The 140,538-nt window shown below is 37.4% G+C and overlaps 13 protein-coding genes across 25 annotated transcripts; 7 read left to right on the top strand and 6 right to left on the bottom strand.

The window, feature by feature from the left end:
- Positions 1-108: 108 nt before the first annotated feature.
- On the top strand, positions 109-4,641 carry LOC133864538 (serine/arginine-rich splicing factor RS41-like). Of its 3 annotated transcripts, XM_062300909.1 has the most exons (7): positions 125-264; positions 1,084-1,182; positions 1,272-1,411; positions 3,042-3,154; positions 3,625-3,857; positions 4,038-4,301; positions 4,422-4,641. In XM_062300909.1, exons 3-7 carry the CDS (start codon positions 1,306-1,308, stop codon positions 4,459-4,461), a joined length of 756 nt encoding a protein of 251 aa, XP_062156893.1. In that variant the 5' UTR covers positions 125-264; positions 1,084-1,182; positions 1,272-1,305; the 3' UTR covers positions 4,462-4,641. The 3 variants fall into 3 exon arrangements, with proteins under 3 accessions (XP_062156892.1, XP_062156893.1, XP_062156894.1); XM_062300908.1 differs by lacking the exon at positions 1,084-1,182 and having other exon boundaries at positions 109-264; XM_062300910.1 differs by lacking the exons at positions 125-264; positions 1,084-1,182 and adding an exon at positions 2,627-2,867.
- Positions 4,642-8,492: 3,851 nt separating this feature from the next.
- On the top strand, positions 8,493-12,186 carry LOC133863721 (vacuolar protein 8). Of its 3 annotated transcripts, XM_062299783.1 has the most exons (4): positions 8,503-8,651; positions 8,931-9,107; positions 9,280-9,397; positions 10,243-12,186. In XM_062299783.1, exon 4 carries the CDS (start codon positions 10,296-10,298, stop codon positions 11,976-11,978), a length of 1,683 nt encoding a protein of 560 aa, XP_062155767.1. In that variant the 5' UTR covers positions 8,503-8,651; positions 8,931-9,107; positions 9,280-9,397; positions 10,243-10,295; the 3' UTR covers positions 11,979-12,186. The 3 variants fall into 3 exon arrangements, with proteins under 3 accessions (XP_062155766.1, XP_062155767.1, XP_062155765.1); XM_062299782.1 differs by having other exon boundaries at positions 8,493-9,107; XM_062299781.1 differs by lacking the exons at positions 8,503-8,651; positions 8,931-9,107; positions 9,280-9,397 and adding an exon at positions 9,510-9,988.
- Positions 12,187-16,729: 4,543 nt separating this feature from the next.
- On the top strand, positions 16,730-20,334 carry LOC133862683 (peroxisomal membrane protein 11C). 3 transcript variants are annotated; one of them, XM_062298530.1, is made up of 9 exons: positions 16,730-16,803; positions 16,931-17,092; positions 18,005-18,217; positions 18,924-18,998; positions 19,074-19,148; positions 19,249-19,329; positions 19,438-19,512; positions 19,633-19,806; positions 20,140-20,334. In XM_062298530.1, the coding sequence occupies exons 3-9, from the start codon at positions 18,026-18,028 to the stop codon at positions 20,173-20,175; spliced, it is 708 nt and encodes a 235-aa protein (XP_062154514.1). In that variant the 5' UTR covers positions 16,730-16,803; positions 16,931-17,092; positions 18,005-18,025; the 3' UTR covers positions 20,176-20,334. The 3 variants fall into 3 exon arrangements, with proteins under 3 accessions (XP_062154514.1, XP_062154513.1, XP_062154516.1); XM_062298529.1 differs by lacking the exon at positions 16,730-16,803 and having other exon boundaries at positions 16,931-17,177; XM_062298532.1 differs by lacking the exon at positions 16,730-16,803 and having other exon boundaries at positions 16,931-17,185.
- Positions 20,335-21,713: 1,379 nt separating this feature from the next.
- On the bottom strand, positions 21,714-27,003 carry LOC133862682 (F-box protein At4g00755-like). Of its 2 annotated transcripts, none has more exons than XM_062298527.1 (6): positions 26,847-27,003; positions 26,407-26,591; positions 25,255-25,656; positions 25,002-25,171; positions 23,605-23,723; positions 21,714-22,164 (listed from the first exon to the last, which is right to left on the bottom strand). In XM_062298527.1, the coding sequence occupies exons 2-6, from the start codon at positions 26,531-26,533 to the stop codon at positions 21,930-21,932; spliced, it is 1,053 nt and encodes a 350-aa protein (XP_062154511.1). In that variant the 5' UTR covers positions 26,534-26,591; positions 26,847-27,003; the 3' UTR covers positions 21,714-21,929. The 2 variants fall into 2 exon arrangements, with proteins under 2 accessions (XP_062154511.1, XP_062154512.1); XM_062298528.1 differs by having other exon boundaries at positions 26,407-26,716; positions 26,847-26,992.
- Positions 27,004-35,236: 8,233 nt separating this feature from the next.
- On the bottom strand, positions 35,237-47,824 carry LOC133864481 (F-box protein At4g00755-like). 2 transcript variants are annotated; one of them, XM_062300827.1, is made up of 6 exons: positions 47,585-47,824; positions 46,952-47,118; positions 45,824-46,243; positions 45,554-45,726; positions 37,038-37,156; positions 35,237-35,781 (listed from the first exon to the last, which is right to left on the bottom strand). In XM_062300827.1, exons 2-6 carry the CDS (start codon positions 47,076-47,078, stop codon positions 35,541-35,543), a joined length of 1,080 nt encoding a protein of 359 aa, XP_062156811.1. In that variant the 5' UTR covers positions 47,079-47,118; positions 47,585-47,824; the 3' UTR covers positions 35,237-35,540. The 2 variants fall into 2 exon arrangements, with proteins under 2 accessions (XP_062156811.1, XP_062156810.1); XM_062300826.1 differs by having other exon boundaries at positions 46,952-47,136; positions 47,585-47,821.
- A 5,111-nt stretch (positions 47,825-52,935) lies between these two features.
- On the bottom strand, positions 52,936-61,757 carry LOC133862699 (F-box protein At4g00755-like). Of its 4 annotated transcripts, none has more exons than XM_062298549.1 (7): positions 60,290-60,550; positions 60,049-60,097; positions 59,754-59,938; positions 58,627-59,046; positions 58,357-58,529; positions 54,335-54,453; positions 52,936-53,451 (listed from the first exon to the last, which is right to left on the bottom strand). In XM_062298549.1, the coding sequence occupies exons 3-7, from the start codon at positions 59,878-59,880 to the stop codon at positions 53,169-53,171; spliced, it is 1,122 nt and encodes a 373-aa protein (XP_062154533.1). In that variant the 5' UTR covers positions 59,881-59,938; positions 60,049-60,097; positions 60,290-60,550; the 3' UTR covers positions 52,936-53,168. The 4 variants fall into 4 exon arrangements, with proteins under 4 accessions (XP_062154533.1, XP_062154531.1, XP_062154532.1 ...); XM_062298547.1 differs by having other exon boundaries at positions 60,049-60,089; XM_062298548.1 differs by lacking the exons at positions 60,049-60,097; positions 60,290-60,550 and adding an exon at positions 61,618-61,757.
- Positions 61,758-66,246: 4,489 nt separating this feature from the next.
- Positions 66,247-68,800, bottom strand: LOC133863574 (F-box protein PP2-A13). Its single transcript, XM_062299577.1, has 3 exons — positions 67,795-68,800; positions 67,592-67,710; positions 66,247-66,888 (listed from the first exon to the last, which is right to left on the bottom strand). The coding sequence occupies exons 1-3, from the start codon at positions 68,104-68,106 to the stop codon at positions 66,465-66,467; spliced, it is 855 nt and encodes a 284-aa protein (XP_062155561.1). The 5' UTR covers positions 68,107-68,800; the 3' UTR covers positions 66,247-66,464.
- A 6,068-nt stretch (positions 68,801-74,868) lies between these two features.
- On the bottom strand, positions 74,869-78,959 carry LOC133862607 (mitogen-activated protein kinase kinase 1a-like). Its single transcript, XM_062298446.1, is given in 5 exon segments — positions 74,869-75,233; positions 75,235-75,400; positions 75,621-76,234; positions 78,167-78,616; positions 78,705-78,959. Coding segments are annotated over 5 exon segments (1,794 nt in total). The 3' UTR covers positions 74,869-74,924.
- A 4,435-nt stretch (positions 78,960-83,394) lies between these two features.
- On the top strand, positions 83,395-87,485 carry LOC133862635 (probable methyltransferase PMT15). The gene is made up of 6 exons (XM_062298485.1): positions 83,395-84,222; positions 85,044-85,254; positions 85,347-85,644; positions 86,076-86,468; positions 86,758-86,835; positions 86,937-87,485. Exons 1-6 carry the CDS (start codon positions 83,545-83,547, stop codon positions 87,187-87,189), a joined length of 1,911 nt encoding a protein of 636 aa, XP_062154469.1. The 5' UTR covers positions 83,395-83,544; the 3' UTR covers positions 87,190-87,485.
- Positions 87,486-87,622: 137 nt separating this feature from the next.
- On the bottom strand, positions 87,623-92,465 carry LOC133862636 (plant UBX domain-containing protein 8-like). 2 transcript variants are annotated; one of them, XM_062298486.1, is made up of 11 exons: positions 92,304-92,465; positions 91,397-91,458; positions 90,852-91,275; positions 90,683-90,766; positions 90,485-90,598; positions 89,901-90,041; positions 89,593-89,787; positions 89,397-89,516; positions 88,488-88,631; positions 88,316-88,372; positions 87,623-88,044 (listed from the first exon to the last, which is right to left on the bottom strand). In XM_062298486.1, exons 1-11 carry the CDS (start codon positions 92,385-92,387, stop codon positions 87,937-87,939), a joined length of 1,533 nt encoding a protein of 510 aa, XP_062154470.1. In that variant the 5' UTR covers positions 92,388-92,465; the 3' UTR covers positions 87,623-87,936. The 2 variants fall into 2 exon arrangements, with proteins under 2 accessions (XP_062154470.1, XP_062154471.1); XM_062298487.1 differs by having other exon boundaries at positions 88,488-88,622.
- Positions 92,466-96,438: 3,973 nt separating this feature from the next.
- Positions 96,439-107,422, top strand: LOC133864039 (COP9 signalosome complex subunit 1). The gene is made up of 6 exons (XM_062300232.1): positions 96,439-96,999; positions 101,057-101,377; positions 105,792-105,908; positions 106,019-106,104; positions 106,489-106,723; positions 107,006-107,422. The coding sequence occupies exons 1-6, from the start codon at positions 96,610-96,612 to the stop codon at positions 107,180-107,182; spliced, it is 1,326 nt and encodes a 441-aa protein (XP_062156216.1). The 5' UTR covers positions 96,439-96,609; the 3' UTR covers positions 107,183-107,422.
- An 868-nt stretch (positions 107,423-108,290) lies between these two features.
- Positions 108,291-114,070, top strand: LOC133863550 (probable pectin methyltransferase QUA3). Its single transcript, XM_062299537.1, has 7 exons — positions 108,291-109,151; positions 110,456-110,659; positions 110,742-110,952; positions 111,035-111,296; positions 111,687-112,061; positions 112,702-112,797; positions 113,552-114,070. The coding sequence occupies exons 1-7, from the start codon at positions 108,726-108,728 to the stop codon at positions 113,772-113,774; spliced, it is 1,797 nt and encodes a 598-aa protein (XP_062155521.1). The 5' UTR covers positions 108,291-108,725; the 3' UTR covers positions 113,775-114,070.
- Positions 114,071-125,869: 11,799 nt separating this feature from the next.
- LOC133863790 (homeobox-leucine zipper protein ANTHOCYANINLESS 2) lies at positions 125,870-132,013 on the top strand. The gene is made up of 9 exons (XM_062299884.1): positions 125,870-126,736; positions 126,836-127,053; positions 127,166-127,283; positions 127,375-128,052; positions 128,145-128,246; positions 128,328-128,540; positions 129,940-130,114; positions 130,210-130,577; positions 131,116-132,013. Exons 1-9 carry the CDS (start codon positions 126,536-126,538, stop codon positions 131,509-131,511), a joined length of 2,469 nt encoding a protein of 822 aa, XP_062155868.1. The 5' UTR covers positions 125,870-126,535; the 3' UTR covers positions 131,512-132,013.
- The last annotated feature ends 8,525 nt before the right edge of the window (positions 132,014-140,538 follow it).

The raw sequence follows: 140,538 nt of genomic DNA, 5'->3' as shown, positions 1-140,538 counted from the left end.
CTATATATCCCCCGAGTAAGACAAGACAAATCCCTATGACCAAACACTACCCCAAGTGTAGATTTGTTGCTTCCAGGGCGCCGTCGTTTTACTGAAGTATTTTTTTTTTTTTTCCTCTCTCTCTCTCTCTCTCTGATAGTCTGTATATGTCCAAACTGTTTTCGAACGACAAAAGAAAAAAGACACATTTCTGAGCCACAGTTGGTCCAATTACACCTAGGGTTTCTCTGAGGCCTCCCCCCGTCTCCGTCGCAACGTTCGTGGGTACGAAATCGAAACCTTTTTTCCGGTGCTATCAACGGATCCGACTCTATTTTTTAAGACTTCTTACTCTTTTGTGGTTTATTTTCATTTTTATTTGCTTTAGTTTGGGTGCTATAAACAATTATTTATGTGATCTGAGCTAGTTGTTTCGATCTGTTTGCTGTTGACCTATTGTTGTTTGGGTGAAGGACTGAATGGCATAGTGCTTGTAATTGTCTTTTCTATTAGCGTAAACAAATCGTTTTTTCATATATTTTTTAATTTTTTTTGAAGCTTGCAATGTTAAAAAATAATAATAATTTGGGTCTCACTTGCAAACTCGGTGGGTGAATGTAGGATCCGAAATTGTGTGCCTTTTGCTTTGTATGGATCTTTTGTCGGCAGTTGTATATAGGGTAGCTAAGTATTGCGGAGATACCTGGCTTTGCAGCCGATGGGTTTTGAACCCACAACTTCACCCTCCACTCTGTTCTTACAGGGAGGAGGTGCTGTTTGAGCCAGAGCTCATTTCAGCGATTCAGACTTTTTTATTTTTGTGTGGCAGGAATTCTTCTTTAAGAAGGTATTTTTTGTTTTCTTTTCCAAGTATTGGGATAATGTGATTTAGAAGACTGATCATACTTGTACCTTGGAGTTTTGATTTACCTAATAGGGAGGCATAGTTCATTGCTTGCATATTGCATTATAATGTATGGTGTCGGCATTGTGTATGTGGGTGCTTTCACATGAGCAGTTTGTGTGTGCTATGCAAGGTCGATAACTTGAAATAGCTATTTTAAGACGATTTTGATCGGATGTGCTTGTCCCTGATGTTCATAGATCAACTTTCTTAAGAATGACTAAGCTTGCTAGGTAATTAAGTAAACCTTCGTATCGGCCTCTTCTTCTCACATTATCCTAAGCCAAAAAAGGAAATAGGTATACCTTTGTGTGGTCCTTTTTGAACATTGTTTCGACTAAATACTTATATCCTTACTCCTTTTTCTTCCACATGCTTTTCTTTAAAGGGTTAAAAAATTTGATTCTTGGAACTTGAGGAATATGAAGCCCATCTTTTGCGGCAACATTGAATTTGATGCACGGCAGTCTGATCTCGAGCGTCTTTTTAGAAGATATGGCAGGGTCGAGAGGGTGGATATGAAGTCTGGTAAGGGTTTTTTTTTTTTTTTTTTTACTACAATGTTATTATTAGTGTTTTGATCTTGCATTAGTCCAAGGCTACATTTGTTGTTCAGTTGTTTTTGTTATCCTTTGTTGCTATACCTAATATATAATGGTTAATTACTTCCCCCTGGGTTCTTTGGTACACTTTTGTTCTATTCAATGTTAAGTTCACATTGAGTGGTAAAGCTATTAGAAAAAGTGAAAGATTCTTTGGGCTGTTGGTTTTGGTGATTTTCTTGATTACATTATTATATGTGGGTTTCTGAGCTATGATGCCTAGTATCTACTTCTGCTTCCATTACTATCATAAAGGTTTGCTATACATTGGTGTGGTGAAATCTGGAACAGTGTTGTTACAGAGTTATCCTAGTTTCACATATTCTGTCTGGGTGAGTATATATTGAAGTTTAAACACATGTTATTAATGCCTAGGTGGATTTTTATAAGTATGTTAGAATACAGATTTTATGTTCAGAAGTCCTGCAGCAATGGAAAAATCTAACAGCAACTATTTCCCTGAACAAAGGTGGGCATGAATAAATGCTTTTTGGACTACACAACTCAATGATGAAAATGTCCTGTTATGTTGAGTCATAGTGGGGTTTTGACATGTTTAAGAAAGGGTAAAATAGCATACACCCATTGAAAATGATCACGTCGAAAGAACTCATTGACCCTTTTAATATATCAGTCACAGCACCCAACAATAATACTGACCAGTTACATTATTGATTTATTTCTTCTCAGTTTGGTCAGTTTTATTAATTATAAATAAATAAAAATAAAAATAAAAGTTTGGCCAGTTTTATAGCCAAAATTACTTTTTGCTACTATATCAAAATCTTGGCATGACATAAAATGCCTTTTTCCTGTCAGTTGAAATATTATAGTATTTAGTTTAAAGAGAGACAGAAGTTGAGTAGAGTGGACGCAGAGGGTGCGCATATGTGATGGCACCTTCATGTTTAATCAATTGAGCTCTTTCTTCTGACTGTTTTGAGTACCCTTAAAAAATGGCATTTAATGTCATCTTTTCATTCCTCATGTAATTCATGATCCGATAGCTAATATTCAATAGGGTCAATATTTTATTTTTTAAAATAATCATTTTCAAATGGGTGTATATGTTATTTTCCCTTAACAGAAGCAAGTTTCATTAGAGTGTAAACCCCCATACTCAACCATTTCTTTGGCGCAGGATTACTTGGAATGTCCATGCTCTTCTTGGGTGGATGTACTTCTCTGCATTTCTTTTCTAGCATGTGCCCAAGCTTCATCTTCTTGTATTTTTCCAGAAGAATTAATCTGATCTGCCCTAGCCCTGCCATCCTACACTACCTCAGATACTATTGCTTTTTCATTCCTCATGATTTTTGCTCAGTGTTCAGTTTCCGACACGTTTCAACATAGAAATCATGATGATTTTCAGCCAGTGGCAGGTGTTGTGTTACTTCCTAACAGTTTTTTTTTGTAATATGAATATTTTTTGGTGTTTGACGAGTCTATCATTTCCTGATTTTCTAAACTATCCATGAGCTGAATTTTTGCTTTTGGCAATTAGTTTATATAGCTGAAATTTTCCTGCTCTGGTTCTTAACATTCTGGTTTCCTAGGATTTGCTTTTGTCTATATGGAAGATGAACGAGATGCTGAGTATGCAATTCGAAGACTTGACAGGACGGAATTTGGTCGAAAGGGCCGCCGACTTCGTGTTGAGTGGACCAAGGTGATTTATGATGCTTGTGTTGCTTGGGTCTGAACACTGTTATGTGATCCTATTACGATATTTGCATCGCATATTTTTGGAGCATGTTTGTTAGGCATGCATGTCTCTCTCTCTCACATACACACGCACGCACGCATATCAGATATGCATGACTTCTTTTTAATTAAATTTCTCTTAAGGTTGACATATGATTCATTTCATAAAAACATCACCACAGAAGACTTCACCTCAATGGCTATGATGGTTTTGGTTATTACATATCCACATACCCTTCTGTGGTGGTGTGTGTGCATTAAGGCACGCACTTGAAACTGTTGCATTTTCTCTTTACTCTTCTCAGAAGGATAGATTTTTGTTATTAAACATGATGAAATGGACAAGCGTTATACCCATATAGTGCCCAGCAGTTCTTTGGTGTTTTTACTCTTTAAGTGTAGCAGTCAAACCAATCACTATATATTGTATTGCAGCATGAACGTGGCATTAGAAGGCCTGGTGGTTCAAGATCATCGGCTAGCACGCGACCATCAAAAACCTTGTTTGTCATTAATTTTGACCCAAGTTATACCAGGACAAGGGATCTGGAGAGGCACTTTGATCAATATGGAAAAATATTGAACATAAGGATTAGAAGGAATTTTGCATTTATTCAGTATGAGTCACAGGATGATGCTACCAGAGCATTGGAGGCAACGAATATGAGGTTGTATTTTCCGTAAGCAAATGCTTAGACTGGTAGTATACTTGATCAAGAAGTTATTGGATATCATTATAGTTGCTTTTCGAAAGAGTCCTATGAAATAATGAATTTTATGGCTGCTTAACACTTACTTGCAAAGAAGATCTATATTAACTCTGGCTTATTCATATTCGAGGTGTGCAGTAAGTTCATGGATCGGGTCATTTCAGTGGAATATGCTGTTCGAGATGATGATGATAAAAGAACTGGCTTTAGTCCTGAAAGAAGAGGCCGGGACATGTCTCCTGATAGGAGAAGCTATGATCGTGTGCGATCCCCAAGTCCATATCGTAGGAATAGAGATAGCCCGGACTATGGCCATGGATCAAATCCAAGTTCCAGACCTGAACCAAGGGGAAGTCCCAAGTATGAAAGACCTGAGAGCCCAGTCAATGGGAGATATGACAGGTTCAAATCTTTCTCAGACATTTGCTTTTAGTAGTTATTGTCTGTCTGTATACTTATTAAAAAAATAGGGATATGTTAATAGATGATACTTGATTTTTGACTATACTATTGACAATGCAGCCGTTCACCACCACCACCACGGGAAAGATCCCGTTCATGAACAGAGGCAGAATAGAAGTTCCACTCAAACGGTTGGTAGGCTTGCTTTTTCTTTCGCTTTGTAGTTTGGTTGCAGACATTGCAGGCTCAGTTATCTACTTGTTATTTGTATAATTGTATGGTAATTGTGAATTTCCATATGCTTTTGAACTGGTTAACTTCAAGTTTAACATAGTGGTCACATCAAGCCCCCCCCCCCCCCCCCCCCCCCTTTCTCTCTCTCTCTCTCTCTCTCTCTCTCTCGGTCGGGAGAATAAGGATTCGGTAAATGATCAAAAAATACTCCCAATGCACAACAAATGCACTACCCCAAGGCACTTGTTGTGCACTAGGAGTGCATGGATCATTCCCCTAAAGATTATTTTTCTATGCTTGTGAAATGTTATGAGGCCTACCTGTCTTGGACAACCTAAGAGCGAGGTAGATGGGCTCTGAAATCCCTTCTCTTAAGCCGCCCAAATTTTATATGTTTCGAGTATATGACATGTATACTTAGAACACATGATTTTATTCAAATAAGACATTAAAAGACATTTAAATAAGACGTCGGGTCGGGTCATATGTTTATTTAAATAAGACATTAAGGTTGAGATGACGTTTAATTCAATAGTTAGAGTTTAAGATTGACTTGAACCCAGCACATAAAAGTGGAATTACCAACCTACGGCCCTATTTGTAGGTCTTGTTTGGTAAGGGAGTGAGTTGAGGATAGTAATAAGAAGTGGTAGATGTAATATGAAGTAAAAAGATAAATAAATAAATTAAAAAAAGTATGAAAAAGTGTAAAAATTTTATATTGTAGTGAATTTTTTTATTTAGGTAGTAATAAAAAAATTATTAATGTGATATAAAAGCAGAATGCGTTGAAATTAGTTGGTTTTTTCTAAAAATAAGCCCGTAGTAAAGCGATGGTGTTGGTGTTGATGTTGATGGCAAAAGGAGGTGGGTGGATGCTCCATAGGCCCACGCTAATAGGAAATACAAAATGGGGAAAAGTGGCGTATCCGACAGGCAACAGAGTCACGTCGTGGCTACGCAACGCCAAAGCCCCACGCGTCTCAGTTGACTCGCCAAAAGGCCCTCTCTCTTCGATGGAGCTCTTCTTCTTTGTTCCCGCAGCCATTCGGAAGAACCTCACTACCTCGGCCACTAAAAACATATTTTAAAAAACTATTTGAGGGTGATTTGATAGCTGAAAGTGCGTTAGACTGCAATTATTGCATTAGCTGAAAGAACCTCTTTTCTCTTTCTTCTCCACTTTCTCCTCTCCCTTTTCTATCCTTTTATTATTCCAGTTTTTATTATGAAATCATCCTCAAAGTTATACCAGAATGGTACATCGCATATCGATATCAGTAATATACTTTCTTTTTTTAAAAAAAATAAAATAAAATCCCATATTAAAATAGATATATGCGTTTAAAATAATATACTACTCTAACAAGGCATAATTTTTAGAAAAATACATTTTAACACTTATGCTACCAAATTTTAAAAAGAATTAATTTTACTCTTCACATTCATGTCCAACAAGTTAACATATCATGTTTTAAGTAGCTTATTATGTCAACCACTTTAAAAACAAAAGTGTACTACTTAAAATATGTTATATTAGTCGGTATAACATAGTCGGTATAACATGGGTGTGAAGTATAAAATTATTCGTTAAAAAGTGACATCAGACTCCCGATACTACCAACCTGTATCAAATTAGACGAAAAAGATGTGTCCGCTACGTATGACCTCTTTTGCATTTTTCTTTTCAGAATACCTTTTAAATAAAAAATAAAAATAAACATTTGAAATTTTGAAATTATATGATAAAAAAAATACTATAGAGTGGCCGAACCATCTCTTTTAGTCTTCTGGGATAGTCTAACCACCTCAATAGTTTGTGAAGGTGGTTCGACCACTCCTAATTTGCATTTGAGGGGAACCACCCCTTTTGGTTTAGTTTTTCAATTTTGTTAATTTTTAATTCAATTTTATTTAGTTTAATTTAATTTCTCATTTTATTATTATACTTTTGTTTATTTTTATTTTAAGATTTTAAGGACATTATGGTAAGAATCATTAAAAAGTAGTCACGTGTAGAGCACATGATTACTTTTTCACAAATTCTTAATAGCGTGCCTTATTTGATATAGAGTGGTAGTTTGAGGGGCCTAAATGTCACTTTTTAAAGTTGAGAAATACTATAAACCATATTTTTATTCCACAATATTGACTTAAATGTTCCCACCAACTCTTGATTTTTAATTTTTTTTTTTAATAATGTTATATACTACACCTTAATCCTACTAGGCCGACGTGAAATTAGTTCTTGTTAAAAATAAAAATAAAAAACTAAGGGTTTATGAATACTATCTTATCAATCCAGTGAAATTAAAGTGTAATATATAATTTTTTTTTTTAATGACCAATTCAATAGTTAGTTGGGGTTATCATATTCTATAAATAATTATAAAATAAAATATAATTTTTAACATTACTCTTTAAAATTTGGTAATATAAATGCAAAAATAGTGATAGCCAAAATGTATTTTTCCATTTCTTTTCTTTAATTTTTTCACTTCGAGTCAAAGTACAAGTGGCATGGATGGGCCATGGCCAAATTAGTTGGACTAGCGAGGAGAAAAACATGGGGCAGAGAGGGGATACACCCTGCAGCCTGATGACATCATCTATAATGAGCCATTTAATCATTATTTTTCTAGGTAATTTATAAACATTCAAAATGCATTACTAAAATAAATTTGTATAAATTATTAGCTTAATCATTCGGTGTCCACATCCTTTCTCTTTCCATTAATTATGAGATGAATATTATAACAGCATCCCATTGTTTGACTCTTCTGAAGCTCATGATTGCATTCTTTAGTTTAAAACTTGAACCCGTTCTTCACTTAATTTAATGGGTGTTTTCTTAGGGTTGTAAGATGAATGCATGTTATGCATGTCCCCAAATTAGTACAAATCAAAATATACAAATGAAAAATGAAAAATGGTTTGAAGATAGACTCTCTTTTTTTTGTCCCATTTTTTGTTCTATTGTAAATGCAATGAATTATAGTTTGCTGTAGCAGAAGATTCAGGTAACTAATCAAAGATCAGTATCTTTGATTCTGCAAGGAAAAACATATTCGTCTTCTATCCAAAAGATAAAAATAAGCTCGCAGGCTAAAAAAAAAAAAAATTTCACAGAATATTTGAGAGAGAATTCTCTGATTTGATAGTAATTCAAAAGCTTATTTATATAAGATAAATACTTATAGAGAAAGTAAACATATTCCTAGTAACAATAATAAACCTAATCCTAAGAGAGAAAGAATTATATTTATATTTTTTAGTGAGGACCGCATGGCCTGCATCATGGTTGGTCCACATTAGCATATTAAAACCCTTTTTATATGATAAAGATCCTCTTTATTTTACTTTGAAAATAAAAATGAATTATTTTACGGTTTATGTATTTTTGTTTTGTAGCATTAAACGATATACATGGTATTATTTTATTTAAATTTTAAATGACATAACAACGTATTTACCGTGTGATAATATATATTATGAACCATGAAATAATTATTCCCTATTTCGATTATTTTTTTATTATTAATTTTTTTAACGATTGCATGAGCCATGAAGGGACACAAACACAATTTACAACAAAAACAATGGCTGACATTGATATGAACCATTCATAGGCCCTATGGACCAATTCAAAAAAACATTACAAGGTCAAATAGGTAAATCCAACCGTGTGGGACACAGTTTCCCATGATCTGTCTCCCACGCACGTGGTATAAGCACCATTTTGAAAAGTCATAAACCGTCCCACCGCACACGTGGCATCCACGGCCATCTCATCACATCGGTAACGTAAACTTTCGAAAAGCATATTCAAAAATTTACCCAATCCCAACGGTCGGATCCTCTGTCCACAACCTCAACCACAGCCGTCAGATCTGTCATCGTGCTCGACATTTACCTTTAAAACATGCAGAGTAGTAAAATAATGCGTTTTTTTAACAGAGAATCTGAGGGACAGAGAGTGACATTTCCTTCCATTTAGGACCATTACAGAGAGAGAGAGAGAGAGAGAGAGATCGAAGAAGTTTGATTTTTGAATTTAGTTGCGATTGTTATGCACTATTTCTGTGTGTCTTATAGGTAAAAGCTGAAATTCTTTAGGTGCGTTTTTCAAACTTGGATCTCTTCCTCTTCTTCCAGGTTGAAGATTCTTCTGTATTTTTTTTCTTGGGTTTTTTTTTGTCCCCTTTTAAATGATTTCGACCGTTTGATGTCAGTTTCTTCGTTAGGGAACGAAAATGAGCTCTGGCCATATCTGATTCTGGAAAACTGTTTTCTGGGTCAGTGTCTTCTGAAAGTGAGAGTTAGAAAAGGGTTATTGAAGATCCAGCTGTTTTTTTGATTGCTGATTTTAGAAGCATTTCTGGATTTTCTTTTTAGTGAGACAGAGAGATAGAGGAGACATTTGAAGGTCAAGCTATGGTGGGTTGCTGATTCTTTGAAGCATTTCTGAGTTACTGCTTTGAAAGAGAGAGAGACGAAGGTTTGAAGATGAAGCTATATTGGCTTGCTTTCTGCGTGAAAAAGGGAAACCTTCTGAGTTACTGAGTCTTAAAGGTTTGTTCTTGAAGCTGATTCAGCTTCCTTTCTTTGATGCCTAATTCAGAAAAGGCGATTTTATTTTATTCTTTTTACTCTTTTGTTTTATATTTTGGAATTTTGTTTGCTTTCAGCTACCATAGATTTATTGCTCGTTATTTATCATTTTTCTTTTTCCTTGCTCCTACAGAACAGTTCACAGAGAGAGAGAGAGAGAGAGAGAGAGAGAGAGAGAGAGAGCCACTGTTTGGTGGCTGTTAGTGGTCGAAGAATCCTGTGAAAGTTAAGGAAAGTCAAGTCAATTCGAGGTAAAATTTTATATTTCGTATATATTGCTTTGAATTTTCGTGACATTTTCTTTTCCAGTGGGGATTGTCCATTTTGAATAAATTTAAATACACTCAAGAAAATACACCTGTAGATAGAGACTTCTACCTTCTATTCAAAGCAAAGTCTCTTTCTCTCTCTCTCTCTAACCAGGACGCTCCATTTATGTGAGAAACATGGAAATACAGCTAAGGTTTTCCAACTTATCCCTACCTCTCGAAGAAAAATCTTGACCTTTTGAATACAGATCCGGATCAGTAGATTAATCTGATATGGTGTTCTGTATTCACCACCTTCTGGTTGGAAAGTAAAGTTGTAGCTTTAGTTCATACTTACCAAAGTACCCCCATAAGTTAGTACATTGCTTAATTCTAAAGGGCTATTTTGGTGATTGGAGAGAAAAAAAATATCGTGCCGACGTCTGCTTAAATCTTAATTGGACGGCACTGCTTAGCCGTTAAAAGTAATTCTTTCATTTTCATCCACAATACTTTTGTATAATCAAATCCAGTTGTATTGGCATTAAATGAGCACTTGCAGAGCAGTGGAAAGGACTCGTGGGGCATCTTTAGGTACTTCGATTTGGTTGGTCGGGTCTTGTTTTCAGCAAAAAAGCTCTGTGTGATCATACAAGATTCTCGAAGCTCTTGATGTGTCCCATTTGTTTTTTAGTTTTTTTTTTTTTTAATCCCTGATTTCTTTTTTTATTACAGACTTAATTTATAATTCATGTGTTTATGATTGCAACTGCTCCACTGCCATCTAATTTTCTATGCAAATATCATCTCCTTTCCTAGTTTTCTCATCTGGGGTTGTTAGCTTACAGGCCTCGGTTTTTCTCTGGAATTCTCAAATTTGATCGATACTGATATTGAAATCATGGTGGAAGAGAGTGGAGCTGAGGTTTTGGCCGACACCCAGTCTGCTGAAGAGTGGTTATCTCATGCCCAAGAGCTCATTCCGGGGGCACTTATCAAGGCTAGGGAGGTGAAGGGGTTCCCTGGTAGGTGGAAGATGATAATATCAAAATTGGAGCAGATCCCATTGCGTTTATCAGACTTGTCGAGCCACCCTTGCTTCTCAAAGAATGCTCTTTGTAAGGAGCAATTGCAGGCCATGTCGAAGACGTTGAAGGAAGCGATTGAGTTAGCTGAGTTGTGCGTGGGGGAGAAGCATGAAGGGAAGCTTAGGATGCAGAGTGACTTGGATGCTTTGTCAGGGAAGCTGGACTTGAATTTGAGGGATTGTGGTCTTTTGATCAAGACCGGGGTGCTTGGTGAGGCTACTTTGCCGTTATCTGTGGCTGGTTCTTCAGCTGAACCAGAGGCTGCAACTCATAGTAATCTAAAGGAATTACTTGCCCGGCTTCAAATCGGGCACTTAGAAGCAAAGCACAGAGCTCTTGACAGCCTTGTCGAAGTAATGAAAGAGGATGAAAAGAACGTTTTGGCTGTTTTGGGCCGGAGCAATATTGCTGCTTTAATTCAATTACTCACGGCAACATCTCCTCGTATCCGGGAGAAGACGGTCACTGTAATTTGCTTGCTAGCAGAATCAGGGAGTTGTGAGAATTGGCTTGTTTCAGAAGGAGTCTTGCCGCCTCTGATTAGGCTTGTTGAGTCAGGTAGTTCAGTGGGCAAAGAGAAGGCTACAATCTCTCTTCAGAGACTGTCTATGTCACCAGACACAGCTCGATCCATTGTTGGGCATGGCGGGGTTCGCCCGCTGATTGAGGTTTGTTGGACTGGTGATTCTGTCTCACAGGCTGCAGGTGCTTGTACTTTGAAGAATATATCAGCTGTCCCGGAGGTGAGACAAACCCTAGCCGAGGAAGGGATTGTAAGGGTTATGATCAATCTTCTTGATTGTGGAATTTTGTTGGGTTCCAAAGAATACGCAGCAGAGTGCTTGCAGAATCTCACTGCCAGCAATGACAATCTAAGAAGGTCTGTTATTTCAGAAGGCGGTGTTCGGAGCCTTTTGGCTTATCTTGATGGTCCACTGCCGCAAGAATCTGCAGTTGGTGCATTAAGAAACTTGGTTGGGTCGGTTTCAATAGAAGTTTTGCTTTCTCTTGGTTTCCTGCCCCGGTTAGTTCATGTGCTTAAATCTGGATCATTGGGCGCACAACAAGCCGCTGCATCTGCAATTTGTCGGGTTTGTAGCTTGACAGAGGTGAAGAAATTGGTAGGTGAAGCCGGGTGCATTCCTTTGCTTGTCAAGATGCTTGAGGCTAAATCAAACAGTGTTAGAGAGGTTGCTGCCCAGGCAATTTCAAGCTTGATGATGCTGTCACAAAACTGCAGAGAAGTTAAGAAGGATGATAAAAGTGTGCCAAATCTGGTCCAATTGCTCGACCCAAGTCCACAAAACACTTCCAAAAAGTATGCTGTTTCCTGCCTTGCATCTCTATCCTCAAGTAAGAAATGTAAGAAGCTGATGATCTCATATGGAGCAATTGGGTATCTTAAAAAGCTTACAGAAATGGACATCCCGGGTGCCAAGAAGCTACTGGAGCGGTTGGAAAGAGGAAAACTAAGAAGTTTGTTCAGGAGGAAATAGAGGAAACTTTCCAGTGTATTTTGTATAATGTTGTTTTTTTTCCCTTATTTTTTCTTTTATGTTTCGTATGATCGTTGTTTCATTGTCTATATGAAACAAAGTAGTTCGTGATATGAACTGGAATGCGCAAGCTTATTGATCTATGCAGTTCCTTTTATACAATCCTCCTGCAATCAAATTTCTTGTTTCGTGGAGTTCTATGATCAAATTTAAATGGAATTTCGAATTTAATATTGTTCATATTATCAGCCTTAATAAGTGATATATCCATTCTGCCAGTGTCTGAGAAGCCATAATGGCTTTCCACATCAAAGCTGTTAAGCGTCTGAATCAGGGTAGGCTCTTGTCCTCGCGGATAAAACTGCTTCACACAGTTTCACTAATCACGTTTTCCAACATGGTTTTTAAAGTTACTACTTAGTTTGATTTAAATATAATTTTAAAAGCTATTTTAGAAAAGAAATGAACAGAAATTTGTGTAGCATTTCTCTTTTGTCGAAGAGAGATTTTACAATTTATAGCAGATTATTCATGTGCTTCATAAAGTATTTTTGTATTTGTGGTATATTATTCGGATTAGAATTGTCTACAATTATTTGTCTAAATAATCTTTCACAATTACATGTACGAATTCTTTACGCTTCGAACAAATAATTATAAAAAACTTTGATTACTCGCCGAGAAATGTCCTCTGCACAATAGTTGTAGTCTGTAGACAACATGAGCGGATATCGCTCCTCTCATTCCCCTCTTTGTTGGTAGGATATCACTCCTCTCATTCCCCTCTTTGTTGGTAGGAATTGAGGTAGGAATAGAGGATTTAAGGATTTAAACACTTGAGCACGACAGCCGGGATTTGAACCTTAAATTAAAGGCTGGCAGTGCATTTAACTCGGGATTCTAATAGGGTGGAGTGAGAGCTATTCATTGCATGGGGCTCACCTCTTGTTCTAAACTATAATCTTTTGGTTCTCCAATCTCCATAGCATGTGAAGAGTAGGTGGAAAACATAAAGGTACCTCCATTGTTAGAGGACGAGTTTTTCATCGCTGCCGGATAGTTGCTTCCTTGTTTGTATACGGAGGAGATTAGTATCTCAACCCTAAAATTTTATTAATGACCTAATAAAGTTTAATGGGTTAACTCCATTAGGCAATGCTTCCTGAAAAAGTACAATATTCAAGTCCTATAAGCTCTTTCCCTGTCAGGCTCTAACCCCTTTAATCAGCATGAGAGGATAGGGATGGAAATGAAATGAAAATTGAAGAAAGATCTCCCCTGTTTTCCCTTATCTTCTCTTCTCTGGAACACCGAACACAGCCTAAAAGTAGTGACAGGGAATGGTGCCAAAATCCAATTTGTTAAGCTCTGGATATGACGTTGTAAATATTTGTATCTTCCTTGCTGCGCCTGCAACATGACACCATGCCAGATTTAGTTTGTTATACAGCAGATGCAGCACTTTTTTAGGTCTCCAATCTCATCACTTTGGTATCTTTTCTACTCCAAGACAATAATAATACTCTTTAAATATCTCAACAAATATAAAAATACTTCTAAAAAATTTTAATTTTTTTTTTTTCCCTTCAATTTTTATGGCATTTTTGTCTTTTTGAGAGGTAAAGGGGGACATTAAAACCCCAATGATAAAGTAGTGGGACACATTAATTAAATTGAATAAGTTGAATTATATTGCAAAAAAATAAATCAGGATCATCTATAATTATTTGTCCGAATTTGAGATTATTCGGACAAATAATTATGAGATATCATTTATAGGATCCACTGACCGGATAAGTGGTTATGCAGTCCAACTTTTGTTTGGTTAAAATGAGTCTTATAAGTAACCTCTTAAAATCACCTACTCGAATTCTCTCAAATTTAGGTAAATAATTATATACGATCCTAATTTAAAAATAAAAATAAAAAAAGCAGAGTTTCCTCCAAATCTTTATTCTTGATTGTCACCATTTTCGGTGTGTAAAATACTTACCCAAACCAAAAAAATGGCTATTCTATAAGAATAATCATTCTATTACAGGCAAGAGCGGAATCAGAAATTTATGTGTGGGGAGTCTGAACCTACGTAAATAAATAAATATATATAGTCAATTTTATGTATGTGCGCGCGTATATATAAAATAAAAGTATACTTAATTTCATATTAAGTTATACAAATGTTTAGACTATTAAAAAAATAAATGAACAAACCATAGAGATTTAAAAACGGCATCATAAGATATTAATAGACTCACAATTTGGTGACTATGGTTTTTCATCTTTTTTTTTTTTTTTTTCCTTTCCTTTTCTTTTAATCCAAAATGCGTATATGGAAAAATAAACTCAAGTACATAGGATATATATATATATATATATATATATATATATATATATATATATTTAAGTATTTGGAATAATCAATCTATTCATAAAGTACAACACCACTTTTTTAAAGGAGAAGTATTAATTACTAGAGATTTGATTCCTGCACTACACTATTACAACAAGTGCACAACAACCATTCACATGAGGGGGAGCCTCAGTGTGTGGGGCCCACCCTCATGTGATGGGTTGTTATGCACTTGTTGTGTTGATGTTGTAAATCTAGGCTCACCCTCATGTGAATGGTTGTTGTGCACTTATTGTGTTGGTGTTGTAAATCTAACATTTTCCTAATTACTAAGGCACAAGATGCTGACAAAACGCTCGTATAAAGTGCATTAAGAATAACTTCCTTAAATTTCATTTACTTCCTTAAATATTGAAAGAACTCATAAAAAAAAAAAAAAAAAAAAAAAAAAAAAAAAAAAAAACTAAATCGGATTACTTTTGTAGTTTCCTAAAGTAATGAAACACAAAGAAAATTAAAAGTTGTACCTTAAATTTATGAAAGTAAAAGTAATTCTCTTAACATTATTTTAAAATTAAAAAAAAAAAAAAAATCTTTTCTCTATGAGTCCTTAACATTGATTTGAAACAATATTTAGACAATTTTTTTACAATAAAAATAAAAAAGAAAAAATTAAGAAAAAAAAGGTCAGTTAGGTTGGGTTTGACTACCCCTCTTCACTTAAGGTGGCCACACAGCCACCCTAATCCCTCTCCTCTTTCTTTTCTTTACTTTTTTTTTTTTTTTTTTTTTTTAAATTAAATAATAAGTTCGCTATTACTTTTAGAGCATTTCTAATATAACTTTTATATTGGTTATAATAACTATATTTAGTTATTATTATCTAATTTACCACTCCAATAAACCTTTTAAAATAAAAGCTCCCCATCAATTTACCGTAAGTGTATTTTTATTTATTTTTTTTGAACGGCTTAGCATGTGCTAAACATTAATACTAAAAAGTCCGAAGGCATACAAGATGAGAAATGAGAGACAAACTTCTCATAATCTAAGCCAGAAGGATCTGGCTTAAAAATAGCTGCCTAAGCAGAATCTCAAATCTTACTAAAATTACAAATAAGCTCCCTTACAATAAAATTCCAATAAAATTTGAGCCACACGAAGGCAAACTGTACATAGAAACATGAGAATACACAACACAAAGGCAGAAAACCTTAAAAAAGTCGCCGGCAATGGAGTAGGGAAGCAGCTTCACCGGAGTGACTGGGCGTGTAGGACACGCGCCTCATCTGGACGCACGCAGCAGTAGATCCGTCGCCGTGGACCCCATGCACCGCCAAGCTCGGCCTGAAAATGCGGTGCGTGGCCTCTACGCGCAGTCAGAGAGCATAGGCGCCCTTCTGCTAATATAATAAGAATTTTCCAACCGTCAGTTTTAATATTTTTGTTGATTTCTACGTCAGCCCTTCTCTTCTTCTCATCTTCACCAAAACAATTCCTCATCCCCACCTTTTTTCCCCTCTCTTTAACCCCCCAAAATCGATACCCATCAAATGAAATCGCCCCTCAGAGGGGCGCCTCTCTTTCTCCAACCTCCAGCCCTTTAATACCAACACTCCCAAGGGAAATAATTACTTACAATCCCTAAGCACCCTATTGATATTAAAAAAATTATTTTTTATTAAAAAATTGTCTCTTATGTCATATCATAGACTACTTTTTTAATAAAAAACAATTTTTTTAAAGAAAAGAGGATTACAGAAGACAGTAAACCGTCTTCTGTCTATCAGGCCTCCACTCCCAAGGTCAAATTCTTCTCTTGATTGTTTGTGCGGTTTTGGCAGTCAAGATTTGCGAGAGGATAATGTTTGTTATACAATTTTTACATAATTTTAATATTTTTTTTTTAAGATTAATAATTGAGTATTTATGGCACACATGAGGAAAAATAAATTTAATAGTTGATCATAAAAAAAAGTTGTTAGAATTGTACAGAAATTGTGCAAGAAACATTACTCTTCGAATTTTTTCCTTTAGATGTTTGACAACTCATCTCCTTTTATTTTCATTTTTTTAAAAAAATCAACAACTTTTTATTGATATTCAAATAAAAAAACTTACTACAATACAATTTTTTTTTTTTTTTTTTAACTTTTTTAAACAAATTCTTTTTGCTTTATATATATATATATATATAAATTCACCTCAAACATAAGTAAAAGGTCAAACGGTGCCAATGGTGCTTGTGTCGAAGCACCTCTTGCGTCCGTAATGCTTGTCTGGGAAACTTGTCCGAAGTAGTGGAGTGTCAACAATCCAGATAAGGATGACAGATGACAAATCATGAACCGTCCATCCATATCTTCCTTGAGATACGTGGTTGACCAAAATCGTATGGCACCCAAAATTGAAACATTCAGGTACTAGTGATCTCATCTGAACGGTGCAGATCATAATTTGCAGAAGCGGGCCCTGGTGATGTTCCACTACATTCATTTGATGCTTATATCCACGGTTAAGAATAGACTTAGATTATATATCTTCAATGTACATTGGAAAAGCTTATGTATAAGGAAGTATTTATTTTGTTGGTTTGTTATAGGAAAGAAGGACCAAAGAAGCCCTTATCAGAGCCTATCAACGAGGAAAGCTAACGATTCACAGAGAGAGAGAGAGGGAGAGGTGACGCCAGAGAAAGCTTTTGAGGTTCATAGAGACAGCGGTTTTGCGCTTTTCGAGGCCAATTCATCGGTCACTTGCTTCGGTACCACTCTCTCTATCTCTCTCACTCTCTCTGTGCATATATAGAATATAGAATTCACAAACCCCAGGTCCGATTTGCACTTCAGGTACACCGGTAATGGAAAATATCATTTTTTTTTTTTTTTTTTTATGTATTTGAGTATTTTGTTTTTATTGGAAAATATTTGATTTTTCAGCTGGGTATTATTTTTCTGCGGAAATGATTCTTTTTTTTTTTTTTTTTTTTCCCAGCTTGGTATTGAGTTTTTTCGCATGAAAGATTGAGTTTTTCAGCTGGGTATTGCTTGCTATTTGGTTTCATATCGGTACTTTTGTTTTACTGTGGATTGAGATATTTTAATTTGGTTGATTCGGTGAATTCAAAATCGTCTGTATATTATGATTTGTTTGCTGTTTCGCTTTCTTTTCCCTTTTTTTTTTGGGGGAGGGGGGTAAAGAAAAGGAAACAAAACTGAGAATCTGAGTGTACGAGTATTGTTTCAAAGTAGAAGTTAACTGGGAAAGCCATAGCCTCGTAGTAGGCAAAGTTGAGCAAAGGGTTTTGTTTTATCCGTCAAAAGGAAGGAATTTCCCTTTTTTTGGTTAAACCCAATGAAGAAAAAATTTTAAATTCGAGTATTTGATTTGATTCCTTCCTTTTCCTTTTCCTACCTCTTTTAAGCAGCCAAACAGAGTTTAATGAATATTCCAAAATACACAACAGTTTGGTTGGTCTTGGATAATGTTTTTCATATTACTGTCTTTGCATAAACGGAATTGATTTTCTGACTTCAGTTGTTGAACAAGACTTAGATACGTTGCATTGATTTCTGAGCTTGGATAAGTGTATAAATGTTCCTGTTCCTGTAGTGGGTGTTGTGATGATTCTTTTGTGGGAAGACGATGTTTGGACTTACCTTTCTGCATTTTTTAGTGGCTGCTAGTAGGCTGAAAGATGAGTACGCTGGATGTAGCTAGGGCAGAACTTGGTCTTGTTGTTTTGTATTTGAACAAGGCAGAAGCCAGGGACAAGATATGCAGGGCAATACAATATGGTTCCAAATACTTGAGTAATGGAGAGCCTGGTACAGCCCAAAATGTTGACAAATCCACCAGCTTGGCACGGAAGGTCTTCCGTCTTTTCAAGGTTTGGTTTTGCCATGTGAACCAACTCCTTCTATTTATTTCATTTGGAATTGTTGCATAATTTGATACTTCTTACTTTTAACCCCAAGAAATTTCTAGTGTTCTGTCAACTTCCTTTTTGTTCATTTTATAGATAAATGTAAGCTCTGTTTAATTATCGATGCTTTGTTTGCTTCCTAGAATTAAATAGATGAGAGAATCTCCCCTTCCCCCTCCCATTTGGGGGACAATTACAGTAATTACTTATGAAAAGAAAAGAAAAGAGAGAATATATAATTCATAATATGGAAGCTTTCGTGTTGTAATTTTTCACCTCCTCAAGTACTGGAATGGAAATAAAGAGATACTAGGGCTGTTTGGATTTGCGATTTCAAAATATGAGATTTAGAAAATAGCGATTTTTAAAAACGCAATTAAACATTCAGTATGATCATGATTTGGTCTTGTAAATTGCAATTTAGCCTTTAAACGCTCTCCTTTGCCTGTGATTTGAAAACAAAGATTTTTTTTTTTTTTGAACTACAATTTTTTAACAAAGCACTCTGAACGATACACTTTTTTGCGATTTTGTTTAAAATCGTATTTTTGATCTGCGAAATCGCCTGGCCAAACAGGCTCTTAGTGTTGCAAAAGAAATCTGAGACTGATTTTTCTTTCTAGTAGTTTTTATTATGGAACATCTTATGGTTCTCTCTGTCGATTTGCAGTTTGTCAATGACTTGCATGCTCTTATCAGTCCAACTCCGGCTGGAACTCCCCTTCCCCTTGTTTTGCTGGGAAAGGTATGGATGGTTTTTCACCTCTAAGATCTTGTTCTTACTCTTCTTCTTGGTGACCCTGTTTTATGCTTGCTACAGTCCAAAAATGCGTTACTGTCCACGTTCTTGTTTCTTGATCAAATTGTGTGGCTTGGTAGGACAGGCATTTATAAGGTATGGAGTGCAAGTTTCTTTCTTTTCTATTTCCAGGTGTTCTATATTGGTTTCTGAATTATTTTTCTTAGAAGAAATAAAGATATTTGGTTTGTTGTAGAACAAGGAACAGGCTGACGTGATTGGCCGCATCTCTCTTTTCTGTTGGATGGGTTCCTCGATTTGCACCACTTTGGTTGAGGTTTGTTGCTGACTTTTTTTTCTTTCTTCACAATTGGTTTGTATCCCCCCCACCAAAAGAAATGGAAATATTGGTATTATGTGTTTTTGACCCCCCATCTTATATCAGATTGGGGAGCTCGGAAGACTTTCTGCATCGCTGAAGAAGTTAGAAAAGCATCTTAAGAATGATGATAAATATCAAGTACGTTTACCGTTCTTTTTTACAATGGATTGCCCATCAGATTTTGTTTTTTAATCGCCATTCTGATTTCTGTTCCAACGAACCCTTCCCCCTTGTATGCTTTGTTCTCCATGGATGCAGAATGAGGAATATCGTGCCAAGCTTAAAAAATCAAATGACAGGTCTTTGGCCCTAATTAAAGCTGGCATGGATATAGTGGTAGCTGTTGGGCTGCTTCAATTGGCACCCAAGAAAATCAATCCCCGTGTAACTGGAGCCTTTGGATTTGCTTCCTCGCTAATCTCTTGTTATCAGGTGCTTATCAATTCCTTGCCACCAATCTTGATCCCATGTTCTCCTGTTTAGCTCTGGCATCTGGAACTCAACTGTAAAATACATAATAAAAGAAGATATGTACATTATTAAAAAAAATTAAAAAAAAAATTAAAAAAAAAAAAAAAAAAAAAAAAAAAAAAGGGAAAAAGAAAACCCATTATGATGAAAAAGTTAGCTTTGACATTGTCTTCTGAAAGGGGAGGAGCAAGGTATGATATTGATGACATTAACAGAAAGTAAGCTTCTCTCGCAACTAGTGCTCGCAAATCTTCCATATTTTGCTGATGTAGATTTCTGGTTTCTGCTATGCAGTTGCTTCCATCGCCAGCAAAGTCCAAGGCATCCTGAAAAGAGAATCATGTTTTCCTCAATTGCTTCAATGTCATTCAAATAATTATTTAGACCTATGAGATAAACTTGGTGTGAGCTCTAAGCAACTTGCCTCTGCTGTCACAGTTCAATGTGTTCTTTCACAATTGAAATATCACGTGGTTATATCTTGTTTCATAGTTTGTCTAATAATTAGCTGCTGGTGATTGCATATGATTATATCAGCTTATTGTATGGTGGTTTTACTAGTGGTCATACAAACCGTAATGCTTGATCCTATTTATATATCGTATAGAAGGATCCTAACCCATCAAGGGTGCGGCCTAGTGGTTAAAGGGCGGACTTGAGATGAGCTGTAGACTCGGACATTTTGGATTCGATTCTGCACTAGGATTTTTGCTAGATTACCTGATACCCCGGTTTTGGCGGGCAGAATTGTGAATCCGGGCTTTACTCGTAGGGGTGGGTCTGAAGGGGCCTTCCGCCCTCGGTAAGGTTCTGCTTCATCAAAAAAGAGAACCTGAAATTTTTTTCATAAACAAGAATAAACCTTTATGAGTGAAACTTTTAAATCATAGGATGCTGCAGGATTGCTATATAGGTCATTCTCTTTGGTTTTATTAAGCTAAAATTCTTCAAATTATAAATAGGCCTCTTGGATTTTTTTTATTTTTTTTTCCTCTGTTTCTCTATATAATTGAAAAATCCTGATTCCTGAACACCTTGAGAAACGAAGTGTAGTATAGGAAGATAGGATCACATACTGTATTTGAAATATTATTTTTCCAGGACTTCCAATGTACACTTTTGAGATTATTAATCGAAGAAAAAAGACTTTAATATTAAAATATGTAAATGTGACCAATGTAAAACTGTTCTTTATTTCAGAAACGCTGAAAAAACGTTTTGAGTTAGTCGGACAAATGAAAAGTTTCATAAACAAATAAAAAAAGCCTCTCCGTGAAAAACATTCTTTAGGCCGGATATCATTTGGCCATCAGGCTATTAATATATAACGGGAAGTCTAAGTTGCCTCAACTTCTATCATTTCAGTTCTTTGGGAAAAAAAAAACTTCTATCATTTCAGTAGTAGTAGTTTGTACTCCCGTATTGAGTGTAGATCATGTTGAAATATTGAGACCGATTTAAAATGGAACAGATTCTTCAATCTTAACTAACCAATTTTTTTGTTGAGTTTGTGTCGGGTTTGTTGGGCGTGTCCAAAATTGTTAGCTCTAAATGTTGCGTATCGAGTATAAGTCGTGTCATGGTAGAAATATAAAACTATATAAATCAACCATAACCCGACACATTTAATTCACAAAGTCAAACCTCTCGACCCTAATCTACCAATTTTATATTGGGTTTATGTCAAGTTTGCAGGTCATGTAAAAAATTGTTAGCCTACATTTCAACACGGTGACTAATGGCTGCCCAAAATTGACGTCCTCATCTTATTAATGGAGCATATATAAATACTTACGTGAGTAGGGATGAACAGTTAATAACCGTTTCGTCACAGCATGTTCATCACCTTCTAGGAGGAAAATAGACACTTGAATCAAACAGGAAATTATAAACTTAGAGTAGCGTAATACCACTACACAATCCTTTATATAAAAAGGTCTTAAGAGATGAGGAAACTGGTCCAGCTCTGGCAGCAAATTCAGTTCAAGAACATCTCTTTTGCTGTTCCCCGGTTTGGCGGGGTGGCTGCTCATCAAGTAGACGAAACAAATAACAAATTCAGAGAAAATATGTTCTTCCTCACCCTACTCAAATCCATCAATTGGCTCTAGTACATTTCCATGCAACATTTTCACAATATGCCGCAAATCTCTGGCACTACTCCGTACAAGAAGAGCGGCGTTTTCAACGGGCTCGTTCGGTTGGTCGTGAAAATTCACCAGCTTGTTCTGTAGCAAGACAAACTTCCCAGATGGTCCAAGAATTTCCACACCAAATGCTGGAGATAAGGACCGCCCCACAACTTGAATAAAAGTCATGCTGCAATTTGAGATAAAGTGAATTAGAAATACCAATTTCTGATTTGATTAATGCTACTCTTCATACCTAATTCAAATTGGTTAATGTGACATGTTTTAAAGTTACTTACAGCACAAGAAGACTGAGGTACAATATAAATAAGGAAAGAAAAAAATAGCCGGTATATAATAGCATATTTCACACCGATTGACATTGCATGTTTTAAGTGGCTTTTCATGTCAACCATTTAAAAAAAAACAAAATAAAACAAAAAGAAAAAGAAAACCACTTAAAACACACCACATTAGTTGGTGTGAAATAATTGTGAAGAGTAACATTACTTCACCAATAACTTTAAATCAAAATTCATTCATACACTTTCCACGATTTCATATTCTTAAGAAACTAACAGAACCTAGTTTTTACATATGAGCCAGCTAATCCAGTCCCTAGTCATTCTGACAGAAGCTTGGGCTAACAATATGATAGAAGTATTAAAATGAAAGTAAAACAAAATCAGATCTCCAAGAGCATGAGCTGTTACTATAAAAATCTCCACATATGGAAGGAAATAAATTTCCAAAATTTCCTAATATATGTTAAAGCGGCAGAGGTGAACCAAGAGCAAACTGGTGACAGAAAAGATACGAATCTTCTTGTCCATCCTTTTCCCCCTTCCGCTTTTGTATATTGTCTTATCGTTCTCCGTCTAGGGGTAACTTTAAAGCATTAACATCCATAAAAAATCACATTGTTTCTATTTTAGCTATTAACTTTTTCAAAGCACTTGCATCTCACTCTCTAGTTTATCTATCCAATTTCACTATTCCATTTAAAATATTCTTTCTTTATCCACTTTCACTATTCCCAAAGAGGAGAGAGAATCAGATTGATTTTTTTTGTTAGTTTAATTTAAGCATTGTTAAGCTACAGTGCTCAGCAAATTTGCTGATTACTATAGCAGCTAGCCTCTTTTTTCTTTTCTTTTTTCTTCTTTTTTTTAATATATGGCTAAATGGCTACCTGGATGGGGCTCCTTTTTTAACCATTTTTTTTTTATGCATTGTTAAACTCTTGCAGCTAGCCTTTTTTCTTTTTCTAGCTAAAATGGCTAGCTGGATGTGGCTACTTTTTGACCCATTTTTTTTTATGCATTGTTAAACCCTTGTTGACCAATTCACAAAAACGGCATGTATATAAACCAAAAGCAGCAAGACAAATACAACACTTTTTGAAAATTATTTAAGCCTATAAATGGAATATACAATATTATAATTTATAGAACAGCAGTGCAGGAAAAAATAAATGCTTTTTTTTTGGGGGGGGGGGTGGTGTTTGGCTTTATAATTCTGATCTTATTGATCAGGAAAATTAGCATTTCATAGGCTTAATAAGTCCTCCACAGAATAACCACAAATGAATATCAAACAAGACTAAAGAAAAAGAGTTAATCGAACAAACCATATATAAGATAAGTCATCCACTTGGTTTCTCTGAGCCCTACCCAGCAGCTCAATCTGCAAAATTCCACCAACACAAAGAACAGGTTCTGGAAGCTTGAACTTCTGCATGTCACTTTTCTGTTCACGAAGAAGTCATTAACAAAGTCAGCTATTTCCAAACAAGTGTAAGTTCAAGAGAGAGTATCATTTAGATAGCGCTCAGCTAAAAACTATAGAAGACGGGATATAAATAGCAAGAAAGAGCAAGTGACTAAAGAATTATCTTATCATCCTAACTTATCATCAAAACCACAAAAAATTTAAGAATGTGTCTACAGAGTGTAGTCTCACAAATCCTCATTAGTATGCTTCTATGTCATCTTAGACTAGTCCACTTTCCTAAAACAGAAAATTGGTTCTTAATTTCTGGATAAGGACACTTCTCACAAAAGGAGGCAGTTATGACAGAAGGACCCATAATGTGAAGAAATCCATTGTTCTTTCCCACAAACGGGTGTACGTAAAATCCATTATGTTATTTTTGTGGTATATATCAGTTAATCAATATGTTAGTTTACTAACTGCTAACTGGGGGTCTTCCAGGCACACAAACTGAAACGCAAACAAAAATTGTATTCGATGTAGAAGATTCACAGAAACATATATTTCTGTGTCACTGTGCCTTAAGGGAATTGCTGTCTCCAACTCCATTTCTGAATGAGATGCTGATATTAATGTCTGTTTCATAGCTTTTGATTGATTGAGAGAAGCCCGGATCAGGTTTCACAGAGCAGGAATACTGAAGTAATCATTAAATTGCATGGAATCTCCTAGTAGCTTTGGTATTACTGCTATTGACTGAAGAGAATATGTCACATATGCGCAGAAATCAGGGTGGCTCTAAACTCCTTCACTGTTGAAGCTTTTGCAGAGTGGAATATGTCACATATGTGCAAAAATCAGGTTGACTGTAAATCCTTTCGTTGCTGAAGCTTTTGCTGGGAATTCATTTGATGACTGCTGTCAAATCCAGCTTCTTCTAGTTTGCTTCAGGTTCTTCATGCAACAAAGGAGGTTGCGGACAAGTGGCCTATATTTATAGTTTCACTCGTAATTGGAAAGTCATACCCACTTTCACCTTTTCAATTTAGTTGCAATCATATATAAGCATGAACAGTGTTTCACATTGGGCAGCTAAAATCAAAGGAAAAGCATGTTTTGTTGGCAAAGCACATTGCATTTTTAGCTCAGTGTTGATAGAGCAACGACTGCATTGCACTTCAGCTTCTTACTGTTGTAATGAAATAGATACCCCTGATCCCTAATAATCCCCTCAGCCCAGAAACCGAAAAAAAAAAAAAAAAAACAATTGTAAAAGAAAAGTAATATAATACAGAAGTTAGTACTACAACACACCTGAGCCATTGGAAATTCTTGTGAAGTGTAGGTCCATATGAACTTGTCATCAGCAGAAGGGTATGAGTAATCTAGAAGAGCTTTCCTTATACCAGTACGGATTCTGGGATAACCCATCCGAAATCGCACAGATTTGGCTGAATATATAGGTGAACCATATTGAAAGTAAGCTGAAAAAATAAAATATCACATCATCATCGGAAAACTTTTAAACTGGAAAAGCACATATTTTGCAGAAATTTTGACACAATACCTTGGAAAGGGCAAATATTGATTTCAGTAATAATACAAAACTCGCTGACCAACTCGTATATTAGTGCCTCAGGCACCGCAGGATTGCTTTGTCCTTTACTTGACCAGTAGAAAGCTCTACATGGTGACAGAGTATTCTCAATTCTTTTCCCCGGATAACTATCAGTGCTAGAGGCACAAATTGCTCTTGAAATGCATTCCTGGACGTGAAATGATGTACAGACTTGAGCTAAAAAAGCATACACCCTATGATCCTTTTCCAAATCTTTCAATTCCACTGAATAGCTAGATCCAACTGTAGGCTCTATTACTGCGCATTTTTTCAATTCAATAACACCAACAACTCTAGATAACTGTGGAAACATTCTCAAGCACAACTGCTGACAAAGACCATTTGCAATTACTGCAGAACGTTAGAAGTTCAAACCAGTCAGTCAGTATCTTTAGATCCTGCAGCAACTGAAACCCTTTGAAGAAGGGCTTTCAATTATTATCATTACTTAAAAAAGTTCAATCACATTGGGAATGATGCAGTGATTAACACTTAACTTTCAGAGTCTATATCAACCAAATGATCACACCATAGGCATAGTATCCTGTAACACGCCACCTACTATTTCAAAGCTGTTATCAGACTACAACTCTAAGAGCAGAGGTAAAAAAACTGCAATTTCAACACCTTTTCTTTCTCTTTCCTATTACAAAGATTATGTATACTAACACGACATCATGACGCGCGCTCCTAATCAAAATTCTACCACCTGTTATCCATCTGCTCTCAACCCATTCTTACACCTTAACTTAAATCGTCTATTCCCTAATCTAGTAGGTTACCTACCAAACAAGGCCTCTTTCTAATTGTTTCTACATGTTGCAAAGACTACCCATATGATCAAATTTTCTGCGCACATCTTTATCATAAATAATAATCACTAACAGCAAAAACATTCAACTAGAAGTTACTACAATTAGTAAAAACTTTATTTGCTTCATATAGTTGCATTTGGTAAAGTTGCTACCAAAACTACTAACAACTCAACAAAAACCTATATAAATTACTTCGGTCAAAATGAATTGGGGTTACGTGCTTTAGAAAACTGAGTCCATGGCAATCATAAAAGCAGAACTTAGACATTTAACTGTTTGATCTCACCAAAATGTCGCCAAGACCGTGAGACAGAACTAACACGGACAAGATCAGATGGATCCTCCAAATACATTAGAATCTTCAACGACAGGTCGAGGCCGAGCCGATCCAAGAAATCCATACAAGCTTCCATATCAAGCAACCACTCCAAATTGTAAGCCAAACCTAGTTGTCTGTTCAGCCTTCAAAACCTGAATTGGTATTGTAAAACACAATCTGTTAAAGCTTACAGTGATAACTTTCACGATCACACAGAAGCCCTAGCAAAGAATCCCCTCATTAAAATGCCCATCAAACTTCAACAGAATTCAGTTCCCTAATAGAATCACTCAAACTCGTCACAAACCTTATCTGTGTAATACTGTAAAATAATATATAATTACTTCAATTTTTCACAATATATTGGAAAAGAAAATGATTGCACGAATAAAGGGAAAGAGATGTACTTTGTTTTCCTGCAGTTTGTAGAAAATTCAAGCACAGAAACTTCCGAGAAAATATTTTTACAAGATGTTTAATTATTTTTCTATACTTAGGGTTTACGAGATACAACAAAATAAAGCCAATGATCCCAAATTGACCAGCTTTAAAGAGTTTATCTGGACAACGGGACCTATTGAGATACGTACGTTTAGAATTTCTATATATAACTCTTATATAATTGTAAGAATTATGTCTTTTTAAAATTAATTATTCAATCTATTTTCTTATATGATCAATGTTATATATTTAATGGTTGATTTATTTTTAAAAAAAAATTATTAGAGTTGTACAAAAATTATATAAAAGTTATAAATATATCATGTCTCAAACCTAATAGAAGTTTGATATGAGTTAGTGTATTGAAAATTTTAAAATGCCCAAATTTTTTTCTTTAAAAAATAGATAATAATATATGATATGGGTGTGACTCATGAGTCTCACCGTTGGGTCAAGTTTTTTCTGTCTTTTTTTAAAAAAAAAAATAAAAAATGAATATATATTTAAGTACGGATAAATTTAAAATTTTTAAGAAGATAAAAGATATTTTATTCATTTTACTATCTGATTTAACCTCAAACCCTAATAGAGGTGTAATATTGCAAAAAATTAAAAATTTGATACACTAAATTAAAAAAGATTTTGAACTTTAAGAAAAACATTACAAAAAGAGTGACAATTTAAGAGTAAGTGAAGCTTTTCCTGATTTTAATAAAGAGATATGTTATACATCATCTTCTAATCCTTTTCTTATTATTCTCGATTTAAAATTATCATTGAATCTGTATGGTCTATGTGTGGAATCAACATGAGCACAACTGGTTTAATAATAATTTTGAAAAATAAAAGAATATGAGAAAGACCAGATGAGGAAAATAAATCATTCTTTTGACTGATATTTAAAAATTATTCTTTTTTACTTTTATTTTTTAAAATTCGAAATTTGTAACGAATAGAACAAGAAACAAATAATAGGATTAGGATACCTTGGAATTCTCTCCTCCACTTCTAGAGAACTTGGATAGGAAATGGGAGATGAAGATATCATCTCAAGTTTTGAGGTGTCGTACTCGGGCAAGTGGCCTTTGCACTGAGGCTGTTTGTGTTCCTTACAAAATTATGTGATTTTTAAAAATTGTTAGATTTATGATTTATTATTATTAGATTTTGATTAAATGGTAAATCAGTGAATTTTATAATTAATTTTTTATAATTATTTGTTTAAATTCTCTCAAATAATTCGGACAAATAATTTGAGAGGATTATAGTCTAATTTTAAAAGTCTTATTATTTTTTAAGTGACACAAAATAAACTTCTAGAATTATTTCAAATAATAAGTTGAAAGATTGAAAGAATATGATTCGTCAAAGGAAAAAAGAAATGGTGATTATACTTTTCTAACGTTTTTTCCTCCACATAAATAATTTCTTGTTCTATTGCAGACATTTCTTTTAAATAAGTAAATTCATATCTCTTATTTGGTAATTGATTTTCCCTATTGGTGGAAACCTTGTCGTACAACCTCGTACTTAGGGTCTCTTTTATTGAGAAATTCCCATTTTTTTTATTTATTTCCACGGTAGATCTAATTCTAAATGGACTACTTCTTGAAAAAAATAAAAATTAATAAAAGTAAAAGAAATTAAAAGCATAACAGAGAAAATAGATACAAGAAAATTTATATGATTTAGTTCATGACTTATGTTCATAGATTAAAGCCCTAAGGATTGCTGACTTCCTCACCGACTTCTAACTGACACTCGCTCTCCAGCCGCGTTTTCTGTCGTCTTCCGCCCCTGTCGCCGCAAGATCCGGTCGTGTCGGTCGCCAGAGATCAGCGCGTGGTGCCCACGTGCCTGGGAGCTCTCTGTTGTTTGTGCGCGTGTGGGCCACGCTTCGCCTTTTTCAGGCCGTGCTCGGTGGCAACCAGTTATACAGTGTCGAACCTTCGTCTGGGTGGCATCGGTGTCGGCGCGTGTCCTTCACGTGCCGCCGTCCGGCATTTTGGCCCCTTTCCTCCACTGCCGGCAGATTGTTTTGGGTGGTTTTTGCTTAAGTGTTCTTGTGTTTTTTCTCGTATTTCTCCAGTCACAGTCTGCTTGTGTTTGGTTCAAATTTTATGGGAATATTTGTGTTTGGTTCAAATTTTATGGCTAATTGCTAGATCAAGTCTATTTTATTTAGAGGGTGAGCGTTAATGTAAGAGAGACTCAAATGCCATTCTTGTAAGATTTGTATTTCTGCTTAAGCAACTGTTTTATTAAGTCAGATCCTTCTGGTTTAGAGAATGGAAGGTCTTGTCCTTTATTTTCAAGTTGTAAGCCTTGAACTTTTTGCCATATCAATGATAGAATACAGTTCATGTTCAAAAAAAAAAAAAAAAGCCCTAAGGATTGCATTTTACTACTATTCACTTGATTAAATTATTACAATCAATCCTAAAAGGTAATTAAGGAAAAATTACCATATCTTATATTCTAATATCTCCTATCAAACTCAAGGTGAAAGATTATGAAAGATTGAATTTAAACTCTCTTTTTTTAGACTATAGCGGGTAGCAGCGGAAGCCAAAGATTGTGGCCGAAAACTTGCAAGAGTTGGTGACGGCCAGTGACAATGACTTGATAGCAGCAACAATAACATGAAATAGGCCTTTAATTACAATATGCCAAAAATCTTGGGTTAAAATGAGAGACAATAAATAGGTAAAATAAGGTCAATTATGAGCCTTAAATAGGCTTGGGTCTTCAAACAATACTAAAAAAATGCAAAAATTGGGCCAACAATGGACTAAATGATAGAATCAATAACAGAACAAAAGAGGTTTTGTGATTAAAAACCATCCGCAACAAAAGATAAAGGAACAAACTAAAAATTGCAATCCAGAATTAAAAAACTTGTATTAGCCATAGCTTTCCAACTTTGATACCATGAAAGAAAATAAAGAAAATGACACAAAGAGAATTTATGTGGTTCAATTAGGTTTGGTTTATAACCTACCGCCAATAAGATAAAGTCTTAAGGCTTACATTTTGCTCATATTTACTTGATAAAATTACAATACAAAATACTCATATTTATAGAAAAATTTGGTACATAAGTATAATAATCAATTAAATATGAGTACACTAAATCCTATAAGGGAGAATAATTACCATATCTTATATTCTGACACTTCTGATCCACCTTTTTTATATGGTTGATCAATAGATTTTTTTTCCCAAGTATATTAATCTTAATTTTATTTTTTATTTTTTTTTTAAAAATGATTATATACAATCTCATAGTCTACTTTGGGTTTGGGAATATTTGCGAGACTTGTGTGACTCAAACTTTAATATGTTATCACTCTGGATGAGGGATTCAGATCCCATACAATGAAGCAGTTTCATTGCAAGACAAGAATCCTCTAAAAATTCTTGCAGGTGAGCAGATTATCTGAGCAAGTAAATACCGCACCCAACCTTACTCCCATTCCCAAAATTCGAGCAAGAAATTTCAAAAAATTCCGATCCTACAGCTCTCGCTACCAACTACTCATTTTGGGCACTTGCATAATAATACAGAAAGAAGGTACACAATTAAGTGCAACCCACAGTAACCAGAGCCGTCAGAAGTTATGGCAACCATTTTAAGAGTCCATTTGGCCTTATGATTTTGCAGGTCAAAAATTTATTTTTAAACAAAATCGTGAAAAAGTATCTCATTAAATCGCACTACAATAGGCAATAGAGATGTGGAAGGTCAACACTTGACACCGGCAACCATGGACACTCGCACCACATGCTCTAGCTCTGGGCTCTACCGGTGATGAGTGCCAAATATTGCATACGTGGATCTTTTAATTTACATTTACTAAACCTTTAGTTTTGTTATTTTTTAATGTTTTTTGTTAGTTTTGGTATTTTAGTATTTTGCAGGTCATTAAGAGAAAACAATAGCTTTAAAGTGAAAGAAAGCACACTTTGAGAATACCTAGATGATGTGGTTATGTTCAACCAAATTAAGGAGATGACTAAATCGAAATTTCTCTAATTGGAGTCAAAATCGAATTAAAATTCAGATTTTGCATATGTTATAGTATTTTAGCCATAACTTTCAGCTAAAATATTCGATTAAAGTGAATCAAGTGGCGTTGGAAATCTATCTCAATTTTCTACAAATCATTGTGAAATAGTATTTTCCTAATTCAGACGTCTACTATGTCAAAAGTGTCCTGAAATAAAAGACCGCAAATCTGGACGAATTTGGAGTCATTTTCCTTCTTGGATTGAGTTTTGTTTTGAGTCTCCTACTCAAATTAGAAGACTAACCTCTGATTGTACTAGAAATTTTAGGGCTTCTAGGATTTGTTTTCTCCCTATAAATAGACCTCTAAGCCTCAAGAAAAATAGTGAGAAGCTAGAGACCAAATATATTCTTCTCTTTTTAGTTTAGGATTTATTTTTCATAGCCATGTGTAGCTAATTTTTCAACTAAGGTTGATGATGAAGCTTCACCAATGAAGAACAACAATACTTCCATGTAAGTTTTTATTGTCCGATTTTATTGGGTTTAATATTTCAATTGTTTTACTTCTTTTCAATGTGTGGAATGATTCTTGGATATCTTTTGTGATTCAAGGATACATTTGATGATTTGAGATAATTTCACATAATTGATTGCTTGGTTTTTATTTATAAAACAATTTGATATCCCTTATGATTTATTCTACGAATACAATTAATGTTTTGATTTAAATTGGATTTCTTTTGTGATTTGTGTAAAGAATGGATACATGAAATGTTTTGATTAACTGTTTGAAGCATAGTAAAACATACTTAAGATTTTAATTGTGAGAACTTCGAATTAATATTGATGAACATGGAGTATGTTGTTATGATTCAGTGAGTGTGGATTCTAAAACCTTAGTACCTTTTTGTTTTGTTTTATTTTGGTTTTATTTTATTTATGTTTTTCTTTTATTTACCAAAATCAAATTGTTTTGGAACTAGGTTAGGATTTAATTAGTTTAGACATAAAATTGTTTTTCATAAACACAATTCCCTGTGAGATCGACATCGCACTTGCAAAACACTTTATTACAAACGAGTACATTTAAAATTCACATCAACCGGCAACCATGGACACTCGCACCATGATAAGTCTTGAATTATTCGATTGAAGACCCTTTAATTTGCATTTGTTAGACCTAGTTTGTGTTGTATATATAACGTTTTGTTGTAGTTTTATTTTATGTCTTATTTTTAGGTCTTAGTTGAAATCTAGTTCAAAACACTTGAATTATACCTGAAAATACATCAATGGCAATTTGGTCATTTTTAGAGTTTGAGGTTGATCCTGAAAAGATGAAAAATTGACCAAGGCAAATCGATCGCATCATCAGTCGAAGAAAATCGATCGATCCAAAGTCGATCAATCGATTATTTATGCAGTCGCGAAGTTGATTGATCGAACCTTGATATTTTCCGAGAAAATCTTAGGATGTCGACATGCTTTGTGTGGATGAAATTAATCCAATTTGGGCGGTTCACAGAGGATGTCGACACTACTTTGTGCGGCCAAAAATCAATCTTTGATGTCTCCTTTGTAAATTAAATCTCTATATATATGAGATTAGGGTTTTAGGTTAGTTTATGCATCTTTTGGGGGTTTCGGATTTTCTCAGGTATATCAACTTAAATTCTTGTGTTTTTAGTTTACTTTGATGCTACTCCCTAGACCGAAATCCAAAGAGCTTGTTTCCTTTGCTTTCTCTTCTTTGTTCTTTAAGTTTTAGTTTAGTTTTTCCTTCCTTTATGTAATCCGAATTTTATGATTTTAATATAGTTGTTTTTAGTTCATTTTAATCTTGTTTCCTTTACTGTTTTCCTTAGATTACATGTGTAGTTTAGTTTACTTCATGTATAGCTAAATTAGTTCTTAGGGTTTGATCAAAATCCTTTCCAAAAAACCATGAAGTGTTCTTGAGGTTCTTAGGATTTTCTTGAGATGTGTGATGATTGTTAAGGGTTAGAGGATCTCAAAACCCATGCTAAAATGTTTTGTTTTCAATATTCCAATCTAATTATTCATAAAAAAGAGTTAAACTTGTCTATGAGTTTTCTTAGATTTCTTAAGTAAAACCAACGTTCTTGGAAACAAGAACGATGTCTTTTGTAATGGTTCTAATTTGACATGATTTATGTTTACCTATTAGAATCACCTTATAGGGTATACTAGGGAATACCGGTCGTTTCACACATTTGGTAGTTTAAACCGTTTTTCAATTATAGTGTAACTTTTACGTGATGCGATCGGTGTAAAACTAGATAACTTATCATTGTGGCCTAGTTAGGGTTTGCATGTATTGTGTATGCTTATTAGAATGTGTTGTAAAGTAGTAAGCTAGGGAGCATTAATCACTCCACGCCGTTAGTAGTGTAAACGTTTTTCAATTGTAGTTTAAATCTTTATGTGGAGTTGTTTAATGTAAAACTAGGTGCTTTATGATTACGTCTTAACTAAAGTATTTTCATGTCGAGGTCGTCGTAATGGTTGACGCCCATTACGTGCTCATATCATGCATGTTAGGAAGATCCATATAAACCTTAAGCATTTCATCGGTTGAGGAGTGGATAAGATCAATACCCTAAGTTTCCTTTAAGTTTGTTTTCATTTCCCGCTTTTCTTATTTTACTCGTTGTAGCTTCAATTCTACAACATTTGCTTTTATTTTTACTCTTAAGTTAAGTTAAATACACTCTTTAGATACCCTATTATGCAAAAACAACCCATAATCTATGTGGTTCGATCACTCTTACTATAGTACAATCGATACGTACTATTGTGAGTGGTAAACTTATAAATTTAAAATCCACGTAGCCGGGTTGCGGCTACCACACCACATGCTCTAGCTGTGGACTCTTAAGTGCTCTTGGCCGATGGTTCATGATGTTTGCTTAATTCTCGATCATTCAGGTGCCGCTTTATCTTTTTAGTGTGTATTCCAAAGAGATCAAAAGCACTCTCGGCTATGATAATTCCACGCTCAATCTCCTCAGCACACATAAGGAGCTCGGTGAAAATGTCAGGTCTTTTCACCCTTATGTCACATTAAAACAATTGGTTTGATCAAACTTTTTCTTTATCCTTTCTGTTTTTTGTTTTTAAAACAAAAATATTAATAAACAACTTAATACATAGAACTCTAAAAATTATCTTTACCTTTATGTCACACGTTAAAATATTTTTTCAAAGAAAAAACAAAAAAAAATACTCTTGAAAAACATATCCACAATTTTAGGCCTTTCGTACTAGTGAATACTATATCAACATTGTGATGAAGGGCTGACCAAAATTTGAGTCCTCATCAAATGTCAACAAAGCAAATCCCAATAATACATGTACATGGGTGAGCGAACGAAACTGAGAGGTGAAATGCTTCGTTCTCTCTCCTGAAGACATCTCCACCAATAACTATGGCTATTGAGGAGGAGGTAGTGAAATCCACTCCCTCCTCCTCCCCCTTCCCCTTTACTTCCCTCCCCCTCCATTTCCAACCTCTTTTGAGGCTCAAACCGCCTTCTCAAAGGCCATATCTGCCTCTTTGGAGGCTGTATCTACCTCTTTTGAGGTATTATCTTTGAATATCAGCTATGTTGGCTCTTCCATCACCAATCATTCAAATTCTACCTCGCCCAACCGTTCCTATCCACGAATCCATCACTTTTTTGAAGTTTTTGGATATGTTTTTCAAACTCAGATCTATCAACTTTAGGAAGCTTTACAATCAGACGCGCCACTCCACTGTGCTCATCTGCTTCACCACTTCCATTTGCCACCGGTCCTGTCTCCATCCAGCTAGCATGCGGCCCATACGCGCTTGCGAGTAGATCTCACTCGCTGGTGCATCTCTCACGCGTCAACGTGTAGACGGCTTTCTGCCATGCATTTGGCTGTTTACCACCTCATCTGCTGTCTTCCGCTCCACTGTGCTGGTTTTGCTGTTTTGCTTGTATTATTTCTAGCCTTTTTATTTTATGTCTTTTCTCAATGTTTCTTGTAGTTGTTACTCGCCAGATGTTTGGGTAGGGTTCACATCAGAATTCTATACACACCTTTAACCACTTTTGTTGGTGGCATAAGTTCTTGACATTCGTGCCAAGAATCAATAGGTCCACATCATTCATTTGATGCACTGTCTTGTCTGCTTTCTCTCGTGTTTATTGTTGGGTTGCCCAGCCCTAATTTGTTATAATTTTTTTTTTTGTTAAGCCTAAAGCTTAGCTTTGGCTTTAGTTTGTAATTCCTTTTCAAGTACATAGAGATGAACAGTGATGAACCGTTTGTCACAAAATTCTCGCTCACCTTAAATAGACGTAAAGTCTTAACAATATATTTTTTTTGATAAGTAATGTCTTAACAATTTCTAATAGGAAAAAGACTTACAATATCGTTAATACCACTACACGAGAAAAAAACAATATTCAAGGCTATACAACTCTTGATAGAAGGACTGCATAGGAAGAAAGAAGGATTTTCTGATATAATCCTTCATATGGAAAGGCCTTAAGAGACAAGAAACTTGAGCCAAATTCAGTTCAATAGCATCCCTTGTTTTGTTTTGGAAAAGGAGGGAGGGGGGGTTGTGATTAAGTAGATACAATATATAACAAATTCAGAGATCATCTGCGTCCCATGCTTCGTTTTCCTCTTCACCAAATTCATATAACATTTCCCTGAGACGTCTCTGCAAGAGATCAGCAGAGATTTCACCGGGCTCATCCTCAGGTAAGCTCGGGTGGGTATGAGGCTTGTGCTTCATGTCATTCTTCAAGACAAACTTCCCAGATGGTTCAAGAATTTCTACACCAAATGCTGGTGATAAGGACCGCCCCACAGCTTGAACATAAGATATGCTGCAATTTGCAATAAAGTGCATCAAACTTAAAACTATATACAACTTTCTGCCTTTCGTTTATTTGCAGCACAAGAAGAATGTCACGCAAAATATTAATTTGGAAAGAAAAAAATTGCCCCAATAGGCCCTTATTTTGTAGAATGCTGTGAGGGCAGAAAGGCTGGATTACAAGGATTGATTATGTAGAACCATGCATGTTATGTACATGATAGCATACAGTACTGCAATAATTATACTATCCTTGCAACAGACTCCATTGGCACACTTTCCAAAAATTCATATTCCACAGAAACTAACAGAATCTAAAGCTTAGATATGTGACAGCTAAGCCAGTCCATAGTCATTTGACACGTTCAGAATTTTATGGCTTATGTGGCAATACACGTGGCAGTACCGAATCCCCAAGACAGCAGTGAATAAGGAGTATAATCTCCATATATTATTTCCTTAAGTATTTAGTTTAATAAGGGATGTATTTTCTATTAGTTATTTTCTTCTTAGTTTATTTTCCTACATTGTGTTATAACAGCTAGACCTAATGGTTATGTCTTATGACTTAGCTGTCATCTATTTAAGTGTAATCCTACTCAAGGAATAAGCATGTTAAATATTATGAAAACCTAGACCTTTGTGGTTGTTTTAGAGACCAAGGCTCTCTCGAAGTAGCCCATATCTTTTTCTTTTGTTTCTTTTTATTATTTGATTGCATCATCATTCTCACAAAAGCTTAGGCTAATATCAAAAGTGTTAACAGGGACCTGAAAATAAAACTAGAGAAAAAATAATCAAACTACGAGATTTGAGAGCATGAGCTATTACTATAAAAATCTCCCCATGTGGATGAAATAAATTTCCAAAATTTACTGATATATGTGAAAGTGGTGGAGGCAAACCAAGCAGCAAACTGGTGACGGAAGATACAGATCTTGTTGTCCATCCTCTCCCCCTTTTATTTTTATAATTTACCTCTTGTTGGCCAATTCACAAAAATGAACATGTATGAACCGGAAGTATGAGAAAATATACAACATCACTTTTTTAAAAAAAATTACAAATAGTGGTGCATATAATAGATTATAATTTACAAGTAGCAGTGCAGTATTTTTTGTGTGTGTGTGTGTGTGTGTTGGCCTTATAGTACTGATCTTGTTGATCAAAAAATTTTGCATTACATGGGCCAACTAAATCCTCCATAGTATAACCACAAATCAGTATTAAACATAAATTATGAAAAAAGGAACGTATGAAACAAACCATATATAGAATAGGCCATCTATGTCACATCTGTGGACACTACCCAGCAACTCAATCTGCAAAATTCCTCCAACACAAAGAACAGGTTCTGGAAGCTTGAACTTCTGCAACTCGCATTCCTTTTCATGAGGAAATCATTAAGGAAGTCAGCTATATCCAAACAAGCATAAGATCAAGAGAAAGAAAAGATTTCAGATAGTGCTCAGCTAAAAATAATAGAAGACAGAAGATTTCAATTGCAAGAAAGAGTAAGTAATCCAAACTAGTATTAAAATTGCTAAAATTTCAAATGTGTCAACCAGGGTAATCTCTCAGATCATTAATAGCTTGCTTCTATATTATCCTAGAACAGTCCACTTTCCTAAAACAGAAAATTGGTTCTTAATCACTCAATAAGAATGGGAGTGCACTTCTCATAAAAGGAGGCAATTGTAAACTTTGAGAAATATTAGGGTAAAAGGCCTTAGCACTTGATGCTTAGGTTTTGATATTGATACAGTATATATAGATTTATACAGGGTGCTGCGTATATGGCATTCTACAATTACAAAGGTTTATTCTATAATTACATAGGTTAAATATGGTAAGTAGTATCCTGTCCTAAAGGCAATAAAGTCGTTGGTGTGTATGGAGAGGAATAGGATTAATGAGAGGATCCAGAGATATGCTAGTTGTTGTAGGTCTGATATGGTGAGGATATTCTGTTGTCCAGTTTAGGAAGTCTTCCTTGAATCACGGCTGACTACTTTAGGGTTTGTCTGCTGTCACCGAGTGAGGTTGAGGCTGTAGTGTAGGGTTTGTCTGCTGTAGTGGCGGCTGAGTTGGCTGAGGATGGTTCGGTTTGACTTGTATACTTAACACCCCTCCCCCTCCCACCTTGGGCAAACTAATGGGAGGGACGACCAGAAGTTTGTCATGCAAGAAACGGAACCAATCGGCAGTGAGGCGTTTGGTGAAGATGTCAATCAAGTGTGGAGAGGTAACGTAGTTGGATGTCGCGGTTGGTGACCTTTTCCAGGATGAAATACACGTCGACTTCAATATGCGTGGTGCAGGCATACGAGACTGCGCTGGTAGCCAAAGACAATGCGCCTGAGTTGTCACACTAGATGGTTGGTGGTGATGGAAGGGATATCTGCAATTCTCGGAAGAGCATGAGGAGCTAGTAGAGGTCAGCCGTTGCAAGGGCCATGATGCGATACTCAGCTTCTGTGCTAGATCTGGAAACAACATGTTGTTTCTTTGTAGACCAGGATAGAAGATTGGGCCCTAGGAAGATACCGAAGCTGGTGGTGGAGCGGCGATCGTCTGGGTTTCCGGCCCAATTAGAGTCGGAAAACCACATGAGTTGGAGTTCAACTGTGGTGTAGTGAAGGCCGAAGTCAATGGTCCCTTTAAAGTAACGAAGCACTCTTTTAGCTACTGTCCAGTGAGTAGATGTTAGGGTGTGCATGTGCTGACACAGCTGATTGACGAAGTAGGCGATGTCCGGATGTGTGAGGGTGACATATTGAAGAGCTCCAACAATGTGGCGGTATTCAGTAGGATTGGGAAGCACTTCCCCATCAAACTTGGGACATTTTTGAGCCGGCAGTGCAGGGAGTGTGGTACGGCTTGGAATCAATCATGCTGGCTCTGGTGAGGAGATCCTGGATCTTCTTGGCCTACCGTAAGTGAAGTCCAGTAAAGTCTGGATGCCAAGGAAGTAGGAGACGGAACCAAGGTCTTTAATGGCAAAGTCATCCTGCAATTTTGTCATGATGGACTGGATGGTGGCCACATTATTAGCTTTTTTTTATATAAGTAATTGCAGATTTTATAAATAACAGCGTAAGGAGCCCCTAATACACACTGAGTATACAAGAAACAAAAACCTCACTACCGACCCACCCCAGACAACAACCTACAAAACAAAAACAGCCCCTAAACCCCTAAAACTCACACCCCTCAAGCTTATCTCCCGCAAATGCTCCTCCTCATGGGCAGAGAGGTAAGCCACAGTCTCATCCTCTTACCCCTTTTTCCCAAAACCCCACCATAGAGCCAAACGGGTGACCCAAACGTTGATGCCAAACCATGTTAGTGGTTTTGACACCAAGTAGGGTAGTGAACCCGCTACATTTATTCAAAGACTTGGGATGCAGTTTGATGGGATATAGCCCATCCTCACTAGGGCCATGGAGCAGCACTATTCCACTCAAGTTATCATTCACAATAAAATCAACATCAGTAAGAGCAAACCAGCTCTTATTATCTTTGTAGAATTTATTAATAGATAATAAGTTTGCTGATGCCGAAGGACAATACAATATGTTTTTTTGATAAGTAAGTGCATATTTTATAAATAACAGCGTAAGGCACCCCTAGTACACACGGAGTATACAAGAAATAATAGCCTCAACACCGACCCAAGCAAAACCCACAAGAAACCCAATACCCAAAAAGAAAAAAGAAAAAAAAGAAGCCCCCGACAAACACCCAAACAAGACCCTAAAGTAATCCAACCCAACAAACCCCCCAAAACCCACATGAACTCCAAACAACCCTCCCAAACAAAAACACCCAAAGACCCAAACCCACAGAAGCCGAAAACAAACCCAAAATACAAGGAAAATCTAGAGCTACAAGGGGAAAAAAAAAAAAAAAAAAAAATTTGCAACGGTGGCGACGTGTGAAGCCACGCACTCCGGCAGTGGTGCATGGAGCCACGCGCCCAGCTGCAGATGTCGGAGAGCCAGCCGAAGGAGCGGAATCAGCTGAAGAAGCCCATAGAGCGGCGCGTGCGTGGAGAAACGGTCCCAAACACCGTAGATCTAACACTGAAACTTTGAAAACACCTTCGGCCACGCGCGCCGGAACGGCCCGTGGCGGTCACCTGCAGCTGCGCCGACTATGGGGAATATCCGGAACACCACAGGAGACCCCCGGTGAGGCACGTGCATGAGATGGAGGACCCAAATACTGTAGATCTACAACCAAAGGTAAAAAGGAACCAAAATAGCCACGCACACTGGCGCGGCAGCCACTCACAGAAACGGCGACGACAGTGATGATTGGAGCAAGCCGGCGAGGCCACGGGCGGGGCATGAGTGCGCCGAAGGAGACCCACCCAGCGTAGATCTACTCCGAAGATGCAAAGAACCCAAAGCAAAAGGCCAAAATGAACAAGAAAAGCCACTAGAGGCCTAGAGAGGAAGGACCCGGAAGAGAAGGAGGAGGGAGGGAGGTGAGCTCTCACCTCCTCACAAGACAAAACTGAGAGGAGGCGAGAGGGTTTTTTGAGAGGGAGACGAGAGGTTTTTTTCTAACCTTTGTGTTTTTGCAGCATGTTTCTAAGCAGAAAATTATTAGATGTGGATGCAGGAGAATGAACTAAAGAGGAACCAATTTGTTGGATATGCAAACCTGCTCCATTGCCTACGCCAACTGTATCGAGTCCATCAAAAGGCTGAGGATTGGTGAGGTTGAATGAATCTGCAATGACGTGTGTGTTTGCTCCAGAGTTGGCTAGCCAGTCCTGAGTGGCAAATTCCTCATTGGCTTGAGCTGTCATGGCAGCAAGTTGCATGGGAGGATGGCGCCCTTGGCATGGTAGCAGTCCAAGGCACGGTGGCTGGTTTTGCCGCAGATCTAGCAGGGAGAGTACTGGCGTGGAGGAGGAGATGGTGGCTAGCGCTTGGGAGAGAGAAGGATTGTGAAAATGGTTGTGGGGTGCTGACTAGGTGGTTTGGGAAAGAATCTTGGTTTTCTGAAGGTAAAGTTGTTACTGTAGGAAGGTTTGGTGCGGTGAGCATGGAGGGCAAAGGAGCCAGCCTCAAGAGCATTGTTGTGCTGTTGATTTTGGAGTAACATTTCATGGCTAAGAAGTTCAGATTGAAAATCATGGAAGGATGTTTCTTGGTCACGTAGGGTGAAGGCAGTAGTAACAAAGGAATTAAAGGTTGGATTGATGCCATTGATGATGAGGGAGATAAGTTCATCATCATCAACGGGCTTACCTACTGCAGAAAGTTCGTAGGCCCAAGACTTGGCTTGGTTAAGATATTCAGTGCAGGTCTTATTCCCTTACTGCAAGCTTTGCAACTAACATTTGATGTGGGAAATTCTGGATCGGGATGTGGCAGCAAACCGTGTTGCCAGGTTACTCCAGGCAAGCCGTGATGTTTTTAAACCGTACATCAATGGCACCAAAGAAGGAGCAAGAGAGCAAATGATGAGATTCAGTAGTTGTTGATCTCTGCGCAGCCCTGAAACATAGGCTGGATTTGGGATTTGAGCATCACCAGCTGCATTGGCGATGAGTTTCAGAGGACAAGGATCCGTTCCATCAAGTAAACCTTGGAGATCATAACCACACACAATGGGCTCGAATTAAGCGAACCATCCGAGATAATTAGGTCCCTCAAGTTTGATGCTTCCAAGCTGTGTGACGTTGGGCATCAAAGAGGCAAGATCAGAAGGTGCGGAATTGGTGGCAATGAGAGAGCATTGGCTGTTGGGTGGCTTTGATACCATGTAAACTTAGAGAAATATTAGGGTAAAAGGCCTTGGCACTTGATGCTTAAGTTTTGATATTGATACAGTATATATAGATTTATACAGGGTGCCGTGTATATGGCATTCTACAATTACAAAGGTTTATTCTATAATTTTTTTTTGATAAGTACTGAATTTTATAAAAAGCAAAAAAGCGCCCCTAAGCATACAAGAAGTATACAAAAGGCCACCAAAACTAGAAAGAGAGGGGAAGGGAAAAAAAAAACCCGAAAAACCCAAACAGAAGGAAACCCAAAAACCCTTACAAAACCAGCCCACAAAACCCAGAGACTAATACATCACATTAGGCCGCTTTGCCTTGCCCCTGCTAGAACTACAACCTTTGACATCATAATTAATCGAGCACTCTAAGTTCTTCACTTCACGACTCCCTTTGAACTTAGAAGAGGAAACGGAAGCCTCTAGACGATGCTCCGCATCAATTAGAGTCATGAAGTCTAAAAAGCCCTTCACATTCCCCTCGTGGGAGACCCCAAAAGTATTAAAACAGAAACTAAGATCAATCGCTACCCCAAGAGGACCACCAATCTCTTCAAAACCACCTCCTCGCGAAGATTCACCCACCTTTGAAGAAGACATCAAAGGCGGGCACCCAAGAACAGACTGGACCAATGAGAGTGGAACCACACCCACTTCTGACGGAGGAAGAGCCGCGCCGCTTGGGAGAAGGAAGCCACGCCGAAGGAGAGGCTGATAGCCCTCATCTTGAGCAGGTTTAGACTTTGCAGGAGCTGACAAGGGCTTGGAGACAACCCCACAAAACGGCCCAGAAAGCTCATTGGGAATACTGAAAGTCTCAAGAGCCTCTGCAAGCAAATGCTTATCCAATTAGCCCACCATATTCTTCCGAGAGTATTTAAGCATTGACTTGGATTCCGACGGATAAATAGGTGCGCCAAACTCCGATATCACAGGGAGGGAGTAACGCAGCCTTTCACCTAGAGCGTCCGAGCCTAAAGAGCAGTCGCCGAGAGCTGGATCAAACCCAACAAGAGCCGGAGAAGGAGCCATCTCAGACGAAGGCAACAAAGGAGGTCCCCACCCAGAACTGACCTCACCAAAGCAGAGACACCAACACCCTCAAAAACAGAAGTATCGGCCGTCGATGACACGTTTGAAGCTTCAAAACTGGACGGAGCATAGGACTTATCCACGAGTAACTCCATGGCAGAAAAAACCGGAGGATAGGGAGAGGAATGCTCTTTTAACGCCGGAAAAGAGGCTGACGAAAAACCCACAACTTTCGGCACCGAGGAACCCGAGCCCAAAGGGACAGAACCCATACTCGCGTCAGATCCATGAACCGACGCTAACCCACATTTCTTAGCCTTCTTAATGTAAACCACTCTTATAAGACCCGACTTACTGGTCTTTTTAGAAAAAGACCTACAGCCCACCCTTCTAGACCTAGCCCTAAAACGCATTCTGCCCAACCCAAGGCAACACTTAATCCTGCCCATGCTCCGCTTCAGCCCATCATAGGAAACCTTGCCCAAATCGCACAAGCCCAAAGAAGCCACTTTTCAAAAATAACAAGAAGCTTCCTGAATATCCCCAACTCCTGCACTGCAACGTCACCTACAGCCTCAGCAACATCGACTGCATCCCGCATCTTGGAACACGCAAGAAGGTCCTTACCCAGAGGACTGGAAGAGGAACACTCCAGAGCGTAGCAGTCGACCACAAGGCCTTTACCTATAGGACCGAAGGAGGACCTTTCCAAATCGTAACAATCCACCACTTGCCGGAAGGGCACCGACTCCCAATCCAGCGAATAGATCTTCTCCAACTCGCACTAGACCGCCGCTGCCTACTGAACCAAAGGCTCGCCAACAACCGGCGAGCCCACCACCTCTGTGAACGACAAAACACCCGCAACCTTGCCCAAACTCTTCTCCGTCGGGACGCCACTAAAAGGAGACGACACCACCGAGGTTCCAAAGAAAGCCAAAACTTTACTCAACTCCCCATAAACTTGCCGCCAACCCCGCCCGTCAAGGCCTTCAGGAAATACAATCATCCCTCTTTGACCACCCACAGCGTACACCGCCACCTCCAAGAATCGGCCGGAGCAATTCCCACATCTCCGAACGATGGTCACCTTCGAGCCCTCTCTAAAAGATTTAACAAAATTTTTGAAGCCCGGATTTTGCAACACCTCTTCCACCATTGACAATAACCAAGCAACACATCCTGTGCTCAGCCGAATCCACCCTGAGAAGCCTTTCCTCTTCTCCGCCACCCTTAACTCAAATGACCCTTCCACTACCGAGAAGATGAAGGACTTAGCCTCCACAAAGAACCAGTTCTCCATGCCCTACCTCACACGACAACCCCCGAAGGGGTTCGCAACAGCCCACCGCCACGCCTCACATGGCTGAAATTTAGAGAGACGCAAGCTTCCCAGAAAAAGATCTCTTATGGTTGCAGATCCTCTCTTGATTTTCTCTGTATTTTGATGGCCGTGAGTCAGAGACAAAGGAACGCAAAAAATTATTCTATAATTAAATAGGTTAGATATGGTAAGTAGTATCCTGTCCTAAAGGCAATACAACCGTTGGTGTGTATTGCGAGGAATAGGATTAATGAGAGGATACGGAGATATGCTAGCCGTTGTAGGTCTGATATGGAAAGGATATTCTGTTGTTCAGTTTAGGAAGTCTTCCTTGAATCACGGTTGACTACTCTAGGGTTTGTCTACTGTCACCGAGTGAGGTTGAGGCAGTAATGTAGGGTTTGTCTGCTGTAGTGGCGTCTAAGTTGGCTGAGGGAGGTTCAGGTAGTCTTGTATCCTTAATAGCAATTACCATGGAAGGATCTGTAATGCAGCTTTTATGGCTTGAGAACAATGCTATTTTCTGATCAATGGTTATTCCACCATTCCTTACCACAATAGGGTGTACATAAAATCCATTACGTCTTTTGTTATAAATCAGTTAATCCATATGTTAGTTTACTAACTAGGGTTCTTTCATGCACACGAACTCAAACACAAACAAAAACTTTACAGAACATATATAGCTGTCATTATGCCTAAGTTCACAGTATTGCTGTCCGCAATCACATCTTCTGTATCGGATGCTGGTATTGAAGTCTGTTTCACAGCTTGTGATTGATTCTGGGAAGCTTTAATCACCTCTCACAGAGCAAGAAGACTGAAGGAACCATTACATTGCTTAGCATACCCCAGTAGCTATGGAAATATTGCTATCAACTGCCCGGAGCATGTCCTATATGTGCAAACTATAAATCCTTTCATCCTAAGCTTTTGTGGAGGGGGATGTGTCAATACGTGCAGACATCAGGTTCACTCCAAATCCTTTCATTGCTGAAGCTTGTCCAGGGAGGTATTGTCAAATCCAGCAGCTTCTTGAATTCGCTTCAGGTCCTTGATGTGATGAAGGAGGTCAGGGGCAAGTCGTTCATATCTATAGGTATGCTTATAATTGACAAGTCATAACCACTTTCAACTTTCCAAATAAGTTGCAATAAAATATAAGCATAAACAGTGTTTCACATAGGGCAGCCAGATGGGCTGCTATATTCAGGTTCTGGGAAGGTGATCAGCAATGGACTGCCTAGTTGGGTTGACAGCTCTGTCCCTTCCCCAATCCTTAGTCTTCTCTCTTTTTTCGGTAGAAGAAGAGAGGGGAGAAGGGGTAATTAAAGTGCTTAAAAACTATTATGGCAGAATGGAAAGCAGACCACAAGAAAGAAACATATTTTCAAGCTAAAATCAAAAGGAAAGCAGATTTGGTCGGCAAAGCACAGTGTACTTTTAGTCAAGGACTTTTAGTTAAGTGTCAACAGAGCAACGCCTGTAAAAGATCACACTTCAGCTCCTTAATGGTTGTAATGAAATAGACATCCCTAATCCCTAAAAATCCCCTCACACTAGAAACCACCTAAAATAAAATGTAAAAGGAAAAAAGAAAACAGAAAGTAGTCTAAGAACACACCTGAGCCATTGGAAATTCTTGCGAAGTGTAGGTCCATACGAACTTGTCATCAGCAGAACCAGGAAATGAGTCACCAGGGAGATCACTCCCTACATCCGCAAGGCTTTTGGGATGACCCATTCGAAATCGCACAGATCTAGCCGAACATATAGGTAAACCGAAATGAAAGTAAACTGGACAAGTAAAGATATCACATCATCATCAAAAGATGTGTAAACGGTCAAAACAAACTGGAAGAGCATATAGTTTACAGAAATTTTGACACTACACCTTGGAAAGGGCGTATATTGATCTCAGTAACAACACACAACTCACTGGCCAACTTGTATATTAGTGTCTCAGGTATCGCAGGATTACTTTGTCCTTTACTTGACCAGTACGAAGCCCTCCGTTCAACAACATCTGCTGGTTGTAGAGTATTTTCAATGCTTTCCTCTGGATAATTATCAGTGCTAGATGCACTAATTGCTTGTGAAATGCAATTCCCAACAAGAAATGATGTACAATATCGAGCTAAAAGAGCATAGACCCTATCATCCCTTTTCAAAGATTCCCATTCCATTTGATAGCTAGATCCGACTTCAACAAGCTCTTTTTCGCTGCCATTGTTCAATTCAATAACACGAGCAACTCTAGATAACTGAGGAAACATTCGCAAGCAGAACTGCTTCCAAAGACCATTTGCAATTACTGCAGAACATCAAAAGTTCAAACCAATCATTATCTTTAGTCTCTGCTGCAACTGAACCCCTTTGAAAAAGAGCTTTCAATAATTATTTTTCCCTTAAAAGTTACAATCACATAGGTTATGCAAGAAGCACAACATATCAACCAAAGGTGATATCACCTCAGACTACAACTCTATGAGAAGAGGTGGCAAAAAATACTGGGCATTGAATTCGTTATCTTTCTTTTCCCTTTAAGAAAAAATAGAAAATACACATCTGACAAAATGTTTTACTATCAAATAAAATTCTACCACCCATTGTCCATCCGCTCTCCAGCATCCAATTTTTACAACTTCACTTAATTCATCTATTCCCCTAACGAAGTAGGTTACCTACTTAAACAATGCCTCTTTCTAATTGTTCCTACATGTTACAAAGACAACCAGAATGATCAAGTTTTCTATTTAAAGTTAAGTACAAAAATATTTATCATATATGGTAATCACTCATACCAAAAAGATGTAAGTAACAATTACTACCATAACAATCACTCATATAAGCCAATGAGCTTTAGCTCAAATGGTGCTTCCCCCCTTTGTAGCAAGGTGGAGGCTGAGGTTGTGGGTTCAAGTCCCACATGTGAAACTTACCAATAAAAAATTAAAAAGAAAAACAATTACTACCATTGTTGTATGCATAACTAAAAAGACATTTAACTGTTTTAGCTCACCACAATGTCGCCAAGACCGTGAGACGAAACTAGCACGGAAAAGATCAGACGGATCCTCCAAATACGTTAGAATCTCCGAAGACAGGTTGGGGCCAAGCTGATCCAATAAATCCATACGAGCTTCCATGTCAAGTAACTACTCCAAATTATAAGCCAAACCCAGTTGTCTGTCCAACCTTCAAAGCCTGAATTAGCATTTACAGACTCAATTTATCAAAGCTTACGGTGATAGCTTTAAAAATCACACAAACCCCACCCCCCTTCATGAAAATGCCCATCAAACTTCTACAGAATTACCAAAACTCTCAACCTCATCACAAACCCTTATCTGTCCAATACTGCAAAGCTTACAATTACGGTAAATTTTCACTAATTCAGGAAAATATCAAATTTAAAATAAAGGAAAGGAAGAGGCTAAAAGGATTAATTGCATTGACAAAGAGAAGGAGTCATTCTTTGTTTTTCTAGCAAGAAAATGAAGCACAGACACTTTAGAAGAAAATATTTTTGAAAGATCTTTATTTATTTGCCTAAATTTCGGAATACGAAATGGAATAAATTAAAGCAAATGATCACCAATTTTTACATGGAGACAAGAAAAAGTTGGATTTTTCTTTTCTTTCTTTGTTTTACCTTTGTTCATCAACAAGGAAGTGTCTCTATGACGCCCAAACTCAGAGAGAGAGAGAGAGAGAGAGAGAGAGAGAGAGGTTGTTGGCGATAATCGTAACCGAGAGTGATGGATTGAGTGAAAGGTAGCCAAAAAACGACAGCGACCAAGCCTATTTAGTAAAAAAAAAATTAACAGAAACTCCATCTTCATTCATTCAAAAAACAAATTCCAAAAAGCGAAGTTACACGGAACATAAAGACTTGTAAAAAGACTCTTTAAACACAAAGCCATAAACTGACTTGTAAGCAACTACCAAAACAAATATAAAGATTACACAACAACAATAAAGAACACCTCTTTAAAATGAAGCTCAGTAAAAAAAAAAAAAAAGAGATGGCAGCTCTAAGCTAAAAAAAGTTGTAAGATTCAGCAATCCTTGAACATATATCAGGCAAACAACAAGAACTAACCTAAAAAAGCAAAAAATATACAATAATAAAAACCAACAACTGAGGTCCAGTCAAGGGAGGGGAGAGAGTGCCACCAATAGGAAAAACGTCTAATTCGCCAAAGGCCGCTGCAAATTGAGGTGGGGGGAAGGCGGGGGAGAGGCACGTAACCGCCACGTGCCAGAATAGCGCCTGGTGCGTGCGAGCCACGCGCCAATGTGCTAGGGTTGGTGGGGGACATGCTGGCTAGCGGGAGAATTGGAGGAGTCCGGCGAACCCAATGGTGAGGCCCATGTTGTGAAATAATAGAGAGGGAAGCGTATAGATCTAAATCCAAATATTTCAACTTACAACCCTCTCAAAAATCGCACAAAACACAATGACAAAAGGGAACCACCGGTGAGTTTAGTGTTGGAAAGGGAAGAAGAACCTCAGAAGAGACGGTTGGTACAAAAAAAAAAGGGGGGGGAGGGAAGCTTCCCTCCCATGGCCGAATAATAGGGGAGGCCTAAGAGAAAAAGGAGCTTCTCTCTCTAAACTCTCCAAACTTAGCTTTTCCTTCAAGCCTATTTAGTAATTGAATTAGGAAAATGCTTGGGTACCCACCGGGATCCCACCACCCTTGCATACGTGGCTTTATTTATTTATTTATTTTCCTTTGAATCCTAAAACGCGTGGGGGGAAAGTTTTTTCATTTCCCCTCCCAACGTGTTTCCCTCTCTCTCTCTTCTTTGGCCAATGGTCTCCCTTCATCGGGGCCATCTCCACCATCCGTCCTTCTCTCTTCTCTCTCTCTCTCATTCGTCCTTCTTTGGCAGCGTGTTCTTGTCTTCGACAACGTGTCCATCTCCAGCGGCGTGGCCGTGTCTTGTGTTTTTGGCATTATTCAACTGCCTGGTATTCTCTCTCTCACATTTTTATGGTAAAAGTACACATACCTTCAAAGTTATCCCTAATCCCTCATTGTTGATATCCTTTCATACTACTAATTGCGTTAATATTTCATATAAACTATAAACAAATAATATATATATATATATCAAGATCTCTCAATAATAAAGATATCCATCATAAAATTATATAATAAAAAAATCTGAAAAAAAAATTGTTTATTATTATTATTACAATCAATCCTAAAATATAATTAAGGAATAATTATCATATCGTATATTCTAATATCTCCCATCAAACTCTAGTTTAAATATTTTGAAAGCTTGAATTTAAACTTTATTTTTAGACTATAGCAGCCAGCAATGGAAGCCAAAGATGGTGGCCAAAAACTAGCTAGAGTTAGTGACGGCAAGTGACAATGACTTGATAACGGCAATAATGACATGAAATAGGCCTTTAACAACAATATGCCAAAAATCTTGGGCGAAAATAGAGTCAACGATGGGGCTAAAGTAATAGATAATAAATGGGTGAAATGAGGCCAACTATAAGCCTTAAGTGGGTCTAAGTCATCAAACAGTACTAGAAAGGTGTAAAAATTGGGCCAACAATGGGCTAAATGATAGCATCAATAACAGAACCAAAAAGGTTCCATGACTTTGATCGACAACCATCTAAAACAAAAGATAAAGGAACAAAATAAAAATTGCAATCCAAGATTGAAAAACTTTGTATTAACCATAGTCCTGTAGCTGTGATACCATGAAATAAAAGATAAAGTAAAGGAAATTAAAAGCATAATAAAGAAAATTGACACAGTGGAAATTTATGTGGTTTGGTTCGGTTCCTACACCAAGAAGTTGAAGCCCTAAGGCCTAAATTTTGCTCATATTTACTTGATGAAATTATAGTACAAAATACTCGTATTTATAGGAGACTTTGGTCCACCTTTTTCATATGGTTGATCAATAGATTTTTTTCCCAAGTATATTAATCTTAATTTTTTTTTTAAAAAAAATGATTATATACAATCTCATAGTCTACTTTGGGTTTGGGAATATTTGCGAGACTTGTTTGACTCAAACTTTAATATGTTATCACTCTGGATGAGGGATTCAGATCCCATACAATGAAGCAGTTTCATTGCAAGACAAGAATCCTCTAAAAATTCTTGCAGGTGAGTAGATTATCTGAGCAAGTAAATACCGCACCCAACTCCCATTCCCAAAATTCGAGCAAGAAATTTCAAAAAATACCGCACCACATGCTCTAGCTGTGGACTCTACCGGCAACCATGGACACTCGCACCACATGCTCTAGCTGTGGACTCTTAAGTGCTCTTGGCCAATGGGTTCATGATGTTTGCTTAATTCTCGATCATTCAGGTGCCGCTTTATCTTTTTAGTGTGTATTCCAAAGATATCAAAAGCACTCTCGGCTATGATAATTCCACGCTCAATCTCCTCAGCACACATAAGGAGCTCGGTGAAAATGTCAAGTCTTTTCACCCTTATGTCACATTAAAACAGTTGGTTTGATCAAGCTTTTTCTTTATCCTTTCTGTTTTATGTTTTTAAAACAAAAATATTAATAAACAACTTAATACATAGAACTCTTAAAGTTGTCTTTACCTTCATGTCACACGTTAAAATATTTTTTCAAAGAAAAAACAAAAAAAATACTCTTGAAAAACATATCCACAGTTTTAGGCCTTTCGTACCAGTGACTACTATATCAGCATTGTGATGAAGGGCTGACCAAAATTTGAGTCCTCATCAAATGTCAACAAAGCAGATCCCAATAATACATGTACATGGGTGAGTGAACGAAACTGAGAGGTGAAACGCTCCGTTCTTTCTCCTGAAGACATCTCCACCACTGATAACCATGGCTACCGAAGAGGAGGTAGTTAAATCCACTCCCTCCTCCTCCCCCTTCCCCTTTACTCCCCTCCTCTTCCCTCCCCCTTCATTTCCAACCTCTTTTGAGGCTCCGACTGCCTTCTCGAAGGCCATATCCGCCTCTTTGGAGGCTATATCTACCTCTTTTGAGGTATTATCTTTGAATATCAATTTTGTTGGCTCCTCCATCAACAATCGTTCGAATTCCGCCTTGCCCAGCCGTTCTTATCCGCGGATCCATCATTTTTTTGAAGTCTTTAGATTTGGGTTTTTCAAACTCAGTTCTATCAACTTTAGGAAGCTCTACCCTCAGACACGCCACTCCACCGTGCTCCTCGGCTTCACCGCTTCCATTTGCCACCGATCCCGTCTCCATCCAGCCAACACGCGCTGACACGTGGCCCATACGCGCTCGCGAGTAGATCTCACTCGCTAGCATGTCTCTCACGCGCCAACGCGTAGACGGCTTTCTGCTATACGTTTGGCCGTCTGCCACCTCATCCGCTGTCTTCCGCTCCATTATGCTGGCTTTGCTATTTTGCTTATATTTTTTCTGACCTTTTTATTTTATGTCTCTTCTCAGTGTTTCTTGTAGTTGTTACTCGCCAAGTATGAACGCCAATTAATAAGCCCGCGTCATTCATTTGATGCACTATCTTTTATTGTCTACTTTCTCTCACTACAAAAATTTTAAGAATTCTCGACGGTTTGAAATCGTCCAGAAATTACAAAAAACCATCTAGAAAAAAGGTCCAGAAGATTTTTTCTGGACGGTTTTGAAACCGTCCAGGAAAATGTGTCGCTAATCTGAGTTATGGACGGTTTTGAGCCAAATCGTCCGCAATTCCAGATGGTTTGGCCCAAACTATCCAGAATTAGTTTTTTTTTTTTTTTTTAAAAAAAATATATATTTTTTTAAAACAAAATTATAAGCATTATTATTTTTTAATATAATTATTATTGTTATTATTTTTTTTGTCTAGTTGCCTTTTCTTCCATAGCCATCTCGCCGGCTAAAGGGACCACCGGAAGGTTGTAATAGTCACACGTATCCGATCTTCATTTCCATCAGCTTCTTCTGCACCGCACCCATGCTCTCGCACTACCCATCAAACATTAATTCCAAACCCAAAACAAACACAATATATAAAACAAACACAATCCAAACCTAAAAAAAAAAAAACAAAGATCCATCTGGTGGTTTGGAAGAGAGTAGTGACAAGGAGGCTGGAGGGGGGAGAGGAAGAGAGAACCGGTCGGAAATCCACCTATTCCGGCCGGATCTCCCTTTGTACTCCAGCCGAGCGTAGGTTTCAGCCGGATCTATTAAACCCACGCATGTACACCGGCGTAGGTTTGTCGAATCTAGCCAAAAACCGTCACGAGTCTCGTTCCCACCGACCGTCCAAATCCCGTTGACGTCCGTCTTCATCGCCGGCCGGAGAGAGGAAGAAGAACGAGAGAGAGCTGTAAGAAACAGGAAGAAGAACGATGGTGTTTTTCGGAGAGAGGAAGAATTAAGAACGAAGGTTTTGTTTTAAAAAGAAAAAAAAAAAGAAAAAAAAAAAAAAAAAAAAAAGAAAAAAAAGAAGAAAGATGTTACAGACTGTTTCAAAAAAGTTACAGATGTAAACAAACCGTCTGTAACTTATGGACGGTTTCAAAAAAACCGTCTCTCAATTTATTTGAATATTAATTTCTAGACGGTTTTATTAAAACCGTCTATAAATTTACAGACGGTTACAATAAAATTGTCTGAAAATTAAAATATACTGATGATTTTAATTAAACCGTCTCTAAATTTAGGGATGGCTTTTAAAAAACCGTCTATAAATTAATTTCCAGACGGTTTTATTAAAACCGTCAGTAAAACTATAATTCTAGACGGTTTTGAATAAAACCATTAAGAAGAGGTGATTTTTTTTGTAGTGTCTAGTGTTTATTGTTGGGTTACCCGGTCCTAATTTGTTGTAATTTCCTTTTTTTTTGAAGCCTAAAGCTTAGCTTTGGCTTTAGTTTGTAGTTCCTTTTCAAGTACATAGAGATAAACAGTGATGAACCGTTTGTCACAGCATTCTCACTCACCTTAAATAGACGTAATGTCTTAACAATATCTAATAGGAAAGAGACTTACAACATCGGTAATAACACTACACGAGAAAAAAACAATATTTAAGGCTATACAACTCTTGATAGAAGGACTGCATAAGAAGAAAGAAGGATTTTCTGACATAATCCTTCATATGTTAAGGCTTTAAGAGACAAGAAACTAAAGCCAAATTCAGTTCAATAGCATCCCTTGTTTTGTTTTGGAAAAGGAGGGAGGGGGGGTTGGGATTAAGTAGATACGATATATAACAAATTCAGAGATCATCTGCGTCCCATGCTGCGTTTTCCTCTTCACCAAATTCATATTCAACATCTACCACATTTCCCTGCAACAGATTCACAATATGCTGCAAATCCCTGAGACGTCTCTGCAAGCGATCAGCAGAGATTTCACCGGGCTCATCCTCAGGTAAGCTCGGGTGGGTATGAAGCTTGTGCTTCATGTCATTCTTCAAGACAAACTTCCCAGATGGTTCAAGAATTTCTACACCAAATGCTGGTGATAAGGACCGCCCCACAACTTGAACATAAGATACGCTGCAATTTGCAATAAAGTGCATCAAACTTAAAACTATATACAACTTTCTGCCTTTCGTTTATTTGCAGCACAAGAAGAATGTCACGCAAAATATTAATTTGGAAAGAAAAAAATTGCCCCTATAGGCCCTTCTTTTGTAGAATGCTGTGAGGGCAGAAAGGCTGGATTACAAGCATTGATTATGTAGAACCATGCATGTTATGTATATAATAGCATACAGTACTGCAATAATTATACCATCCTTGAAACAGACTCCATTGGTACACTTCTTTCCACAAATTCATATTCCACAGAAACTAACAGAATCTAAAGCTTAGATATGTGCCAGTTAAGCCAGTCCCTAGTCATTCTCACAAAAGCTTAGGCTAATATCAAGAAAGTGTTAACAGGGACGTGAAAATAAAACTAGAGAAAAAAATAATCAAACTCCGAGACTCGAGAGCACGAGCTATTACCATAAAACCCTCCCCATGTGGAAGAAATAAATTTCCAAAATTTACTGATGTATGTGAAAGTGGCGGAGGCAAACCAAGCAGCAAACTGGTGACAGAAGATACAGATCTTGTTGTCCATCCTCTCCCCCTTTTATTTTTATAATTTACCTCTTGTTGGCCAATTCACAAAAATGGACATGTATGAACCGGAAGTATGAGAAAATATACAACATCACCTTTTTTTTAAGCCATATAATAGATTATAATTTACACTTAGCAGTGCAGGATTTGATTATTTTTTTTTGTGTGTGTGTGTGTGTTTTGGCCTTATAGTACTGATCTTGTTGATCAGAAAATTTTGCATTACATGGGCCAAATAAATCCTCCATAGTATAACCACAAATCAGTATTAAACATAAATCATAAAAAAGGAACGTATGAAACAAACCATATATAGAATAGGCCATCCATTTCTTGTCTCTGAACTCTACCCAGTAACTCAATCTGCAAAATTCCACCCACACAAAGTACAGGTTCTGGAAGCTTGAACTTCTGCAACTCGAATTCCTTTTCATGAGGAAGTCATTAAAGAAGTCAGCTATATCCAAACAAGCATAAGATCAAGAGAAAGAAAAGATTTCAGATAGTGCTCAGCTAAAAATGATAGAAGACAGAAGATTTCAATTGCAAGAAAGAGCAAGTAACTAATCCAAACTAGCATTAAAACTGCTAAAATTTCAAATGTGTCAACCAGTGTAATCTCTCATATCATTAATAGCTTGCTTCTATATTATCCTAGAACAGTCCACTTTCCTAAAACTGAAAATTGGTTCTTAATCTCTCAATAAGAATGGGAGTGCACTTCTCATAAAAGGAGGCAATTACCATGGAAGGATCTGTAATGCAGCTTTTATGGCTTGAGAACAATGCTATTTTCTGATCAATAGTAATTCCTCCGTTCCTTAACACAATCGGGTGTACATAAAATCCATTATGCCTTTTGTTATATATCAGTTAATCCATATGTTAGTTTACTAACTAGGGTTCTTTCATGCACACGAACTCAAACACAAACAAAAACTTTACAGAACATATATGCTGTCATTATGCCTAAGTTCACAGTATTACTGTCCCCAATCACATTTTCTGTATTGGTTGCTGGTATTGAAGTCTGTTTCACAGCTTGTGATTGATTCTGGGAAGCTCTAATCACGTCTCACAGAGCAAGAATACTGAAGGATCCATTACATTGCTTCGCATACCCCAGTAGCTATGGAAATATTGCTATCAACTCCCCGGAGCATGTCATATATGCGCAAGCTCTAAATCCTTTTATCCTAAGCTTTTGTGGAGGGGGATATGTCAATACGTGCAGACATCAGGTTCACTCCAAATCCTTTCATTGCTGAAGCTTGTCCTGGAAGGTATAGTCAAATCCAGCAGCTTCTTGAATTCACTTCAGGTCCTTGATGTGATGAAGGAGGTTGGGGAAGTGGTTTATATCTATAGGTGTATATATATATATATATAATCGGGGAATCATTCAGAGAAATGCTAAATAGTGAGACAAGTGGCGGCTTAAAATGCTTCCAAGTGTCCATTTTAAGTTAAACGGTGAGTTTAAGTTTGTCAATCAAAAGGCACGTTTTTATAACTGAACCGGTTATTTATGCGTTTAGTTATTTTTTCCTACATAAATAACTAAAACGTTTGAAGGCGAAGGCTATAAAATTGTATCATAATTGTTTGCAAAAACGTGAAGAAGAGCAGTTCCGTTTGGAAAATGCTCTACTTCCCAAATTTTTATCCCCAAAAGTGGTTCCCAAATGACGTGTCATCATCCTATGAGATGATGATACATTTTTCAAAATGATAGATTATATGAGATTGTGACATATTATTTGGGAACCAAAATTTGGGATGTGTAGCACTTCTCGTTCAATTTTCTTTTATAACTCTATCATAACTGTTTGTAAAAAAGTGAAGGAATAAGATCTGAAAAAGAGAGGCATGCTTCCTCTCCATCTCTACGCCTCATCAAAACCTCTTCAATCATCATGCGTTCAATTATTTTTTTTTAACAAAATAACTAAAACATTTGAAAGCAAAGGCTTTAACGTTTAAAAACTCCAACCTCCTTCTCCTCCATCTGAACCATGATCAAGTGAAAAAAGAAAAGAAAAAAAAAAGAAAAAAGAAAAGAAAAGACAGACTTCTTCCCCACTATTTCCGTTTCTACACTTTTTGGTTTCACACATTTGTTTTCAGATATGTTTGTCAACAAGGCTTTGTTGTACGCAGTTTTTGCATCTGAAAGATAGTCCAACGTACTGTTCATCAACAAGGTTTCAACTTTCGCTACTTCTTTCAACATTTTGTTTTGTTTTTCAGATCGTTGAAAAGCTTTTATTATACATAGTTGATGCATCTTCAAGAGCCAGTCCAACGCCAACCGTTTTAACTTTTCTTTCATCAGACTTCAAACAAGACAGAGCAAACAATATAATGTCATTGTCTCTATATCTCTCAATTCTTCTTCACACTCTACACCGAGTAAGTTTTATGAGTTTTACATTTCTTCTTGAAATTCGTTTTGTATTGTGTTATTTATTTGTCTAAATATGTATTTCTCTCCGATTATGTATTTAAAATTGTGTTTTGGGGTATTTCTTTCAGTGCTTTTGTATTCTACCATTATGTTGGTCGCTTTTAAAACTCTAACTACAAAGTATTTTATAAGTCTAAGGTTTTTTAAAAAAAGAAAATCACACCAAAACACCAGCGACCAAATAGACTTACGCGGGGGCTTAACGGAGCAGAGCACCAACGCCTTCGCAGATCTTGGACCTATGGCACAAGACTGAGCCGCGCACCCTCACACAAACGTCTTTTTCATTTCTTTTTTCCAGTATGATATTACCGCCCACAGAAACACTAGTCTTTTCTTCTTTTGTTTAGTATGAAGGAGGCGTTATATTTGTTCTGCATGGCCTTTCTGCTCTTGAGACACTGTAGCACTGCCTTTTCCCATAGATTTGAGAAAGATTGGTTTTTTTTTTTTTTGGTAAGCGCGCCTTTTATCATAGATTTGACTCATTTGAGAGAGATTTATTTATTTATTAGTAAGTGAAGGATTTGTGTGGGTAAATTTCTTCCGTGTGCTGTTTTCCACATGGAACCATACAGAATGCTGCTTTTGGTTCATTGGTGCCAAAATTACGTACAAATTGTTTTTTAGTTGAGTTGATCACTGTTGTGATAAGACAAGTTTTTTTTTTTTTTTTTTTTAATAATATTTTTAAGAGTGTTTTGCATGTGTTTTTATTGTTTGTTACTATTTTGTGTATTGTTTCCTTGCACTCTTGGTGCCATGAAGCAAGGAGATTAAATAATTTACAATATCGTATTTTCATTCTTATTCCTAAATTTTTAGTTTGTTTCTTAAATTAAATGTAGCATTCTAATAAAATAACTCAATTTTTTTTAAAAAAATATTTTGTACATTATCTATTAATTTTTAAATATAAGCACATGACACAGTTTAATTCGTACAAAGTTCTTAAATTTCATGCTTACAGACTTGATAAATTTTATGTAGCATTTTAATACAGGTTATCCTGTTTGTAAATATTGAATACAAGTTATTGCAATGATGTGAAGGCACTATTTTGTTCTTTGTTTTTGTGAATTCCTATATTATGTAAAAGGTCTCTTGAATTAACATCTATAAAAATTTAATACATGTGATTTATTTTGCTTCCTTACGAGATAATTTACAATATACATTTACGTATTTTCATTCTTATTCCTAAATTTTTATTTTGTTTCTTAAATTAAATGTAGCATGCTAATAGAATAACTTAAAAAGTTTTTTTTTTAAACTACTTTGTACATTATCTATTACTTTTAAAACATAATCACAAGACGCAGTTTTAATTCATAAAAACCCACGCATGACGAGGGGTATATGCTAGTGCTTATAATTGACAAGTCATACCCACTTTCAACTTTCCAAATAAGTTGCAATAAAATATAAGCATAAACAGTGTTTCACATAGGGCAGCTAGATGGGCTGCTTTTTTCAGGTTCTGGGAAGGTGATCAGCAGTGGACTGTCTAGTTGGGTTGAGACCTCTGTCCCTTCCCTGATCCTTAGTCTTGTCTCTTTTGTTGGTAGAAGAAGATAGGGGAAAAGGGGTGATTAAAGTGCTTAAAAAATATTATGGCAGAATGGAAAGCAGGCCAGAAGAAAGAAACAAATTTTCAAGCTAAAATCAAAAGGAAAGAAGATTTGGTCGGCAAAGCAGTGTACTTTTAGTTAAGTGTCGACAGAGGGGATGACTTGTGGCTAGGGGTGCTTCCCAGTCCAATATTTGTGATCACTAGACATCCCTAATCCCCTCACACCAGAAACCACCTAAAATAAAATGTAAAAGGAAAAAAGAAAACAGAAAGTAGTCTTAGAGCACACCTGAGCCATTGGAAATTCTTGCGAAGTGTAGGTCCATACGAACTTGTCATCAGCAGAACCAGGACATGAGTCAATAGGGAGATCACTCCCTACATCCGCAAGGTTTCTGGGATGACCCATTCGAAATCGCACAGATCTAGCCGAATATATAGGTAAACCCGATTGAAAGTAAGCTGGACAAGTAAAGATATCACATCATCATCAAAAGATGTGTAAACGGTCAAAACAAACTAGAAGAGCACATAGATTGCAGAAGTTTTGACACTACACCTTGGAAAGGGCGTATATTGATCTCAGTAACAACACACAACTCACTTGCCAACTTGTATATTAGTGTCTCGGGTATCGCAGGATTACTTTGTCCTTTACTTGACCAGTACGAACCCCTCCGTTCAACAATATCTGCTGGTTCCAGAGTATTTTCAATGCTTTCCTCTGGATAATTATCAGTGCTAGATGCACTAAGTGCTTGTGAAATGCAATTCCCAACAAGAAATGATGTACAATATCGAGCTAAAAGAGCATAGACCCTATCATCCCTTTTCAAAGATTCCCATTCCATTTGATAGCTAGATCCGACTTCAACAGGCTCTTTTTCGCTGCCATTGTTCAATTCAATAACACGAGCAACTCTAGATAACTGAGGAAACATTCGCAAGCAGAACTGCTTCCAAAGACCATTTGCAATTACTGCAGAACATCAAAAGTTCAAACCAATCATTATCTTTAGTCTCTGCTGCAACTAAACCCCTTTGAAAAAGAGCTTTCAATAATTATTTTTCCCTTAAAAGTTCAATCGCATAGGTTATGCAAGAAGCATAACATATCAACCAAAGGTGATATCACCTCAGACTACAACTCTATGAGAAGAGGTAGAAAAAAAATACCGGGCATTGAATTCGTTATCTTTCTTTTCCCTTTAAGAAAAAAATAGAAAATACACATCTGACACAATGTTTTACTATCAAATAAAATTCTAACACCCATTATCCATCCGCTCTCCAGCATCCAATTTTTACAACTTCACTTAATTCATCTATTCCCCTAACGAAGTAGGTTACCTACTTAAACAATGCCTCTTTCTAATTGTTCCTTCATGTTAGAAAGACAACCAGAATGATCAAGTTTTCTATTTAAAGTTAAGTACAAAAATATTTATCATATATGGTAATCACTCATACCAAAAAGATGTAAGTAACAATTACTACCATAACAATCACTCATATATGCCAATGAGCTTTAGCTCAAATGGTGCTTCCCCCCTTTGTAGCAAGGTGGAGGGTGAGGTTGTGGGTTCAAGTCCAACGTGTTACTTATCAATAAAAAAGAAAAAAGAAAAACAATTACTACCATTGTTGTAAGCATAACTAAAAAGACATTTAACTGTTTTAGCTCACCACAATGTCGCCAAGACCGTGAGACGAAACTAGCACGGACAAGATCAGACGGATCCTCCAAATAAGTTAGAATCTCCGAAGACAGGTCGGGGCCAAGCTTATCAAATAAATCCATACGAGCTTCCATGTCAAGTAACTACTCCAAATTATAAGCCAAACCCAGTTGTCTGTTCAGCCTTCAAAACCTGAATTAGCATTTACAAACTCAATTTATCAAAGCTTACAGTGATAGCTTTAAAAATGGCACAAAAACCCCCCATTCATGAAAATGCCCATCAAACTTCAACAGAATTACCAGAACTCTCAACCTCATCGCAAACCCTTGTCTGTCCATTACTGCAAAGCTTACAATTACGGTAAATTTTCACCAATTCAGGAAAACATCAAATTTAAAATAAAGGAAAGGAAGAGGCTAAAAGGATTAATTGCATGGACAAAGAGAAGGAGTCGTTCTTTGTTTTTCTAGCAAGAAAATATCTTTGAAAGATCTTTATTTATTTGCCTTAAATAAAGATCTTTTTTTTTTTTTTTTTTACCTTTGTTCATCAACAAGAAAGTGTCTCTATGACCCCCAAACTCAGAGAGAGAGAGAAGTTGTTTGCGATAATCGTAACAGAGAGATGAGGTATCGAGTGAGAGGCAGCCAGAAAGCGACAGCGACAAAGCCTATTTAGTAATCGAATCGAATTATGGTAAAAGTACACATTCTCCCAAGCTATCCCTCATTGTTGATATCTTTTCGACTTTTCTTACACCTAATTGCGTTAATACCAAGGAATTGTGACGGGTACACAACGAAACAAAACTCAAGATATGTGGACTATTGGAGTGAATCTCATTTTATGTGTTTGTATTGTGTAAAAATATTTTTCTCAAAAGAATATATGAATATCTCTTAAGTCTCAATAATAAAAATACCCATCATATAATTATAAAAAAACTATATATCTAAAACTAAAACAAAAAAATTAAAATTTATTATTATTATTATTATTATTATTTTAATTTCATTTATTTATTTTTTTTTGTTTTTTTAATTATGATTATTTTTCGTTTTTCTATTTTCTTTTTTATAAATTTCATTTTTTAAAAAGAAAATTTAGTATTGTTTTTATTTCGAATGTATGAGGACATTTTTGTTTATCTTATAGACATTAACATTTTTTAATAATTTAGAAGGGTCATTAATACAATTGATAATTTGAAAAAATATTAATAATTGAATGGTAGTTTAAAAGAAATATTGAATTATTTTTCACTTTTTGTTTAATTAGTTTTTTTTTTTTTTGAAGAGAGTTTAGGCTTTTCATTAAGAATAGAGTAATGATTCACTACCACCTAAATATACAACTTTTCACCACCTTGTCTATGTGGTAAGGTGGTCCCCCACTTTAATTTATTTTTAAAAAATAAAAAAACTCAAAAAATAGTGGGGGACCACCTTGCCACATAGGCAAGGTGGTGAAAAGTTGTATATTTAGGTGGCATTGAATCATTATTCTTTCATTAATGACTCATAAGAAATCACCAAATTTGGTGTACATAATCAACCACCGTATAAGTGTAAACACATCACGAGTCTACAAATAATTGCTAACAAAAAGAAACCTAACAACAGAATGATGTCTCTGCATTAGCATAAAAAACCTTTACTTGATATGGGAATAGGCTACACATTCTTGGCGAGAAACCAATGACCAGATTAATTGAACACAAAGCAAACTGGGGATGAAAACTCTCATACCATCATAGATGGTTGCTAACAAAAAGAAACCTAGCCAACAGAATGATGTCTCTACGTCAGCATAAAAACCTTTACTTGATCTGGGAGTAGGCCACACAACTTGGGCTAAAAAGCAATGACCTGGGTTAAGCTGACGAACAGAGCAAAGCCGCCAAATGATGGACAGAATACCATAAAGCACCCAAAAAAAGCGCCAGCCGTCAAGAGGAAAAAACCGCCGGCGACGGCGCGTGTAGCACACGCGCCATTGACGGAAGAACCACAGCAGCGGAAGATCGCCAGAAGTTCTCGGCCACACCAGAACCGGCAAAAGATACGGGCGTTGTACACACGCGCAGCCGAAAAGGTGGAAAACCCCAAGCGCGTGCAGACCACGCGCCGGTGACCTGTGAGCGTCTCGGCCGGAAAAGACGGTGTTTGGATCAGAGGAAGGCGACGGGAACGGCTGGAGGGCGCGTGTCGTCTGTATATAGGCGGATCTGAGCAGATCTGGTTCCAAAGAATGTTGCGAAATTAAACCACTTCCAGATCTACCCACCGGCGGCACCAACGGCAGCTTCTCCGCTTCTGGAACCTCTGATTGGGTGTTTCCTACCAAACAAAACAGAAAAAACGACGAAAACCAAATAAAGAACAAACCACCATAGTCCAAACGGGCTAGGGGACTGAAACCACCACCGGATCAAGTCCGGGGGACAAAAAACTCTACAACCCTATTGGTCGGGAGACTCTATTCTCCAATAGACCAACCCAGGGAGGAATCAAAACCACTGAAGGGCTAAGTAGACAAAGCAAAGACCGGGAGGAGGAGGGCTCTATGCCCCCATCCCCCCGGCGAACAAGCACCGACTATTTTTTGTTTAATTAGTTGATTACTCATCTTTCTTTCTTATGTTTTTTGCTTTTTAATTTTTAATTTTTTTCTTAGGCCAGAACTTAGCAGATAATATTTCATTAAATAAAAAAAATATATTAGTTTATAAGCATGCCAATTTCAACCGATTATTGAGGGGTTACAATTTTAGATATGGGGAGCGAAATTTAAAAAATAAATAAATAAATAAAATTAAGAGGGTAAAATTTTGATTTTAAAATAAAAAATTATAGGAATATATTTTAAAAAAAAATTAGGGAATATTTTGAGCCTCGGGGACTGAAGCCTCTCCAAACCTTTTAGTAGTTCCGCTCGTGCTCTGGTAGAATCTATGGTGTATACATATAACGCGGCAGTCTAATCAATTATTGGGATTTTTATTAAAAATTAAAAATTTAAAAATTAATTTAAGGATTAATTAAACTGACACATCAGCATTATAAAATATTTTAAAGATAAAAATATGATTTTTAGAATTATATATATAATTATTATTTACTATAAACGTGAAAAAACAGCATTTAATGAATTTATTTTTTCTGTCAGTAGATTAGATTGTTTATTTATTTATTTCAAAGGAGTGAGGTTAGTCTCATTGCAAGGATGATAAGTTCCATGATACGTATTGATGACACCCACCATTAAAGCTCCTACAGGTGGGTTTACCTTTTTAATTTTAATTTTTTTACTTTTCCTTTTTTACTCCGTTTGATGGTTTATGAAAAGAATAATGCTACATATAATCTTTGTATTTTTTTTTATCCTCTAATGTGGCTTTTATTTTTTTTTTGACAGCCCAATAACCTTCATTATAATATGAGACCCAAATGACCAAAAGCTATAATTAAGGGTACAAAGACTCTTAAAAATGAAGTACATGACTAGTTCCTGACTTTGATGGCAGTTACCTTAGTAGAAGGACACAAAAAAACACCTCTCTTTTACAATAAGTTTCACTATGAGAAAATAAGAGAGCAAGATCTGATCTAAAGTCTACCATGGCAGGATGTAAAGATTAAACAACAGAACACAATCTAAAGAAGCCAAAAACATAAACTCAATAACATTGGCTGGCATAGAGCGTAAGGAGTCGTCGATAAATCTGTATAATGTTTCTTCTAAATGAAAAAAAAAAAAAAAAAAAAAAAATGCTATGGAATAAGTTTATCCACGTATTGGAATAAAACTCCACCAAAACCTGCTCAATAATAAGCCTATTCATGTGCTTGAATATAAGTAACCCAATTGTGCACCCAAACATCAGTATTATTCTTGATCAAAACGTTACCGACGTCCTAGAAAAGAAATATCTCAGGTTGTGCAACTCATCATCATTCTTTCCTCCTCGAACGTTGCCGACAACCCCTGAAACAGCACATAAAGTGTAGATCAAAAAGAGAAAACTCAAATGCACCCTCCACACTCCTCGTACCAATCTAAGCCTCGTTAGGAACAAAAAACCGATATTTGCTTATAACTTTGAACATCCCAATCATAGAGCGAAACCCACCAACTCCAAATCCTCAAAAGGATTAGAGGAAAACACATTCACCTCTTGGGCTTGTAGAGAGCCACCTAGAGGGAAGAAATCCAATAGCCCACAACTTGGTGCTAGGTTGAAAACAAAACCATAAACAGAAAGTAATTAAACAAGACGAAAAAAAAAAAAAAAAAAAACAAAGAGTAGGGGGTCGGGGACATTGCCCCCTTCCCCCTCAACCAAGATCTAAATTGATATGACTTTTAAAATCATTATTTGATCAAAATTTAATAGTAATTTTAAGAGCCATATTAATTTTGAGAGATAGAAGAGAGACATAAAAGTGATATATAACATTACTATACAAGAAGTGGGCAACCGGCACATTTTACCTTTTTTTTAAAAAAATAATAATAAAAAAAAATTATTGCATATCTTAATAAGTTGCTTAATTTTTACTCCTCCTCTTCTTCTTCTTCTTCTTTCTTTTTTTTTTTTGTTAAAAAAAAAAAAAAAAAAGTACATCTTTCCTAAAAACTAGAGAAGAGTGATGGAAGGGTCTCTGCCTCTACAAATAGGAAAAAGATGAAGAAGGGGGAGAAAATGAAATACTTGTTAAAACAGTTTTTAATCGTGGCCCAAATTACGGCGTAATGAGCGCACAAGTTGACACTTCTATTGACATATTCTCTTCCTCTACTTTCTAATATGAGAAGATATGTCCAATGATTTAGGATAACAGGAGGTGAATTATTTTTACTAGTATATATCCAGAAATAAATTAAGCAGATCATCCTAGGGTTATAACTTTATCCAAAAAAAAAAAAAAACAGGTTACCTAGCTAAGGGTTTGTTTGGGTTTGTGATTTTAAAATGCAGTTAAGCGATTGGTAAAATCGCAGTTTGACCTTTAAAAAATTAAAATTGCATGTTTAGCCTCTAAAATTATGCGTTTTTAAAAAAACACCACATTATCTACGATTTAAAAATGCAATTTTTTACATTTTCGAATTACAATTTTTTAAAAACGCAGTTTTTAAACGATTCATTTTTAGATAATGTTATAATACACCCATGAAAACTCACGCCGGAGGCTCCATCCGTGGACTCTTTAGCATTGTGATGCAACTTTCGTTCTCCGTGGCCAATGGTTCATGATGTTTGCGTCATTCTTGATCACGGCTGGTGCAGGTGCCACTTTATCCAAAGAGATCAATCCATGCACTATTAATCTCCTAAGCACATGCAAGGACCTCCATCGGTGCAAATGTCGGCGTCCTTCCCGGCCTTCTTGCCGATCAAGGTAACGCCAATGTGGCTCGTGTTGTAAGACGGCTCGGCCATGAACTTTCCCCGCTATTTTCTCATCGGCTTGCCACGAGCAGAAACATCTTCAAGCCAGCGGCGTGGCAAATGTACGTGTTTATACATTTACGCAGTTCAAGCGTGAATGAGAGATTATTATTGTTGGTTAGATTGATATCTAGCAAGTGTGATTTTATTCGCCAAACTTCATCATTATAACTGGATCCGCATCTCCAACAATTTGCTATTGCGAGAAAGTTTTTATTCGTCCACTGCTTGAGCAAGTGAGCAAGCTATTCAGCAGCAAAATTGCTGAAATTTCATTATAATTCTTATTGGCTAGATCAAGTTTGACGTAGGGCTTGCTAGGCATAAGATTTCCTTTTCTTTTTGTTTTATTTTTGAACCTAAAATGGAACTAAATTAACCTCATGCCAAACAATAGGGGGACCATGTTTCTTAAAAATTTTGTTTGGCTCTTTTGTTTTTTTGTTCTCAAAACAAAAATAATAACAGACAATAAAAAATACAATTCTCCTAAAACCACAAAAATAATTTTTATCTTTAGTTCACATCAGAACACTTTTTGAAACCAAAAAAAAAAACAGAAAACACCTCCCAAAACACAGTAACAAACAAACAGAGTACAGAGCAAGAGTGATGCAATACCCTAAAACATACTTGGGAGAAAGAAAGAAAAAAATGAAATAAACGACAGAGAGCAAGGGCAAAACTACCAAGTAGGCAAGTACTAGCCGCAGCCACAAAACTCAAGGCATGGAGCAGTACTAGAATGGCCATCCGCAGTATTTCCAAGGCCAGCTTTCAGTTACCAGCCAACTGTAGCTCCATTCTTCGTTCAAGCCATTACTATTGATCGAATGGCAGAAACACAATTCCATAAATCACTTGGTACGTACAATTCTTAAACAGTTTTCATTCCATACCCTAAGAAGATGTTGAAGGTGCCAAAGGCAGTCAGGCATTCAAGCCATCCCTTTTAATTTTGTGAACAGCAAAGCGGGGGGGGGGCTACTAGGAGACTAGGGAACCAGAAACAGAAGGGAGATCTAAGATGTGGAAGCAAAGATAAATCAAGCATTTGACATTTTATTATTTTGGTCAAACACAACTGCAAACAATCTAAATAGCCAACAATATAAAGAAGCAAAGATTACACAATTATACATGGAAAGAACATTATGGGCCCGAAAAAAGACCTATTTGAATGTCCTTCCTTTTAGGGAAGCCAAGCACCTACTGGGCTGCACACGGCACACCTCTATATATTTCTACAGCTTTACCTGCCTACAAAAACAATCTAGCCTCTTTCCCTACATTTTTGGGGTATATGAACACAGAGTCTACACAGAGACCACCTTTGGTGTGAGTACAATCGATCTGAGTCAAGGAAAATTTGATCTTCATCGATGCATTGGTGCTCCCAACAACAAAGTCTCCCGCATGGTAGTTGACCCAGTTCCCAGGATTGTCCAAATAGCACTTGGACACAGCATGTTGACCATCAGAAGTTGTTAGCTGGAAGCTTGCAGGTTTTATCTCCCAGCCATGGATATGCTCGGAATTACAAACCCGACGACCCCTTCTCTTGGAGGACCTGCCAAGCTGGAGTCTGAAGTACAGACTATACGTGCCTGCAGGGAATGGGAACTCAAACTCACCATCTGCTTCCAACCACCAGATTTGTTGGAGATACGCCACCGTCTGGAACCTACATGCGAGAAAACGTCACAAGTTAATCATCTCGAGTTCTCATAACACAAGGAAACAAGACCATAATAGAAAAATACTACAAATGAGTAAAATAAAAGTTAGATTGATCACATGTATAATTTGTTTCGTTATAGGTGAACATTAGAATGTTGTCAGTAACAAGTTCAAACCAACTTCCTTATCACCTTTATACCCAAAAATGTTATCAAACTTCGCAATTCATCCATCATATTTCACTTGTGGAGAAAAGCGAGAGGGATGATGAGAGTTTAAGGAAACACAGATTTTACAATGATCAAGATAATTTACTTGACCATTACAAGTTACAGAAAATGTCACCAGAGAAGGCTAGGTATCCAGCATTTTCAGAAAGGAATATCAATTCAAAAGTTGAAACAACACAAAAGCATGGAGACGATCGACATCTGCGTGGCTTAGCAAAATGATTTATCATCTATCTCTAAAGCAAGCCTCCTCAAGTCCAAGAGAAAATCTCATGCAGGACATATAAATTCATTTTCAAATTCGCTAATAACACTATACGTATCTTTGAATATGAACGAACAGAGAACGTGTCAGAGTTGAAGAGAAATGCTTCGGGTACTACAAATTTCAATACAAAAAGAGTTACGAGATTAATCCACAAACATCAAACTTAAAATAATGGCACAATCACATCGTCTTTATCATAATTATCCCACCTAGACTCCTCAGTTGAAATGTGCTTCCAGTATCTCCGATCATCTATTCCGGTTATCCTAAGACCCTTCGACGAAATCGACAAACAAACGCCGCCCGTACTTTTATCCAGCCAAAGTTCCTTCGCAAAATAAAAATTCTCAACAAATCAATGAAATGAAAATAAATCTTAACAGATAGACACAGAGAGATATAGAGAGGGTACCTTTGTGCCATTATCAAAGGGATTAGGTCCGCAAAGCCTGGCGTAGATATCCCTTTTCCCCAATTTCACCAAAGTTTCCTCATCAAACACTTTCTCCACGAGACACCGATAGTTTGGAGGCAATTTCGATTCCCATATAAAATTCGCCGTAGAAGCGGCCCGAAAAGCCCGGTTCAAACGCGCCAATTTGCAAATCTCGGGTGGGTCCAAGGACATCAGAATCAAAGCCACACAACTCTCAGGTATATCCCCCAACCCGGTCTTCAATGGAGGATCCGTGTCCGACATGCCTACAGATATTTTACCACCCATATCAAACCCAAAACCTAAAGCCCCGAATTTGGATCCAAAAGTTTAGATCCTGGTACAGAGAGAACGAAAACCCAGAAATTGAATTTGGGTTAAAGCTTGAATTTGAACCTGAATTTGTAAATCTTCTGGGAGAGATTAAGGGAGAGAAATGTAATGTCAAACCCAGAGGTGGAATTCAAATTCATGGAATTTCAAGTCCCAGGATCTGGAAATTCAATTCGAGGATATTTGGATAAGGGCGAGTGGTATAAATGGCATCGGATACCAGAGGAAGCCTGAAAACCCAGGAATTTAACCCAACTAGAATAACAAAAAGAGATATCTGTGATCAAAGCTCAAGCGGTGACTACTTTGTTAGATAAGAGAACAGGCCTGGAAAAATCAGGGTTTGGAACATTTACTTTATGGTGGGACAGAAAGGTTTGGGCAGGGACCAGTATAAATCTGAAATATCAGTATTTGGAACGAACATGTATACTTTGTGGTGGAGCTGAAAGGGTTGGGTGTGGATGAGTATGAATCCAAGGACACGTACTGTGCGGATGCGTACGGAACGACACGAAGAAGCAGCCAAGATAGAGAGAATGTTCGAGAGAACCAGAGTTTCTGCACCTGATCCTGGTTTTGCGTTGGTATTAACAAGATTCTTAATCTACTTATCCATGGCAACTGTCGAGAAAAATGTTGGCCGTTCGTATTCGACATACGGCATTACGGCGGCTTACGCCATGACAAGATGGCGCCACGTCGATCAAAAGATGATAAACGAAGTCCTTTGTTTTGTTGTTACTGATCGGCGGTTCCCGCTGATTTCACGGAGGGTCGTTAATTTTTGGAGTAATTCTAGAATTTTGGTTTTTAAAAAAATGATGTAACTTTTAAATTTATTATTTAATTAAAATTTAATAGTAATTAATTTAAGTTTAATGATAATTTTAAAAGGTATATCATTATATGATGGATACAAAATGAACTTATAGAATTACTCTAATTTTCGCAAAATTGATATAAATTCATTTAAAAATTAACGGATTATAATTGATAGGTTTTTATCTGTTTAATTGAATGGGACAAATTAGGATCGACTTATATAATCTTACACTCGTACTTCGACACGACACAACTCAATCTTGACATAGAACATTTAGAGCTAAGTTTTTTTATATGACCTTCAAACCGACACAGTCTAAATACAAAATTAGTAGATTATAAATGAAAGGTACGGCCAAGTTTAATTAAATGCATTAGGTTATGGTTAACTTAACTTATCTTATCTTATATTTATATTTGGACATGATTCGAACTCAACGGTCAATACACGAATACGAATTACCATTCCTACTCTCATGAAAATCCAACTATCTCAAACCTTTGAAAGTAATGGAGTGGTCGGTCACTTCTATTAAATTGTCGCTGGTCAACCATCCTTAATGAGAGAGATTTGATGGCCGCGATCATCCCAATAAGAACATATCACATTAAATTTGGTCCGCATCAAATTAATATATTCAATATCAAATTTGATGGTCACGAGTAGAGTAATAATATGATAGGGCCACGGAATATTGCCAAATAAGCACAATAAGGCGAATGCATTAACAGCGATTACTTGTTTGTGTTTTGCTACCTTTTTCGTTGTGGTTCGGGTGGCTTCTAGTTTGATCCCCTTTATTTTTTCCCGTATTTGAATAAATAAATAATTTTTTTTTATAAAAAAAACACTGTTTGTCAAGCCCTACTAGTGACAATGCAAATGGCAATCATTGAGATGTTGTGGTCCTTGTGGATAAGTACAAGATACAATATGATAATTTGATGTGGGTTTAGTTTCTATAATTATTTTGCTTATATTTAATTAAGTTAAAGATAAGGATCTAATTTGATATTTAACAGATTAATAATCAACCCAACCTTGGTCTTCCTCTGAAAATGTCAATCCAGAATATAAAATTATGCCAATATATTCATAATTTAACTTCACAACTCATGCATTATTATGTAAAATAAAACCCCTTTTTCCTGACTACTCTATCTTTTCAGTTTTCAACAACTCTTTATTTAATTAAATTACTTTAATCAGGCTTAAAAAAAAAAATTTCATGACATTAAATAGGTTTAAAATAATTAGTGTGTTATGAACAAATTCGGTTATGCACATAACATATTCTCATTTGAGCAATGTTAGAATGAGAATTAAAGTCTTATTTGTGTCCTCTCAAATGTTATGTGGCTTTAAAATTATCATTAGATTAAAATCTAATAATAATCATCTCAAATTTAATGATGATTTTAAAAATTACATGATATACAAAAGAACACAATAAGTACTGTAGCCCTCCTTACAATATTATCCGACTCATAATTTTTTATTTTTTTTTTTGACATGTCCACACAAGAGGGGGAGGGGAGATTCGAACTAGTGACCTCCGCTTCATGCGACGTGGTCTCCAGCCGATTGAGCTACCCCTTAGAGATTCCGACTCATAAATCATGATGTGCCGCAATAACGCCCGTTTTAAATATCTCCAACAGGTCTATTCTTCTTAAGATGGTGAGATCTTATCCTATCGAAAAATAAAATAAAAAATTAGACCATATCACGCACGAAATGTTTACTAATGATTTATTAGATTTTCTTTCACACTAATCAAAGAGTCACATCATTTTCACATTAATTTTTCCACTTTCGCTTTCAGATAAAAAAAAAATATATATTTTGTTAGCACATCAAAACAATGTATCAAAAAATGGGACAACCAAAGATGGAATATTATTTGTTCAAGCAAATATCAAAACATAAACCTCATCAACTAGGCATGGGAAAAGGATGTTGTTAAATACCGTATCAAAACAATTTGTGTTTGATCAAGGATTTTGAGGTGAGGTTATTTTTTAATAGTGTTGGTATAGTTTTTGGTACGGTGACGTAAGCCTTGATAAAGAAATTATTCAATTGCTGCAAAATAACAAACATAAACAAATAAACTTGCTGAGTGTGCCGGTTGGATCCCACTCAAATGCGTACGTTAGTCTTTGCAAAGCACTTCGTATTAAGTGTAAAAATACAAAAATTCATCTGGTTGATACCGGGTAGTTATTAAGGATTTTATCAAGAGAGAGAGAGAAAGATAAATCTTTCTAGGATGTTATTAAGGACGTTCGAGCGAATAAGCAAATTAAAATTTTTTGGTAGAGAGGTATCTTCTAATTTATATCTAATTGCTCTTATGGATGAAATACACGTACTCTTTATTTATGGTCTAGGTCAACGACCCTCGATTAAAGCTTTTATTTAATTATTCATCCCATGAAAAAAATAAAAATCAATTATAATTACGATTTCACAAATTTCACAAATAATTGCTTGTTTGGAATAAATGACCGAAGACCTATAATTGTGGTTTAATTTAAATCACAATAAATACTCTTGACATATGGGCCACACATTAATATATTAGGAAAATTCTTGCCTAATTTTCCTTTAAAATACTACTGTTGTTGATTATTTAGGCAACGTTACCTTGTAAGCAATTAAACCATTAAGATAATCCTAAAAAGGAGCTTTCACTGACACTGACCAGCACAAATCATAATAAAGCTAAGTGTTCTCTTTGTAGAGCTGGGGTCAGCACAGAGCCAAAGGACCACAGATTATGGACCAGTTATCTCTTTCTTTTGCTGTTGAAACTTGAAAGCATTACCCATTACCATTAGTCTATAAATATGTGTTTTTTTTTTCCTACTTAATAAGAGAAAAAAAAAAGGGTTACATGAGAGGAAAATTTTTCACTTTTAATCCAAATGGAATAAATAATGAGAGACTAATTGAAAAAGCTTTCAAACACAAGATAAGAAGCGGTTCACTTAACTAAAAAATGTGCCATAAAATTAGGACTACAAGAAACTTTCAAAGCCCGCCAACTCTTAAGAGAAAGCAAATGAAAGTAAATATTAGAAATAATGCTAGAAAAGTTCCAATAAAAAGAAAAAGGGTTGGAACTATTGATAGATAGCAAGAATGATGGTAAGAGCATCCATCAACTTTAATAATAAAGAAGTGGCGCCCATGAGAAGCCGTAAGACGGGCAGCTTGTGCCATCAGTCTGCAATAAGGAGACTCCTAGTATCAACTTCAATGATATTGCCATTTGAATCACCAAGCACAACAACTGCCAGCAGTCTGCTACAACACAATTTGGCATAATGGATACATCGAAGTTAGCCTTGATAAGGGCATGTATACTTCTCAAGAAAAGTTAAATTATCAGGTTCTTATCCACATAGAAAGGTCTTAATTGATGACCTTTTGACTTGAGGTTTCTTTGTTTTTTACTAGCCAAGTGTCTTCTGCACCTACTTTTTCCACTAAACGGCAACTATTTGTGGATTAGACAAACAAAAGCAACAAGGCAAGATATGTTTAACATTACTTATTAAATTAGGAAGAAAGCGCCAAGGCTGTTTCTTTTGCATAGTTTAATACATTTGATAATATCCTCAACTTCTGAATTAATCACAATAATAAGCACTAAAGTAGTGTTCTCTATTTGGACCCAAGCCTGCAAAACCTAAGGACTTCATGTGTAGGTCACGACCATTTGTACTTATCCAAAAAGAAATAAAAAAAAAGTCAAACCATTTGCAACGAACTCAGTTGCTAAGAGAGAGTCGTTCGTTTCAACCTTTAGATTGAAAGAATAAATACAAATATATTCAGAGATATGGAATCCATCTGTAAGTCCAATATTGCAGATATCAGACTAAGAGTAGTTTTGCAGAATCTACATGATAGATAGCACCAAGAACAGATTCCTCTACTGCATTTGCATCCGAAGAAAATCAAATGGCAAAAGAAGAATTCTTTTGAGACAGCATTTTGGAATTAAAGGGAGGCTATATGACGCAGGACAAGAAAAGAATAAATATGTTATTTAGTTTTAATTAAATTATTAGTTTTTGTTTGTAATTTAATAATGGACTTGGCTCACAGTTAGTCATGTTAGTTTAAGTTATTTGTCATTTTAAAGGTGGGCTTGGCCCTTGGCCCAAAGTCAATCACATTAGGGTTAGGGTTAGAATGTCTATTTAAGCGTAATGTTATCTTGTAATAAAACAGTTTATGATGAAATAAAAAAATTATGTTTTTGTTTTCTTGAGATGCGATTTCTCTTCCTTTTTTGTGGTGAGACGCTGCCAATACCAGTGAGACTCTGGATCAACCTATCATCTTCGTTATATTGAGCACGAAATCAATTTTTTTCTCAAACAATTGATGATCTGCTGCAAAGAAAAGAAAAAAAAAAAATCCTGTCGAGATGTCCTTAGTCCGCGCTGCCCACATGAAGATTCAAGAAGGTTCTATTTTGTTTGGCTTATGGAGAAGGAAAAAAGACGAGCTTTCTTGTGTTTGGTTCAAAAAGATAAGAAAATAGAGCTTGTTTCCTATGTCTAGGTCAAAAAGAGAGAGAGAGAGAGAGAGAGAGAGAGAGAAAAAAGGAAACGGAAAAAAAAGAAAAAAAAAAAAAAGAGAAAACAAAGAGGAAAAAGATATATATATATATATATGTTATAGTATGTTTTGCTAACTTCATAGTTTTTTTTTGTATCTTGCAATTGGGCCTTATGAGTACGCAAAGTAGCCGAGCATAAAGAGTAGTAGATCTGAAGCATGACAGCCTACAACGGTGAGATTCTGTTGTGGTCACAATAGGAAAATCGTGAGATTCGATCTATCTATTGTGTTCGTGAGTCCTCTTTGGTTTGAAAATCTTCCGCTCGTATTTCATTTTCTTATGAGTACGCGAAGTCGCCGAGTATTAAGAGTAGTAGATCTAAAGCATGACAGCCTACAATAGTGAGATTCTGTTGTTGTCACAATAGAAAGATCGTGAGATTTGATTTATCTATTGTGTTCGTGAGTCTTTTTTGATTCAAAAATCTTCAACTCATATTTTACTTTCTAAACTCGAGGATGAGTTCCTTTCAAAGAATGGGAGAATGACGCAGGACGAGAAAAGAATAAATATGTCATTTAGTTTTAATTAAATTATTAGTTTTTGTTTGTAATTTAATAATGGACTTGGCCCCACAGTTAGTTATGTTAGTTTGAGTTATTTGTCATTTTAAAGGTGGGCTTGGCCCAAAGTCAATTACATTAGGGTTAGGGTTAGAATGTATATTTAAGCGTAATGTTCTCTTGTAATAAAACAGATTATGATGAAATAAAAAAAAAATATGTTATTTTTTCGATGTGATGCCTATGTTCTTTTGGTGGTGAGATACCCCTATTATTAGTTTGGTGAGACTCCAAATTATCAAAGGTTTATCTCTTTAATTTTCTGTTTATTTTAATTCCTGCTGCGTCACTATAAACTCCATTTCAGCTTATGTCGTACTACACAACAACAACAATAACAATAACAATAACAAGAACAATTGAAATAAGGTATATATATAAAGCAAACAATGATCTGCTAGATTATTAAATGTAAATTAGAATAAGAACATCCTAGTACTTTATCTCTCTCTCTCTCTCTCTCTCTCTCTCTCTCTCTCTCTTTTGTGAGGCTCCTAATCTACATATATAATAACTCACAGCAGAGATCTTACTTGTCAAATCTTGCAAGCCAAGTAAAATTGCAAACTAGCTAAAATTGTTACATCACAAACTAGCTAACATAAAAGGAAACTGTAACAATGTACAATTAAAAAGTTAATATTTTTGTGGTTATTCACTGCTAAACTCCAATAGGTAGGGTTGGAGTGAGGCCGTTCAAAGAGCCTAAAAGATGAACTTCTTTATCTGAGCTCCCAATGAATTACAAATCCACATCTTCAACTTCTTTCTGCCAAGAACAAAAGGCCGAATCATCATCAGAAGCCAAGCTCAAATCACCCGAAAAAGAAGAACTACTGAGCTCTGAGTTAGTCTCGGTCCATGAAGAATTGGAAGCAGCAAGTAGTTCTTCATCATGAACGTCCAGTAGTCCTTCATCACTCACCTCATAATCATGTTTGCCTACACCAGCCAGAAATGTATGATCCATTAGCATCTCAGCCGTGAATCTGAACATAGGTTTCCTCACAAGACATGCCTTCAAGAAACCCATTGCCTCATTAGAGATGCATGCCACTCTGAATTTTAGGCAATTCCCGACCATCACCAATCAAACGCAAAAGATCCTCTGTGTTCAACTCTTCTGCTCTTTCCCAAGGGGATTTCCCAGTAAGCATCTCACACACAACACATCCCATAGCCCAAATATCAGAGGGAAGTGTTAAGCAAGTCTCCACGTCAGATAATGCAACAGATATTCAAAACAAAGATAGCATTGATTTCAAACGTTAGTTTCATATGTATAGATTAGATTTTATATATTCAAATTTTGTATTCAGTTTAGATAGAACAAACTCCAAGTATCAAGGAGTTTCAGTTTTGATTGTACTCTATTTAAACCCATGTACATACTCAGTAAAGATTATCAAAATATTCAATCAATTCATTGAAATCTTACATGGTATCAGGGGCCAAATACAGAGGAGTGCCTCTCAAGTAAAGGTCCAAGTCGAGCCTCCTCTTCTTACTCTGCGCTGCCCTCTTCGCCAACCCAAAATCCCCGATCTTTGCCACAAAATTACCTCTAGAATTAATAGTGGGCACAAGCAAAACATTCTCAGGCTTTAGGTCGCAGTGCACATAACCACAGTCATGAATGTGACGAAGCCCTTTAAGGATCGACTTGGTGCAGCGCTTGACATCAGGTTCAGGTAACCCACAACCCTCAGAATTCTCGATTGAATCGGCTAAGGTTCCTCCAGAAGCATACTCCAATAACAAATTGTAAACCTTCTCACCGTCCTCTCGGGTTGTAATCTCTTCCCCAAAGCAGCCAATCACGTAAGGGCAGTCTTTGGCGTTGTCGAGAACCTCTTTCTCCTTCTGAAGCGTGGCCGAAACAGATACCTCTGCGGATTTCACAGCCATGGACGACGGGAAACAAGAGAACCGTGATCCGGGTTTTTTCGAGGTGGCGAGAAAAACCGACCCAAAACTTCCTTTGCCGATCACTTGCCCTCTCACCCAACCTTTTCCATGGCCGCTCACACTCTCCTGTGCCTTTCTCTTTTTCTAAAATTATAAATTGATGTCGGTATTTGAGAGACTTTAGGGCTAATAGAAAATATTCTGAAGGAGGAACTGGAAAGTAGAGTACCTTTAGGGTTTCGAAACAGATTATGCGCTCTCCTCTACCTTTCTCTTGAGTTCTCTCTGGCTTTGTTGAAAAAGAACAGCATTAAATTTGTTTGATCGCAAGACTTGGGGTTTAAGAAAAGAATGTAAAGAGAATAGGAAAGCAGATTGGTTTTAGGGTTTCAACGGTCGAATTCTTATAGTGAAACTGTGAAACCGACTTCCCAAGTCACAGTTGTCTATACATTTTTCATTCACATGTTTATGACCAGATACAAAATTAAAGGAAGATTATTTATTTGAAATTATTAAAAATTAGAACATGGTGCACATTGCATCTCCATAAATTAAAGAGAAAGGTTAAAACCTACATTTTTATCTTATTTTTATTTTATATTTACTGATATGATATTGTCAATTAACTATTGAATCAGTTTCTGTTAAATAAAAAAAATAAAAAAAAATCGAATAATTATTCAACAATGCTACATCAGCAAAATAAGATAAAAGTGTGTTATATAACATTACTCTAAATAAAATAAACAGTTAGGTCGAAACCAAAATTTCTCAGGTGTCAAAGCATGATTGAAGAATCAATAAAAACAAAGAAATGGTTGGCTTACATTTGTGTCACAATGAAATTTTTGTAAGGATAGAATTTTTTTCTAAACTGGGTTGGAGGAAAAGTCCCCTAATTTGATTGATTAAATTGACATTTGTTCTTAGAACTTGTAATTCTTTTTAAAAGTTCTATATGAATATATATAAGTTTAATATACTCAATTAAAGAAAACATTTTTTTTTTATTGTTATTATTATTATTATTATTATTATTTTGTAGGTTATTGTTGCTATTTTAAATTGTTGGATTAATTGGATCTAAAACAATCAAGCGTTTGGAAGGCTTAGAGAAACCAGACTCTGGCCTACAAGAGCTCGTTTGGCAAATCCATTTCTGTTTTTGTTTCTAAAAACTGTTTTCGAAAACGAAAACAAAAAACTGTTTTTTGTTATTCTTTCGTTAAAAAAGCGTTTGGCAAACTGTTTTCCAAAACAATTTTTGAAAATAGAAAACAATGGTTAAGGGGTTTGGACAATTGATTTTAAAATAGTTTCCACTTAGGAAGAAAACATACCAAGTTATACATATGTGAAGAATATACCAAGCTATAAAACAAGGGAAAAAAAAAAAAAAAAAAAAAACTCCCTAAGCATCATTGATACATATCCATTCATGAATTTATTCTGACAAAAAAATGACAAGGTTACATCTATCAAACAAATTGACACTTGTATAAGAAATCTCAACAAATCCTCAAAATTTATATGAGTAAAAGCACAATGTCATAATCCATCTGAAGCACCATCCATATTCTTATAAGAGAAATGCTAGACATCCCAAATTTTTTTTATCAAAAGCTAGTTCCCAAATGATGTGTCACAATCCCATGAAATTGTGACAAATTTCCCAAAATGATAGATCACATGAGATTGTGACACATCATTTGGGAACTAACTTTTGGGAAAAAAATTTGGGATGTCTAGCATTCCCCATTCTATAAAGAAGTTCACATAAATCACTATCATGAAACTCATTATCATCATATGATTGGAACTCAATATCTTTCGTTGCATGCTTCCTAATGAAGTTATGATCATGAAAGCCATAGACGCTAACAATTTTCAGAAGCCATCCAAAATATAAGATAGATTTGCATCTTGCTCATTAAGAATAACCAAGATGAGTGACAACTTCATGTAGTAACTTCAATGCGAGAATGTATATGCCCATAATAAACTTGGTCATGTATTCTTGGAAGCTCTTCATTCAAGGCATTTAACAAGGTGGTCATTTGTTATTGTGATTACTTTCCAACACTTTATAATTCCTTTGTGATTACTTTGAACATTACGGGCATCTTCAAAGTTGCCACACTTGGAGTACATATCAACTAGAGCACTGCCTATATAAACATCCCATTGTACTCTCCCTGCTTCTACGTAAAACCCATGAACCCACTTTCCAAACCAAATATCACCCTCCATTCCAGCCGCACAGAGTACACCAACAACGGTCACCTCATCAACTCTAACACCCGTCGATCTCATCTCCATAAAGCACCTCAATCCTTGTAGGGCACAGTTATTTCTCACATACCCACCAATCAAGGAAGTCCAAGCAACCACATCCTTCTGCGTACTCTCACCGAACACTTGGCGTGCATCCTCCATATAACCACAGTTAGCAAAAGCAGAAATCAATGAATTCATCACAAAATTATCAAAATCAAAACCAAATTTGACAATTTGAGCATAAAGCTGAAATCCACTTCACTATCAGCGTCAGCTCCTCCTTTGACAGCGACGATGTTGTGGAAGCCGACGCAACCATTGCTAGAGTCTAAACCTCTCCCTCTGTCTCCCTCTCACTTTTCTCTCCGGCCAAAGCTCCTACTAGCTCTGCTTTTGTTTCTGTTGGGAATATTTTATTGACAAAAGGAATTGTTCCAATTTCTGTGGCCAGAGAGAGAGGCAGGGAGGGAGAGGAGGAAGACGAAGTGAGGCATTGTGTGAAGAAGAAAAAGAGACGAGGTTCGTGTGGAGGTTGAGATACAGGAAATGCTTTTGAGTATTCCCCTGAATCGAACCCCAGATCAACCATCTTTCTTTGTCACTGTGCACTTAGGAACAAAGGCGCCTTTTTCTTGTTTTTGTAAGAGCTGTTTTCGGAAACAGGTTGAACATGTTTTCATTTTTTGTGTTTCTTCGTGTTTTTGTTTTCTCGGTTTTTGTTTTTAAAACAAGTAACCAAACGCTAGTCTACAGTTCCAAAACATGTTTTGTTGTTTTGAAAACAGAAAACCTGTTTTCAAAACAGGTTACCAAACAGGCTCCAAGATTGTGAGTCCAAAACATGTGAGCACTTTCAAATTGAATTGGTCTCTTCCTCCAATTCATATACGTACACATTATCACCATCAAGAGTTTGGAAGGCTTAGAGACCCTTTCAAAGATCATTTTCAGAGTTAATATAATGGACTAGATTTAGAATGTGTGAAGTATATATTGATCAGCCGTATACATCGATCATCTCAATTTCTCGACTGAAACGTGTTGTTTTGTTCTTGTCTTTCGCTTTCCTGCCCGCAGTCCCGGCCCTCTGTAATTAAGAAAATTTGGAGGATAGGGTTAAAGGTTAGAAGTCTTTGGATGAGCCAAAAAAGTGAAAAAGAGATCGAGTACTGAAATATTCGGAAGCTTTCGACACAGCCAAGGCTTAGAAACAGACAACCTGAACATGTTTCATACACATGTTGTCATCTTTAATTTCTTTTTTAATATTTCCCTGTTCATTGCCAATGAACTGTGTATGTCACATTTTTGTAAAAGATAATGCAACTTTACGGTCTTACATGATCGGTTCGGTTTAACGGTTTCAAAACGTTATATGATTATCATAAAACTCGATGATGTGACAGTAATAATCGGTGCTTGTAGAAAGAATGAAAATAAAAAATTGATTTTCAACTAATTATATAACAGTCTATTAAAAAACGTTATTTTTATACCTAGTGTATAATCCATTGGAGTAGACACATGCACGTTCCACTCCAGAGAAAGCTCAGTAAAGTTTGGCATTCCACCAAATTAATAGCTAGCATTGATGGGTGTCACCATCAAGATTTATCTAATTTCCCAACCAAGCTTTCTATCACCTTTTATATCAACCCATTTGCAAATCAAAAACCCTTATCCAAGAAAAGTATATCTTACCTTTGTAAAAAGGACTTTATATTTTAAAGTAATTTTTTTTTAAAAAAAAAAAAATGTGCATTTTCCTCGTTGAAATATTGAGGAATAGGATTAATGGCTATTAATTAAAAATTTAAAAACATGGCTGTACTGTTAACCAGAGATCCTAAAACCAGTTTTTTTGAAAGGAGGCCGAGAGAGAGAGAGAGAGAGAGAGAGAGAGAGGACAACTGTCACGCGCCAAGCGCGTGGTGCCGGCGCTATCTTTTTGGTAAGGGGAATCTGCTTAAAATCTTGTGCATTGGAATTATCGGGTGTCCCACATTGGCGTACAACTTTACACTTATACCAGGTGTCATCAATCATCATGACCCTTCAATCTTTTATGGGGGGATTCAGTTCCCATGCAGTACCCTACGTTTAGGTATTGCAATGGTCATTGGTACGTTACTGTTTTTTTGGACACGAGTGGTCCAAATCATGAAAGAAATTGGATAATAAAAATAAATAAAAAAGGGTGGCCTTTTGGTGTTTAACTTTGGTTCTGCTACCTCCAAAATAAACCATTAGATTGGCCAAAAATATGGTTGGGCCACCTTCAACCGACACCAAAATGTCACATTTTTTTTTTTCTTTCATTGTTGTCGTGATCTAAACCGTTTCATTTTAATTAAATGATTTAGAAAAATGGTATTGCACCCATCATGGGATGTTGATCCCTTAATGGGAAGCTATTTACATGATTGAAAATAACTTGGCCTCTTTTTTGAGAGCATTTGACATTGCGACTTTATTGGTCAAACTCACATTTTTAAATAAAATTAGAGAAAATATTTTCCTTTGGGAGTGAATTTAATAAAAATGGAAGTTTTAAAACGTGCAAGGGGTATGTTTTAAAAACATACAATTTTAAAAAATAAATTACAATTTTACCAAACACTTAAATGTAATTTTTTAAAATATTGTTTTTATTGACTTTATTTTATAATCGTTATTTTTTCAAGCCTCACATGTTGATACCGTTAAAACCAGACCAATACTTTGTCAACACAACAAAAGAAATAAATTAAATTTTTTTGTACATGTATCCTAAATTGTAATTTAATGGATGAGAGTGACGTGTCAATTTTATTAATATATGTCGTTTGGAGAGTCGGTAGATCTCAAAAGATTAAAAAAAATTAATTATAAATAAATAAATGGGGATCAAATTGAAATACAAGTTATCTTAAGGGGACCACTTTAATTAAGCCTATTTGCTAGATCCAATTAACAACCAAAAATAAAAGAAAATCCACGCTGACCACTGACCGTTGACAGCGTGATATAAACGGCGCTTCAACTAATATTTTAATGTCAAGTATCTTTGTCAGAATTATATTTTAATCCAATAAAGTTTTTTTTTTTTTAAGTGTTTATTCTATAAGATAAAAAAAATGCTTATTTTTTAATGTGTCAATAAAAATCACCCCATTAATATATAATATATAGATTAATTCGTCCAAAATTCAATAATAATTTTTAGTGCCATATAAAAAAAAAATCACTTAAAAATACATGTAGCATGATGCTCATGATAAGCCACAAACACACATGGGGGAAGCTAAAAATTTAATTTTAAGAGGTCTCGGATTGTACTGAAATTTTTTTCAATGGGTCAAAGTAAAAGAGAAAAAAAAAAAAGACCTAGAGTATTAAAAATCGGATTTTCATTAATTGTGTTTTGAAATCGTTAATTTTTTTAAGCTACACGTTTTGAAATTGGTAAAACAAACCGACCCTAATCATACTAATATTTACACAAATACAATTAAAAAGTGTAATCGATGTAGAACTAAAGAATAGTTTTTACTTTTGGGTGGTTGAGTCTATGCATAGTTAATGTTATTAAAGGCAAAATTCTCTAAATTGGGAGAAGGATAACATGCTACGGAATCCCTACATCTAGAGGTGCACATGGTTGAACCTCCATTCCCATGCTTGTAAATGTTATAAGAGTCAAAGCTCAATGATTTTAGTGAATTGTGAGAAGCAAAGAAACAATTACCTGGGTCCCTTCTATCTAAATGGGGCCCATTGGACCAACAACCAATCCCCAGATAGAAACTTCCCCACGTACAAATGAAATCAAGAAAACTCTAGGCAAAGAAAGGTTTTATCTCTTTAACAAAAAACAATTAAAAAAAAAAAAAAAAGTTGTTGGCCAATCAAGTTATAATGAAATAACTTCAGATTGTAGTTAATCTATGTGTAGAAATCCTATTGCCTCAGGTTGCTTGTCTGTCATGTCAATTCAAGAAAATGCTTAGGGGGTTTCAAAGGGCTCTCAGGGGTTAAGTAATTTTGTTGTCCGAATTAAGTAGTAAATATGAGAAAGTTTTTAAGAGATTTATTTGTTAAAGTAGATTTTGGACAAATGAGTTTCATACGAGCTCTATTACATTTTTTGTCTGAATTGTTAGTAAATTGTCGGGGATTCGAATCCCTCTTAAAGAGAGTAGATATTGATTGAGATCTTTTGCAATCAGGTTATCTGGATTGTAAGAAGTATTTTTTGGCAATTATGAGAGGCCTTAACAGGTGTTTAGATAATATGAGCACCAAATCAGGTAAGTAGGTTTCATTGGAAATCTCGATTCGGACAAACAGAGTCTATGAAGAAAGAGATCTAATAATTTTATTATCATAATTGCTAGTAATTTAAGTATTAAATATGACGACACATCTATGAAACTCACATGTCTAAGCAGACCTTAAACAATTTGCCTACCTATTCGAACATGCAGGCCTATAAAAGTTCTCTCTTACTTACTGTAATCAAGGTAACAAATTGTTAGAAATCTGGAGAAGTCTATGTTGGGTGAAAATTGAAAAATAACAGGTGAAGTTTTTCGTTGTTATTGTCTAGTTGGCAACGTATGTGATCAAATCTGCTTACATAGAGGAAAACGAGTTTGGCGTGTTTCAATCGGTTGGATGCAAAGCACGGTTAGGATTTGACAATCTCAAATTTGAAGACCATCCGATATGAATAAGGCTAAAAATTACTTTTATGAAATTTTTGTATTTTAAATAATGTAATTTTTAAAATTATTATTAAATTTTATTCTAATAATAATTTTAAAAAACATATCATTATTAAAAAGACACGTGAAAGACAGGAGCAACGGACCAACGGTGGGGGCGCAACGGAAGGAGGCACAGACATTCATGTAACCATGTTATATATTCTTACCTTAAAAAAAAGAAAAAGAAAAAAGACACGTAAGCATTAATTCAGACAAAAAGACACTCGTGGAAGCGCCTCTCCTTTGGGATCCTTCTAATCTTCTATTCATTTCAATTTTCAACACTTCACCTTCACGGGAGCCCAAGCGCGTCCGCGCGTGTTCCCCACACACACACACAACCTTGATAACTCCACTCGTCAACCTCCCTTCCCCAGATACACTCTTCTCTATATATCTCTGGCTCTGTGTTGGGGTTCAGCTTCAATGGCTTTCCAAAACCCACTGTTCTATTTGCTGGCCTTCAAGACCAAAAGAACCAACCTTTACTACTGGGCTTTCTTAGCCATCCTCTGCTCGCTCTGCTACCTCGTCGGCCTCTGGACCCACTCCTCTTCTACCACCACCGCCAGTATATCCTCCACCTTCTCCGGCGTATCATGCTCCGACCAACCCCACACCACCACCACCACCACCACTGTCCGCCTTGACTTCTCGGCGCACCACCAGTCCCCAGACCCACCTGCCCAGGCGGCGCGTCTGGACCCAATTCCCCCCTGCGACGCCAAGCTCTCCGAGTACACGCCGTGCGAGGACGGCCAGAGGTCCCTGAAGTTCGACCGCAACATGCTGATATACCGAGAGCGGCACTGCCCGGAGCCACACGAGGTGCTCCGGTGCCGGATCCCCGCGCCGCACGGTTACAGAGTGCCGTTCCGTTGGCCGGAGAGCAGGGACTCGGTGTGGTACGCGAACGTGCCGCACAAGTGGCTGACGGTGGAGAAGAAGAACCAGAACTGGGTCCGGTTCGTGCGCGACCGGTTCAAGTTCCCCGGCGGCGGGACCATGTTCCCCAATGGTGCGGACGCGTACATTGATGATATTGACAGGTTGATCAATCTCAAGGATGGGTCTGTGAGGACCGCCATTGATACCGGTTGTGGGGTACGTACGTACAGTTCTTATTTGATCATTCTATATATATAATGACTGGCCGACCGGTTAACTCTCTGAACCGGCTGGTTCATTGAATACGTACGTGTGTGTATATTATATATTGGGGGGTTGATTAGGATTAAATATGGGTTTATTGGGATCCATAACCATATTAGTGGGAATAGTGCTGCAAGTTAATAATATTTCATCATTACTTTCGTGATTATCTTAGGTGGGTGGACCGGTACCGCCCGGTTGACTTTTGAACCAGATGGTTTGTGGAGTTTGTGATTTTGACGATGGAAACGGCAATTGGGTTGGACGAAATTTTTATAGATTTTTTTTTATTTATTTTTCCTATTAATTATTTTAAATTCTTCAAATTGAAGCAAAGTATAATGCACGAAAGACTATTAATTTCTTTAGTATTTTATTTTTAATTTATTTGTCCGTAATCTGTGGAAAGACGTTGCTCGATCATCCGTTTGTTTCACTCCAACTTGTTCCAAAGAAACTCGTAAATAAAGCGGTTTATTCAATGCACGTAGTCATATTATCTTTATTTAATACCCTTTAAATCCCTAATTAAATGTTAATAGAACGTAAAAAAAAAAAAAAAAAAAACATGGGCTTAGACCAACGTTCCCATAATCACAGCACCTTGTAACCACTCCATATTCATTCACAACTTACTTCCCAACTAATTTCAACTTCCTCGGACACAGCCGGTTAAACTGATATATGTTCGTGATTTTTAGTTCATTTGTTATAAAGAAATATGGTGATTTAAAATAGATTGAATTGAAAGAATGACAATTTTTGTTATTCAGGTGGCTAGTTGGGGGGCTTACCTTCTGTCGAGAAACATTATCGCAGTATCATTTGCACCGAGAGACACACACGAAGCTCAGGTCCAATTTGCTCTTGAGCGAGGAGTTCCTGCATTGATTGGAGTTCTTGCTTCAATCAGGCTTCCTTACCCTTCAAGAGCCTTTGACATGGCTCACTGCTCACGCTGCCTCATTCCTTGGGGCCAGCATGGTAATTATAATCCCCAAGCCTTTCATAAACATTTGAATATTTTTTTGTTTTTAATCTTTGATGGGTTGTAAATTATAATTGTGATTATGCAGATGGGCATTATTTAATCGAAGTTGATCGAGTTCTGCGTCCTGGTGGGTATTGGATCCTGTCTGGGCCGCCGATAAACTGGGAGAAACACTGGAAAGGCTGGAACAGAACACGCGAAGATCTGAAAACAGAGCAGACCATGATTGAAAATGTGGCCAGAAGCCTTTGCTGGAAAAAATTGAAACAGAAGGATGATCTTGCTATTTGGCAGAAACCAACTAATCATGTCCACTGCATTATGAACAGGAAGGTTTTCAAGTATCCACAGATGTGCCAGGCTGAGGATCCAGACAAGGCATGGTAATGCCACTTTTTGATTTCCAACCTCTGTTTTTTTGTCTTCAAAAACACAAGAAATAATTTTATAGATGGGGTCCGAGAAACAGAGAAAGTTCTTCCAACCCAGTTTGGAGGAAAACTTTTCGTGTGCTTTTGCTGAAGCTCGAAGCAACTGATTAGAGGCTTAAAGCAAATTCTTCTCACCGAACACTTTAGCAGTGATACCAAAACCGTTAAGAGTGGTAAAGGCAGTGGGAATTATTAGATGTGATTATTAATGCTTAATTAATTAATCCATCCAACCACTGAAAGTTTTGATGTTTTAAGAGCTTTTCTTATCCCTTTTCCTTTACTCCATGCTGCTTTTGGTTGCTTGAGATTTAGATTTGTTTTTCTTATTCATTTTACTGTTCCTAAGAGTACTTTGTCATCAACATCCGCTTCTTCCGCAGGTACACTAAAATGGAGAACTGTTTAACCCCACTTCCTGAAGTATCCGACATCAAAAAAGTGGCAGGTGGGGAATTACCGAAATGGCCAGAGAGACTGACTGCAATTCCGCCGAGGATCAGTGGAGGAACTCTGGAGGGAATTACAGCCGAGATTTTCAGAGAGAATACGGAGCTATGGAGAAAGAGAGTGGCATACTACAAGTCGTTGGATAGTCAATTGGCTGAGCAGGGGAGGTATCGTAACTTGCTGGATATGAATTCTTTCTTGGGAGGATTTGCAGCTGCATTGGTTGATGATCCTGTGTGGGTTATGAACGTTGTCCCTGTTGAGGCTCAGATCAACACCCTCGGAGCCATTTATGAACGAGGATTGATTGGAACCTATCAAAATTGGTACACCTTTTTTCTCCAAATTTTACACAACCACCCAACCACGCGCGGATAAACTTTTTTTTTTTTTTTTTTTTTTTTTTTTTAATTGGATTATATTAAATTGACATCTGTTATAACGTCGAGAACTAGAATTTTAGATAAGGGAAAATCTAGGAAAAACAAAATTAAGACAACTTACTTTTCAGAAATAATAACAAATTGCTCCATGTTTGACATAATCTTTAACTGAAACTTTGTCGCTATATTCAGCAGTTTCAGAGGTTGTTGCTAATATCTTGTCTCATCTTAGGTGCGAGGCCATGTCCACTTACCCACGAACTTATGACTTTATCCATGCTGATTCAGTTTTTAGCCTCTACAAGGACAGGTATCTTCACTTTATAATCGTATTTGTCTCGGATAGAGATTCACAACAATTTCACTGCACCACTCAATGCATGAAAAATAATTGAAGGCATTGTGTTACAGATGTGATATAAAAGATGTTCTTTTAGAGATGGACCGGATTTTGCGGCCGGAAGGCAGTGTGGTTTTCCGGGATGATGTAGACTACTTGGTGAAAATCAAGAGCATCATAGATGGAATGCAATGGGAGAGCAGAATTGTAGACCATGAAAATGGACCGCATCAGAGAGAGAAGATTTTATTGGCAGCCAAGCAGTATTGGACAGCTCCAGCCCCTGGCCAAAATAAAGGAGGCAGCAAAAGTGCTTCTTCATAAAGCAAAAGTACTTTCTTGAGTCACATTTTCAAATTTTTCTGTTAATAACTTGATCAGAAACTGATTCTTTGACACCCACTTATTTTTTTATTTTTGGGCAACGGGGGTATATTATATAACAATTAAAGCCTTGATTTTTCCTCAGGAATCCTCCGTTGTTTCCCCTTTTATTTCCCTTATTTAAAAAATATCCAAAAAAGAATATTCCAAAACTTTGGATACTATTGAACATCCGCTATCACCAAAATTGACCTTGGATAAGTTGGATTATAAATTCTTGTTCAGAATTAACCAGAGGGTTTCTCTTTTTTTCTTTTTCTTTTTTTTTTGGGGTAAAGAATCAAGCAAAAAATAGTGAAATTCTCTCAAGAATCCTGTGGTCTGTCCAATCCACGCCACCTAGCTCTGTACAAGAGCTTTTACAAGAAATAAGTTTGGAGATGACCCAAGTTTTCATATAATTGACCAAAGACTTGTGCTAAAAACAGAAAACCACAACAGGATCAGCCATTGATTTCAAATACTAAATGCCATTGATGTTGCAAATGGCATGCAAAGAACACCATCATTAATCATAACAGACCTTAGTTTGGTTTCCACTTGATCGCCACCAGTTTCTATAGGGTAACCCGTCTCAGACTCTAGTATTCTTACCAAGGTTTACGAGCCACAAACAAGTACAGGCCATATTGTGTGTTAAACGGTACAGCTTGCCGGGCTAATTTTCCGTACAAAAGAGCAGTGATGTTAAATCAACTCCAGAAACAAGGCTTCTTGTTTGCTGGTCAGGCCTATTTCACGGAAAGTCAATGAACTGTCGGCAATGCTGAAAGCAAGCCGGGGGTACGGCCTTACCTGTTCATCATGGAAACAAAATGAGAGTCAGAAACCCATTTTTCACATTCCATTCAATCTCTGCTCCAAGCTTTTCCATCTTAAAAATACTTGCCAAACACTCTGGTTAGAATATTAATTAAATTATTAAATTTACTATTTTCTATCAGCTTAAGCTTCTAGAATAAACGGTGATTTAACAACTCTTAATGCTATACATGCCATCCTAATCGGAAACTTAACCATTCGCTGAAAGTAATCATAAATCCAGAGGAAACGGGAAAGCACTTACCACTCTGTAAGTGCCAGACTTCACCAATCTACCAACATCAATGAAGTCAAAGAGAAGCTAAAAAGGAAAAAGAAAAAGAAAAAAGTCAGTTGAGCCAACATAATTTTCTTTTTTTGGCTGAGACAGAAAAGCCACAAACTTATATATGTTATATATGTACAATCATGTTTACCTGAAGCTTGTCAGACTTGAGAAAGCGATGGCCATGGCGGCTGCCATCTGGCATCCGAATTAGAAGAGTTACTGCATTCTCATCATCTGCTGCTGGTTCCTGAGGAAGCGAAGCTTCTTTTGCAGCTAGTATTCTCTGCAATTTCTGTCATCAATGAGAGAGAGAGAGAGAGAGAGAGAAATAAACTGTCTAGCCATAACTTCACAATTATAATGGGAGTTCTCTATCTGTTAATGAAATATCCAGAACTACTCAATTATCACTTACGATTTAAGCGATACATCTAAGGCTGATATCATCTCAATGTTTTAATGCAGGAAAACAAATCACATTTATTACTACATTCTCAGAGTTAGCGACAATCAGTAACTCACCAGACAAAAGTTTTCATTATTTTTAGCAAAATCAAAACCCCTACTTTTCACATCAACAGTTCCACTATGATTAGTTTATCTACAGGTAGTAAAAGTTCTTTTCATCACGGAAACATTTCTCAACCTCAAATTCAGGCAGCAGATAAGGATATAAGATATGATCTGCCCCAGAAAAGAAAAGAATGAAAGAAAGAATATATATCTGGGAAAAAGTGTTTCATAAATCATTACATTTGAATTGTATACGTTAACTCACATTTTTCATCTTGCTTCTTCTACTAATAGAACTATCATTGTAAAACAAAGAAAAGAATTTTGTTAAGCACCTATGAACATTGAGAACAAATGAGGGAGTTACGAATTAATACTCTGAGACTGTATCTCAAGCAAATCTAAATACAAGAGAATTGACCTCAATTTTGGACAAAACCCTTAAGTATAGTGTCATGCGAAAAAAGTGAAACCTGGAACCTGGCATACAGTGACCATAATTATAGCTTTGCAAACACTGCGCCAAAATCAACAGATACACTACCTCTTCCTCAAGTAATTTGTTGCAAGCTTTGTCTTCCTTTAAGTAATGACTTTCAGCTTCCTTGAGAGCCTTTATTTCCTTTTCCTTGTCAGCTAAGAGGGAAGCAAGATATTCATCATCCTGCACACAAAATCTGACCAATCAAGCCATACATGATACTTCCATCAAACAGTGATTGCAAAAAGCAAGTTAGAACCTGTTGTTCTCTTAGCAATCGCTGAGCTGTTACAGAGGGTGATGGTAGATTGGGTACAGAATGAGGAGTGGAACTCTTATCTTGATTAATTTGCTGATGAGGTGAATAATGAAAACGATTTGTACTGCCTTCACCAAAAAGTGCATTTTCAAGCATGAATGCTTCATCAAGCTCTTCCGAAGAAATTTCACCCCACTTCATTGCAAAAAGATGCAAACAGGTGGATTAGTATACGAGCCAAACTATTACAGTTTTATTTTTCTTATTCAAACAGTTGATTTATATTGCTCTCAACAAATACGTCATACCTCTTCAGAGCGAATGGCATCTTTGCTGTGTGGAGGACAATTACCAATATTACCAGTATCCGAGTTGGACCCCCGACTCACCAGTGGTTGTTCTTTCACATTTCCAGCTCCTTCCTGGCATGATGAGCTTCCAGGCTTTAACTAAACAAAATGCCTCTTTGTTAGAAACTACATCCACACCTTCACAAGGGAAAAATAAGAAGCACATAAAATTTTATTCTGCAATTCAGCGAGCTTTTATTTATTTCCTTGATTTCTTGTTTCTCTGTAGAGTTGTAATATGCCGAATATAAGCTTGATCAGTAGAGTCTAAGAGGAGCCAGACCCAGCAGAGATAGGGTTTAACTTAAAATTTTAAAACCTTTAGTTTTCTGCCACAATATCAGAAGATTAGTTTCTTACACATACAAAATGATGCCTGAAATTATTCTTGCACTTCCCATTAAACGATGCTTATCAACTCAGATGGCATCGATTAGCAGAAACATTATAATGCATTTAGATGAACACCATGTATGTGCAAGTATTTTATGTGTGACAGCATGCATGACTGACAAACAGAACACGCCATAGGAAGTACATACCTTCCATCCATTAACCTTAGCTTTCTCACTTCTACCAGTTAAATCATAATATCCGACTTCTTGATCTTCAGTTTTCACTTGCTGCTCACGCATTGCTTTCTCTTGCTCCGCTGTCTGAACTCAATTCATCTTAGAAACCAAGGACCACAGATATAGGGAAAGCACAAATAACAAACACAAAGACAAGATCTGAAATACCTTCAAAGACAATGAAATTGCACGAGAAAAATCATCATCTTCTAGGTACATTTTCCTTTGCAGAAGCCCACTACCAGAAGACTCCTGCATCAAAATGTGGATAAAAAGAACTTCAAGAAAACATTAAACAAAAATACTGGCCAAGTCAGTAAAATTAGCCATAACATACGTTGGGAGAACTGTGTTGCTGATTTAGATAACCCCTTTCAACCTCCTTCTTTGAAGCCTCAATAGCAGCTTGAATCATTTCTTCCTCAGTATGATTTCCATAAGTTCCCTGGCCATGAGATAATCCACTCAGATCCTCGGTCTGCCTTAATCCTGAATGATGAGGCTGCTCATTCACAGGGTTGAAGCGCTGAGGAAGCTCCCCTGCCTCTCCCGATTGTGAAGTAAATGGCCCACGGCTACCAAATGCAGAAGCACCAATCCGGTTATAGAGATGTCTCCTGTAATTAGGGTCAAGCAGTAAAGAAGGCTTGAAACTTCTAGCAGCAGAAAGAAATGGTACAAGTCCACGTGATCCAGCCTGATTCTGATCATTCATACCCATGGAACCATATTGCTGGGCAGCGGCAGGTGTTGGGTTTGTACTGGACGAGAAAGGACAAAATATTGCAGAATTTGAGTTAAGACATACTGGTAATCTAATACTAATAATAATAGAGAACTAAAAGAAATTCAAAACAAGTGAAATGAAGTGACATGCCATACGTGTGTCTATCAACTGCACCAAAATGTGCATCAACAGCTTCATCGAGATTTCCTCCATGTTCCTGTTTACCAATCAAAATATATCAAATAACTCGAAAAATAAAAAAAATTAAAAAAAATATACGAACTCAGGACCTCCTTTTCCTTCAATACCATGTTAAATCATTACTTATCCCACAAACTTAAGTGGATAGAAAATGGTTAATTTAATTATTTAATTAATATTCTAAATTGGTGCAAATGTCACATACAAACATCACTAGCAATTTTTTCTACCTGTTAAGTTGGGTGGAGGTTGGTCCAGTTTTGACTGGAGTGTAAGTGCTGGTTGTGTTTGGTTTATAAAGATTTCATTCATCCAAAAAAAAAATGCCTCGCAACCCGAACTAATCATTTCTTTATCATACCAACCGAAATTACAACACCACCACAAATAAAGGATTCACAAGCAACATTACGTCCAATTGACTGCAACACATTCTGCCATTAAGTCCATAATTAAACTGCTTGTGTACCATCACTAGCGGCGATTGTTCCATTTTCTTCGACAGCACCACTCCGAAAACAAGATAATTGACTTATAATGAAATCCAACCGCTTCCTATAGATGCATACACACACACATATACTTACAGATGACAGAGTCACTAATCTTGATGAATTTACAAATTTTTACTGCGCGACGGATCACATTCTTTACGAATAAAAGACTAATAATTAGAAACTTTTTAAAAAATCAAGTACTAGATAAATCCGTAAGCAAGTGATACAGTGCTTCTAATCTTGAAAAGAGATTATAACAAATAATCATAGCAGCATTTCGTACATGATCTCGAAAATGAAATAGATAATATTAGTGGATAACGTGATGGATAAGGACGAAAAATGGTAGATCAGAGAAGCGCACCTCCAGTTTCCGAAGCGCAAGGGACTCGGACGCGCCGGTGATGGCCATGAACGAGTCGATCGTAGCCTGTGATGGCCTCGCCATTGCCGTCAATTGTAAGAAAAAAAAAAAAAAAATGAACAGAGAAAGAAAGAGAGAGAGTGAGTGAGTGAGAGTGAGTGAGTATTCTCTGGGACTTAAAAGGTATACAATGGTATTTATACGTAATTAAGGGAAGCACAACGGGATTGCGCGCTTTTACTTTTTCTTTTTGTTCGATTTTCTCACCAGAGAGTGCATTACAGCAATGAGTCCATGACTACGCGGCGCTCTTTTTAGGATTATAATTTAGCGATAATTATATCATTAGTCCATTAAGTTGGCCTAAATTACAAATCATTTTTTATAGTACAAAAAATTTATTGAGGGCCCCTATAGTAAACTATAATTACAAATCACTTCCTGATCCTGTTTTTCATCTACCAAATTAATAAATTCTGTTAGTTTGTTATGTCATACCTAATAGGAAACCAACACGTGACCACCCCAGGCCTAGGGGAGGTCGTGCGTCACCCCCCAGACGTGGTTAAGCCACTCCCGGCAACCACCTTTTTGCAATTTTCTATTATTTTTAAAAAAAAAAATTTAAGTTTTATTTATTTATATTTTTTATTGTAATTGACACGTGTCAATTTCTTACTGAGTATGACTTAGCAAACTAACGAAATCTATTAACTTGGTGGACAAAAACGGGTTCAGGAAGTGATTCGTAATTATAGTTTACCACAAGGACCCTCCATGAACTTTTTGTACCACAATGAGTGATTTGTAATTTATGACAACTCTAAGAACCAATGGTACAATTATTTCTATAATTTATACGGGGAGAGTAATGTCCCAAAAGGCATGTTTGACCCCTATGTTTTACCAGAATTTCAATAAAGGTACCTACAACTTTAAAATTACAGCAATGAGTTACTTTAGTGAGTACATCTTGTACAGATGTGAATTAAATAGGACGGTACTTTTCTTTTTTTTAAGGAATAGGAGAGTACTTTATCCGCATTTGAAGAAATATGTTTCATTTCGAACTCTTTTCGATAACAAAAATATTTTCAAAAAACTATAAAACAGTGTTTTTTTTTTTTTTTCAATGAATAACTATAAAATAGTTTTTGTTGGCAAATCGTTTGAAAACTAGAAAACATTCTTGAATATTGTTGATAAAATAACCTTCCCGAGAGGGGAGGGTTATGACCGAGCGGGGGATGTCGGATACATCGCTACCGATAAGGCCTCCTTTCTGGGATGGTGAGGCCCCGAGCGGTGCAGTCTGAGCAGGAGGTGTCGGGTGCTCCGTTAACCGACAAGTGGTAATAATGACGATACTGATAAAGGAGAGCGATTAGGTGGCTAAATCTCCGAAGATCTGGGATTTCCTGGAGTCTCATGCTTCGTCATTAAAGAGCCCACATGCCCATCGCTGTCAAGAGTGTACTTAGGACCTGCTCACACACAGGGAGTCATTGTTCCCTAAAAACCGGGATATTTCTACCTAACCTTGAGGGCAGCTGCCTATAAATAAAAAAATCCAGGTATTGAGTTTTTTTGGGTTTTTGGATACAAGTTCTTAACTCTCCCTCTCACTCTCTCTCCCTCTCACTCAAAATATACTTCATCTAATTTGGGCGTCGGAGGAGGACCGCTGGGGAAACCCATTGTGCGTCCTTTGTCTTTGCAGGTCAGTCGGTCGAGTCCACCTGCGGCAGCTCCTGCGTCACCGACCGGAATTAGCATCAACAGTTTGGCGCCGTCTGTGGGAACGCTCGTGGCTCTTGCGAAGCTTACCTGTGCATCCGGTATGGTGACTACGAGGTCGGAAGCGGTGAGGGGCCCGTTGGGGGATCGCATAAAAGAGCGCCCCTAGGGAGGAGAGTCTTCCTCAAGACCGTCTCCCACACTGGAAATCCTTAATGAGAGAATAGCTCATATGGAAAAGGAGATGTATGAGTTGGAAAAAAAGAATGCCGAACTGCAGCGGCACCATGTGGAAGATTCGAACTCGGCAACCCCGCAACCTGTCGGGGGAGAAGAGCAGGACGAAGAAATGCAACCGAGCAGTCGAGGAGGACGGAGAGAAAGAAAGAAGAATCAAAATGCCGTGGATCAAAGACCCCGGAAGAACAGGACGTCGAAAAGGATGGACAAAAAGCTCAAGGAGATTATTGAGAAGCTGGAGCAGAGGTGTGACCTGCTGACGGAAGCGGCACAGCACCAGCATAACGAGAGCACGTCTAGAGCCGGAGATCTGCTCCAGAAGTCGGCTTCCCCATTTGCTGACCGGGTGGCCTCGTTCCTCCTCCCCGAGAAGTTCAAAGTCCCCGATATCCAGACCTATACCGGGCAGGAGGACCCGGTTGAGCACTTGGACAACTACCGCGCTCACCTCGAATTGCAGGGGACCCCTGATGAGGTGGCGTGCCGCGCCTTCCCACTGACCTTGTCGGGAAATGCCAGAGATTGGTATAGAAGACTTCCCCCGAAGTCTATACAAAACTTTGACGAATTCGGAAAAATGTTCGTAACTCAATTCATGGCGGGAGTTATAAGAAAGAAGCCGGCATGCACTTTGATGTTGATACAACAAGGGCGAGATGAGTCCCATAAGGAGTTCCTCCAGTGCTTCAACCAAGCAAGGCTCACCACTGAGAGCCCCACCGAAGAGTTCGTGCATTCGGCACTTTATCAGGGGATTAGGAAAGATGCGCCGCTGATGGCTGACCTCGCCCGGAAGCCGACTCGTTATCTGCATGAGTTCATGGAGAGGGCAAACGAGTTTATCAACCAAGAAGAGACTCTTCGAGCGTTACTCGGGAAAGGAATCGGCCAAACCTCTAATCAGGGGGACAAGCCGAAGAAAAAGAAGGAATTCCACAAGAAGCAGGATGCAGCGGAGCCCGGGATGAAGAAGAAATTCCAGGATTACAACTGGACCCCCCTCAACGCGCCCATCGAAGAGGTCCTGGCGGCGATTAAAGTGGATCCCATGTACGAGAAACCTGCGGAAATAGTGGGAACTCCCCACCCGAGGACCGCTGACCACTATTGCGCTTTCCATGAGTCAAACGGGCATAGCATAGAGAATTGCATGTCCTTGCAGGCCTTAATCGAGAAGTTTATTCGGAACGGGAAGCTAGTCCGTTTCCTGGCAGGTCAACGAGGTCCGCCTGGGTTTGATCGGAACCCCCAGCCCGAGGAATGGAGGAACCAGCCGCAGAGATATCGGGAAGAGCCCATGGAAAGGATGGAACGTCCCCGGGATCGTGATAGAGAACCTAACAACCGACCAGCACTTATCACATTAAATGCTTGCTATGGACGTGGCAGTAAAAATTATCATTAGATGAAATAAAAAATGAAATATATGTTACATCAAATGATAATTTTTATTGGCAGGTTAAAGAATGATCACTTGAAAGTAAATGAGACTGTGAGAGTAGGAGTAGTATTGATTTAAGGGATAATTGTATTGCTGGCCCCTGGAGTTGGCTATAATTATTTTTTACTCCATATAAAAGTTAATAGGAGGTTATCGTGATAAACAATAATTATGAATCACTATCTGGGCTAATTTTTCATCTATTAGGTTAACAGATTCCGTTAGTCAGCCACGTCACACCTAATAAGTAGCTGACACGTGTTCATTACAATAAAAAAAATAATATATATATATATATATATATTTTTTTTTTTTTTTATAAAAATAAATAAATAAAACAAATAGGTGGCTACAAGTAGGTTTGGGGGAGGCTAGGCCACCCTCAGCCAATGGGGGTGGCAAACAATTTTAGGAGTGGTATGAAGGCCACCTCGAAAGGTGGCAGGGGGTGGGATGTGTCGGCTTCCTATTAGGTGCGGCGTGGCTGACTAACAAAGTTTGTTAATTTTTGGATGAAAAATGTGTTCAAGGGCTGATTTATAATTATTGTTTATCACAAGGACCTCCTACAAACTTTTTAAACCACAATAAGTAAAAAATAATTATGACCGACTGTAGGATCAATGATACAATTCTCCATTTATCTAAAATAAAACGGACGGGACAATGAAACGACAACTTTAAATAACTCGTATAAAATCCCGCACGTGCCAAATTCGTCTCCTTCCGCCCCCGCTGGACACAGAGAGCAAAAGAACAAAGACGGCGGGCGTCTGACACAGAGAGAGAGAGAGAGAGAGAGAGAGAGAGAGCACTTATACTCTCAACCATTTCCAGAGCAAACCCTAACCCTAACCCTAATTCCCAAGCCCAGCAATCACGCTCGGCATGGAACCTGAGGACGAGATCCACGCGAACGGCGGCGTGGGAGACGAGGAGGGGAGCCTGATCCGGAGCAGCAGGCCGATCATAAGCAGCGGCGAGCAGCTGGACGTGGAGGCCTATGCGAGCCTCTACCAGGGTCGCACGAAGATCATGCGGCTCCTTTTCATCGCGGACCACTGCGAGGGCCACCCGGCGATGCGCGTGGAGGCTCTGCGCATGGCCTACGACGAGATCAAGAAGGGCGAGAACACCCAGCTCTTCCGCGAGATCGTCCAGAAGATCGACGGGAAGCTCGGGCCCGACTACGGGATGGACTCCGGCTGGTGCGATATTGTCGACCACAGGGCCGAGCTGAAGAAGGAGAAGCTTGAGAACGAGCTCAATGCCTATAGGGTATATAATTCCATTCTTTCATGTATTATTCCTCATATTGAATTGTTTGAATACGAATTTGTGTGTGAATGGATGTGCTATAAGTGTAGATATTGTTCTCTATGTGTATGTGTAAACAGGGAATTTTTATTGGGGTTTAGATAAAGCTCAAGAGTGAAAACTTTTATGTACAGGGTTTTAATAGGATTGACATTTGAATGGGTTTTAATTTTGCTTGTTATCACAATTTAGCTTGTGGTGTATTTGATTTCATGTTCTACCGTTTTTTCCCTGCATGTTTCTTGGTGATAGGTGTATAGAAAATGAAGTGATATTTACTTATAAAAAAAAAAGAAAATGAAGTGATATGAGGTTCTCATCTTATATTGGTGAAGGATGTGTTGTCGTTGTAAAGCATTTTATGGTATAGTTGAAGTGCGGTTGTATGGAAACATGTAGTCTTGATGTTTTTTTTTCGTAATGTATATGTGGTTACTAATTTTTGTAAAGTTCTTATTAATTTCTTAGTGGAAGTGCCTTTAGTTCAGAATAAGGTAATTTTTAAAAGCTGCAACTTCAATGCCCATGAGCATGGTCTTTTCCTTTATATATACACACATATATTTGGAACAGTCTCAAAATTTAAACAGGGTTTGTCTAGTAATCTTTATGGTATGCATTTCATAGGGGTCTGTTCTTACTTTATGCTTTACTTGCTGCCAATAAGTTAAAATAATGTGAGATGATTTTATCTGAACCTTAGATTTTTCATCTTTTCAAACTTGAGAAAGTGAAAGCATAAGCACCCAATAAGCTCTGGTTATACAAATGTTTGGCTCAGTTGAATTAAGCGTATTAAGAACCTTGTTGTGGCTTTCCTTCATTTGAGATGCCGGATTAGTTGAACCGAGTTATTTAAATAAGTTTAGCTTGTGTTTCTGCATAATAGTGTTATATCAATCCTGGTTTGCCTAATGATATGTCTCTGGGGGCTCATTTTAAGCTTTAAGTCCAGCCGTGCTCAGGATAGAAAATGTTTGCATTAAAGAAACATGTTCACTAATTCAGCTTAGCTTGATTTTGGATGTTGATATTGAGGAGTGCCAAGATTATATAAGAAAAGAGAGGTAGCACTTTTGTGAACTAATACAAATATCAGGGTAATAGAGGAGTATAAGATCTAGTATCAGGATGTTGTCTTTGAGGTTTTGTTTTATGTTACTAGCATAAAAAACTCACTAACCACCGTATTTATTACAAGAGGCTGACAGTCTGCTCACTTTTCATCTTCAGACCAAAATGGATGTGTGATCACCTGACTTATCAATCACTTGTGCATATCAAATATTAATGGTTCGTTTGGGTATTGAATTTTTAGAATTAGAATTGAATTCTTATTCTAATTGCGAATTTCGAGGCAAAAAGTTGTGTTTAGGTGTTGAATTTTTAGATTAGAAAATATTATTTTTAATGGTAAGAAATGATTGGAAGTTTGAAAAGTTGTGTATAATGATTGGTATTGTGAAAAGTTATGTGAAATAATGATTTAAATAATAATGATTTAATTAAAAAATAAATAATTTTTCTTTTTAAAAGAAAAAACAAAATTAAAAAAAAAATAAAAAATAGAAGCAAGGGGTGGCCGCGCGGCCACCCCCAGTGGTCGGGGAGGCCGCGCGGCCTTCCCCAAGTGGTTGGGGAAGGCGCGCGGCCACCCCCAGTGGTCGGGGATGGCCGCGCGGCCACCCCCAGTGGTCGGGGGAGGCCGCGCGGCCTTCCCCAAGTGGTTGGGGGTGGCGCGCTGCCACCCCCGGCAACCTCAGGGGGTGGCGCGAGGCCAACCCCTAGATTTAAAGGTGGCCGCGCGGCCACCCCCAGTTGTCGGGGGAGGCCGCGCGGCCTTCCCCAAGTGGTTGGGGGTGGCGCGCTGCCACCCCCGGCAACCTCAGGGGGTGGCGCGAGGCCAACCCCTAGATTTAAAGGTGGCCGCGCGGCCTTCCCCAAGTGTCGGGGGTGGCAGTGCGCCACCCTGCCTTTTTTTTTTTTTTAAAAAAAAAGTTATTATTTTTTTTAAAAAAATTTTAAAAAATTATTATTATTATTTTTTTAAAAAAATTATTATTATTTTATTAAGTAAATGCGGGACCCACGCACTGTACGTGGGTCCCAGTCATCATTGAAGGTAGAATTGGATTCAGAGAAGAATAAATTTTCTTCTCTGTATCCAAACCAACCATAAGTAAATCTTGTTAGTTGCCGATTACACGGTGGTGTCCAGAAGGAGCTTTTCCTTTAAGCAATTCTTTGGATATTAGCATGTGATCTCATTGTAGTTTTTGTTAACCCTCAGTTGTTAAGAAAGCTAAAATTACATGCTCTCTCTACCTGAGAGGTTGTTAGAGCATTCACATTAGGGGTGGGTATCGGTGGAATTGGTGGTAGTAGGGAGTATTTCGCCTATTGCCCTGTTGAAGTTGGTAATTTCACTGACTTCATCCTGACAAGGGCTATCTTGCCTTGCCACCGTCACCGCCAAGTCGGTAGGCGGTGGAAGTGGGTCTTTTTTTGTTTTTTTTTGGGATAAAACCACCGGAAAATCAAATCAAAGATTGAAAGTACTCCACCGAAGCCACGAGAAATTGTTAAAACAAATTTAGAATCAATGTAAAAAAGGAGAATCAACATTGAAAAATCTTTGAATACAAATCAAATCACGAAAAATCCAGATTCATAATTCAAACAATTAGCGAAAAAATCGAAGGGTCCAAATGGGAGAGATATTGAACCTTCAGAGCTGCGAGAGCATCATCACAAGGTCCGAGGGTGCCGTTTATGCAAGAGACAGTGAGTTGTAGAGTTCTAGCAAGAGAGAGAGAGAGAGAGAAGAAAGTACAAGCATCAACTATTATAGCAATTCAGATTGAAAACTATATAATCGTTGAGATAAATCATGATCCCTTGAGGATGGTTTTCGTATCCACATGTTGCGCTTGCCGCTTCAAGGACTTTTTCTTCTCTTTACTTTTGTCTGTCTCTGGGAACCCATGTTTTCTCTCTTAACACCACCGGTAGCAACGACAAACGAGGAGATCAAGAGACTTAGGGGGGGGGGGGGGTGGGGCAAGGGGGGGAGGGAGGGAGGGGTATGCGATGAATATATATTAGGTTCAAAACGATGTCATTTTCGTTAACTCTTTATTTTATTTTATTTTAAGATAGAAATGAAACTCTTATCAGTTCGAAAACTGACTTCAAGTTTTTTGTTTCGCCTACTAACGTCGGTAGGGAAATACTGTACCGGCCGCCGGTTGTTGGTGGCAGCTCGGTGCCGGTGCGGTGATAGCCAGTGGGCGGTACACGGTGGATCTGCACACCCCTAATTCACATTCACTTATCTAAAGTTCCATTTAAATTTTAGCTAAAAGATGCGCTTTTTAAATTTTAGCTAAAAGACGCGCATTTTATATTTTAGCTAGAAGACCCACTTTTTATATTTTAGCTACCCAATTTTCAAAAACACCATACATCTCACTCTCTAAATCTTTATCTATTCTATTAAAATAATATTTTTAATAATTTTATTTTCATTTTTTTATTATAACAAATCTTTCGTTCTCTCTCATGATCAGCTTTGCTCTCTCTTATTCTCTCTCTCTCTCTCTCTCTCTCTCTCTCTCTCTCTCTCTCTCTCTCTCTCTCTCAGAAGATGGCTTCTTTGAAGCTTGCCGCCGTCCCAATGCCTTTGTGCTTGCCGCTCGTGGCCACCAAGCTTTCCGAGAGAGAGAGAGAGAGGCAGCATGTGAATAAAAAAAATGTTTGGAGAAGGTTGGTACTGTAGCTCGTTTTTATTTTAGCTTAAGGATGCATAATGAGGCGTGGGGTAGTTTTGGGGGGTACTATCTAAATTTTAGATAGAATGCAAGGATGCATAGGCGGATGTGAATGCTCTTACCCATGGGCTAGTCTTTCTGTTTTGTTCAAACATCATAATGTAAGATCAATTTGCTACTCATTTTTTCTGTTGTTCCAAAGTATCCCTTTCCCTGATCTCTCATTCCTCCATTTACTTTATTGGCAGACAAATTTGATCAAAGAAAGCATAAGAATGGGATACAATGATTTTGGAGATTTTTATTATGCTCACGGTGCACTTGGGGATGCTTTTAAAAATTATGTCCGCACCCGTGATTATTGCACTACATCGAAACATATCATCCATATGTGTATGAGCGCAATTCTGGTCAGCATTGAGATGGGTCAATTCACTCATGTGACAAGCTATGTCAGTAAAGCAGAACAGTCACCGGAAGCCCTTGACCCAATTACAGCTGCAAGACTACGTTGTGCTGCAGGATTGGCTCACTTGGAGGCTAAGAAATACAAGCTCGCTGCCCGTAAGGTTTGTTGGCTCATTTTCTTTTGCTATTAAATTTAAATGGTGCGTGTTTTGACTTGTAGCTTTGTGCTTTAATAAAGATCTTGCTGATTTTGAAAACTGTGCTGTATGTTTTTAGTAAGTAGGCGTGCTGTAGTTGTTTTAGGTAATGTTGACAGCGTCTACTATTATAGAATATCATGCATTACTTGATTTCTTGAAAAACTCCGTTAAAGAAGGAAAGAGGAAAATAACCAAAGCGACTTCCTGAAAATCTGCACAACTTAGTGTTTGTTTGGTAAAGTTTTTGAAAAGTGTTTTGGGTTTTGTGTTTTGAAAATATGAAAATTGAGAAGTGTTTTCGGTAGGGGCAACATTTGAAAAGTGTTGTCTGTGGGATCCACAGAAGAAAATTCGTTTGTTATAGTTTTTAAAAAGCAAAAACCTGATAATTGTCTTCAAAAAATTAAAAGAAACAAAGCCAAAAAATCAGCGGTAGTCGTGTGGCCACCCCCTCTCCTTTGCTGGGGCGGCTTTTTTTTTTTGTTAAGCATAAAATCTTTTTATTTTTTTTGGTAATAAGTAACAAGTTAGCCTCCACGCCTAAAAAAATAAGCATGTCTTTCCAAAATATTCTTATATGAAGTTTTCTAAAAAAAAATTATTTTATTTTTTATTTAAGTGTTGTGGACCTGTGGTTTGTTTAGAAAATTGTTTGGTGGGGGACACATCTCATAGAAAATCATCTTGTAACTATTCCAAAAATTGTTTTTCAGGGATTGAAAAGAGAAAAGAGAAACAAATTTTTTTACCAAACTTGGCCTTATTTTCTCATGGATTTTGGGTTTCCAAAGTATAAAGTGAACTGAACTTTGGACTTACGGGCCATTTGGATGGGGGTAATATTTTAGGATTCCTGGTAATCCTAAAAGATTACCTTCACCGGTTGTACTTAAGTGGAGGGAATCCACATTCCCTTGGGAATGTAGATTACCTCCCAACCCACTTTTGTTAGGAATGTGGATTCCCTTCTACAGAGGTGGGAATCCACATTCCCTTGCCTTGGAAATTTGTGTTTTTTTTTTTTCTTCAAGTAATCGAAATGTTATTAAAAGCGCAAAGCGCTATTCAGGTACACATGAAGTAAACAAAGAGAAACGCCTATTTAGAAAGATAAAAAAGAACAAGAAAATCATTAAAACTAACCATCGAAAGTGCTAAATACGAAGTTGTCCAAGTATAAAGAGAATAAAAAAAGGACTTGAGCTCCTTCAACGTCCTCTCTTAGTTGAAATTTTGATCGTTTCTTTCCCTTAAAAGGCACCACAAAATTGAAGAGGGCTTCATTTTCCACACGATAGTTATCTGAGAGTGATCACCTGTCCACTAGCAAGCAAACAAATCAACCACCCGACTAGGCATAACCCACTATAACCCAAAGCGATTGAATAAGGCGCAGACAACCTCATAATGGAGAAGAAGATGGTCTAGACTTTCAATTCCTCTTGCACATACAACACCTATCAATCACAATGATATGCCGCTTTCTAAGATTGTCTATGGTAAGGATCTTTCTTAGGACTGCCGACCAAGCGAAAAAAGTCACTCTCAAAAGGAACTTCCAAGGAAAAATAATGCCATCTTACGTGCAAGGATCCTGTGAAAAGAGGTAACATCGAACACCCCTTTGTGTGAAGGGTCTACGAAAGCCTGTCTTCCGCTTCTCGTCTCACTCTATAGGAATACAATAAAGTGAAGAATGAAGCCAAGACATCCACTTTCCAATCGTGGGCCGCTCTAATAAAGCTTACATGCCACTGAAGGGAACCACTAGAAAGATTTAAATGAATTGCAACAGAAGCATCCTTCACGCAAGCAATGCTATATAAATTCGAGAAAGCTTCGTTAAGGGCTATCTCTCCACACCACACATCATCACATAGTATGATCTTGGAACCATCTTTCAGCTCAAATCTGGTATGGCTAGAAAACATCCTTCAACTCTTCCTAATATTCTTCCATAGTTTTTTTTTTCCTCGGGTTTTTTCTTTATAATTTGGATTTTGGGTGTTTCTTCTGGGTTTCGGGTTTTTCTTTGTTCGGGTTGTTGTGTGGGTTTTGGGGGTTTTCTTGGGATTAGGGGGTTTTCTTGTTTGGGGGTTTTATTGTATTTGGGGGGGGGGGGGGGGGGGGGGGGGTCTTGGGTTTTATTGTATTATGAGGGTTCTATTGTATCTTGGGGGTTTTCTTGTATTAGGGGGGGTCTTGGGTTTTATTGTATTTTGGGGGTTCTATTGTATCTTGGGTGTTTGTTGGGGGATTTCTATTGTATTTTGGGTGTTTGATGGTGTTTGTTGGGGGCTTCTTTTGTATTTTGGGTCTCTTGTGGGTTTTGGGAGTTGTGGGTTTGTAGTTCCTGTGGGTTTTCTTGGTTTTTTTATGTGGGCTAGCTAAGTTGTCACTGTGTATACTTCCTGTGTACTTAGGGACGCCTTACGTTTTTTTAAAGAAATTTTCTTACTTATCAAAAAAAATATTCTTCCATAGTCCCACCCCATACGGTCCAGGAGGATCAATAGAACACCACCCACCCCAAGCCTTGCCAAATTTTGAATCCACAACAACTCTCCACCATGCCTTTTGCTCATGCATGTAGTGCCACAACCATTTCCCTAAAAGAGCATGATTTGAACATCCTCAAGTTCTGAATCCCCAAACCTCCCTTAGAAATTCAAGATCAAACCTTAGACCAACTAACCGGGTACTATTTGAACTCTTCACCTATCCCACCCCATAAGAAATCTCGAAGGAGCTTCTCTATGCGATTTGCCACACCAGCAGGAAGGGGGAAAAGAGATAAGAAGTACGTAGGTAAGTTGGAAATAGTGCTCTTTATAAGGGTAACCATTCCACCCTTAGACAGACACATCATTTTCTAACTCGCCAATCGACGCTCAATCTTTTTAACTATACCATTTCAAATAGGCTTGGCCTTGTAAGAGGCCCCTTACGAAAGACCAAGATACTTCAATGGTAAAGAGGAAACCCCACTACCCAAAATGCCAGCCAACCCATCTACACTATCCACAAGATCCAATTTTGACTTGGCCAGTTTAACCTTCAAATTGGAGACAACTTCAAAACATAAGAATAAAGCACACAGATGCAAAGGTGATCCGGATTAGCCCCACAAAAAACCAAAGTATTGTCTGCGAAGAACATGTGTGATATATTTACCACACCAAAGTGCCTAGCGCCCATAGAGAAGCCTGAGAAAAGACCCCCATCAACTGTTGAAATAAGCATTTTACTTAAAGCCTCAATGACAACAACGAACAGAAGAGGCTTGTCTCAACCCACAGGAGCTACCGAAGAAGCTGGATGGATTGCATTCACCAAAATGGAGCACACCAAAGAGATACAATGCGCTATCCACGAGCACAATTTCTCCCCAAATCCGCACCTTCTCAACAAATATAGTAAGAACTCCCAGTTGACATGATCATAGGCCTTTCCAATATCCAGCTTGCAAAGCACTCTTGGTTCACTAGATCTGAACCAACTATCCATACATTCATTTGCTATAAGCACTTAATTAAGGATTTGCCTACCTCATACAAGGCATTCTGGGGCTTTGAAATAATCTTCTCCACGATCCTTCTCAACCTATTGAAAAGGACTTTGGCAATGATCCTTAAGATTAATAGCCTTGGGTTTCTTTGGAATGAGAGCAATGAATGTGGCATTAAGGCTTTTTTCAAACTTAGTACAAGCATGAAAGTCATGGAACAACCCCATGATGTCTATCTTAATCACATCTCAGCAAGCTTGGAAGAAAGCCGTAGAAAAACCATAAAGACCTGGAGCCTTATCTTGGTTCATACCTTTCACCACCTCTAAGACCTCCCTCTCCTCAAATGGATGCGCTAACCAAGAGGCCTCCGCATCTATAGAGTCGAAAGCAAGGGCATCCACCTTTCACCTCCTTTACGGGCCTAATTTTGATAGTGTTAGAAGGTCGCTTTGGGAGGAGTTGGTTGGCCTAATTAGTTGGTGTGATATGCCATGGTTCATTGGAGGATATTCATTCTTTCATTACATGCATGACCCTGCTTTGGATCATATGATAAAAAAGAATAAAGTGGATTATAGGTCTGGGTTTTAATCATGCCAATAGGGTAAAAAAAGGGCAAAAAAAATGAAAAAAAAAATGAAAAATGTTGTTCATTCTTTTGCTTGAACTCAATTTTGCTCAGTCATTTTGATGAAATGGTCCGTCCCTTTCTGCTCTCTATCGTTTTTGTGTGACTTGGAAAATCTGTATTCAAAATGATATTGAGTTTGCGTCTAATCATTGTAATTTATTCTTATAAAAAAATCATAAAAATATTTCATTTTATCTTGAATGTGGCATTTATTATCTTTTGTATGTTTGCAGTTCTTGGAAACAGGTCCTGAATTGGGAAGTCACTACAATGAAGTCATTGCACCTCAAGACGTTGCAACATATGGCGGACTTTGTGCACTTGCAAGTTTTGACAGGACAGAACTGAAGGTATCTGTTCTGTTTCTTCTTTTTTCTTTATTTTTCACCATTATTATTGTTTTCCATTGGCATAATGAAAGCCCAAGAGCTATTTCTGATTAAATGCTTTCATCTGGCAGAACAAAGTTATAGACAACGTGCACTTCCGGAATTTTTTAGAGTTAGTACCTGAAGTAAGGGAGCTTATTAATGATTTCTACTCAAGGTAACTTGATATGTTTGAACATGGGGCATTCTCTTGTATACTGCCGGTGTATTGAGGGGCGCCTTACGTTTTAATAAGACCAACTTATTACTTATCAAAAAAAAAATACGTTTGAACATGGGGCATGTGGCACTATACTATATATGGGATAGATTGTATGAAAGATTAGGATGAACAATATATATATATAGATTGCAGTCTTAGAAGATTGGTTTTTGCCTGTTAATAAAATTTGTTAGACGTAACTTTCGTTTCCTAGAGTTGCAATGGTTGAAGGATCCATTATCAACCCACCTCATCCTGGACTATCTTCATTTCTTCTTTTTATTTTTGTTTCTTGTTTTTTGGGCCTCGTCTAACAGAATTATTTCCCTTTTATTGCAGCCATTATGCCTCATGCCTGGATTACCTGGGAAATCTCAAAGCAAATCTGTTGCTTGACATCCATTTGCATGACCATGTTGAGACGCTATATGATCAAATCCGTAACAAAGCCCTCATCCAGTATACACACCCATTTGTCTCTGTTGATCTTCGAATGATGGCTAATGCCTTCAAAACAAGCATTGCAGGGCTAGAGAAAGAACTTGAAGCTTTGATTACAGACAATCAAATACAGGTTTTGTTTGGATTTATCTTGCTTAACCTGTCTGTAAGTAATGACAAACGTCTGAAAACTGAAAAAGTTATATACTTGGTGGATCTGGCTTACATGTTCTCACAGTTTTTGAGCTGAAATAAGTACAGTATATATATATAAAGATAAATTACAACTCCCCAAGTGGCATCAAACTATTTAAAAGAATTCGGTCCTAGATGCTGTGAAACCTATTCAAATTCAACCCTTATAAAACATCAGATATTGTATCCTGTACTAATCAACCATATCATGCCCCTGCAGGCTCGGATTGATTCACACAACAAAATTCTGTATGCACGTCATGCAGATCAAAGGAATGCAACTTTCCAGCGAGTTTTACAGACTGGCAATGAATTTGATCGGGATGTTAGGTCAATGCTGCTGAGAGCAGACCTCATTAAGCATGAATACAATCTTAGGGCATTGAGGAAACTCTGAATTTCAATTTCAGCAGGGAAATTGTAGTATGACCAAGCTTTTTCTCTCTTTTTTTCATGCAATTGAGCTTGGTCTTTTAGTATGGTGAAGTGGGTTCTTAACGCCTAAAACAAGATGCTGTATGTGGTGGTGGGGTTTGCATTTTCAGGATACAAATGTATGCAACAATTAACAAAATATAAATGGTTACTATTTTGTACATGCTCGAATTTATATTATCAGCTACTGTTTAACTCTTCATTTTTAATTGGTTTCAATTTATTTATTGTTTAACATTTTTTAGAAACCCATTAATGTGATCTGATTGAATGCACAAATGTATCCAGAAATCTGTTTTGGAATTAATTTATTCTTTTTTCTGTTTTGATTTGCATGCCATAGAGTGTTCTAAAATGAGATGAAGTATGCACAAGACAATAATGGAATTGTAGAGCCAGCAGTTCTGCCCTAAGTATTATGCCCAATGTAAGATTTGTTATAAGCTATAGCAATTTTCCGTTGTCAGTTCTTTCAAGGCCCTTTCGGTGCAGTGATCCAGGGAGTCCTATCTAACCCCTTCTATTGTCTCTTGTGCCCAGTTCTCCAACGGGCCGTAGAAAAGACTATTGTTTTGCTTTCTTGAAGTGACGTATAATTATGCCATTTTGCAAATATGATCCATCTACTGCCTTTGTTTACAAGTGAAGGCAACAGAAAGATGACACATGTCACACATTGATATGAACACCCGACCATCTATAAGACTTAAAAAACCAAGCACAGTGGTCGTATTAAAAGAAACAAGGACCACGAATCCTGTAAGCTCAAGTGCTATTTTCATGGATTGGGATTGGTCCAGGCAGACTGTCCGGCTGTCCGCTTGTAATTGTAATTGTAATTGTAATTGTGAGAGAGTTTCAACGAGGTTCATTTGTTCTAGTATGTGTTAAAATAGTCTAAAATCTGTTTGGACACATAAAGCCTTATCGGAGGCCTTTATTAATTGCTTGCCCGAGATTGCACTAATTAGGGTAGACGATTGTAAGAATCGTGGTCCTAGTTTCATACTTTGCTCAAAAAGAAGAATCTATTTTTTATTTTTTATTTTTTTATACACACAACCTCATAGTGTTTAATGTGGAATTGTGGTTTGTCACCTATCCTTAATTAGCCGGTAAACAAATGCGCGTCGATGATCAAACTTCACAAATCACAGCTGTCCATCACATGCACATGCAGCACACTCGAAGCTTTCACCGCCCGAAGATCCTTCACGGGAATCACAGCCTTGTGAATCTACATAAATCCTCTGCTTCACACAAGCGATAGTCCACTCAGAAGAATGCACTCTCTGTGAACCGTAAACAGGGAGGTGCCAAAACGAAACCCCATTGCCTCTTTAAATTCTGTCTCTTCAAACATCAAAAATAGTAACCCTAGAAATCCCATACTTCAATTATCTCTCTGTGTGTGTTCGATCCTCTAATCCAACAAAACCTTACAATCCCACATAAAATCATTCAGACCCACAAATGCCCATTTGATCAGATCCAAGAATAGAGAAATGGGTCACCTGAATTTGCCCACATCGAAGCGAAGCCCTCGGCAATGGCGGCTCTTGGACCTCGTCTCCGCGGTGTTCTTCGGCTTGGTCTTCCTCTTCTTCCTACTCGTTTTCACGCCCCTCGGCGACTCGCTCGCCGCCTCGGGTCGCCAGGCGCTCCTCGTATCCACCGCCGATCCGCTCCAGCGACAGCGCCTCGTGGCGCTGCTGGAGCTCGGCACTCAGTCCGCAACCGTGGAGGCCTGCCCCGCCGAGTCCGTGGACCACATGCCCTGCGAGGACCCCAGGCGGAACAGGCAGCTGAGCAGGGAAATGAACTTCTACAGAGAGCGCCATTGCCCCCTGCCGGAGGAGACACCGCTCTGTCTGATCCCGCCGCCCGATGGATACAAGATTCCGGTGCAGTGGCCCGAGAGCTTGCACAAGGTAACTGGGTTTGTTTGACACTGTTTCGTTGCCGAGAAAGTCGAAAGAAAGGAAAGATTTTTTCTTTTTCTTTTTCTTTTTGATAATGAATGTGGAGGGGCCTTGGTGCCGGTGTTTGTTTGGGATTTGGGAATTTATTGCTATTTTGATCTAGGGGTTGAATTTTCGATAGTTAAGGTATTATGCTGGAGATTATTAGCTTTGATTTGTTTCTATTTTATAAGGTTAGTTTAACACTCCTTTAATTTTTTTAGGTTTTACAAACCGCTACCTTGTTAAAACAAGCCAGAGATTAAATTTGATTTCTTTTAGTTTTTGGTGTTATTAACTCAGTTTAGTGTAACTCGGGTTCTTAAGTTTTAAAATTCATGGTGCAGAATTTTCTTTAGAAGGAATTATGTGATGTTTTATTGAACACGTGATGATGTGCAACTTCATGATAGTTCAGTTAGCTACCAAGCGTAGGATCGTACCTTATGTTCAATTTTTTGCTCAAGGAGAAAGAAGTGCTCTGTAAACTTTGAAATCGAATCACCGAGATCCTCACTTGAATTGTAAATGCTTCATAAACTATGAAATTCAATCATTGAGATTCTCACTTGAATAGTTGAATTGTTGTTTTTAATAGGCAGTAAAAATCTTAGCCCCTACAAGGCTTAAATAGCAGTGCATGACAATAACGGAAAGAACTTCCTTCTAAATAACTATTTTGAAGATGAATCTCAATTAGTTATTGTAGCATGCTGTAAATTTGCTTAATTTTTTGTCATATTATGTTGGTTTATATTACAGGTTGATGTTTCTTAGAGGTCTTCCCCCGCCCTCCACACCCCCCCCCCCCCCCCCCCTCTCCTTCTTTTTCCTCCTCGTCCTCCCTCTCTCCCTTCATCCTGGGGTTTAGTACTGCTGCATGTGACCGTGTTGATTGATTATTTAGAAGTAAGCCTGGTGAAGCTCATGCATGGTTCTGATGTTGTTAATGTTCTAAAATTTGAAATCTTCTACTTGGATAGTAGTGGCTGGTGAAGAACAAAGTAGCCAAACTTGGATTGCTCCCAAGTAACGAAGTATCTCGCTTCTTTAATCACATTTTATGCGGACTACACCTGTGCTTGGTTTTCCTCTTGGCAAAAGCAAATTCATAAAAGAATTTGTCTGCTATAGTGTTCAAGAAATCATTATAAGAACATGCAATCCATATTGTTTCAGATGCAGAGTTACTGTTATATGATGACATGATTGATCAGAAAATCATTTGTTATCTATCCATTTATTCTGAAGTATTGTGTTATGTTCATGTGCAGATATGGCACAGCAACATGCCCCACAACAAAATTGCGGACAGGAAAGGTCATCAGGGATGGATGAAACGGGAAGGACCGTACTTTATTTTCCCTGGTGGTGGCACAATGTTTCCTGATGGTGCAATACAGTATATCGAAAAACTTGGACAATACATCCCTATTAGTGGCGGCACTCTCAGGACTGCTCTCGATATGGGTTGTGGGGTAAGAGCTGTTTTCCGGGATCTCTCTGAGACCTTTCTAGAATTTTTGCTTTTCAACATCATGAAATATAGTCCTCTTGCAGGTGGCCAGTTTTGGGGGATATCTGCTAGCTGAAGACATTTTAACCATGTCGTTTGCACCAAGAGATTCACATAAATCCCAGATACAATTTGCACTTGAGAGAGGGATTCCGGCTTTTGTTGCCATGCTTGGAACTCGCAGACTCCCATTTCCTGCATTCTCATTTGATTTGGTGCACTGTTCTCGATGTTTAATCCCTTTTACTGCTTACAGTGAGTTCTTTGTCACGTGGTCTCTCCTATGTTACACCACTACTGCTACTTTTTTCATTATTAGAAAAATCTGGCTTTGCAGATGCAACATATTTCATCGAAGTGGATCGGTTGCTTCGACCAGGAGGATATGTGGTCATCTCTGGTCCCCCTGTACAATGGCCTAATCAAGACAAGGAATGGGCAGATCTGCAGGGTGTGGCTAGAGCATTGTGTTATGAACTTATTGCTGTGGATGGAAACACTGTTATCTGGAAAAAGCCTGCAGGAGATTCATGTCTCCCCAACCAAAATGAATTTGGTCTAGAGTTGTGTGATGAATCAGATGACCCAAGTTATGCATGGTAACCGTTCTTGGAACAATTTCTCAGTTCCTAAGGATTTTTTTATTTTTTTTTGGATTTGGCTTAGGTGCTTTAGTTTTTTCAATGTTCCAGTTTTAATTTCACTCTCACTCTGTCTCTTTCTCATAAAAAACTTGAAATAAAATCTAGATTGTTGAAAAAACTACAGCACATACAACACCTAAGCCAAATCCTTTCTTTTTAGCACAAAAAGGGAGTTGGGGGTGTTAGAGGTTTATTTGTTGTCATACCATACACCTGCTGTGAATCCTGTGGTCATGTCTCAGGGATTTGTCTTTTGCTTACCTCATAAAGAATACTGTTATTAACAAGGCCTGAAGGCAAGGATTTGGTGGGAATTCTGAAAAAGTAAGCTCAAATGTTTTGCAGGTACTTCAAATTAAAAAAATGTGTAAGTAGGACCTCTTCTGTCAAGGGAGAACTAGCTGTTGCGATGATTCCAAAGTGGCCAGACAGGCTAACTAAAGTTCCTTCAAGAGCCACACTCATGAAAAATGGCATTGATGTGTTTGAGGCTGACACTCGGCGGTGGGCAAGAAGAGCTGCGTACTACAAAAACTCATTAAATGTAAAGCTTGGAACCTCAGCTATACGCAACGTCATGGACATGAATGCATTTTTTGGAGGCTTTGCCGCAGCACTAAAAGCTGACCCTGTGTGGGTAATGAATGTGGTTCCTGCTCGCAAGCCGTCAACTTTGGCAGTAATTTATGACAGAGGCCTTGTTGGAGTCTACCATGATTGGTGAGTTTTCTTATTATGTCTTGAATGTCTCTTGAAAAGAAAATCCCTATAGGGCTATCTCAAATATTGTTAATCAATTCACATGAATTGTTCGTGTTACTCGTGAAGTTTCCATCATATGGCTCATATCTTCTTTAGAAGTGCACATCAATTCAATAATTAAATAATTCACTATGAATTGCTATTGTTCTAAGAGGTATGCTAAGCTCCCTCTGGTTGCTTTGTATCAGAGTTGATAGAATGGTATCCAGTAAGATTCCTTCTTACCTTTATGGGCTCTGCGCCAGTTATTTAACCAGAGACCACTAATCACATCTTCTATTTTGCCAGTAGATCTATGTCAAAAAAATTCTCAAGTTTGTTTCTATTTGAATACCTTGTTAGAAAACAACATATCTGCTCTGTTTTTCACTTTTTGCAACTTGGATTCCCTTTACCTAACTATGATGAAATTGATTATGAGGCCCAAAAAAATGGTTCCTAGTAAAGGAAAACATTTTGTGGATATCTACACGCGCGCACACTCTAATCTCAATCCCTTTTTTACTTGGATTTGGATTCATTGCTTGTTGGTTTTACTAGAACTATAATTGCTTTCTGGAGAACTCTTATGGATGAAATAATGTATTCATGGTTCCAGGTGTGAGCCTTTCTCAACATACCCTAGGAGCTATGATCTCATTCATGTAGCTGGGATTGAATCACTCATTAAACATCCAGGTTCAGGGAAGAGCAGGTGTTTGTTCTTTATAACCCCATCCTTCATTGCTATTTTACTTTATCTGTTCCCTGAATTTTCCTGGCTTCTTTCAATTTTTTTTGGAATGTGGCAATATGAAGGATTTTTCCTGATAGTGAAAAATTATAATTTATATCTTATAAAGGCCGTCACTATACTGATGATCTTACTGCAAGTCAAACCTAAGACAACAGTTAGTTGAAATAGAAGGACTAGTATTTACAGCTTCATTACAAAATTGATGTGCTTTATTAAAATTGTAGTATAGTATGCATGTCATTAGTATTGCCTTGGGCATATCATTTTTCTGCATGTTATTTATGTCTATGGAGTGGTAATAGTGTCATACCTTGTTAAAAGCTTTGTGTTTAATTCTTTAATAAAAACTGAAAGTTATTGTCCTCCATGGGCTATGTCCTATTATGAAGAGTTTGCATGTGCATAAAATGACACATAATCTTTGCATGTCTCATCTGTGTACTATTTTTTATTATACTACTCATCAAAAATAGTACAATCTTTGACCCATCTTGCCGCTTAAATATTATTCGGTGTCTATAAGTCCTTTTTGAAGTTTGTTAGTTCCTACAATGTATGCATATCAGTTTCTAACACCTGTATCCATACCAGTGCGACATGCTATCTCTTCAACCTTAAAAGAGACATTAACATCTGTTTGGCCATAGAATTTGATAGATTCCATGATCTGTTATTAAAGTGCCTATGCTCATTGCTTTGAGATTCATTGCAGGTGTAACCTTGTGGATTTGATGGCGGAGATGGATCGAATTTTGCGTCCGGAGGGAACAGTCGTGGTTAGAGATTCCCCTGAAGTGATTGATAAAGTAGCTCGCCTAGCTCGCGCTGTGAAATGGTCGGCTGCCATACATGAGAAAGAACCCGAATCACATGGGAGAGAGAAAATACTTGTTGCAACTAAAAACTTTTGGAAGCTGTCTTCGGCATCCCACTGACATAGACTTTGTTCTTTGTAATGTTATGTAGGTATTTTCTTCTTTCCTTTTTCTATCCTTTTCTCAAAGGCATATGCCATCTCAATGCATCAAAGGGATGCAGTTTTTTTTCTTGTTCCTCATCCTGTATGTTTATATTAGGAGATAGGAGAGTTATAATGGGAAGTATAGACGTGCAGTTTTATATGAGAATACACATGCTGGTGCTGGTGGGAGTTATGTATCCATTTAGTTGTCCCCGTTCATTGTAATTTGATGTGGTTATTTATCATCATTGATTTGATGATTCTGCATTATTTCTCCTTTTTCATCATCTTATACTCGATGTTTGGTATTCTTGGGTCGGTATACTTGGTCCACTAAATAAACTATAAGAATTATTTAAAAGTTTTAAATGAGGTGGTAATATATTCACCACGTGGTAATATATACCCTATTAGATATGTGAAATCTTGACCCAAAAATGGCTCATTTCTATTTCATTTCAAATAGAGAGGATCGTTGTCCACATATATTGTGTTCTACGCAAGCCTCATAAAAATCAATTTTGGTGTTACTAAAGTGCAACTGTCCATTCCCACTTCTGCATAGGGGTTAATTTTTCATAAAAACAAGACCCGCGTAAATCAATCTTATATATAATATGTTAACGGGCCTGTGACTTGATCCGTCAAGTTGGTGGCGCCCAACAACAAATACTCGGTAATGAGAGGATTTCTTTCATTAGCCGACTTGTATTTGGCCTTTGGTGGCCGACCTAGTGTTTATAAAAGAGGGAAGTATTAGTAACACTCTTAGTTTCGTATTATGATGAAAAGCATAGCGCTGCACAATTACCTTTTTGTTTCTTTTTCGACGCACTGGACGAAGAAAAAGATAGCCTTTAATTTGTGAGAGACATAACGAGAGATGTACGATAGTGAGAGAGATAAATAGTGAAACAGAGCTACAATTTGTCCCAACAAAAGAGAAGTTTGTCCATTGGAAAAGGCGAAGAAACCCGAGAAGATGGACGATAATGAGTTAGAAGAGATGGATGCCAAGATTACCGTCAGATTTCACATATTTAATGGTGTATATGTTGTTGTCTTATCATTTAAAAATTTTAAGTTACATGATACCATGCTATACGTTAGATGTAACAAAATAAAATTTTGACCGTATAATGACTCTTCTCCATTTCACTTTAAATGAAGAGGATTCTTATCTATACATATTATGCTATACGTTATATTATGTACTACACAAGCCCCATAAAATCAATTTTGGTATTACTATAACACAGTGGTTCGTCCCACTTCTCTATAGTAAGTCAATTTTTCATAAAAACCAGAGCCACATAAATCAAATCTGATATATAATAGAAGGCTTAGATCAGCCAGCCCATAAACCATATGCAAACTTTGGAAGGATTGGTTCCAGTGTTCAAGAATGCATGTATTTTTTTTATTGGGATTCTATGTTATTGAAAATCTCTGCTTTTATCCTGCATCCAATTTTTGGGTAGGGGGTATCCTCCCGAATAAGGGACCCACCCGCTCAAGCAAGTTGCTCCGGCAAGATAGCCTCTGCTCGACATGGACCGTACAATTTTCTCTGTCTTTCTTCTTTAGGTTATGGAATTATAGAGGATCTAAACCCTGGTTTTTTTGTATGCTCCTCTTTTTTTTCATTGGGCTTTTTCTTTTTTTTTTGTGGGGTGGGTATATCCTGGATTGGCCACTTGGTGTAACAGTGGAGTCCCCTTATCATGTGGTTATACTCGCACCTTCAGCTTCAATTTTATTCATGGGATGGGACCAAATCATTTTCTAATTGCCAGATTATTTATACAAAGGGGTTAGTTGCCCTTATAGATACCGATAATAAAATAAAGAGATTAAGGAAAAGGAAGAAAATACAGAGATTAAGGTGGTTTGGCCTGCCTATATTCACACGTTAAAAGCCTTATAGGCTATATCTTTCATTCATATTTGATTTGAATACAAGACTATATTTATAAAGCTTTACATGTGATTTGAATAATTTCAAATACAAACATATTCCTTAGAGCATCCTTAGTAAGTTCTCCATTTCTTCAATTTTTTCACCAAAATTTGGTGAAAAACTCAAAAAAAATCCACTTCAACAAACTCTCTATTTTGACTCTTGTCAGAATTTCACTCCAAATTTGGTTCACAAATTTTGATGAGCTATTGAATATTTAATAATTTCTCTCTCCTTTCGTTTCACTTTTTCTCTCTCCTCATTTGTTAGGAGTGGTTGCTTAAAACTAATAAAAAAATTAATATCTAATTGAAATAAAGAAATATTTAGAGAGTTTGATGTAGGAAGTTTGTTAAAAGTAGTAGTTAAAATAACAAAAATAGATTTTTTTAGCTAAAATTTAGAGAAAATTTAAAGAGCTCATTAGGGATGTTCTTAGATTAAGGTTAACAAATCCCTTAATCTACAGCAATCAAATTATCTAAATCCCTTCATTTATGGGATACAAATCAACAGTTATCTCAAAAAATATCTATAATTTAACAGCCTTTAATTATATAGCTCATAGAACTTGCATCGTGTGTAATATTAATTTCACTAAGATTCCTTTAAAAGGGCATAACAAATGGTAGAAGTGTGGACTAGTTTCCTTTATTTTTCACACGCCAGCAGTGTGGACTAAGATCTATTTTTCCCCAACAAACATGAATAGGTCTTAGAGCAACGCCGGCCAGTTCATGTATTCAGAAAGGTATGATCCAACAATAGTTTACAGAGGACATGTTGCCACAACAACCATATTTGAAGCATGTCTTTAAAGGTTGTCGACCATAGGCCGAGCTAGAGGGGGCAATCAATTCGCCTGACCCGTCTAAAGGTGTATTTTAGTCTATGTAAAATTGCTCTTTAGTCTTTGCCCACCCTAAAAAAAATGCGTCCCTAGGTTACCTCAGCAATTATAACCGTCATTAAACGTACGAAATATGACATTTTGAAAGGCAGGCAAGATTTGGAAGCGGCTCAGGATCCCTTATAATTTCAAAGAAATTGTAGATTCTTAAATTACGTAATTTAAGCCATTTTTAAGCATCGAAACGCTTCAAAAATGCAACCTACGAAAAATATGGCATGTTGTCGAGGCAACGTGAAAGAATTTATCTCCTAAAAGTTTCGTCTTCACTTCTGTAACCATGTTTCTTCTTAATAAAATTAAAAGACAATTTTCTGTTCAAAACTTTTTTACAACATAAAGAGTAAGAACCCGATAAAAATACACTAAATTCTCAACTGTAATACGTCACGTGTTTAATAGGTAGCATTTTCTAACCGTTTTGCTGCTTAGAAATGGTTACAATTACGTAATTTAAGAATTTACAATTTTCTAAAAATTATAGAGAATCTTTATCCGAAACAAAGAGCACGCATAACTTCAAAGTTCAAAGTAGGATTGTCAAACTCAAAAGGCAAGCCATGTTGGTGTGTGTGTGGGGGGTGCTTAAATTTGTCAAACAAAGAGCCTGGAGGAATCTTTAAAGTTCAAAATTCAAAGGTTTCAAAGTCCTTAAGAGCCCACGTCCAAGGAACTAGCTAATGTACGGCGGAAAGAAAATGCCTAGATCGAATATAGCCAAAAGCCATAGGCAACCCATGTCCATATTATTTTCTGCTCTCAATTTCGCACCATCTCCAGGCTGTATATAGTTTCGATCTCCTTCTTAAATCCTTCTTTAAAAAGAAGAAAAAAAAAATTGTGATTATCATCCTAATGATAGAGATTGAATTCGAAAAGCATATGTTAAAAAAGGACCTTGTTAATTCTATATGTTTTAATCTTGCTCCTTGTAAATCAAAATTTTGACTCGGCCACAGTAATGTCGAGGTCAAACAGGGGCCGAGGCAAAGTTGTCACTTGCAGAGCCATGCAAGTTAAGGCCCCATAGGCCATAGGGCCCCCCACCTATTTCTTCCCATCTCGTTTGGGGTGGGGTGGGGTGGGGGGGGACCCCTAATTCATTGATGAAGAGAGCGGGGTACCCTAATACTAAGAGGTAGAGCTGGAGCCATGTTAACGGAACTCAAGAGTGATAACTCCTGCCGTTGGGTTGTTTGCTTGAGAATGACGCAACTATAAGCTACTCTGTGTTTTACTTTATGGCCTTTTACTCCATTATGTTATGTACTTGAAAAATACAAATAATAAAGTGATAAAGTATCTCATTATTCATCACAACTTATTACCACGTTTGCTGATTAAATTTATTATTTTGGTCCGCTTAAACTTTTGGGCATTAGAGCCGAGGTCTTAAGTTCAAATTTTGAGTCCACACTTTATCCCGTCAATTGTGTGAATATCAAGATCCGGGAAAAAAAAAGGTCAATTTCATCATTCTAAGATGCTTATCCAAAGATGTAATCTAGTCAAGAAATGAAGTTTGAAAGAGCCCATGTGTTCAAACGCAGAGAGAGTCCGGTCTTGAAAATTTTGTGTGTAGAGCCCTCCAAGTAGAATGAGTTCCAAAAGTTCAACTTCAACTTTAACACCGGGTCGTGATGGCTCTTTTCTCACGCGAAAAGAGTCGCGTAAATTAACGGTGTATATGTTGTCCCGTTATTTGAGCAAAACTAAATCTGAACCATAAAATAACTTATCACTGCTTATAGTTCGGGTCAGTAAACGTAAACGGGTAGCGGTGGGCTGAAAAAGGGGAACTTCATTAATGCAACAGCTAAGGCAATGGTGTGGTGGGCCTGGTGGGCCTTGGTCTAACTGTGGAAATAGTGTGAAATAGCCACTCTCTCTCTCTCACAACCTGGAGGGAAATAGTCATGAAAATAGTAGTCATTGAAAGGATAGAACGTTGAAGATCTGAATGGAGACCCGTTCTCTAATTGAGCGTGATGGGTCCTGTTGGGGGTGTGGGGTCTATGGATGGCAACATAACCCTCACCCACCTCCATTGGCTTTATAACTCTTTATAATATCCAGGTACGTGGTGGGACTTGTTTTCCTGTTGAATTTTCAAACCCAATATATGCAGATTTCATTTCTAATTTTCTAGGCTCATCTCAATGGGAGTTGTGATGTTTGCACACAAGGGAACATTATGTATAGAGCCCGCTAAGGACCGATTAGAGCACTAGTAGCAGATGCCTTATAAGTGGTTCTATTCCCTAAAATAAGGAAAATTTGAAAAAAATTACCAAAAAACAAGTCACAGCAGTTACCCTATTTTAGGGCTTCATGTATTGGGTAGCATTGTAGCTACCCAATACATTATTTTAATAAAAAAAAATTGTCTCTCTCTCTCTCTCTGACTCTCTCTCCTTCACGCATCCTCAACCCTCAACCTCAAGAATTCATCAAATCCCCTTCTATCCTCATAAGAGCCGGCCTTTGATCCCCTTCGATTCAAATTTTTTCCTCAAATGGCGACATCGGTGTTCAAATCGACAACGAAGAGAACGCCGATCAGAGTCGCACCTTTGTCGGCGAAGGACTCCGGATCGCCCAATAAGAGCTCAGCTCACCGCCATTCACGCAGCCTTTGCCGGTTCTCACACCGGATACTGGTGCCGGGAAGCGACGGCGTTCCGACTTTGAGAGGGAAGTTCGTGAAAACGGTGAGGGGCTCGGGGTTTCCGGAGATCAGCCTCGACGACCTCGCCATCGAGTTCTTTCACTCCGACGATCGAGGCCGCTTGGTCTGGAGGAGCTTTGAGGCCGGCCCGGCGAGCGGTCCCTGTGCAGGTTGTGCGTCGTCGTCACTCGTCATTGCTGAGACGAGAGAGAATAAAAAAAAATAAACTAAAAAAATATATAGATTTTAATATATAGGGAAAGATAAAGAGAAGCTGTTGTGGAGTGTTTTTATATATGAAAAAAAAAAAAAAAATGGTTTGGTTCCCTAAATTTTTTCTAAAATAGGGAAAATGATTGGGAATCTATTACTAGTGCTCTTAAGAGGGGCTTAGATAGACGGGACCGGTAATTATCGTATAGTAGAGACGGAAACCGTGTCCTCTACCTTACCAAACCACTTGGGAGTAAGCTACTTGCCACTAAGCCAATCCCTCCTGTGGCGGCCGGGGATCTGAGTATATGAATATCAGAATATGTAACTGATTTTTAAGGCAATGAATCTTACTAGCTCGGTCCATTATTGGATGCATTGAGTCAATGTAGTTGATTGATAAAGGAGAAAAAAGAAATAAAAAGAAAAGATATATAAAGAAGTGAGCTGAACTTCCTAACTGTGGCGACATACAATTGAAGACGGCAGTAGATTTAATAATAGTTTTCTCTAATGTGTACGTGCCTAATGTTACAGGTTTGAGTGGTCGCCACTTACGTGGTAATTCTAATTTATGGTTCTTGTGCTCCCTAGTTTGATGCCCTGATGCATGTACGTAATATGATCATTTCCTTTTCATACAACTATTTAACGGTTCAAATTTTGTTTTATTATATTTAATAGTATATATAGTGTCACGTTATTTACATGACATGACAATATTTATATTATTAAGTTTATAAAATCTAATATAAATCATAAAATAATTATTTGATCTCCATTTCTTTTGAAATGAAAGGCAACCGGTATTTTGTTTCATGTTACATTAAGGGATTCAGGGTGATGTAGTGTTGGAAGTGTGCTTAACTGAGATTAACATCACAAGGTAATTAAGTTCCTCAAATTTTGATACATGATCAAATTGCCTAATCAACTCGAGGTATATTCTCATATATATATAGCATATTACTCTGGAGCAGAACTAGAATTTTAGGAAAAAGAAAACAAAATTAAAACGATAAAATTTTTGCAAGTAAAAATTAATTTGGCACCAACTATCTCATATGGTATATATGGGTGTCTCAATTTTCCCTGTTCTTCATGGTCACAATCTCGAGTGATTATAGACTTCATACTTATGTTTTCTTTATATCCCTTCAAAATTGACATACTTTTTAAAATTACCATTATATTAAAAATTAATAGTAATTCATCACAAGTTTAATTAATTATAATTTTAAGTTTTGAAAAATTACAAGAGAGATATAACTATGACTTCTAGCATTACTCCGCGATCTCATGGGCATCGGGAATGGTTCTAAGCTGTGATAAATATACCTTCAACTTCTGGCAGAAAAACCTATCATGCATATATCTTAATAGCAATTAAGAAGATAAATCCTGAACCTTACATTATCATAATTTCGGAATTATAATGATGCAGTTTAAGATATATACTACTGACATGAGTAATTAAGACTAATTCTAGTACCATTTCATTCAGTCATAACTCTTGTACATCGATAATATGTTTATTTTAAACATACTAGAATCATACAAATTTTCAGAGGAATATAATTAAATAAGAAACAAAAATCCAAATAGAAAAGAAAATGAGGAGACAAAATCCCGGTAGCTAATGATAGTGAAATGTCTACATGTAACAAAATAAAAGAGGGTTCAAACAGAAGTTTGTTACTTAGTCTAGCTAGGGTGGTAATTTGTGTTCGGAGCAGATTGTGTCAAGGTATGAGTATAAGATTATATATATATAGTTAAATTCTAACTTGACCAATTTAATCAAACGGGTAAAACTCTTAAACTCTAACCCGTTAATTTCGTATTGGGTTTGTTCGGGTTAGCGGATCGTGTCATAAATTGTTTCCCTTAACTGTCACGTGTCGAGTTGATATGTGAGTATAAGACAATATAGGTCAACTCTAATTAACTCGACTCATATAATTAAACAGGTCAGACTCTTCAACCCTAAACTCGCTAATTTCGTGTTTAGTTCGGAGGGCATATAAAAAATTGACAGCCCTAACAATCCAACCATTTTTTTTTTTTTCGTATTTGTATTTGTATTTGAATTTGAAGTAATAGTTACAGTATTAATTAATGGGCATTCAGTAGGCATAAACAACCGGATCATACCCTTTCCACTTAGAATGAAATGATCCTCTCCATTGCGTATTATGAAATGGGTTGAAGCCTTGAATATGCATTATTGTGATTTTGAGACATTATTTTTTTGATAAGGGAACACTACAATTTTATCACTTATGATGATCATTAATCGATCACCCAATAATTGACAAAGAAAGCTTATTGATAATTCACACCACTAACTTGATTGTGGGTACGTATTAATATACCTCAATTATAAATGAAGCATGTTTGTATTTAGTAGACAAGTAGGTGACATTCTTTTAATTCATCCAGATTTAATATATATTTCTTAATTAATTTAAGGTATATATATATATATCATAACACTATTTATTTACCTATTTAAGGTGTCTCACACAATGATTTATGAAGCTAACTACAGGGAAGGAAATTTGATAGAGCTAGTAAACAAGTGCGTTCATATGATGGTATGTGAGGGGTCCTCTAGTGAGGGCACGTGATATACACGTGTCGTCGCCAGCGACTCTCAGTGCTCTTTGCCTATTAGTGTTATTTTCATTTGTGTTTTTAGTTTTTTTTAATTTATGTTTTGTTGTTAACTCCTGCAATCTACTATAGTAGATTTTAAATCTAAACTGTAATACTTGTTTTTAAATCGGATCTTACTCTCTTATCTCTTTATAGTGAAACTCATTATAAAGAGAGTTGTTATTGTTGTGTACGTTCATCTGCTTTGGCAGTTGTCGTCCAAGGCAAAAATTAGTCACGTACTTTGTTTTTAAGAGTCTTTGTACTCCTATAATAACAATGTTTGGCCCTTTGAGTCTCAAATTATAACCAAGGTTCTTCCCTTATTAAAAAAACAAAAAATCTTTCAATTATTCTTGAGTGAAATGAAATGGGCTGGAGACGTCAACAGTACCTATTATTTTACATGGATTTTAATTCCATGTTCAACGTTCATCTGCTTTGGCAGTTGTCGTCCAAGGCAAAAATTAGTCACGTACTTTGTTTTTAAGAGTCTTTGTACTCCTATAATAACAATGTATGGAAGTAGTTGACTCCATTTTCTGTCATTGACTAGGTTCATACATAAATATGAAGATCTTTCTATATATAGCGCATTAAAAAATAATTGCCTTTTGAATATAGATTTAAACTAAGTACTATTATTTGTGCATTTTTTGGAATCTATTCGGATAATTAGGTAGTTGTTTAAGGGGATATATATATATATATATGGACTCTTCCCATTTTTATTTTTCCCTTAAGGTGTAGAGAATTAATGTTTGCAAATATTAATGTTTTAAAAACTTTTTCTAGTTTTAGAAATGAATTAATGAAGCCCTTTATTCTTTTTTTTTTAATAGAAATATAAATCAATTAATTAATTTAGCCCAATGACTAATGAATTACAAAGTTCAATATTTTAACCGACAAACATCATCTCCATTCCGTAATCAAGATTTAAAGCTAATACTTTTAACGGTGTACATATACATTTATCTTCACGGTGCATAAAATGGGGGGTTACCAAAGTTAGGGGCATGCATTTTATCGATATTCCGACTACTCTATTTTGACTGACTCCGACTTTAATTTTTCGGAGGTATGGTGGCTCGAAAGTCAGCCCCGTTGGAGGTGATTGCGACCATTTTGATCCTAGCAAAGGCAAAATCTGAAAGAGGCATTCCCAGCTCCGGCAGAGTCGATGCCCACCCCAAACTGAAATCGTAGCATTGGACCTCGTCATCGTCACCCAATTCTTGCCCCTCATGCCATAGCCTTTGATCGATCACTTTTTGTTTGGCTCAAATTGCTCAATTATTTAAATAAAGGAGACCAAGCAAAAAGTTTTGTCTTTTTGAAATTTTACTCAGTTTCCTCGTTCTCTTTATTTTTATTGTTTCTCCTTTTCATCACTTTATCAAACAGCCAAGTGAGTAGGTACAATTTTAAGTGCCTCTTCTGAATTAATAATTCATAAATCAAAGTAACTTCCAAATTAGTTCCAATAAAAGATAAAGTGGCTTCTAATAAAGAAGAAAAATAATAGAAACATAACTTTTTTAGAGTGATCTTTAGGATATGGACTCCTTGTTATTTTTTGGCCAAAGAGGAGAAGGCATGGTTATGATAATAGAGGACTGTGAGAGGGGCTTCCCAGCTCCCGCAGAAAGGCCCTCAGGTGGACCCCTAGCTCGATGAGGCACCCTTACTTAGGCAAGGGAGCCTCCCTACTAGTTGAACCCCTCTCACAAACTCCTGTCCAAAAGGAGAAGGTTGAGTAAGAGAAGGTTTCCTTAATTGTAGGTGATTGCGGACTTGATTTTTGTAGACAATTTTTTTTTTTTCAAATGTGATCTTACGTTTTAAAAATTAAATATTAAAATTATTTAAAAGGCCAAAACCTTTTTTGTCTTTTATGTCCTTTTTTATTATTATTATTATTATTTTTTTTTTTTGTCAATACAAAATCATTAGCAAACAAGCATGTTAATACAAAATTGACTTCACGCCTGGAACCATGGGGGAAAAGTATGCAAAAGAGCCAAAAGGTGAGAGAGATTCACCGGAATTAAGTACCAACAGAAACCACCTATGATACCTAGCTAAGTCAACATAGGAGGAAAGATGAAAGGTAATTTTAGAGCATTCACAACACATTCTCTAAAGGGATCGAGTCGGTTTCTTAAGTTTTAAAAAAAAATTCGAGAAAGTTATAAAAACCCCTCCATCTCAGTTTTCCTAAAATTTTCGTTTTCCTGAAAAGCGTATAGTATTTCTCAATACATTGGGAAGCACTATTTACTTCACATTTAATTGTTTATTCACAAAATATATTATCTCTCTCATACTTTATTTCTCTTTCTTACTTTTAATTAAAACAAAGGTAAAAAATATATTATTTATTTCCTACTTTAGCTTTTCTTTTCTTATTTTTAATTAAAGTAAAAGTAAAAAAATAATATTTTAATGATATAGGAAAAAATGAAATTGCTATGGAGTGTTTTTCATAGGAAAATAAAAAGTAGTATTGTTCCTTATATTTAGGAAAAATGGTTGGTAAGCTGCTAAGAATGCTTAACTGATGAAAGTTAAGGGAAAAAAAGTATGCGCTGCTTGGGTAAATGGCCTCCTCTCTATATATATAGATTTATTATTCCCGTCTTTTCTTGACGGGGTTCTGAGAATTATCACCTAAACCCCGTTATAGTATGGGCTACTTGGATAAATGGCCTCCTCTCTCTCTATATATATAGATTCATTATTTTCGTCTTTCCTTTACGGGATTTTGAAAATTCTCACCTAAATCCCGTTATAATTGTGGGTGATTCCCTTATGAGAGTATCGTGAGAGGTTATTTGACGTGGCCAAGCGATAACATGATATGATCGAAGGGCAGGGAATCATGTGCAATACACCTTATTGTGATCTAGCCTATCTAGGTGCTCTTCGTCCCTGAGGTAGGCTGCCTCTCATGCTAGGGTGATGGGCCTTTCATTAGTCCGTCGGAGCCAACCTTGTCCGAATGACCTTAACAGAATTCTGAACCCTTTGACAGGAGTGATCCAACTATTATCAGTCCAGGGGGACCTCGGACAAACAAGCCATATAACCTTTTCGGTAGTTGAGTACACAAAGCCAAAAACACAAAAAAACAGTACTCTTCAAAACATAAAAACAATTTTTCAACTTTATATTATAATAAAACATTTTTTCCAAATAAAATATTGAAGAAAAAAAAACACCCTCAAAACTTATAATATATTGATTAAAAAACAGATCCTCGCTCTTTTTTGGTCAGCGCTAGCTAAGACCCTTGATTTTGCGTGTGATTTCGTTTCTGGAAGTGCAGTTTTCTTTTTGCGCAAGCTTCTCTAAATATAAATTTATTCTATAAAAAACAGTCGTATTACTACAGATCCTCAGAGTGAAAATCCAGGGAAAGCTGGATCGATCTGAATCTCTGTCGTTGCAACTTCTTTTTTCTTACAGCCCTGTAAAGTTTAAACAACGGCCGGGGTTAAAAAGGGTGTACATATTTTTTCCGACTTTCTTCGCAAACTTCTAGAGACACAGAGTGAGAGTCAACCTAACCCTTTTTGGAGGCATGTATTTGTAAGGCTTCGAAGAGTCCACATATTGCGTTTTATCTTCACCCTTTCTTTTTCTCTCTCTTTCTTTCTCTCTCTCTCTCTCTCTTTTTCTTCAGTCTGCAAAGCTTTCGCTGTCTCTCTCTCTCTCTTATTTTAATTTCCTTTGCCAAGTCCTCTAAAAGCTTCAGCATAGTCAAGCATGCAGAGAATGAGATAACACTCTTCACTTGAAACTAGGGTTTCCCATTGTTGTTCAACCCTCACCCAGTTGATTAAAGCCCTTGTTTGGACCATTTTGCAGAACTAGGAACAAAAGAAAAAAAAAAAAAAAAAAACCCAGACTTGTAGGGAGAAAGAGAGAGAGGGATAGAGAACGAAGAGCTAAGCAGTAAAAAAAGTGTTTGCTTACCTTCTTTCTCTTTCTTTCTCTCCAATCTAAAACCAGTTTCCTTGCGGAGAGGGAGTTGGAGACATTTGGGCTAGCTTTAACCTTTTGTCTCCTCTATCCTCTCTGATTATTACTTTTTTTTTTTTTTTCCCCTTTTATTGTTTGCTTATACTGATTTGTGTTCCTCCTGTTCTGCTTAAAAAGGTTGTTCTGAGAGAGACCCAGTTCAGTTTTTAAGCATTATTGTGTTTGCGAAAAAAGATTTGTACCAGTAGAGCTTGTAAATTTTGTAGAGAAGAAAAAGAAGGAAATCTGTGAAGAAGGGAAGGGAGGGAGAGGAAAAAAAAGATAGAAGGGCTTTCTTTGATGAGTTTTGGCGGTTTCCTAGAGAATAGTACGGGTGGTGGCGGTGCGAGAGTGGTGGTCGATATCCCTTACAGCAACGGCAACAGCAACAACCACCACAACCACAACATGCCGTCCGGTGCACTCGTTCAGCCCCGCCTTGTCACTCCGCCTCTCACCAAATCCATGTTCAACTCCAGCCCGGGACTCTCTCTCGGTCTTGTACGGCACTCAGATCTTCTTAATATGATTTTACCGTCCATTTCTTCTCTCTTTCTCTTTCTTAATATGTTTTTGTTTTCTGGGTGATTTTCTGAGCAGCAACCGAATATAGATGGACAAGCGGATCATATGGGTAGAATGGCTGAGAATTTTGAGGGTAGTGGTGGGAGAAGGAGCAGAGAGGAAGAGCATGACAGCAGATCTGGCAGCGATAACATGGACGGCGCTTCTGGGGACGATCAGGATGCAGCCGACAACCCTCCGAGAAAGAAGCGTTACCACCGACACACACCACAGCAAATCCAAGAACTCGAATCGTACGGTCTTCTCTCACAAGTTTCATAACTTGGTTTTTCTTATATGAGAGGTTCTTGATATTTTCTCTCTCCCCCCCCCCCCCCCCTTTTTTTTTTGGGTTAATTTTGTTAGTCTGTTCAAGGAGTGCCCTCATCCTGATGAGAAACAAAGACTGGAGCTTAGCAAGAGGCTTAGCTTAGAAACCAGACAGGTGAAATTCTGGTTCCAAAATCGCCGTACCCAAATGAAGGTAATAATAACATCATAGAACAACAACCCTACTCACGTTTCTCCATGCTTAGGATGAAACAATTGATTTTTGTCGTTGTGGTTTGGACCAGACCCAATTGGAACGCCACGAGAATTCGTTGCTCAGGCAAGAGAACGATAAGCTTAGGGCCGAAAATATGTCTATTAGGGATGCGATGAGAAACCCCATTTGCTCAAACTGTGGGGGTCCAGCAATTATTGGTGAAATTTCACTCGAAGAGCAGCATCTTAGGATTGAGAATGCCCGGTTAAAGGATGAGTTAGACCGCGTTTGCGCGCTCGCAGGCAAGTTTTTGGGCCGTCCAATTTCGTCCTTGGCTGCGTCAATCGGTCCTCCACTGCCAAGCTCAAGTTTGGAACTCGGCGTGGGGACCAACGGTTTTGGTGGCTTGAACGCTGTGGCTACAACATTGCCTGATTTTGGTGTTGGGAATATTTCGAGTGCTTTGTCGGTGGTGCATCAGCCGCCTAGAGCCGCCGGCGGCGTGACTGGTCATGATCAGAGGTCTATGTTTATTGAGCTTGCTGTGGCTGCCATGGATGAGTTGGTTAAAATGGCGCAGACTGATGAGCCCCTCTGGATCAGGAGCTTGGAAGGTGGGAGAGAAATGTTGAACCTCGAGGACTATATGAGAACCTTCACTCCTTGCATTGGCTTGAAACCAAATACTTGTGTCACCGACGCTTCTAGGGAGACTGGAATGGTCATCATCAACAGCTTGGCCCTTGTTGAGACGCTAATGGACTCGGTAACCCATTCATCTCCACTGACATTTTCCTTTGCTCATGACATTTTACGTAGGCAGGAATTAATTTTTAGCTTGCCTTTTTGTTTTGATAGAATCGATGGGCAGAGATGTTTCCTTGTATGATTGCCAGAGCCTCGACCATTGATGTGATATCTAGTGGTATGGGGGGAACTAGAAATGGCGCACTTCAACTGGTAATTAAGCTACGGTTTGTGATCTTCCAAAACTATAATAAAAAGTGTTATATATTCAAATACTTATAATTTTATTCTCAGATGCATGCTGAGCTGCAAGTCCTCTCGCCTTTGGTTCCGGTTCGCGAAGTCAATTTCCTCCGCTTTTGTAAGCAGCACGCGGAGGGTGTGTGGGCTGTGGTCGATGTATCCATCGACGGCGTCCGAGAAACTTCGGGTGCACCAACATATGCCAACTGTAGGAGGCTTCCTTCTGGGTGTGTTGTGCAAGATATGCCTAATGGCTACTCAAAGGTAAAATTAATTACCAAACCTACATTTAATTACAAACATTAATTTGTGTTTGGACAGTAAAACAGCTACAATTCACGTGTTCCCAGAATTCTTGTTCTTTGAGTTTGTGACCAAAGACAGTTTAACTCTTGTTTCCTTTACATTTATTGCTTTTTTCCAAGTTGGTGGTCTTCCCCTTTGGGTCTTTAATTAATGAGTTTTGTTGAATCAGCTGCAACTTTTAGTGGGTAGTTGATAACATTTAAGCCTAATGTTATTTAGTAGACCGTACGTTATACGATATGACTTGATTAGGTGACAGTCAGAATCAAAATGTACATATATATAAGAGTATACTAAAATTATTCTGATAGTGAAAACCCGCTCAGAAGTAAGAGGCATTCACATTCCCAACTCCCAAGCCACTTAGAGCCTCATGCATTAGATAACTAAGTTTGTCCAGCGTTTACTCACACTACATCACTGCATTGTCAGCGCTTAGTTTGGCTCCCAAAACAAATTTTTTAAAGACTTATTATATTGGTTTGGATGCTTCTTTTAGTCTCAATTATTTCCGGAATCGAGGTACCGCATTATTTTATCTATAGAAGCTGCTATTGCTCAAATTCTGTACCTTGACACATTAATTTCATATATATCCTTTATAATTAAATGATATCGTAACCCTCAACATCGGTTGAATAAAATACATATTTGATGTTTCTATTCCAATCTTTGATGCTATCTTGGTTATTACCCCCGTATAGCCTGTTTAATTTATGTGATTATGTGAACTGGTTCCAGCCTTTGATGTGTCTATTTCTTCCCCGGCCACCAATAAAAAAATGAGCCTAGTTGCCATCATTGTAGACCTTGGAGTCAAACTCCAAGACTGGCTATTTTGTTCTTACATGAGTACCTAGGGCGAGTTAGAGACAAGTTCACATCTCGATGTCACCGTCCACAGTGCGCGTCGTTCCCATAAATCTTGCGGAAGCGTGTTATCTTTAGATTATTTTATGCCTGTGCTCGAGGTCTATGTGATACCTTGTCTGTCTTTGGACCCCAATCTTGATGCATTTCGAAGATTTCCTTTCTATATTTTTATTTCGAAAATCCTTCATTCATATTGACATATTATATTGTACATTGACGGCCATGGCCATAGCCATAGGAAAAACCTCATCACTCACACAGCTTTGACTATCAGTCTCTCCCGTAGAAATGACAATTTGATCTTATTTATGGCAAACAAATAGAGAAAATAGACATACCCAGTAGCTAAAACTGGGCAAATGTGTCTAGTTTTTGATGCTTTTGTACTTTGTGTTAAAGGATAGAAATCCTTTTGAGATAACCCTTGATTTGTTCTATCCTCCAGCACTTTATGTGAGTAAATATATGTGTATATAAAATGCAGGTTACATGGGTTGAGCATGCAGAATACGAAGAGTGCCAAGTCCACCAGCTCTACCGGCCTTTGTTAAGCTCCGGCATGGGCTTCGGTGCCCAACGCTGGATCGCCACCCTTCAACGCCAATGCGAATGCCTAGCCATCCTCATGTCCTCCGCCGTCCCCACCCGAGACCACACCGGTAAATTAACCTACCCTGCATCCACCTTAACTTCGCTCATTCATAAACATGTTAATATATATATATATATATATATGATGTTTGTGTTGCGCTAGCAATAACTGCGAGTGGGAGACGAAGCATGTTGAAGCTGGCGCAACGAATGACCGACAACTTTTGCGCCGGGGTTTGCGCTTCCACGGTGCACAAATGGAACAAGCTCAATGCTGGGAATGTGGACGAGGATGTCAGGGTGATGACCCGGAAGAGCGTGGACGATCCCGGTGAGCCACCGGGCATTGTGCTGAGCGCTGCCACGTCTGTTTGGCTGCCCGTTTCGCCTCAGAGACTGTTTGATTTTCTACGCGATGAGCGGCTCAGAAGCGAGTGGGACATATTATCCAACGGCGGGCCCATGCAGGAGATGGCCCACATTGCCAAGGGCCAAGATCACGGCAACTGCGTCTCTCTCCTACGTGCTGGTGTAAGTCTCTCTCTCTCTCTCGTTCTTTGAATTTGTTACTTCCACTGTCTTTTTTGCTATCTGCATGTACTCGAATTTTTGTTAGGAACAAAAATCAACACCAATAATAGATAACCTCTAATGACGCATGTATCCCTGGTGGAAAGGTCAATCATATCGTCGTATGTGGGCAAAAGGACAGGTTTGGCATTTGGGAGTATCTATTAGGACAAACTTGGAGCAGATCCAGGGACAGCGTTTGTATTGTTAACCTTTTTCAGAAAGTCAAAATTCAGGACAGTTTCTGTCGACTGCCAAAGTCAGTTTCTGACCTCACCTTTTCATGAAATGAAAAAGTGAAAAAAAAAAAAAAAAAAAAAAGAAGAAGAAGAAAAAAAGAAGAAGAAGGAAAATCCCATCAGGGTTTGACTCGCCCTCACACACTGTAACGGCCGGACGGCCACTCGACCAGGGTTAAAGAAAAGGTTAAAATGGGGTAAATTTTTTGTGTAACGCCGAGGGTTAATAAATGATTATCTACGCTGTGCTCTGTGTGCAGGCCATGAACTCGAACCAGAGCAGCATGCTGATCCTGCAGGAGACGTGCATAGACGCGGCAGGGTCGCTTGTGGTGTACGCGCCCGTTGACATTCCTGCCATGCATGTGGTGATGAACGGCGGTGATTCTGCCTACGTGGCGCTACTCCCCTCGGGATTTGCAATAGTACCGGATGGGCCTGGGTCGCGTGGGCCCGCAGCAACCGCCAACGGCAATAACAGTAGCAAAGGTAGCGGTCCCCACAGAGTGAGCGGGTCCCTCTTGACGGTGGCCTTCCAAATCCTGGTGAATAGTCTCCCCACGGCCAAGCTCACGGTGGAGTCGGTGGAGACGGTGAACAATCTAATCTCGTGCACGGTGCAGAAGATCAAGGCCGCTCTACAGTGTGAAAGCTGAACAACTGCATGGGACCGGGGTAGCTTTCACGTGGAGTTTGCTAGTTTTACTTTTAACATGGACGCTCTGTGAATGGTTGTAGTTATTAATTATATAGGTGGCCGGTGTGTGAAAGAGGTGAAGGGCTGTAAGCCTGTAAGTGAGTGAGTGTTATAAATTAAGGTTGACTCACTGAGTTGGTGGGTGTTGAGTCAAGAACGAACCGCGCGCGGAAACTCCTTGCCTGGTGGTAAGGATATACATAGGACTGTGCTTAGCACAAGGCAAGGGTGGTGGTTCGGGTATTGACTCAGGTTGACCCCTACAAACTTTCGCAAAACAGCGAAGTAGTTTCATAATGGGTGTTTTGTTTGATTTTTTTTTTTTTTTTTTTTTTTTTTGACTTCCCGGACTTGTATTATTTGTGGTGTTGGCTTGGAATTTGGTTTCTAGGACCAATCTGTTTTAATGTTAAATCTAAATTCTAATAATAATATAAAGTTACCCTTTTTAATTCTTGAGACGAGGTAGGAGTGGTACAGGTGGGCTGTTTCGAGTGAGACGTGAATGCGATCGAGCGTTGTGGTTGTGGTGGTGGGGAGGGTGCAGTGCTGTGGGCATTAAATGAGGGAGCAGAAGCTGGTTGGCGAAAGCGTTGCCATCATTGAATGCTGAGCCTTTGGCCTTGTCTCCGGTTACGTGTACCAACCAATGGGATTCGTACACACGTCCCGGCCCTGGATCTTTTATCGGATAGGAGGAGGGTGAAGGGGTCAGACAGCAACGGCGTTTCATTGATTATGATTTCAGTTTTGGTCTTTTGCTCGGCTGGACAGTAGATTGGGTGACTGACTGTGTTCGATGGATTGTGGGTAATCGCTAAAATCTCTCTGATTCAGAGGGAGGAAGGTATATATATAAATATGATTTGGAAGTTTTTGTTTGTGAGAGAGACACCCTATTCAAAACAAAATTTGTGGGAGGGATGCATGTATCTGTTTGGTTGCATGGACCAGTTGTTCCGGTTCCGGTTCCCTCGCATTTAGATGGATGGGTTTCTTTTACGTAGGAATTTTTTTTTTTTTTTTTTTTTTTCTTTTTTGTTGGTTTCTGGCTTTCTATTTTAGATAGAAAAAAAGTAAATCATATGAGCAAAGAAGCCAGGAAATAGCAGTTTGGGGTCAAATCATCACGTTCAATCGGATATGATAAGCATATTTTTACGAATAGTCCAAAACATCTTATTCCGAGGTGTCTCTCAATCAAAACATGAGACAGTAATGAACAGCAATAAGAGGATCGACCAACCCTTCAAAACAGTAGTAATATATAAGTTAACAAAAATTTCAGCTGTTTAATTGCTCTTGGAGAAGTTTTAGACGCAGGATTTACCTGTTTAGGATACATAAATCCCACAATTCTTCGTTGTTAGACTGCCCAAATTAATCATAACAAGGAAACTGAATCGGATTTTATTGAACCACCATTGCAGACAATTGTGCAATGATGCTTGAAACTTATCGAAGACCAAATCCTTTCCCTCTAGATCTCTAAATATCTATTGAGATACTCTAAATCAAAGATGTCCAAATTAGACAAGACAAACTGATAAGGACAAAGAAAACATGCGTGGAAGTTGCACAACGTATCCCAGTGTGGCCACCATTGTGATTCGATCATTTTTCTACGGTAATGTTATATATTACACTGTTATATTATTATGTTCGCCTAGTATTATCAATTCAACTTTAAATTAGCTTTATTAAAAAATAATAATAATAATGAATTGATAATGTCACATTATTTCAATGGGTTAGTGTTGTGATAATACTGTGGTATATACTATATAGAATTACTCTTTGGACAAGTTTTTTTTTTTTTTTCTTAAAAAAAAAAAAAAAGAATAAAAGAGAGAGAGAGAAAAAAGATTTGTTATCATTGTTTGGTACATGTAATTATGGGTATTCCATTAAGAAAATGAATAATTATTAGTAAAAATAAAGAATGGTGGAATGAAATAATTATTCTAATTTCTTAGTCTGGTGACAACACATATATATACTACAATTGAAATTGAACCAAAATTATTAAAAAATCCACATAATTTATTATTTTTCTAAAAAACTCAAATATTTAAAAAAATAATAATAATAATAATTTGAAGATGTTCAATCTATGGGTGGTCGGCCACCCAAAGCGAACCCTAGGGGTCGTGCGGTCACCCCCGATGTCATCGAGGGTGGCCGCAACCACACCTGGAGGGATCCGGGCCACCCCCGATGGCACCAGGGGTGGTCGCACCACCCCTGGTGTTTGCTATGGCCACCCACATATCTAACCAGCATTGGAATAGTCATTCCATTCCAATGACTTATTTCGCGGATCAAATGAGGCCTTAGAATTCTTTGTGGATGCTAACATTATCAATTTTCAGAAAATGTGCTCAAGATGGGGATTGAAAAAAAAAAATCTTTTATTTTTTAAAAAAAAAACAAAAAAAATTAAAAAAAAATTCAAACACAAAACATTCATAAAAATACAAAAAATAATTTTCACTTTTATGTTACATCAAAATAATTTTGTTAAAAAAGAAAAAAGAAACCCAAAATACATTACCAAACAAAACAATTATTGTTTCAAGAGACAAATGGTCGTCGTTCCATCTGGCTAGCAATTAATATGGAATATTTATGTTATATATGTCTCACAAATAAAAACAATTAGTTACAAAATCTTAGCAGTAGAAAGGAATGTGAGTAGGGGTGGGCACGGAGTAGGGTGGGACGGGTATTGGCCATTTTGGCACATGAACCCGCACACTACAAGTTTTAAAAACCCTACTCGTGGGCCAACTACAGTGAATAGTATATGCCGAGTCTCGAGTTTTGTGGGGCAGGTAGGATAGGATGGGGCGGGTATTTTGTGCATGAAAATCAGTCGTAGTCATGGACGTCGACGTTTTGGTTGGGGAGCATGGACTTGCAATAAGAAGGGTATCGGGTGGAAATGCAAATGGTTCCTGGCAATACCGCATTGGTTGAGTTGCTTTCAACATAAGATAGAGAGGCAAAGAAGAAAATGATGACCAAAAAAGGAATTGTTGAGAGATAGAAAATCTTGGAAGCCATTGCTTTGCATGTGGAAATGTTTGAATATTATGTAAATGGAAAAGTTTCAGAGGGATGTGAGGGTGAGAGGTGAACGAAAATGAAGGCTAGGTGAAGGGGTGAGCAGCGAAGGGGGGTAGTTTAGGGTTTTTTTAGGAATTGGTAGTTTAAGGTTTTTTTAGTGCTAGACGTACAGTGCGGGGTGGGTACCCATGCATTTAAAAATTTTATATTCGTGACCCGCCTCGCCCTGCACAGATAGTCCGATTTTGTACTCGGATCTACGATTTCAAACATAAAATTTGGAATTCGAAGGGTGGGATGGGCCGGGCTGACGAGTTGGGTATTGCTGATTTCAGTAGGTTTTGCTCACTCTTAAATATGAGTGTGAAAGTTGAAAACTCATTGCATTATATGTATTTGGAACAAAGTTTTCTTTAAACTAGATTGAAGAAAATTCTCCCAATTTAATTTGCACAACAAATCCCACGTACTGACCATGTCAAAATTTCAATTAATCCAATCATAACTACTTTTTGCACACTTATTTGGGGGTTGATTATTTAGTGAGCTATGCAAAAATCCGAACATTGAGGTTTGACCAATTATGAATTGAATTGGCATTTTCAAGTTTTGTTATAATATTAATTTAAATAATTAAATTCATTATATTTTAGAGTAATGTTGTAATTTACACACACTATGTTGGTGTCCAATTGGCTAATAGCCTTTGATTATTATTATTATTATTATTATTATTATTATTATTATTATTTTTAAAAAATGATTATTAGGCCATGCCACATCAACATAGTATGATTGTGGGGTGAAAAATAACAATTCTCTTTATTTTATAGTTTACCCCACATTTTCAGTTAAATATTTAAGGTACTTAAAAAAAAAAAAAACAAAAAATAGCTAAAGTGTTGTTAAAAAAAAAAAAAAAAAAAGCAGAAAATCTCTTATAGTTTTTTTAACAATTCAAATTTAATTATGAATTGTTAAAAAAATTACCAAAGAAAAAAATGTAATATTTATTTTTTTACATTGTCAAATATATATTTGGAGCACTTAAGGAAAGAGACACGTGAGGATCAGTGGCTTAATTTATAGTCTAAACAAGTAGCTCTGGAGGGAGGCAAGAAAGTCAAAAAAAATGAAAGGCTATCCGGAAGAGGTAACAGCAGTGCAGTAAGGCTCTTTTTTGTTTGTAAGTAGGTTTTTAGCTTTAAGCGAGTGCCCTCCCTACGGACCCTAGTACCCTACCCATCACACTCCCTTTAGACGCAAAGTCCTCGATCCCTCCCTAATCCCTATCATGAATCTGCAATCTGCATGGCCTTTCACAAACCCGTACGTACAGTGCTTATCACATGCCCACTGGGCTCCACCTTCAAACTTGATAATACCACGATACCTCTGTCAATCTAATTACCTAATTAAATGTCTATTATATATATATGTATTATTTGTGGACCCTTCATAATATGGTACGGTGGGACCACGTAGATCCTAATCAATTAGGCTTCTTCATCAAACTACGTACACATATCATAAACTTCAGTGCCACCTAAAAAAACAAACAGGTATTCAAATCATCAATTTCCCTTTTTCCATCTTCACTTTCAGACATTCTCAGTAATCTTTAATCTTTTCTATCTTGATTTTAATTTCATCTATATATATATATATATATATATATATATATATATATATATATATATATATATAAAAAGAAAAAAAAAAGTCACCTTATTAAACGTAAAAAATCGAACAATACTGACTATTTTTATTTTTATTTTTTAAAAAAAAACACTGACCATGAAATAATGGATAGTTTTTCTCGAAGTTGGGTTAAAATAAAATTCTTCAAATTCAATTAATTAAATTGTCATATTTTTTTGGATCTATGATCCTCACATGCGTATGGGTTGGGTGAGATTCTTCCGATTAATCCAATTTATTAAACTAAAATGTTTTTATAACATGTGATTCTCACATACTTTTAAGATATGTGTCCAAGTTTGATATATTTTCTTTAACACAATTTAAAACAAAACTTTATACTAAAATAATTTTCTAAATAAAGCCTTTAAAAGAGTCCCAAAATGTTGATTGAGAGAGAGAGAAAAATTCTATCTCTAGACTCTATCGTGGATGACCAATTTTTATTTTTATTTTCTAACCAAGTACAAGGAGAATGAGAGTAATACATCAAATAAAAAACTAAATAGTGGGCGGGGGCAACGAAATAAAGACTCCAATACAATTAATACACTGCAGTAAAACCTTAAACACTACTAGAATGAGCTAAGTGAATGGTCCAACTCAATAGATTCTATGCCCTCTCGCCAAGAAAGAGGCCGCTAGAGATGATGGTTTGTAGGGGCGCGCAAAGTCCAAAGGTCGATCGGCCTAAAATAGTAGCAAGGAGATAAGCATTGTAGATGGTTGGACTTGAGCCGTCGAAGAGGAGGACCACCGCAATGTCCGGTAAAACGAGTTACCTAATGAAATAAGCTTAATACATACCGCATCTGAATCTACAACTACATCTGAGACTTTATAACCAACAAAAAAAAAAAAAAAATAGTATCATCCATGAGATTCAATTAGAAAAATGGAGAAGAAATTAAAGCCCTAAATATGGCAAAAACAAAGCAAACTAAGGGGTGGATCTTTCTGGTATATACCTTAACATCGAATAGAAACTCTCTTTTCTCTCCTAAAATATCCTCTTCTCATGAATCTCCAATTGGGGGTACAACGTCCTCCCCCCTCCCCTACTCCCCCCTTTCTCCCACCCTTTCCCGCCTATTTTTTGAGGCTTTACACTCTGTTCGAAGGTCCTATCCGTCTCTTCGAATGTATTATTCATCGCATTTTTTGATATAATCTCGATTCTACAGCTCTAACGACTTCTCCTCCACCGCAGATAGTCCGGTTTTAGCCTCCTCCTGTCGTTCTAAACTTCGGGTCCACCCCCCTCTTGAAGTTTTTGGATGTGATTTTTTCAAAATCAGATTTACCAACTTTAAGAAGTTCCACCACCACACACACCATTCCACCTTGATCCGGGCTCCCTCCACTTCAATCCGCCGTCAGCAGCATCTCTGTCCGGCCAACAATCACCATCGCATGTCTCACACGCGCCCATGAGTAGATCTTACTCGCAAGTGTATGTCCCACATGCATCGACGCGTAAACCGCCCTACATTGTGTGTGCTGACTCCCACTGCCTTCCATCGCTACCACCGGTCTCCGGTGGTAGTCCACTGCCTCCTGGCAACCACTTCCAACACGTGGTCTTCATGTGCTAGTGAGTGGCTTACACGCGCAGGCAAATTCCACCTTCCATCGCCATGCCAGCTATCGAATTCAGTGATTTTGCTTGTTTTTTTTAGTTTTTTTAGGGCTTTTGATGCCCTCACCACCATCTATGGTGCTCTCTCGATTTGGTTGCAAATCGTTTGCAGTGTTATCTAAACTCCATGTTGTGCTTCTTTTCGTTGGCTTTGATTTGACCTCCATTAATGTCTCATTTGTTGCATTGGTTTCCCTTCGAATGTGCTGTTGTAGTTGTTTCCTTGTTGGGCTATAAATTAAGTTATTGGACATTTCGAGATTTGTGGCCCTTCTTACGCTTCTTAGCTGCACCTTTCTTGGTGCGTCATACCTAAACCGCCTTAATTGGCATGCAATTTTCTTAGTCTTCGTGTTAAGAATCTATAATGTTGCGTCATTCTTCAAATACATTCATTTTTATTTTTTGTTTACCAGTACTGATAAAGTTATTTTGAAGCTTTTTGTTCGGTTGCTCAGTTCTTTGTTGTAATTCTCTGGTTGATTTACTTATGTATTAAATAAATTAAAAAAAAAAAAAAAAAAAAGGTAAATATGCCGTACATGTTAGGGAACAAATTAAGGGCCATTGACAAGGATCTGAATCATCTGATTAGTGTTATGGAAGAGATGGTTATGAAGCAAAATATTTTGGTAGTTTTTCATTGAATTGTTAAAGTGACGTCCCCACAAATTAAATGAGGTGACTTGATGTGAATGTATTAAAATACAAAAAGAAGACTTTTTAACATTACTGCTAACTTTTTTCTGCTACGGGCTCCATTATTGATTAAAGCCCTAATGTTGCCTGGAGATATTAATGCAAACTAGTATAATATTAAGTGGTTTATAAATTAATTAAGATAGTCTTTGACTCTTATATTTGATATGTATACAGTACTGCTTCTGCTTTAATTTATTGAACGTCGTTATTATCTGTTTGAATAATAACCTAGCTATCTCGAGCTAGCTATAGGATCATGAAACATATATTATATGTACGGACCACGATAGTTGAAAAATGTATACCTTCTTTCACCCATATATATTTTCATTTGACCACAATATCATGGTCCTAATTCAAAACAATAAACAAATATGTAACCATGCATGGAGGTGGAATTTAATTTATAATTAATTTGGTGGAAAATAAGATCCAAATTGTTGTTTCGGATGTGCACATTCATTTATTACACTCATTTTACACCGGCTAACATAACGTACATGTTTTAAGCTGTTTTCCTTTTAATTTTTTGTTTTAAATGACTGACATGAAAAATACTTAAAACACGTCACGTCACGTCACGTAATGTAAAATAGAGTATTGGGTTTGATAAATTGATGTACATTGTACAGCAGCCCAGCTCTATAAACGTACCCTAATCTGGCCTCGAGAGTTTCCCATCCTCTATGTGACCATGTATGGGCTAAAATGCTTAACCTCCATGCATTGAAAGCCCCACAGATGTAGTGTTTATAAAAAAAAGGGCCATTATCAACAAATCTCTCTCTCTCTCGATCCTATGAACCAATCGAGAGAGAGAGAGATTCGTGTTAGAAGTTCCAATGGGAAAGCGAGATCGAGGTTGGTCGTTGAGAGACATTAATACGAGGATATATAATAGACACACAGACTTTAGAACACTTGGTGTGCAATAAATGACGTGGGACCTTTGACAAGCAAAGGCTTTTGGTAACAAAAGGATCGTCTTTTCTTATGTAAAGTGTTTGTACTGGTGACCCAATTGAGCATGGTACAAACAACCATATATATATATATGTATGACAAGATATAGATATAAAATTATTAAAATATACGTCAATTAATTCTAACTTGACCTATTTAATTTGATGAGTTAAACTCCTCGATCCTAACACGTTAATTTATGACATTAATAAGACTATAAAGTAGTACCAATTAATTTATCCAAACTCTTATTTCATCCGGTTCTTTTGAATTAATGATCTCAATATTTATCAATATTAACTACAGTAATTGAATGACGAAGTAAAAATATAATGCAATCTCCACGCGCTTTGGTTTTTCTTTTTGATTAAGCTAACATTATTCTTTCCATGAAATGTAGAAGAGTTCCCGTAAAATTTACATGTTCAAACAAGTGAGCGGAATGCCCGAGATCTACTCTCGTGAAGAGCAGAAATGAGTAAAAATTAAAAGAGAAAAATTGTAAAAAGTCTATATATTCTATCATGCAGCTACTTCGCTGAATTTGAGGATCATGACATTTCCATCCCCATCCCCATCCCCATCCCCCTTAAAACCTAAGTTGGAGAGCAAAATGACACAAGCATGTGAGTGTGGACTCTTAACTTCTCCACAATTAAGTCCATTGGATGGGTGCAGAAAGTGTACCTTTCTTTTATAAATGCACTAGATTCACGTGCACGCTGTCCATAAGTTTGATTTTTGGCCTACTCAGCCTAAAAAGCAAACATATAAAAGTATAAATTCACAGGACTGAAAGAGACCCTTGCCCAAAAAAACAATTATGATGCATTCGGAGAAAAAATAAAAGAAAAACAAAAATTTTAAATTCTGACATTCTATAATTTGTCATATTTTAATTAAATATTTTAC

The sequence above is a fragment of the Alnus glutinosa genome, chromosome 3 (genome assembly GCF_958979055.1).
Source record: "Alnus glutinosa chromosome 3, dhAlnGlut1.1, whole genome shotgun sequence".
In the NCBI taxonomy this organism is placed as follows: Eukaryota; Viridiplantae; Streptophyta; class Magnoliopsida; order Fagales; family Betulaceae; genus Alnus; species Alnus glutinosa.
The sequence above is the reverse complement of the archived record's forward strand: the minus strand, read 5'-3'. Positions and strand labels throughout refer to the sequence as shown.

Coding starts and splice junctions, on each gene's coding strand:
- LOC133864538 (XM_062300908.1), top strand. CDS start 1,306: ATGAAGCCCATCTTTTGCGGCAACATTGAATTTGATGCACGGCAGTCT. Junction 3,155..3,624: donor TTCGTGTTGAGTGGACCAAG/GTGATTTATGAT, acceptor ATTGTATTGCAG/CATGAACGTGGCATTAGAAG. Junction 4,302..4,421: donor GTCAATGGGAGATATGACAG/GTTCAAATCTTT, acceptor TTGACAATGCAG/CCGTTCACCACCACCACCAC.
- LOC133863721 (XM_062299781.1), top strand. CDS start 9,943: ATGAGCACTTGCAGAGCAGTGGAAAGGACTCGTGGGGCATCTTTAG. Junction 9,989..10,242: donor GACTCGTGGGGCATCTTTAG/GTACTTCGATTT, acceptor GTTAGCTTACAG/GCCTCGGTTTTTCTCTGGAA.
- LOC133862683 (XM_062298530.1), top strand. CDS start 18,026: ATGAGTACGCTGGATGTAGCTAGGGCAGAACTTGGTCTTGTTGTTTTG. Junction 19,149..19,248: donor GTAGGACAGGCATTTATAAG/GTATGGAGTGCA, acceptor GGTTTGTTGTAG/AACAAGGAACAGGCTGACGT. Junction 19,807..20,139: donor CGCTAATCTCTTGTTATCAG/GTGCTTATCAAT, acceptor TCTGCTATGCAG/TTGCTTCCATCGCCAGCAAA.
- LOC133862682 (XM_062298527.1), bottom strand. CDS start 26,533: ATGGAAGCTTGTATGGATTTCTTGGATCGGCTCGGCCTCGACCTGTCG. Junction 23,724..25,001: donor AAGAATTTCCAATGGCTCAG/GTGTGTTGTAGT, acceptor CTTCGTGAACAG/AAAAGTGACATGCAGAAGTT. Junction 22,165..23,604: donor GATGACTTATCTTATATATG/GTTTGTTCGATT, acceptor CTCAAATTGCAG/CATGACTTTTATTCAAGTTG.
- LOC133864481 (XM_062300827.1), bottom strand. CDS start 47,078: ATGGAAGCTCGTATGGATTTATTGGATCAGCTTGGCCCCAACCTGTCT. Junction 45,727..45,823: donor CAATATACGCCCTTTCCAAG/GTGTAGTGTCAA, acceptor TTACTTGTCCAG/TTTACTTTCATTTCGGTTTA. Junction 35,782..37,037: donor GATGGCCTATTCTATATATG/GTTTGTTTCATA, acceptor TGCAAATTGCAG/CATATCTTATGTTCAAGCTG.
- LOC133862699 (XM_062298548.1), bottom strand. CDS start 59,880: ATGGAAGCTCGTATGGATTTATTTGATAAGCTTGGCCCCGACCTGTCT. Junction 59,047..59,753: donor ACGGTCTTGGCGACATTGTG/GTGAGCTAAAAC, acceptor GATGTTCTGCAG/TAATTGCAAATGGTCTTTGG. Junction 58,530..58,626: donor CAATATACGCCCTTTCCAAG/GTGTAGTGTCAA, acceptor TTACTTGTCCAG/CTTACTTTCAATCGGGTTTA.
- LOC133863574 (XM_062299577.1), bottom strand. CDS start 68,106: ATGGGTGGTAAAATATCTGTAGGCATGTCGGACACGGATCCTCCATTG. Junction 67,711..67,794: donor CCTTTGATAATGGCACAAAG/GTACCCTCTCTA, acceptor TATTTTGCGAAG/GAACTTTGGCTGGATAAAAG. Junction 66,889..67,591: donor ATTTCAACTGAGGAGTCTAG/GTGGGATAATTA, acceptor TCTCGCATGTAG/GTTCCAGACGGTGGCGTATC.
- LOC133862635 (XM_062298485.1), top strand. CDS start 83,545: ATGGCTTTCCAAAACCCACTGTTCTATTTGCTGGCCTTCAAGACCAAA. Junction 84,223..85,043: donor CCATTGATACCGGTTGTGGG/GTACGTACGTAC, acceptor TTTGTTATTCAG/GTGGCTAGTTGGGGGGCTTA. Junction 85,255..85,346: donor CATTCCTTGGGGCCAGCATG/GTAATTATAATC, acceptor GTGATTATGCAG/ATGGGCATTATTTAATCGAA.
- LOC133862636 (XM_062298486.1), bottom strand. CDS start 92,387: ATGGCGAGGCCATCACAGGCTACGATCGACTCGTTCATGGCCATCACC. Junction 88,373..88,487: donor TCAAGTCTGACAAGCTTCAG/GTAAACATGATT, acceptor TTTCCTTTTTAG/CTTCTCTTTGACTTCATTGA. Junction 88,045..88,315: donor AGTCTGGCACTTACAGAGTG/GTAAGTGCTTTC, acceptor CATGATGAACAG/GTAAGGCCGTACCCCCGGCT.
- LOC133864039 (XM_062300232.1), top strand. CDS start 96,610: ATGGAACCTGAGGACGAGATCCACGCGAACGGCGGCGTGGGAGACGAG. Junction 105,909..106,018: donor TTGACAGGACAGAACTGAAG/GTATCTGTTCTG, acceptor TTCATCTGGCAG/AACAAAGTTATAGACAACGT. Junction 106,105..106,488: donor ATTAATGATTTCTACTCAAG/GTAACTTGATAT, acceptor CTTTTATTGCAG/CCATTATGCCTCATGCCTGG.
- LOC133863550 (XM_062299537.1), top strand. CDS start 108,726: ATGGGTCACCTGAATTTGCCCACATCGAAGCGAAGCCCTCGGCAATGG. Junction 111,297..111,686: donor GATGACCCAAGTTATGCATG/GTAACCGTTCTT, acceptor AATGTTTTGCAG/GTACTTCAAATTAAAAAAAT. Junction 112,062..112,701: donor GTTGGAGTCTACCATGATTG/GTGAGTTTTCTT, acceptor TCATGGTTCCAG/GTGTGAGCCTTTCTCAACAT.
- LOC133863790 (XM_062299884.1), top strand. CDS start 126,536: ATGAGTTTTGGCGGTTTCCTAGAGAATAGTACGGGTGGTGGCGGTGCG. Junction 127,284..127,374: donor ATCGCCGTACCCAAATGAAG/GTAATAATAACA, acceptor GGTTTGGACCAG/ACCCAATTGGAACGCCACGA. Junction 128,541..129,939: donor TGCCTAATGGCTACTCAAAG/GTAAAATTAATT, acceptor TATAAAATGCAG/GTTACATGGGTTGAGCATGC.